At 53.1% G+C, this 138,212-nt stretch overlaps 5 protein-coding genes and 1 pseudogene across 17 annotated transcripts; 1 reads left to right on the top strand and 5 right to left on the bottom strand.

Moving 5' to 3' along the window:
• Positions 1 to 36,818: 36,818 nt before the first annotated feature.
• On the bottom strand, positions 36,819 to 36,927 carry LOC133757178 (U2 spliceosomal RNA; annotated as a pseudogene).
• A 30,925-nt stretch (positions 36,928 to 67,852) lies between these two features.
• On the bottom strand, positions 67,853 to 72,920 carry ZBTB9 (zinc finger and BTB domain containing 9). 2 transcript variants are annotated; one of them, XM_062185969.1, is made up of 2 exons: positions 72,752 to 72,920; positions 67,853 to 72,502 (listed from the first exon to the last, which is right to left on the bottom strand). In XM_062185969.1, the coding sequence occupies exon 2, from the start codon at positions 72,428 to 72,430 to the stop codon at positions 71,012 to 71,014; it is 1,419 nt and encodes a 472-aa protein (XP_062041953.1). In that variant the 5' UTR covers positions 72,431 to 72,502; positions 72,752 to 72,920; the 3' UTR covers positions 67,853 to 71,011. The 2 variants fall into 2 exon arrangements, with proteins under 2 accessions (XP_062041953.1, XP_062041954.1); XM_062185970.1 differs by having other exon boundaries at positions 72,686 to 72,771.
• Positions 72,921 to 74,802: 1,882 nt separating this feature from the next.
• On the bottom strand, positions 74,803 to 104,141 carry SYNGAP1 (synaptic Ras GTPase activating protein 1). 10 transcript variants are annotated; one of them, XM_062185968.1, is made up of 19 exons: positions 104,056 to 104,141; positions 100,735 to 100,856; positions 98,504 to 98,609; positions 92,477 to 92,568; positions 91,958 to 92,079; positions 90,146 to 90,299; positions 89,843 to 89,941; positions 87,836 to 88,459; positions 87,556 to 87,700; positions 87,215 to 87,359; positions 85,468 to 85,704; positions 85,165 to 85,366; positions 84,816 to 84,994; positions 84,216 to 84,257; positions 82,799 to 83,870; positions 82,232 to 82,405; positions 80,494 to 80,705; positions 79,396 to 79,486; positions 74,803 to 75,542 (listed from the first exon to the last, which is right to left on the bottom strand). In XM_062185968.1, the coding sequence occupies exons 1-19, from the start codon at positions 104,120 to 104,122 to the stop codon at positions 75,396 to 75,398; spliced, it is 4,032 nt and encodes a 1,343-aa protein (XP_062041952.1). In that variant the 5' UTR covers positions 104,123 to 104,141; the 3' UTR covers positions 74,803 to 75,395. The 10 variants fall into 10 exon arrangements, 7 of the variants coding, with proteins under 7 accessions (XP_062041952.1, XP_062041945.1, XP_062041946.1 ...); XR_009865486.1 differs by lacking the exon at positions 84,216 to 84,257 and adding an exon at positions 78,510 to 78,589 and having other exon boundaries at positions 75,468 to 75,542; positions 79,396 to 79,499; XR_009865485.1 differs by lacking the exon at positions 84,216 to 84,257 and adding an exon at positions 78,510 to 78,589 and having other exon boundaries at positions 75,468 to 75,542.
• A 2,012-nt stretch (positions 104,142 to 106,153) lies between these two features.
• On the top strand, positions 106,154 to 107,676 carry CUTA (cutA divalent cation tolerance homolog). 2 transcript variants are annotated; one of them, XM_062185959.1, is made up of 7 exons: positions 106,204 to 106,235; positions 106,319 to 106,370; positions 106,613 to 106,821; positions 106,960 to 107,019; positions 107,137 to 107,182; positions 107,293 to 107,342; positions 107,491 to 107,676. In XM_062185959.1, the coding sequence occupies exons 2-7, from the start codon at positions 106,329 to 106,331 to the stop codon at positions 107,615 to 107,617; spliced, it is 534 nt and encodes a 177-aa protein (XP_062041943.1). In that variant the 5' UTR covers positions 106,204 to 106,235; positions 106,319 to 106,328; the 3' UTR covers positions 107,618 to 107,676. The 2 variants fall into 2 exon arrangements, with proteins under 2 accessions (XP_062041944.1, XP_062041943.1); XM_062185960.1 differs by lacking the exon at positions 106,319 to 106,370 and having other exon boundaries at positions 106,154 to 106,235.
• Positions 107,677 to 107,791: 115 nt separating this feature from the next.
• On the bottom strand, positions 107,792 to 112,676 carry PHF1 (PHD finger protein 1). 2 transcript variants are annotated; one of them, XM_062185957.1, is made up of 15 exons: positions 112,505 to 112,676; positions 111,664 to 111,838; positions 111,498 to 111,579; positions 111,285 to 111,380; positions 110,764 to 110,864; positions 110,531 to 110,679; positions 110,289 to 110,384; positions 110,045 to 110,113; positions 109,780 to 109,903; positions 109,605 to 109,672; positions 109,399 to 109,503; positions 109,083 to 109,272; positions 108,898 to 108,992; positions 108,597 to 108,677; positions 107,792 to 108,437 (listed from the first exon to the last, which is right to left on the bottom strand). In XM_062185957.1, the coding sequence occupies exons 2-15, from the start codon at positions 111,820 to 111,822 to the stop codon at positions 108,149 to 108,151; spliced, it is 1,704 nt and encodes a 567-aa protein (XP_062041941.1). In that variant the 5' UTR covers positions 111,823 to 111,838; positions 112,505 to 112,676; the 3' UTR covers positions 107,792 to 108,148. The 2 variants fall into 2 exon arrangements, with proteins under 2 accessions (XP_062041941.1, XP_062041942.1); XM_062185958.1 differs by lacking the exon at positions 109,083 to 109,272 and having other exon boundaries at positions 108,270 to 108,437; positions 112,505 to 112,674.
• A 1,314-nt stretch (positions 112,677 to 113,990) lies between these two features.
• KIFC1 (kinesin family member C1) lies at positions 113,991 to 128,546 on the bottom strand. The gene is made up of 11 exons (XM_062185956.1): positions 128,434 to 128,546; positions 121,642 to 121,779; positions 121,437 to 121,536; positions 120,876 to 120,929; positions 120,713 to 120,763; positions 120,109 to 120,509; positions 118,346 to 119,125; positions 117,785 to 118,075; positions 117,614 to 117,687; positions 117,408 to 117,483; positions 113,991 to 114,205 (listed from the first exon to the last, which is right to left on the bottom strand). The coding sequence occupies exons 1-11, from the start codon at positions 128,443 to 128,445 to the stop codon at positions 114,161 to 114,163; spliced, it is 2,022 nt and encodes a 673-aa protein (XP_062041940.1). The 5' UTR covers positions 128,446 to 128,546; the 3' UTR covers positions 113,991 to 114,160.
• Between the last annotated feature and the right edge of the window lie 9,666 nt (positions 128,547 to 138,212).

Genomic DNA, 138,212 nt, shown 5'->3' with positions numbered 1-138,212 from the left:
CTCTCAATTAGTTTGGGGCCAGTCCCTCTAAGTATGAGACCAAATGAGACCCCTTGCTTGCTTTCATTCCTGCGTCAAACATTTACTGGGAGCTGCGAGGCCTCTACACACCCTGGAGGATGGACTCAGGGCTCCGTGAGGGTGTTTGTGCTGTCATGGACACACCCAGAGAGCAGGAGAGAGACATCTCCACTGGCTCACTCCCCACATGGCTACAGCGATTGGGGTGGGCCAGGTGAAAGGCAGGTCTCCCACGTGGGTGCAGGAGCCCAAGCACTCAGGCCACTTTCTGCTGCTTTCCCGGCTGCATTGGTAGGGAGCTGGATCAGAGCAGAGCAGCTGGGACTCGAGCAAGCACCCATTTGGGAAGCCAATGTTGGCCCCTTCGAAAACATTTTCATACAAAGAAAATAGCTAGGGTTTGCTGAGTTTTAACTCCATGACCGTTACCTACCTATTCTATTTGCTTTTTTTTTTGGACAGGCAGAGTTAGACAGTGAGACAGAGAGAAAGGTCTTCCTTCCGTTGGTTCACCCCCCAAATGGCCGCTGTGGCCGGCACATCTCGCTGATCCGAAGCCAGGAGCCAGGTGCTTCCTCCTGGTCTCCCATGGGGTGCAGGGCCCAAGGACTTGGGCCATCCTCCTCTGCACTCCTGGGCCATAGCAGAGAGCTGGCCTGGAAGAGGAGCAACCGGGACAGAATCCGGCGCCCCCACTGGGACTAGAACCCGGGGTGCCGGCGCTGCAGGTGAGCCGTGGCGCTGGCCTTTTCTATTTGTTTTTCACAGTGTTTGAAATAAGCCCATCTAGCAGCTAAAGAAATTGAGATGGACAGAGGCTCAGGCACTACCCTGTCATGTGAGTGAGGAGCCAGACTGGGCCTCCAATCTCTCTTCTCCTCAAGCTTTGCCTGAGGCTCATGACTCTGCACCGTACAACTCTGCTTTCTTTGGTTGTAACTGGGACACATTTATTGAGGGAAACACGAGAAAGAACTAGCAATCATCAAAATTCACTTTTCTCAGTATTTTGTGTAGTCTTTTTCCAATTTTTTCCTTGTTGAATTAAAACTTACAAGAGGCCATCACTGTGGACAAGACTCCCATGCTGGGCTCCACGGGATGAGACTGTAAATCAGCACGGAGTCACTCACACCGAGGCCCCGTGTCACACACCAAAGCTAATGCCGTCAGAACTTCCAGCAAATCAAGAGAGACGACAGCCACGTTTCCTGAAGAGCCGGCTCTCAGGGGTCTCGCAGGAAGTTCCCCTGCTTCAGCGCTGACATCCTTGGATGCCTAATTCTTGCAAGAAATAACCTGAAGTAGTCGGCTGCTCATCCCATCAACTGTGCTTTTGAGCTTCACAAGGCACCTTGCACCCACCATCTGCTTTTTAAATACAGCATCTATCCTTTCACCATTTATTTATTTGAAAGGCAGAGTTACACACACACACACACACAGAGAGAGAGAGAGAGAGAGAGATCTTCCATCTGCTGGTTCACTCCCCAGATGGCTGCCACAGCTGGGGGTGGGTCAGACAGAATCCAAGAGCCAGGAACTCCATCTGGGTTTCCCACATGGGTTGCAGGGGCCTGAGCACTTGGGCTATCTTTCATTGCCTTCCCAGATGCCTTATCTGGGAGCTGGATGGGAAATGGAGCAGCCAGGACTCAAATCGGTGCTCCCATATGGGATGTGGGTGTCCCAAGCAGCTGGCTTAACCAGTTGTCCTACAACTTTAGGCCCCTGGGCTCACTTTTTAGTATGTATGTATGTATGTATGTATGTATTCATGGGAGACAGTGCTCCCATTTGCTGGTTCATTTTCCAAAGGCCCATGGCAGCCCCGTGCTGGGGATGAAGCAGGGAGCCCAGAACTCAGTCCAGGTCTCCCGCAGGGCTGGCAGGAACCCACTCACTCGAGCCACCCCCACTGCCTCCCAGCGTCCAAGAAGCTGGAGTTAGAAGTGAAGCTGGCCAGCGCCGCGGCTCACTAGGCTAATCCTCTGCCTGCGGCGCCGGCACCCGGGTTCTAGTTCCGGTCGGGGCGCTGGATTCTGTCCTGGTTGCCCCTCTTCCAGGCCAGCTCTCTGCTGTGGCCAGGGAGTGCAGTGGAGGATGGCCCAAGTGCTTGGGCCCTGCACCCCATGAGAGACCAGGAGAAGCACCTGGCTCCTGCCTTCGGATCAGTGCGGTGTGCCAGCCGCAGTGCTCAGGCCGTGGCGGCCGTTGGAGGGTGAACCAACGAAAGGAAGACCTTTCTCTCTGTCTCTCTCTCTCGCTGTCCACTCTGCCTGTAATAAAAAAAAAAAAAAAAAAAGAAAAGAAAAGAAAAGAAGTGAAGCTGGGAATTGAACCTCGGCACTCTGATAGGGGACACAGCAGGCATCCTACCCAGTAGCTTAGCTGCTAGGTCAAACACCAGCCTCCGGCCTCACTCTCCCGTGTGTGGGCCGCCGGCCATCAGCTGAGAACCGGCTTGTCTAGGATAACATCAGCTGGAGCAGATCAGCCTTTATTCATGGGTCATTCACGTCCCCCAGCAGTTAACCCACGCACGTTCTGGGCATGTGCTGATAGAGATCACAAAGAATCAAAAAAACACAGGCGCTTTTCCAAACTGCTATTTGCATCAAGTCTGCTGACAGCGTAATGGCCAAAACAAGTCACACGGCCAGGCCAGCCCAGCCGAGATTCTTCAGGAGGGTGGAGGCATGGACTCTGCTTCTGTTCTGAAAAGCACTGCGAATGCGCGAGGCAGAGGGTAGCAGTCCTGGCCATCAGTTCACACTCAGAACCTGCACAAGGAAGAGCCCTGGGTTTGTGGTTTGAGAACTGCAACTTGAGAGCCACAGGCTTGGGTAGCAGGAAGGCTGAAGTGGAGCTCAGGCGAGCTGAAGCCTGACCTCTGAGAGGTCTTCAAAACACTCTGCAAGCCTGTTGAGCTGCAGCGCCGGCACACCGGGTTCTAGTCCCGGTCGGGGCACCGGTTCTGTCCCGGTTGCCCCTCTTCCAGGCCAGCTCTCTGCTGTGGCCAGGGAGTGCAGTGGAGGATGGCCCGAGTGCTTGGGCCCTGCACCCCATGGGAGACCAGGATAAGCACCTGGCTCCTGCCATCGGATCAGCGCAGTGCGCCGGCCGCAGCGCGCTGGCCGTGGCGGCCATTGGAGGGTGAACCAACGGCAAAAGGAAGACCTTTCTCTCTGTCTCTCTCTCTCACTGTCCACTCTGCCTGTCAAAAACAAAAAAAAAACAAAAAAACAAAAAAAACACTTGGGAAAAGGAGTATTATGAACTAATGACGCATGGATTTCAAAATGGTCTTTGCAACAAAATGAATGAATCTTTTCCCCACCAGCTTTAAAAAATCCCCCATAGGTTGAGGGAGCAGGGGCTTCAGGACCAGTAGAAGACAAGGGAAAGCAGGCGTAAGGGGAATGGGGAAAGTCCAGGAAACAGTCCCCGCACCACGAAGCTGTCCAGTCCTCTGGGTCATTCCCGATGCCCCCAGCAAAGGGCGGAGGTGACCCCAGTCCACATTCCAGCCAACAGCTGGACGCGTGCGTGCCTGTTTCCCCAAGGCCGCCTGCCTCCGTTCTGCAAGGCCCTTTCAGTGTGGCTTTCAGCCTAACTGTCCTCGCATTTCCACAGGATGTGGAGAGCGGCGGGAACCTGGAGCCAGCGAGGTAACCCATCGGACAGGTTCCACTCCCGGTTACATGCGCGCTCCCACCGCACTCGTGACGAGCGGCCCCGAGTCCAGGACCTGTGGTCTATGTCAGCTCTGGGTGGGGCTCTTGATTGGAACATCTGTGAACTAGAAGGACAAGACTCACCCCCCACCCCACCCCCAAAATACAACGGTTAGGCAGGGTCAGAATAGCACAGTAGAGGTCCCTTGAGAAGGGACGATCACCAGGAAGAACAGGGGTGGGCACTGGGTCTAGCACTCAGGACACCGATTAAGACACCAGGGTCCCACGTCAGAGCCGGGTTCCTGGTTCTGGCTCCCAAGTCCAGCTTCCTGCCAGTGCAGACTCTGGGAAGCAAGAGCTGATGGCTCAGCTGCTTAGGATTCTGCCACCCACATGGGAGACCTGGGTTGAGTTCCTGGCTCCTGTTGTGGGTATTTGGGGGAGTGAGCCAGCAGGTGGGAGCGCGTGCTCTCTCTCTGCCTCTGAAATATAGAAAAGAAAAAGGAAGAATAGTATGTATATGGTAGCCACTACCCCAGATTAATTCTGAAATCAGGGGTCAGCGCTGTGGCACAGTGGGTTAAAGCCCCAGCCTGCAGCGCTGGCATTCCATATGGGCGCCGGTTCTAATCTTGGCTGTTCCTCTTCCAATCTAGCTCTCTGCTATGGCCTGGGATAGCAGTAGAAGATGGCCCAAGTCCTTAGGTCCCTGCACCTGCATGGGAGACCCGGAAGAAGCCCCTGGCTCCTGGCTTTGGATGGGCGCAGCTCCAGCCATTGAGGCTATCTGGGAAGTGAACCAGCAGATGGAAGACCTCTCTCTCTGCCTCTGCCTCTCTGTAACTCAAATACATAAAATAAATCTTAAAATAGTGTGTATGTGGTAGCCACTACCCCAGAGTAATTCTTCAATCAGTGGACAGGTACAGCAGGTGTTCCCGCTCTGGGGATGGTGGGATGGGGAACAGTCCCCTGCTGGAGCCGGTTCTGGCGCCTGGGAGTGGTTCCCAGTTCACTGGGCTCTGCATCCTTGGGCTCCCTCGACTCTGAAGCTTCTTTCCATCACGCCACTTGCCTTTATCTGAAGAAACCGCCCTGATGGCAGTGAAGTTTCACAGCTCACTTCCTCGGCGGCCCACAGGCCTGCTGGGCCTGGACGTCTAGACTAGCAGTGCCGTTGCAGGTGCAATGCACCAAGAGCCACACCCACAGTTCCCTGAGGCTTCTCTGCTCAGCCTCGGCCACCTGGGCTGCTGGACTGTCTTTATCTATTTTTTAAGATTTTTTATTTATTTGACAGGTAGAGTTAGAAAAGGTCTTCCATCCAATGGTTTAGCCCCCAAATGGCCACAACGGCCAGAGCTACGCAGATCCAAAGCCAGGAGCCAGGTGCCTCTTCCTGACCTCCCATGTGGGTGCAGGGCCCAATCACTTGGGTGTCCTCCACTGCCTTCCCAGGCCACAGCAGAGAGCTGGACTGGAAGAGGAGCAACCAGGACTAGAACCCAGCACCCATATGGGATGCCGGCACTGCAGGCAGAGGATTAACCTAGTGTGCCACGGCGCCGACTGGACTGTCTTTGTAATTCCCACAAGTCCTTTCATCTAACAGGAGAGTCTAATAGGCATTGTCTTCATTTTTCCAGAGGACAGAACACTCTTCAGGCACATCCTTGAGGTCATTTCTCTCTCTTTTTTTTTTTTTTTAAGATTTATTTATTTATTTGAAAGAGTTATATAGAGAGAGAAAGAGAGAGAGGGGGAGGGAGGGAGGGGGGAGAGAGAGAGAGAGAGATCTTCCATCTGCCAGTTCACTCCCCAACTGGCTACAATGGCCGGAGCTGCGCCGATCTGAAGCCAGGAGCCAGGAGCTTCTTCCGGGTCTCCCACGTGGGCGTAGGGGCCCAGGGACTTGGGCCATCTTCCACTGCTTTCCCAGGCTATAGCAGAGAGCTGGATCAGAAGTGGAGCAGCCAGGACTCCAGCCAGGACTCCAACCAGCGCCCAGTGCAGGCAGTGGCTTCACCCACTACGCCATAGCGCCAGCCCCAAGGTCATTTCTTACTTTGATAATCTTTCATTGGCCTAAGAGGCAGTGAGTGACAAACTATTTCCAGTCTAGAAAATTCTCCATGTTTCCTCCCAATTCTGCTGGCAAATTGACTTGTTTTTTTCCATTAGCTCCTTTTTTAAAAGATTTATTTATTTATTTGAAAGGCAGAGTTACAGAGAGAGGGAGAGACAGAGAGCTCTTCCATCTGCTGTTCACTCCCCAAACGGTTGCAATGGCCAAGCTGGGCCAGACCAAAGCCAGGAGTCAGGAGCTCCATCTGGTTCTCCCACATGGGTGTAGCAGCCCAAGCTCTTGGGCCATCCTCCAATGCTTTCCCTAGGCCACAGGCAGGGAACGGGATTAGAAGTGGAGCAGCTGGGATTTGAACCAGAGTTCATATCCTTGCAGATGGCAGCTTAACTCAGCGCGCCAGAACGTGCCCCCAGACTGAGCTCGTCTCCATGGCAATCACCGAAAAGCAGGAGAGGAAGTGAAAACGCGTACCCATTTGGTTAATCTTCTGTTGGCCCCAAGCCTGCTCACACCGTCCTTGCCAATGCAAGTTACGTGGCCTGAGGAAGACAGTTTTCTCCTTTATCACAAACTGCCTCCCACACACGCATCTCCCCACAATGGAGAGAGAAGAGACCCGGGAATTTCTCAGTGTTAATCTGAGTTCTGAGGGAGGAGAAAATAAACACAACTGAACACTGTGCTTGTGACAGGTGTCTCATTTTGGCTTCACAGATCTCTAAATCAGACAGAATTATTATGGGATTATTGTGTCCAATATAAAAGTATAGGTAGAGAGCGAAATAAAAGTATACCTAAGGAAGGAAACGTGATAGTGTAGGACAGTAACTGGGGCTGGTGCTGACACAGCAGGTGGAGCCACCGCCTGCAGTGCTGGCATCCATACAGAACCCTGCTATTCCACTTCCGATCCAGCTCCCTGCTAATGGCCTGGGAAAGCAGGAGATGGCCAGGGTGCTTGGGCCCCTGCACCCATGGGGAGACCTGGAAGAAAATCCTGGCTCCCAGCTTTGAATCAGCCCAGCTCCAGCCATTGTGGCCATTTAGGGAGTGAACCAGCAGATGGAAGACCTCTGTCTCTCTGCCTCTGCCACTCTGTAACTCTGTCTTTTAAATAAATAAATAAATAAATCTTTGGGGAAAAAAGACAATAGTTGCAACCTTGACTCCACTATATTAACTTTACTTTGCATAGATAAATAATGCAGTTAATCAATATATTAGTTTAGTTTAAATCTCAGTTTAAATTTTGAAGGGGAACCAGCAGACTTCTCTTTATTTTTTTTATTTAAAGATTTATTTATTTATTTGAAAAACAGAGTTACAGAGAGAGAGAGAGAGATCTTCCATCCACTGGTTCACTCTCCAGGTGGCCGCAATGGCTGGGGCTAGGCCAATCCGAAGCCAGGAGCCAGCAGCTTCTTCCAGGTCTCCCATGTGAGTGCAGGGGCCCAAGCACTTGGGCCATCTTCTATTGCTTTCCCAGGCCATAGCAGAGAGCTGGATCAGAAGAGGAGCAGCCAGGACTAGAACCGGCACCCACATGGGTTGCTGGCACTGCAGGCCAGGGCTTTAACCCGCGGAGCCAGAGCACAGCCCCCAAGACTTTTCTTTAGCTGTAGCAAATCAATAAGATGACTGTAGGACTGTGACAAGAAAAACATGAACAGAAAACACTTTACCATTTTGGGAAGCAAAATAGAAATGATTACATAAAAATAAATCCATAACGTTACTTCTTTTATGAAAATCTTAGAGAAAAGATTTTGGAAGGCTGAGATAGTCTGTTTGTTTCTTAATGTGTTTATAATATTTAAGAGTATTTGGTAGAGAATCTGACAGGTGAGCCTTGTGATTTCAAATTGAATTCTGTAATTTACTTTAGACTTGTGCTTTGAAGCTGAAAAGTCTAAGATTGTTTTTTTTAAGGATTTATTTATTTGAAAGGCAAACTGACAAAGGAGAGAGGGAAAGACAGAGAAGTATCTTGTATTTGCTGGTTCACTCCTTAAATGCTTGCAACAACCAGCGCTGGGCCAGGCCAGAACCAGCAGCCCTGGATTCAAGGGTCTTCCACATGAGTGGCAGAAACCCAAGTCCTTGGGCCATCATCCACTGCCTCCCAAGTGCACTAGCAAGATGCTGGATTGGAACAGCATGGATGCAAACTCGCTGGGCCACAAGGCCTGCCCTGATTTTTTTTTAAAGATAGATAGAGATCTTCCATCTGCTGGTCACTTCCCCCAGCTGGCTGCAACAGCCAGGTCTTGGCCAGGCTGAAGCCAGGATCCCATCTCCCATTGCTTTCCCAGGTGCATTAGTAAGGAGCTGGATCTGAATCACAGAAGCCAGGACTAGCGCTGTGAAATGGGATTCCGGCGTCGCAGGGAGTTGCTTAACCCACTGTGCCACAGTGCTGGCCCCCAGTACTGGAATCTAAGAACTTCAGGGGTAGGTGTTTGCCTCAGCTGTCAAGGTGCCACTTACAAAGTCCCCATCCCATATCAGAGTGCCGGGTTCAAGTGCAGGCCAGTCAGCTTCCAGCCCAGCTTCCTGCGAGTGTGGCCCCTGGGATGCTGGAGATCGCTCAAGTACTCGGGTCCCTGCCACCCACTTGGGAGATCTGGACTGAGTTCTGGGCTCCTGGCTTTGGCCTTGCCCAGCCCTGGCTGTTGTGGGCATTTGGAGGGTGAACCAGTGGATGGAAGCACTCTCTCTCTCTCTCTCTCTGACTCTGCCTTTCAAATAAAATGAAAATAATTTTAGTAAACAGTTTGAATTATTACATTATGAGAAGCTTACAATGCTTAAGAATTTTCTCTTGTTTGATTTGTAAATATGCCCTGTGAAGACTCTGAAGTACTTGGGGGAAAAAAATCAAGTATATTAACTTTGTAAATGCAGTCTAAATATTTAAGAGAATTTAATTAACTTCGTAAATGTTATGAGTAACGTTCAAGCAAATCTAATATGTCAAGCCCATGGGCTAATTGAACATTAATCAAAGAACAAGTTATTGCTCTTATTTTTACACAAAATTTACAAGGTTTCTAAATAGAACATCAGGTTATGCAAGTTAAACTTAAAAGCTTAGGAAAATTTGCTTTTAATTTTGCGGCTTTAAGAAATTGAAAATTAACTTGAGCGTAAGAAACTGCAAACAGCCCCTTCCGCCCCGACGCGGCCGGAGGGCAGTCCCTGGAGCTGCCGCCCGCCTTCTGAGCGTCCACAGCCCTCCTTCCCGGACCGCTTTGACCTGGCCCTGCCTATGTGTGTTGAATAAAAACGTCAGGAGGCCGTGGTTCCGGACCAAGCTCCTCTACCAGGGGCCCAACAACCGGAGGAAGCGGCGCATGGAGTCACTCATCCCGCGGTTCCCATGGCCACGCTGCTTGTCCGACCCGCTGGGCAGCCTGTCCGGGCCGCGTCCCCTACCAGAGCCCTGCAGCAGTCCGGCTGCTTCGCTTCCCAGCCCTGCTCATGCCCCGGGGAGGCAGCGGAAGACGCCCAAGTGCCCCACGTGCGAGACGCAGGTGCAGTTCTGGCCCAGCCCCAGCCACTGTGGCCGTCGGGGGAGCGAACCAGCGGATGAAGAGCTCTCTCACGCCCCCTCTGTAACTGCCTTTCAAATAAATAACGTAAATAAATTAAAAAAAAAAATCCCCAAAAAACCTGGCTCCTTTCACCTTCAGGCTTGATTATGCTCCGTATTTTCTTACATGTTCAACAGGCAGTACCTGGGGAAAGGGCATTTTGGACGGTAATTCTCGTACGGGTGAACACCGGTGACGTCAGGCCTGCGCCCCGGCGCCCTCGGGCCTGGGCCCTGACGGCGCGCGAGGCCCCGCACCGCGCGTTTCCGGTTCAGAGAAGGCCCGGGGCCCGCCAGGCCACCGAGACGCACAGTCCTCCGCGCAGCCTAGAGGGGCCGCGGCCGGGGGCGGGGCCTGAGGCTGGCGCGAGCTCACGCCGCGGGCTCGGTGTCTGGAGAGTTTCTTGGTTGTTGATGGCTGTCCGTCTTTACCCCTCGCCAGTCCCCTTTCTCCTCAAGGGCCGGGTGGCCGGCCTCGACGGGAGTGGGCGGAGGGGTCCTGAGTCCCCCGCCTACTGTGCTCTCCCCTCGTCCGGGGTCCTCGGGGCCCTGACAAGCTTGGTGCCCCCGACCGCCGCGCTGTGTGTCCTTCGAGGCGCAGGCAGTGAGCGGCCCCCGGGCTACGGCGGCCAGGCCTGCGTCCCAGGAGCCTGTTCCCCGGGGGCTTTCAGGGGCAAGGGTGGGCGCGCTGGACGGCCCCATGCGCTCTACAGGGACTGCGCACTCCGCGGCGCCCCCGCCGCCCCGACGGCGAGACGTCCCTGCAGCTTCTTACTGATCCCATCGCGTGGAGTGGGAAGTTGGAGGAACTGGAGCCTTTCCAGACTCCTGAGCTGGCTGCAGGAAGTGGCGTTTGGAGGGTGGAGGTGTCGGTATTTATTTCTGTGTCAGATGAAAGGCTTGGTGTTTGCCTGTGCCCTTCCTGTTATGACCAGCTGGATGCGGCTGTATTGTGATCCCTGGCTGACAGGGCCGGCAGTCCCCCCTGAGCCCTGAGACAGGGTGTGTACTCTCACATTCGTGTCTGATTGTCACCTCTTAAAGATGGGCAGGGTGGCGCAGTGGGTAAAGCCCTGTTTTAGGACACAGGCACTTAAGGTCTTTTTGTTTGCTTGCTTTTTAGGATTTATTTATTTAAAAGGCAGAGTTGTTTATAGAGATCTTCCATCCCCCGGTTCACTCCCCCAAATGGCTGCACGGTGAAGCCAGGAGCGTGGAGCTCCATCCAGGCCTCACGTGGGTGGCAGGGCCCAGTACTTGGCCATCTTCAGCGGCCTTTCCACGCGCATTAGCAGGAAGCTGGATTGGAAGGGGAGCAGCCGGGACTCCAGCCGGCCCTGGTGACTTAATCTGCTGCACCACCACACAGGCTCTGGGTTGGAGTCCCAGCTGCTCCACTTCCTGTCTACCTCTCTGCTGATGAGATCCACCTCCCTGCTAGTGAGATCCACCTCCCTGCTAGTGTGTCTGGAAAGGCAGCAATGACCCAAGTCCAAGTCCCGGCTGCTCCTCTTCCGATCCAGCTCTCTGCTGTGGCCTGGGAAAGCAGTGGGAGATGGCCCAAGTGCCTGGGCCCCTACACCTGCAGGGGAGACCTGGAAGAGGCTCTGGGCTCCTGGTTTTGGATTGGTGCAGCTCTGGCCATTGTGGCCTTCTGGGCAGTGAACCAGAGAAGAAAGACCTCTCTCTCTCTCTCTGTCTGCCTGCCTCTTTGTAACTCTGCCTTTCAAACAAATAAATAAACAAGTAAGTAAGTAAAACTTTACAAGAAATACAAAGGAGTCCTCCACCCAAGTGTTGGATAAAGAAAGGATGAGGTGGGGTTTTCACACCACCGTTGATTGGAGAGTGTGGTAGAAAAAGAGGTTCTCTCAATATCTTCACCGAAAATGAAACAGACCAGGTTTCACCTGCTTGTTGTCAGTGTTTGGGTGGTGAGTAGCAGAAATCCTTTCCTGTTAGCCTGGACAGGGAGAACGAGGAGGGCGGGGGCACCACAGCTAGTCATGGGTAGAGGGAGTCCCAAGGCATTTGCCTGGAGTAGCTCTCTGCAGAAGGAAGCAGACTGAGTGGTTGGGGCTGGTGGGAAGGAGCCAAGGCTGGGAACAGAGAGGAGTACAGCTGGCTCTGGTGGGACCGTGAGATTCCGGGGCTACCGGCAGGTGGGTGGCCGGATACCTGGTTCCTTAGGACTCTGGCCCACGCTCATGTTTTCCGTGTGCGAGCCTGGGGTAATAAAGTCGGTGGGAGAGAGGAGAGGTCTCCTATGTCCGGGCTCACGAAGAGCCTGCAGCAGGCCTGCTGAGAGCGAGCCAGCCAGGCAGGTGAGCACAGGCAGGACTCGGGCTGTGCATGCAGCTCGTACTCATTAAAGTGGGCAGTTCTGGAGGCGTCGGCATTCCATGTCGATTGCCAAGAAGGCAGGCTCCTTTAAGTAGCTTTTGCCTCCTGGTTGATTTTATTCGGCCCAGGGGCCGTCCTTCCCCTCTCTGGCTGTGCTCTGTGGAGGATGCCGAGGGATGGGTCTCTGTCATCCGTTCCCTGTGAGCTTGGGGTTTCTAAGTGAGGAGCGTGTGGCTTTCACGGGTCTTAGGTGCCCTATTTAGTATCTGTGTCTTCATTTTTCCTTAGAGAATGGGGCTTTGGATCTGCAACCCCCACATCCTCAGAAGTCCCCACGTTCAAGTAAGCACCTGTCCGATGCCAGTGACCCCTGTCCTGGCATTGAGACCGAGGATGGGTGTCAGGGCGATGGCAGTGGGACCTCCAACCCTACTTCCTCCCCTTTGTCCTCTTCGTGACATTGTGGGGAGCTAGATCCAGGGCCCTGGGGAGAGGATCTGAGCAGCTGGCCCAGCAGAAAACACTGTCTCTGCCCGCTGGAAGGGGAGGAGCTTTCCTGCCTCCTGTGTTGGCAGAACCAGGAGGCCTCTCCTCTGGCCTCTGGCTGCTGAGGCTGGGGCTGGCAGGCTGGCACTGGCTCAGTTCTCTCCATGGGTTTGCTCAAGGCGAAACACTAGCCTCAGCCGCCAGATATTGGTGCTCTGTTGCTTATGGGGTTAAACATTACATTGTCCAATTTTGTTTAAGATCTAAATCCAGTAGTCATTGTTTTCATTCGCCTTTACTTCCATGTACTTAGGAGGCGAGGAGGTGGCTAAAATTGACTCTCCTGGTTTGAATGAGAAAAAAAAAAAAAACAAAACCTTCCAGAAAATATATCTCCAAATCATTAAGTAACCTGTCATAATTAGACTTTTAGAAGTTAAAGGTTACTTTCCCTAGGATATAGTTATGCTTTCTGAAGTCTTGGAGTCTTTTTTCTTAGATTTATTTTATTTATTTGAAAGAGTTACAGAGAGCAGGAGACAAGGACAGATCACTCCCCAGATGGCCAGCCACAATAGCCCAGATTAAAACCAGGAGCAAGGAATTCCATCCCAATCTCCTACATGGGTAGCAGGGGCCCAAGCTCTTGAGCCATCCTCTGCTGCTTTCCCAGGCAAATTATCAGAGAAGTGGATCAGAATTGGAGCAGTCAGGACTCAGATGGCTGTCACATGGGATGCTGGCATTGCAGGTGGCAGCCTAACCCGCTGTGCCACAATGCTGACCCCAAAGGTTGGGTTTTTTTTTTTTTTTGAAAGGCAGAGTGACAGAGAGAGAGGGATCGATTTCCATCTGTTGGTTTACTTCTCCGATGGCTGCACTTACAAATAGCTTAACCCACTGTGCCACATCATTGGCCTTTGGAGTCTGCAAATACTCTAAAAATCAGCTTAACAGGGTGGTGCAGCAGGTTAAGCCACCGCCTGTGATGCCGGCATCCCTATGGGTGCTAGTTCGAGTCCTGGATGCTCCACTTTCTGATCCAGCTCCCTGCTATGGCCTGGGAAAGGAGTGGAAGACGGCCCAAGTGCATGAGTCCCCGAACCCATGTGGGAGACCCAGATGAAGCTCCTGACTCCTGGCTTCAGTCTGGCCCAGCCTAGCTCTGGCTGTTGCAGCCATTTTGGGGGTGAACCAGCAGATGGAAGTTTTCTCTGTCTCTCTGCAACTCTGCCTTTCCAACAAGTAAAATAAATAATACATCTCCTGAAAATTGCAGTCACCTTGGTGAAAGCAGTTTTATCACCCTGAATAGGATTTAGTTTTCCGCCGGAGTAGAAGAAGCGAGAAGTTTCCTCTTATCTTGCAGGGATTTCTCACCAGCAGCTAGGAATGCCTGGTATTCAAAGCGAGACTTGGATTTTCATTAATTAGTACAAGAAGAGGGAAAAGAGGCAAATCTCGGAAGCTCATTTCGCAGCACAGAAAAGAGGGCCTGGGTAGGGTGATTATCAAACACGGCCTGGGGATGGCATGGAGCCATGCTTTCTGTCTGCAGAATCCAGCAGTGTGTTAGCTCCAGCACACCTCAAACGTAAGTTGAGTCTCAACTGGTCCCAGCTGTCTGATCACAGCTTCTGTCACTGACACATGGTGACCGTCCTGGGGTCCCGAGAGGACAGGGGCAGAGCTGACTGCTGGGACAGCCTCTGCCCCTGCTGATGCCAAGAGGCACCAGTATCAGAGGCTACCTCCCCGGCCCCCATCTTGGGGCTGGTGTGATACCAAGTCAAGGGAGGGATGGGGCGGGCAGCTTCAAGTCAACGTGCAGCTAAGCTCTTTTCCATTTCCTTATGCAACGCTTTTCCTTGTCTCTGCCCGGCTGTGGAGGTGCTCCTGTTTTCTGCCCAGGATTTCAGAGGGAAAAATCCCAAGCTTTTGTGTCTTGGGAGCCCTTGAAATGGGTCTCTTGGGTTCCTGATTAGTGTGAAGTGGCTTGAAGGTCTCTGTGCCAGTGTAGGTAGCTTCTAGGGGGCTGCGGTTGGCCCAAGGCCTTTGGGGGTGCTTTCATTTGAGTGGGGGTGGCCTCGTGCCCCTGTTTGAGTGGGAGTGGCCTCCTGTCCCTGTTTGAGTAGGGGTGGCCTTGTGTCCCTATTCTCTGGGGAAATCTCCGCTTAGAACCCAATGGCCCAGGGTTTAGTTTTCTTTCTGACCCAAATAAGGATGTACTTATTTATGGGGTGCAATGTGATGTCTCAATACCTGTATACATCGAGTCACAATCAAATTCGAGTGATAACACATCCATCATCTGAAACACTTGCTGTTTCTTTGTGACTGCATTCAAGATCCAGGTACTTTGAAATCTGCTACTATTGGCTGCAGTCACTCTGCTGTGCAGTAAAACACCAGAACTTATTTTTCCCAACTATTACATTGTAGCCAATGGCCCAGAATCATAAAAAAATTTTTTTTTAAATAATTGGTAGGCAGTCAGAGAGAGAGAGAGAGAGAGAGAGAGAAGACTCCCACCTGCTGGTTCACTGTCCGAATACCCATGACAGCCAGGAGATCCACGCGGCGAGCTTGGAACTCAATGCAGGTGTCCCACAGGGGTGGCAGGAGCCCAGCTCCTTGAGCCGTGGCCTGCTGCCTGCCAGGGGCCACGTCAGCAGGAAGCGAACCCCAGGGACGCTGGTGTAGGACAGGGGCTTCCTGACTTGCGTCTTAACTGCTGGACCAAATGCCTGCCCCTTTCTGCAACTGATGACTTCCGCCCCCTCCTCAGAAGCACCCTGGGGGGGGGGGGAATTTGAGAAGAGCTCTCGTTTGCTTTAGCGTCACTCCCTGCGCCCCGACTGGCCTCCTCGGTTATCTCCCTCACGTAGTCAGTCTCAGCTGTGCAACCCAGCAATTCCTTTTGACTGCAGGTGTTTCGTGTACTTGACTTCCAGTATTACATGAGGATAAAGACTCTTCATTGCCATATGCTTTATTTATTTATTTTTTATTTTTGACAGAGTTAGACAGTGAGAGAGACACAGAGAGAGAGAGAGAGAGAGAGAAAGGTCTTCTTTTTCCGTTGGTTCACCCCCCAGTGGCCGCTGTGGCCAGTGTGCTGTGGCCGGCGCACCGCGCTGATCCGAAGCCAAGAGCCAGGTGCTTCTCCTGGCCTCCCATGCGGGTGTAGGGCCCAAGCACTTGGGCCATCCTCCACTGCACTCCTGGGCCACAGCAAAGAGCTGGCCTGGAAGAGGGGCAACCGGGACAGAATCCAGCACCCCGACCGGAACTAGAACCCGGTGTGCCGGCGCTGCAGGCGGAGGATTAGCCTATTGAGCCATGGCGCCGGACGCCATATGCTTTAAATATATCTTGCCCAGGGGCCAGCGTTGTGGCGGAGCAGGTAGAGCCACCGCCTGCAATGCCAGCATCCCACTGCCACCCACGTGGGACACCTGCAAGGGCTTCCCAGCTCCTGGCTTCAGTCTGAGAGAGGAAACAGCAGACGGAAGCTCTCTCTCTTGCTTGCTCGCTCTCTCTTGCTCTCTCTCTCTCTCTTGCTCTCTCTCTCTCCTCTCTTTCCTTTCAAGTAGATTTTTAAAAATATGCATGTTTTAAAAAAATTTGTGGATTTTGTGTGTCACTAAGACAAACATCAGGGCTGCTGTGGGTAGGTCTGCGTTGCTAGGCTGCCCTGTGGCTCAGAACCGAATTGGAGTACTTCTAGAGGGGCTGCTCTCCAGGGAGCTTAGCACCCCTTTGTCTGATGCCCAGCTGTGTCGCTCACATTTCTACTTCCTGCCTGATGCCTGAAAACATCTGAGTTTGTGAGCTCAGTTTGTGAACTCAGTTCCTGTCTTTGTGAACTATTGTTCGCGCCTTGAAGGGAAGCCTGCCAGCTGCCCGTCTTGGCTTTGCCGGGGATGGGGGTGGGGGTCATCCCAGACAGGCCTGGCCCTGGGTTCAAGCCACCATATTTGCAAGAATGTTGGTGACAGTCCTCGCCCTGCAGGTAGCACCTCCCCCACCACAGCCAGGCGCTGTCCGCGTGTTTACCTACGGCAGCCTTAACGGGGAGGACTTCGATTGTCCCGTTTTATAGAGAAAGAAGCTGGCACAGGGGATTGATTACTTGCCGGAGATCACGTGAATGTTCTGTAAAAGATTTTATTTATTTATTTGAAAGGCAGAGAGAGGAGAGAGAGAGACAGAAGAGACAGAGGCGTCTGCTTGTTCACTCCCCGAATGGGGATGACTGCAGGTGGGCCAGGCTGAAGCCAGGAGCCTGGAACTCCATCTGGGCCTCCCATGTGGGAGCAGGGGCCTGAGCACTAGGGTCATCTTGCACTGCTTTCCCAACTGCGTTAGCAGGGAGCTGGATCGGAAGTGGAGCAGCTGGGACTCGAACCAGTGCTCTGATATAAGATGCTGGCATTGCAAGCGGTGGCTTAATCCAATGCGCCACAATGCTGGCCTCTGAATAAAGGTCTTCAAAACTTACTTTTTATTATCTGATTATAGAAATAATTGTTCATTATGGAAGTTTTGGAAAACAGAGAAAAATAAAGACAAATTATAAAACAAGTCATGTCCAATTCTATTCTGAGATATAAGTCATGTTTAGTAAGGGTTCTGCCAGCTTCCTTTTCTCTGAGTGTGCTCGTGTGTATTTTTAAATGCAGCTGGGATCATCTGATACATCTGCTTTGTAACCTGATTTTTAAACGTTTCCTACTGTGAACATTTTTCTATGGCGTTATCTATTTCTTCACATCACTCGCAGTGGCTGCACCGTCTTCTGTTGTACACGTGCACTGTGATGAGTTTTGTTCCTGACTGATTCCCCATTCTTGGACATTCCCAAGCTGTTATAATTAACCAGTGTGCCAATTCACCATGAGAAGTCTATCTGGCAAGCAGATAAGGCAGTTTAGCCTGGGGCTGGTATCGTGGCGCAGTGGGTTGAGCCACTGCCCCGTGATACCAGCATTCCATATGAGCGCAGGTTCAAGTCCTAGCTGCTCCATGTCCAATCCGGATCTCTGCTATTGTGCCTGGGAAAACAGTAGATGCTAGCCCAAGTACCTGGGCCCCTGCCATCTATGTGGGAGACCCACATGGAGTTCCAGACTCCTGGCTTTGGTCTGGCCCAGCCCCAGCTGCTGGGGACATTTGGGGTGTGGACCAATGGATGGACTCTCTCTCTCTCTCTCTCTCTCTCTCTCTCTTACTCTGCCTTTCCAGCAAGTAAATCTTTAAAGAAATGAAGTTAAAAAGACAGTTCAGCAAGTTCAACATGTACTTTGGTCAGGATCCCTATGAGGAAGTGTGTAGGAAATCAAACTGTATTATAGAATGTTTCAAGAGGGCACTGAACGACTGGAACTAGCAAGCTGTTAATGCGTATCTGGGCCTGCTCCAGGACGATCGGCTGCACAGCAGCTTTCCACGTTGCAGCAAAGACAGTCCCCAAATCCTGTCCAGGTCTCCCCGGAGCTCTGCGGGTGAGTGATGTGACAGAGACCTCCCGGCACTGTCAGAGTCCTGAGTGCCCCTACCCACTGTGCCATGGACCGGCACCCCAACAGCGTCATGGTTGTCTCTTGCATATACATACAAGGGAGCTTCAAGAAGTTTAGGGGAAAATGGAATTAAAATATAAGCTTATTTAGGCGTAAAAACAATTTGGAATCCACGCATAGGTTTTTGTGATACACATTTTCCTTGATGTTGGTGAAGCGCCTCACACAGTCATTCATTTGACTTTATTTTTCTTTCTTGCAACACCACGTTTGTGAGAATTCTCCTGGCGTTGATTGCCAGTGTAGACATTTTAACTTAGCTGCATGCAAAAGACAGCTTAAATCGTGTTCTCATTTTAATTACAAATTGTTTTCATTGGTCTTAAGAAAGGTGAACTTTTGTTTGGGGGATTTGTTTTGTTTTAATAATTTGGAAATTATGAAATAAGTTCATGCAAACAGTAAAAAATTCAGTTAATAAAGGAAGACAAAGAAGAAAACAAAATAGAGTCCCCAGCCCCGCCCCTCAGGGCAGTACTGCGATCCCTCGGATGCTTGCTCTCCTGTCATCCAGTTTTCCGCACTTGTGCATCACTGCATATGTTAACCCCAAACAAAGGAAATATAGCTCGGAATCAAAGTAATTATTTTCCAAGGAGTAGTTAATATCAGTATTTACTAATGTGGTAAGTATTGCTGGCATGCCTAAACAATGGAATTTTAAAAAATAGGATTTAGGGATTGGCATTGTAGTATAGAGGGTAAAGCCACCTCCTGCAGTGCCGGCATCCCATATGGATGCTGGCTTGTGTCCTGGCTGCTCCACTTCAAATCCAGCTCCCTGCTAATGCACCTGGGAAAGCAGCAGAGGATGGCCCAAGTGCGTGGGCCCCTGCACCTACATGGGAGACCCGGAAGAAACTCCTGGCTCCTGGCTTTGGCCTGGCACAGCTCCAGCCGTTGCAGCCAATTGGAGAGTGAACCAGCGGATGGAAGACCTCTCTTTCTCTCTCTCAGTAACTCTGCCTTTTAATAAATGAAATAAATGTTTAAAAATATGATTTTATTTTGTATGTGTATTTGTGCTAATGGCATTCATGTGCGTATTTTTAGTTTAAAAATTCCAGTTATATCATCTCTCTCCTTTTCACTCAGTACTGTGTCTTTAAGATCCATCCTGATTGCTTTTTTTAAATTGACTCTGCAAGGCAGAGTTACAGAGACAGATGGAGAGATAGAGCTTCCGTCTGCTGCTTCACTCCCCAATGATCCTGGGCCAGGTAGCTCAGCCAGGGCACGGCTGGATTAGCTTTATTCTTTGGCCTGGAGACTCTGCACAGGATCTGAGCAGCCAGCAGCTGCTGGACCTCTGGACCCTCTGAGCCTCCCATCTGGGAGAAAGTGGGTAGAATGTGGGTGTACGCCACGGAAAACTTCAGCAGGTAGAAAGTAGGGAAGAGACAGCCGTAAAGCAACAAGGAAGGGGCCGGTGTGGCACAGCGGGTGAAGCTGCCATTGGCGATGCCAGCATTGCACATGAGTGCTGGTTCAAGTCCCGGTTGCTCCACCTCAAGTCCAGCCCCCTGCTAATGGGCCTGGGAAAGCAGTGGAGGATGGAGGCCCAAGTACCAAGTACCAAGAGGACAGCCTCTGCACCTTCGTGGGGGATGTGGGTGGAGTTCCTGGTTCCTGGTTCCTGGTTTCAGCTGGGCCCAGCCCTGGTTGTTGTGGCCATTTGGGGAGTGAATCAGACACTGTGAAGGAAGATTCTTTCTCTCTCTCTCTCTCTGTAACTCTGCCTTTCAAATAAATAAATAAATCTTTTAAAAAAATTTATTTTTGGCTGGCGCCGCGGCTCAATAGGCTAATCCTCCGCCTTGCGGCGTCGGCACACCGGGTTCTAGTCTGGGTCAGGGCGCTGGATTCTGTCCCGGTTGCCCCTCTTCCAGGCCAGCTCTCTGCTGTGGTCTGGGAGTGCAGTGGAGGATGGCCCAAGTCCTTGGGCCCTGCACCCCCTGGGAGACCAGGAGAAGCACCTGGCTCCTGGCTTCGGATCAGTGCGGTGCGCTGGCCGCGGCGGCCATTGGAGGGTGAACCAATGGCAAAGGAAGACCTTTCTCTCTGTCTCTCTCACTGTCCACTCTGCCTGTCCAAAAAAAAAAATCTATTTTTATTTGTTCACCAGTGAGAGAAAGAGAGAAGAGTGCGCGCTCCCACCCACTGATTTACTCCCCAGATGTCCCCGGCTGCCAGGGCAGGAGCAGAGCATTCAATCCAGATCTCCCACGTGGGTGACAGGGACTCCACTATTTGTGGAGTGCCCTGCCACTTCCAGGGTGCGCATGAAGCAGGAAAGCAGCCAGGACTCGAACCCACGGATTCTGATATGGGCTGTGAGCCTCCCAACCTGTGCTTTGGCTGCCAAGCCAAACACTGTGCCTCCCAGCATCTAATTGGAGAGCATTTTCATTGCCCCAATTATGCTCACATCTACTCCATCCTCTCCTTTCCCCAAGCCCGGCAACCACTAACTTACTGTCTGTCTCCATGGATTTGCTTATTCTGAACAGTTCATATATAAATGCACTCCTACAGTATAGAGCCTTTTGCTTGATAAGTTTTAAATACTGTGTTTTTCCTCTTGTTTTGGCACCTGTTAACCTGTCCACAATCTCTTGATTGAGCAGAAATCACTAATGTTGATATAAAAGGTCAAATGATTTTTTTTTTTGACAGGCAGAGTGGACAGTGAGAGAGAGAGACAGAGAGAAAGGTCTTCCTTTGCCATTGGTTCACCCTCCAATGGCCGCCGCGGTTGGTGCACCGCGCTGATCCGAAGCCAGGAGCCAGGTGCTTCTCCTGGTCTCCCATGCGGGTGCAGGGCCCAAGCACTTGGGCCATCCCCCACTGCCCTCCTGGGCCACAGCAGAGAGCTGGCCTGGAAGAGGGGCAACCGGGACAGAATCCGGCGCCCCGACCCGGATTAGAACCCGGTGTGCCGGTGCCGCAAGGCAGAGGATTAGCCTAGTGAGCTGCGGCGCTGGCCAGGTCAAATATTTTTTTTTCCACTGTGATCTGTGCTTTTACAGCCTGGCTAATAAATTCTTCTGGCACAAGCATTTGGCACCGTGGTTAAGTTGCAGCTTGGGATGCCTACAGCCCATGCTGGAGTGCCCAGGTTCAAGTCCGGCTCCACTTCCAACCCAGCTTCCTGCTGATGCACACCCTGGGAGGCAGCAGTGACCCCTCAGCACTTAGATCCCTGTCACCCACATGGGAGGCCTGGACTGAGCTCCAGGCTCCTAGCTTCAAGCCTTTTCAATCTTGACCACTGTGTGCATTAAAAAAACATTTAAAAATTCTTTATATGACGAATCTTTGAAAGCATTTCTAAAAATATAGAACATTGCTTATTCAGTATGTCTGGGATCTGACCTATTCCAGATTATTTATAGGGTTTAGATATCTTTGAAAAAGCACAGTAATTAAAAATGATGTTTTATCATATAAGGAATGATTGATAATATGGGACATAAGGTAAGATATTATAAGAAATAATTTTTAAAAGCCTAATATCTTTGGAAAAGTTAATATAAGTATGTGTGACTCATTAAACATTTTTTTGTTTTAGATTTATTTATTTATTTGACAGGCAGAGTTAGAGAGAGGGAGAGACAGAAAGAGAGAAAGAGAGAGAGAGAGAGAGAGAGAGAGAGACTCTCTGATGGCTCACTTTCCAAATAGATGCAACAGCTGGGGCTGGGCCAGGCAGAAGCCAAGAACCAGGAGCCCCGCATGGGTATGGAGGCCCAAGCACTTGGGCCATCTTCCGCTGCTTTCCTAGGCACATTAGCATGGAGCTGGATTGGAAGTGGAGCAGCTGGGACACAAACCAGCCCTCATACGGGCTGATAGCAGCACCGGTGGTGGCTTAACCTGCTGCATCACAGCGCTGGGCCCCATTCGGACACCTTAAATAGTTGACATTCTGTATAGATGGAAGCTATGTCCAGGTTTACCTAAGATCAGAAGAGACTGTGTTCCATGAAAAAGGAAATAATCATACAAAAACAATTTGCCACCTGGATTTCCTTCTACTAGTGTCAAGGGCAAAGTTGTAACAATTCAAAGACCTTAATTGACTTTATTATTTATCCAAGAACCAGGCAACACTTCATCCCATAAAACAGAGTGCGTGTCCCAATGAACAGTGGACAATGGACAGTGGACAGTGGATGGTTTATAGACAGCAGAAGGAAGGAACAGGCAGGACGTCGGTCATCTCAAAACTGCTTTCCTTAGAGGCAGGGACTGGAGGGGCCAGCGCTGTGGCGTAGCGAGTAAAGCCACCACCTGCAGTGCCAGCATCCCATATGGACACCAATTCATGCCCCGGCTGCTCAGCTTCCAGTCCAGCTCTCTGCTATGGCCTGGGAAAGCAGTGGAAGATGATCCAAGTCCTTGGGCCCCTGCACCTGTGTGGGAGATCCAGCGGAAGCTCCAGGCTCCTGGCTTCAGAGCAGCACAGCTCCAGCAGGTGCAGCCAACTGGGGAGTGAACCAGCGGATGGAAGACCTCACTCTCTCTCTCTCTCTCTCTCTCTCCTTCTCTCTCTGAGTAACTCTGACTTTCAAATAAATAAATAAATCTTTAAAAAAATAAAAAGAAGACAGGGACTGGAGACGACACCAAAATAACTCATTGGCTAGCTAGCATAACTGACAGGTGTACTGTGTGTGTGTGTGTGCAGGGCTTAAAGCTGAGGGAATTCTTTATTCTGCCAGTTGAAGCGAGCCAGGAGCCAGGGGGCATTTACGTAGATGCAGTTAAGATGCTGCCTGGGGCTGGCGCTGTGGTGCATCGGGTTAAGCTGCTACCTGAAATACCACCAGCTCCAGCGTAGCGGACTTTCCCCTGGCAGGGAGTTCTAGCTCCTGGCTCAGGCCTGACTGTTGCGGCCAATTGGGAGGGTAAACTAGCAGATGGAGGATCTTGCTGTCTCTTTCTCTCTCCCTGTAACTCTTCCTTTCAAATAAAGAAGTAAAATCTTGGGGTGGGGGGTAGCTATTGCTCAGGACGCCTGCATCCCGTATGGGAGTGCTGGGTCAATTCTTGCTCCCTTGGCTTCTGATCCAGCTCCCTGCTAAGGCGGCAGGTAGTGGCCCAAGTTCTTGGCCCCATCACCTATTGAGGCTATTTGGAAAGTGAACCAGTGGATGGAAGATTGATCTCTCTCTCTCTCTCTCTCTCTCTGTTCCAGAAAGTAAAAATAAATACACTGGGGCCAGTGTTGTGGTACAGCAGGTTAAGCCACCGCTTGTGATGCTGCCATTTCCTATCACAGCATTGATTTGACTTATTCATTCACTTATTTAAATTTTTATTTTATTGGCCGGCGTGGCTCACTAGGCTAATCCTCTGCCTGTGGCGCCGGCACCCGGGTTCTTTTTTTTTTTTTTTTTTTTTTTTGACAGGCAGAGTGGATAGTGAGAGAGAGAGACAGAGAGAAAGGTCTTCCTTTTGCCGTTGGTTCACCCTCCAATGGCCGCCGCGGTAGCGCGCTGCGGCCGGCGCACCGCGCTGTTCCGATGGCAGGAGCCAGGTGCTTCTCCTGGTCTCCCATGGGGTGCAGGGCCCAATGACTTGGGCCATCCTCCACTGCACTCCCTAGCCACAGCAGAGAGCTGGCCTGGAAGAAGGGCAACCGGGACAGGATCGGTGCCCCAACCGGGACTAGAACCCGGTGTGCCGGCGCCGCAAGGCGGAGGATTAGCCTGTTGAGCCACGGCGCCGGCCGCACCCGGGTTCTAGTCCCGGTCGGGGCACCGATCCTATCCCGGTTGCCCCTCTTCCAGGACAGCTCTCTGCTGTGGCCAGGGAGTGCAGTGGAGGATGGCCCAAGTGCTTGGGCCCTGCACCCGCATGGGAGACCAGGAGAAGCACCTGGCTCCTGGCTTCGGATCAGCACGGTGCGCCGGCCGCAGCGTGCCAACCACGGCGGCCATTGAAGGGTGAACCAACGGCAAAAGGAAGACCTTTCTCTCTGTCTCTCTCTCTCACTGTCCACTCTGCCTGTCAAAAAATAAATAAATAATTAAAATAAATAAATAAATAAATAAATAAAATAAATAAATTTTTATTTTATTTATTTGGAAGAGTTACAGAGAGAGGTAGAGTCAGAGAGCGAGGTCTTCCATCCGCTGGTTCACTCCCCAGCTGGCCACAATGGCCAGAGCTGCACCGATCTAAAGCCAGGAGCCAGGAGCTTCTTCCGGGTCTCCCATGCCGGTGCAGGGGCCCAAGGACTTGGGCCATCTTCTAGTGCTTTCCCAGGCCATAGCAGAGAGCTGGATCAGAAGTGGAGCAGCCGGGGCTAGAACCAGCACCCATATGAGATGCCGGCCCTTCAGGCCAGGGCTGTAACCTATTGCGCCACAGAACCGGGCCCCAGAGCATTGATTTGAATCCTTGGTGCCTGGGACTCAGCCTAGTGACTGGAGGCCTGGACCTTCCAACCCCGCTCTCCCTCTGGGGGAGCAGACAGGAGCTGAGGCTGAGCAGCTCACCAATCGCCAGTGAGTTCATCAACGATGCCTCCTTAGTGGGATCATTCTAGAACCCCCAACTCAGGTCTGCTCATCTGACTTGTGGCCAGCCGACTGCTGCCATCGGGGTGGGAGAAAGTAGGTTCATTGCAAAGCACAGAGCAAGGAGCCACACAGCGATGGCTGAGCTCTCAGGCTCCCCCAGGCATTAGGGGGGAGTTTTCTCTAGATTGACAGCGGGGTGAGAGGTGTGTGGTTAGCAGGTCCTGGGTGGGCCACAGTGCTCCCAGTCCCCTTCCATGGGTCGGTGATGTCCTGTCCTTTTGGGAATTTTGATAATGGTCAGTCTGGTGGTGTTTGCTTCGCTCAGGGCCTGGGGTTCCTGGGAGAACCCTTAGGACAAGAGCCGCACGCCAGGGTGCTATCTACATGGGAGATGACCTCATGAGCCTCGTGATCAGGGGCCCTGTGGGGCCGGCTCTACCACTCCCTCTCTTCAGTGAGCTAATTTTAAAAACAGGTTGATTTGTGGCCGGCACTGTGGCATACCAGGCTGAGCCGCCGCCTGCTGTGCCGGCATCTCATATGGATGCCAGTTTGAGTCCCCGCTGCTCCTCTTCCGATCCAGTTCTCTGCTGTGGCCTGGGAAAGCAGTGGAAGATGGCACAAGTTCTTGGGCCCCTGCACCCGCATGGGAGACCTGGAAGAAGCTCCTGGCTCCTGGCTTCGGATTGGCCCAGCTCCAGCCATTGCAACCATTTGGGGAGTGAACCAGTGGATGGAAAACAACAAGAACAGGTGGATGCGCCAAGAAACGTTCAGCTAAGGGAGGGAGACTGAGAGACTGGGGGAGCCCAGGGCCTGGGAGTGTCTGCAATCTACATCATAAAGCATTAGGGATAGAGCCCCAGTTGCGAAGTCTCCATCAGAACGCAGAAGGGCAGGATTCAGAGAGCTGCCCAGCTATGAGCACGTGGTAGCACCTCGAGGGGCAGAAGCTGTGTACTCCTCCCCACAACCCCCTGCCCTGTGTGTCTTGTCCGGGTGGCTCTTCCCTAACTGTAGCCTTTCTACTTTGCCTTCAAATAAATAACGAATAAATCTTTTTTTTTTTAAATAAGTGGATAGGGGCTGGTGTTGTGGCATAGTGGATTCAACCACTAGCTGCAACGTTGGCATCCTATTTGAACACAGGTTCAAGTCCCAGCTGCTCCGCTTTTGATCCAGCTCCCTGCCAATGCACCTGGGAAAGCAGCGGAGGATGGCCCAAGTGCGTGGTTCCCTGCATCCACCTGGGAGACCCGGATGGATTTCCAGGCTTCTGGCTTCAGCCTGGCCCAGCCCTGGCTGTGGTGGCCACTTGGGGAGTGAACCAGTGGATGGAAGACCTCTGTCTCTGTCTCTCTCTCTGTCTCTGTCTCTCCCTGTCTCTGTCTCTCCCTGTCTCTGTGTAACTCTTTCAAATAAATAAATGAATAAGTGGACAAATGTGAGCAAGGTGACCTCTGAGTTCTGAAGTCTAGCGAACGATCAACCCCACGAGGGAGGTGTGGAAACTTCCAGCCACTCGGTCTGCTGCGGAGCTCACAGCCTGCATCGGACTGGCTTCAGGAGCGGGGGCAGCCGTAGGGAGCGGAGCCCACGTGACCCGACGCTGCCTCTGGATAGATAGCGGCAGTGCTGAGTTGAGCTGTACGACACCCAGTTGATGTGAAAGGGGAGAAAATACAATAATTTTTCTTCAACCCTCATAAGTTTGTAGTGGGACCAGACTCTTGCAACAATACACAAATTAGCAAGAGAAAACCAGGGCAGGTCTTGTAGTGTAGCCAGTTAAGCTACCGGCTCTAGACACCTGCATCTCCTGTCAGAGTGCCTGGACTCGGGTCCAGCCCCACTTCCTTCCGACTCAGCTTCCGCTAATGCTGCACCCTGGGAGGCAGCAGGGGACAGGCCATGTACTTGGGTCCCTGCCACCCACATGGGAGCTGTGGCTGGAGCTCCTGGTTCCTGGTTGTGGCCTGGCCCAGCCCTGCCTGTTGCAGGCATCTGGGGAGTGAACCAGCGGATAGAAGATATCTGCTCCCCCTCCAGTTTCTCTCCCCGTCTCTATCACTCTGCCTTTCAAACACAAATAAATAAACTTAAAAAATAAAGAAGTGTGTGCTCTCTCAGAAAAAGATAGTGAGAGGGAGAGATACTGGGGGGGGGGGGGTGTCACCAGTGCGTGCCGCGTGCAGGAGAGAAGCGTGCAAAGCAGTGGCTGAGCAGCAGTGACAGCATGTCAGAAGGCTGTGCCAGGATGTGCTATGAAACGCTGTGTACGAATTGCAAAGTTGTGTGCATCTAAATAAACATCTCTTTTTTTTAGAAAGACAGACAGACAGAGACAACTCCCAGCTGTCAGTTCACTCCCCAAATGAATGAAAGTGCAAGGGCTGGGCCAAGGTCAAAGCTGGCAGCTGAGACCTCAGAACAGGTCTCCCACATGGGCAGCAGGGACCCAACTACCTTTTTTTTTACATTTATTTATTTGCTTGAAAGATAGAGTTACAGAGAGAGTAGAAGAAGGGAGAGAGAGAGAGAGAGAGAGAGAGAGAGAGAGAGATCTTCCATCCACAAGTGGTTGCAGAAGCCAGGAGATTCATCTGGGTCTCCCACATGGGTGCAGGGGCCCAAGCTCTTGGGCCATCTTCTGCTGCTTTCCTAGGCCATTAGCAGAGAGCCGGATCGGAAGTGGAGCAGCCAGGATTCGAACTGATGCGCAGGGGGGTGCAGTGAGGCGGGTGGCAGCTTTCACCTGAACGTCATTCTTTACAGAATGGTGGTGCCCGAGGAGCCCACCAGGGGGCTCTCCCCGTCATTCACCTCCCCGCAGACGTCCCGCCTGGCAGCCTGGACTGCTTCTCCTTGGTCTTCTCACTTTTCTAAAGTTTACTCTTCTTTGTGGGGAAAAAAGGGCGCGCGCGGGGGGGGGGTACTTCATGAGGTTTATGGAAAGATGGAATTAGAGGACACTTTGGAGGGTCTATATTTGGTATGGGAGGTTGAGCCGCTGCTTGGGAGGCCTGACATCCATACTGGAGTTCCGGGGCTGGAATCCCAGCTCCACTTCTTTTTTTTTTTTTTTTTTTTTTTTGACAGGCAGAGTGGACAGTGAGAGAGAGAGAGATAGAGAGAAAGGTCTTCCTTTGCCATTGGTTCACCCTCTAATGGCCACCGCGGTAGGCGCGCTGCGGCCGGCGCACCGCGCCGGTCCGATTGCAGGAACCAGGTGCTTCTCCTGGTCTCCCATGGGGTGCAGGGCCCAAGAACTTGGGCCATCCTCCACTTCACTCCCTGGCCACAGCAGAGAGCTGGCCTGGAAGAGGGGCAACCGGGATAGGATCGGTGCCCCGACCGGGACTAGAACCCGGTGTGCCGGCGCCGCAAGGCGGAGGATTAGCCTATTGAGCCGCGGCGCCGGCCCCAGCTCCACTTCTGAACCAGCTTCCTGCTAATGCACACCCTGGGAGGCAGCAGATGAGGGCTCAAGGACTTGGGGCCCTGCCACCCATGTGGGAGACCTGGATGGAGTCCCAACTCCTGGTTTTATCCTGACATAGTCCTCGCTATTGCAGGCATTTGGAAGATGAAACAGTAAATGAGATCTCCGACGCTCTCTCTCTCTCTCTCTTTCTTCTCTCTCCCTCCCTCCCTTTGCCTTTCTTTTTTTTTTTTTTAATATATTTATTTATTTGAAAGTCAGAGTTACACAGAGAGAAGAGAGGCAGAGAGAGAGAGAGAGAGAGAGAGAGAGAGGTCTTCCATCTGCCAGTTCACTCCCCACACATGGCGGCAACAGCCAGAGCTGTGCTGATCCAAAGCCAGGAGCCAGGAGCTTCTTCTGGGTCTCCCATGTGAGTGCAGGGGCCCAAGCACTTAGACCATCTTCCACTGCTTTCCCAGGCAATTGCAGAGAGCTGGATTTGAAGTGGAGCAACCGGGATTCGAACCAGCGCCCATATGGGATGCTGGCGCTTCAGGCCAGCACATTAACCCGCTGGGCAACAGCGCCCCTCCTTTTGCCTTTCAAATACATTCTTTTTAATTTGAAAGATACCCAGAATATGTAAAGAATTTCTGCAACATCAACAACAGCCAAAATTTACCCAGTTAAAAATTGAGCAAAGCACTTGAATTTCTCTGAAGAAGAAATGCAAATGGCCAAGAAGCACATGAAAAGATTTCCTCAGAGAAACCAAAGCAAAACCCCAGTGCCACACTCCGCACAACCTTCAGAAAGGCTGTTACAAAAAAAAAACAAGGAGCCACCGCCTGCAACCCTCAGCTTCCCATAAGGGCTGCTCCACTGCTGATCCAGCTTCTGGCCGGTGCACCTGGGAAAGCAGTAGAGCCCCAGCACTTGGGCCCCTGCACCCACGTGGGAGACCCCCCCGGAAGAAGGTCCAGGTTCCTGGCTTGGGCTCGGCTCAGCTCTATCTGTGGCCGCCATCTGGGGAGTGAGCCAGCGGATGGAAGACCTCTCTCTCTCTCTCTCTCCCTTTCTCTGTAACTCTACCTCTAAAATAAATAAATTAAATATTTTTAAAAATAGACTAATTTAAAAAATTGGCTCATTGGTGGCTTGTATGTATATTTTGGCACAATGTAGACATTGAAAGAAAATTTGGTTTTCTGATTATGGAAGTTCTTTGTGTAAAAATAAAATCAATGTGGGTGCTAGAATTATGGCACAGTGGGGTAAGTTGTGCCTGTGGTGCCGGCATCCCATATGTGTTCGAGTCCTGGCTGCTCCACTTCCAATCCAGCTCCCTGCTAATGCACCTGGGAAAGCAGTGGAAGATGGGCCAAGTGCTTGGGCCCCTGCCATCTGTAGAGGATCTGGATGGGATTCCAGGCTCCTGGCTTCAGCCTGGCCCAGCCCTGGCTGTTTGGGGTCATTTAGAGAGTGAACCAGCAGAAGAAAGATTTTTTTTTCTCTATCTCTCCTTCTCTCTCTGTAACTCTGCCTTTCACATAAATAAATAAATAATTTTTTTCTAAGTCAATGTGGAAAGAGAATGCCTCCAAGAGTTTAGAATAAATTCATCAAATGTTATACATGTCCGAATATATATATATTTTTAAAAAACGACAGAGCTGAGCCTTGTTTTCACGTCCAGCAACGTACTCCATCACGGACACGTCTCGGTGAGTCTTTGCCATACAGGTACTCCAGAATCTGTTGGGTCAATGAGGATTCATCATTAACGAAACTTTTCCCTCCTCCCGTCTTTAACAGCCTGTGTTCAGAAGGCAAGGACATATGTGGGTGGTGGTGGTGAAAACTCATGAGTGAAGCTGACCTGTTCTCCCGCGTGAGGGATGTCAGGCAGATGATTACCTCTCGTGCTGGGACAGGTTCAGAACTGCAGGGCCACCCACGCCCTCCGGTACCTGTTCCTGCCCTGTGTGTGGTCAGTGGGAGTTTGTTAGGGGCCTGGCTTTTTGCCTTGTGTAACTCCGACTTTTCTCCCCAGCCTCTGCCAGGCCTGGCCCTACAGCGCCCTCGCTCGCCTACACAGGGCAGCGCAGCCCTGGCGATGGGGCTGGAACAGCTGGGTCCCTGCTGCTGTCCTTCCCACCATCCATGATCTTGCCCGGCCATCCAAATCCATTCCATCCGGTCTGTGTAACTCTGGTTTTGTCCCTATAAGAAAATATGTTAAGCTGGGTGCTTTATAAAGATGTTTATTTCGCTCACAGAGTTGGAGACTGAAAGTCCAAAACCAGGCAGCCCTATCTCTTTGGTCTCTGGTGAGGGCCCCTTTGGCTGGGTTACAACATGGCAGAGTGCGTGCAAGAGGGAGAGATCAAGGGCTAGCGCTGTGGCACAGCGAGTAAAATCTCCACCTCCAGTGTCGGCATCCCATATGGGTGCCAGTTCGAGACCCAGCTGCTCCACTTCCCATCCAGCTCTCTGCTATGGCCTGGGAAAGTAGTAGAACATGGCCCACCTTGTCTGAGCCAAGCAGACACCTGCATGGGAGACCCAGAAAGAAGCTGCTGGCTCCTGGCTTCGGGTGGGTCGTTGCAGCCAGTTGAGGAGTGGATCGAAGAACTCTCTCTCTCTCTCTTTCTCTCTGTGTCTCTGTAACTTTGCCTTTCAAATAAATAAATACATCTTAAGGAAAAAAAAAAGAGAGATCACATAGACAAGAAGCCAGAGGTGGGGCGGGCCGGCCTCGCTCTTTTGTAACTACCTACTCTCTTGGGAGCTAACCAGCATCTGCTCAACATTAACCCCTCTGAGCTGCCCCAGTGACCCAATTACCTCCCACCGGGCACCAGGGTCTGCCCTGTCTCAGCAATGGCCACACCGGGGACCAGGGTTCCAACATAGAAACCTCCTTCCCTCCTGAGTCCCACACAAACCACAGCTCCTTCCCTGGCGCCACCCCTACCCCCACCCCGCAGGCCCTCTCTGCTGGAAGAAGGGTCTCCCTAGACTTGCTCCCCCGCCTCTTGTTTGCTGGTCAGCTTGGCTTTGCCACCCACTGCTAACTAAGTCACTGCTGAATGAGGTTGGGAGGTTTCTGAGTCCTTGCAGGCTGCACGGACCCCCCTGATGAGAAGGGAGCTACTCCTGCTTCCTGCTAGCGCTGGGTTCCGGTACTGACGGAAAACGGGCAGCTTTCCTGTGCTGGCTTCTCCTGGCTCCCCAGGGAGCTGTGCTTTCCTGAGGCCCTGCCCTGCCGAGATTCTCCCTTCACTGCCTGCCCTGAGGTTGTGGCCCTCAGAAAGCGGCCCTGCCAGTCCCGGCTTTGTCAGGGAGCTCTTCCGGCACCTGCCCCGCCACCCTGGCTCCCGAGGATGGAAGGGCCAAAGCTACTGTTGGTCCACTGTCGTCCCTCTCTGTTAGCTAGGAACAGAGTGTCCTTTCCCCCAACTCTTCTCCGATCATTCAGCTGGCATAAGAGGAGGCCTCATGGGTTCTGGACCTGCAGGCCTTCACAGGCCCCCTTGAGTGACAGGAGTCCCCTTGTGGCAGCTCCTCCTCATGCCATTTAAAGTGTTGAACCTAGGCTCGTGCTGTGGGTAGTAGGTTAAGCCTCTACCTGCGGCACTGGCATCCCATGAGTCCTGGCTGCCCCACTTCTGATCCAGTTCTCTGCTAATGCACCTGGGAAAGCAGCCAAGGATGGCCTGGTGCTTGGACCTCTGCACCCACATGGGAGACCCAGAAGAGGCTGCTGGCTCCTGGTTTTGGATCAGCCCAGCTCTGGCCATTGTGGCCATTTGGGGAGTGGACCGGAGGATGGAGGACCGACCTCTTTGTCTCTCCCTCTCCCTGTCTGTAACTCTGCCTCTCAAATAAAAAATAATAATAATAAAAAAAGTTGAACCCAAGGCAGAAGACTGGTTTAGATGAGCCTGTGCTCTAAGCTAGCAGGTGGCAGCCTGATGGAAACCTCCAGGAGAATCCGGAACAGAGGTTGGCTCAGATGAGGCGGGGCGCTGATGCGGCGGTGGCACCGGCAGCCTTCTTCGTCCTTCCTTCTGGGGACTGACTTCATCTCAGCGGCCTCTCCATGGATCCCCCAGGTCCCACCCTGCCCGTCCCCCTCCCACACCACCAGAGCACTCAGCAGCCCCTGCCTGCTGGCCCCAGTCCTTACCCTTACTACTAAGGGCCCTGCAGCTCCAGGCCCTTCCTGTTGCACTTGATTTTTCTGCTCCCAAGTCCACTCGTGTGCAGAATGGGGATCAGGCCATGCCTGAGGACACTGAGTGGCAATGCAAGGCATTGGGAACACCCCCTCCCCCCAAGACCGATTTTGCAGAATCTTGGGAGCCCAGGAAAGCACAAGCAGTGGTGGGTGCATTAATAAGGGGATGTGCGGGGCAGTCGCAGCTGCTGCCTGCCAGCTGTCCCGCCCTGGAGAGGGACGCTCTGTCTCCTCTGCAGCCCGGAGGAGCCAGGTGGAGGCAAGCGCATGAGAAAGCGTGGCAACTCAGCCGCAGGTTTTCCCGAGAGAAACCCGACTCCTGCAGCAAGCACGGGGGAGCACGCTTTTCCCTGCTATACTGGGCGTAGCATGCACCGCGGACCTCACACCGGAAAGACGCGCACCCGTGCACCAAATGTGGCTCCACCAGCACCTTCACTCTGGGGAGGGGTCCTTCCCGGGCCTGCCTCATGGCGTCGCCCACAACGTGCTCCTACCGGGGAGAAGTCTGAAGAATGCCAGAGGTGGACGGGCGTTTGGCCCAGCGGTTACAATACCAGCGAGGACGTCCTTGTCTCACGTCTGGGAACCTGAGCTCGCTACCTGGCTCCTGCTCCAGCTCCTAACTCCAGCTCTGTCAGTGCAGACTCCGGGAGGCAGTAGCGATGGCTCAAGTGGGAGATACCGATTAAGTCCCCAGCTTCCGGTTTCAGCCCAGTCCAGCCCTGGCCATTGTGGGCAGAACCAGGGGATGAGCACTCTCTCTGTCTCTCTTTGTCTCTTTCTGCCTCTCAAACAGATTAAAAAAAAAAAAAAGATTTATAGGAGAATGCTAGATGGTGGTTCAAGTCTTTGGGTCCCTGTCACCTTTGTGGGAGATCTGGATGGAGTTCCAGGATCCTGGTGTTGGCCTAGCCCAGGCGTAGCTACTGGGGACATTTGGGGAGTGAACCAGTGGATGGAAGACTTCTCTCACTGCCTTTGAAGTAAAATGAAAATAAAGAAATAAAAGAGAACCCCACAGATATGGAAAAGCCTCCAGCGGCTGGTGCCAGGACCAGCAGAGAGGGGAGCCTCCAGGTGGAGCACCAGCCTTAATCCTCAGAGACTCCCGTCCAGGAGGGCGGAGGGAAGAAGGGTCGCTGATAATCACGGAGAGCTCCAGTCCCGTGGCAGGAGTCACACAGTTACAACCCCCTGAGCCGTGAGCGCGGTCAGCGGGAGGGGGGCCGGAGTCGCCGGTTACCCTGCCCCGGAATGCATGGAGAGACCTGCGCAGACCAGGCCCTCGCTTGCAGCGATGGATCCCAGGCAGGGGTCGGCAGGCTGTGGCCCTACTGCGTCCAAGTCCACGCCTCAGGCCCTGTGGGCCGTGCAGCCTCCCTCGTAACCATCCCCGACTGAGAACTTGAATAAGCAGGGCTGGGGGCCCGTACAGCTGGCCTTCCGAAAGCACGCGGCCAGCCAGATTTGGCTCAGGGGAGAGAGCCCCAGGTTCCCCAGGTTCAAGGGAGGCGTCACCCTCGCTTGCGGAGCAATCGCAGAGCGACGCCAGTGTAGCAGATATGCCAGGGCTGCCCAACCTCCTAAGGGCCCCTGTAAGAAACGACCACAGCCAGGATGGCTTAAGACAAGAGCAGCTCACTCTCCTGGTTCTGGGGTCCAGACACGGCAGGCCCAGGTCCCCCTGCCCGCCCTACACTGCGGTAACAACCCCGGGTCCGCGTTCTGAGGGACAGCGCACTTCCTGTTAGCCACCGACCCCGTCGGTCGAGTCGAGGCCCAGACCAAGCGCCCCGTACAGAGAGGGCTTCGGGAATTTATGGAATTAGGGCGTGCGGCGGAACCGGGTGAGTGCGGAGGACCGGGGCGGGGAAAGTCTTCTGAGCATGCGCCCTGACAAATCCTGGCTATACGTACATCCCATGCGCAAAGACGGCTGCTGCGACGTCATCGGAGGTGTGTCCTTTAACATTATTGCCTGGTTGACCTGTGCGGGCAGGTTCCAGTTACAAGACTGGTTGCAGCATGCAGGCAAAGAACTTTTAGGGGCTGTCAGTACCTTAGGCAGTCATGAGGGGACTCCTTTGTTGTCCACGGTTTCAGAAGTTCAAAAGCAAGGTGCTGGCAGGCCACGCCCCAAAGACTCGAGGGAGAGTCCTTTTGCCTCTTCTAGCTCTGGGGGCTCCAGGTCGCCTTGGTCTGTGGCTGTGGCGCTCCACGCTGCCTTCATCCTCGCGTGGTCCCTGGAGGACACAGTGGCTCTCCAGGAAACGCCAACAGTGAGTTCTCCCTACAGCCACCCCTACTTTTCCCACAGTAAGCTTGTCCTCTGTAGCCAACCCCAACCCACCTCCGAGGCTTCCAAGAGAGAGGAGAGGCAGGCTTCCTGTTGGGCGCTGGGCACCTACCTTAGGCTTAGCAGCAAGGCCAATGCCCGGATCCCCTGTGGCAGAAGCCCACCCCAGCTCTTCAGCAGAGGGTCCTAAAACAGGAACCTACGCAGGTGGTGTGCTTTTGGGCAATGTGGATTGAGGTAACTGCCTTGAACAAAAGAGAACTAGAAGGAAGGCTTGGGAACAGGCCTTGGCCAGAACTGTCCAAGTTTCCCCAAGTGGTTGAAGACAGCAACACTGGGATGAAAAGGGACAGCCCCTGGAGGAGGCTTATACATGAGTTTTTCTTTTTTTCTTTCTTTTTTTTTTTTTTTTTTTTTTGACAGGCAGAGAGAGAGAGACACAGAGAGAAAGGTCTTCCTTTTGCCGTTGGTTCACCCTCCAATGGCCACTGCAGCCGGCGCGCTGCGGCCGGCAAATTGCGCTGATCCGAAGCCAGGAGCCAGGTGCTTCTCCTGGTCTCCCATGGGGTACAGGGCCCAAGGACCTGGGCCATCCTCCACTGCCTTCCCGGGCCACAGCAGAGAGCTGGACTTGAAGAGGAGCAACCAGGACAGAATCCGTTGCCCCGACCGGGACTAGAACCTGGTGTGCCGGCGCCGCAGGCGGAGGATTAGCTTATTGAGCCGCGGCGAGGATTACATGAGTTTTTCAAAAGGACTTTCCGTGATGCCTGCAGCCCTATGTGAGTTGGTCTCCTAGTCTTCCATCACATTTGTGCAGTGCCCATCACCACCACCCTGCGATGGCAGACAGTGACCTAACACATGGCTGACAGGGAGTGCAGGGGAAGGTGGGGAGAAAGAATCAGCTGTGTTCAGGGTCGGGGCCTCACTCCTTTCCAGTTTGGGGTGTCCCCAGGGCACGTGGGAGGCCGCTGCTCCCGACCTGATAAGCAAGCCCCATCCTGCCCCCATACCCCTCCCCAACCGCCTGGAGGCACTGAGGAAGGGCTCTCGGCCACCCTTTCTCCCCCATTACTTCTGCTCCCTAGGTTCGCCTCCGGGGGCCTCTGCTGTCACCACAGCCATCACTTGCCATCTCCCAGCCACTCCCCTTCTCCGTTCCTTCTCTCTTGACCAACCCAAGCAGAAATGCTACAGGGGCTGGAAGTGCGCCACCCCCGATAGGTAGCAGAGGCCCGTCCATCCCATTCTGCCCTCCCACAGTGGGCTGTATTTCAAACCACCCAACGGAAGCAAATGTCTTTACTTATCCATGTGACATGCATGTCTGGGAGAGTGATGGGGTTTATGGTTATGTGAATTTATGCAGACATTTCTCTCCCCATAACATGGGCCAGGCACTCGGTTATTTCTGGGTTTGCCTGGGGAACGGGATATCTGAAGAGGCTCATTTTCCATGTCATGACCTTGTGTAAGCGTGTATATTGTAGTCAGAATGAAAAGAATATTGAAAAAATGAGTTTTATTTGCTGATCAGTTACTAGTATGTTTTTTGTAAATATTTTCAGGGTTAGGGTTCTGCTCGCTGACTTAAAATACTTTATGAACATATTTTTTTGGCAAGGTTATAGAGAAGGAGAACTTATTTATTTGAAAGACAGACTGACAGGGAGAGATCTTCTTTTTTATTATTATTATTTTTATTTAATAAATGTGAATTTACAAAGTGCAACTTTTGCATTGTTGTGGTTCCCACCCCAAACCTCCCTCCCACCCGCAGCCCTCCCATCTCCCACTCCCTCTCCCATCCCACTCTTCATCAAGTTTCATTTTCAATTATCTTTATATATAGAAGATCAACTTAGTATATACTAAGCAAAGATTTCAACAGACTGCACCCACACAACCGCACAAGATATAGAGTACTGTTTGACTAGTAGTGTGATCGTTAACTCTCATGGTAAAACACATTAAGGACAGAGATCCTATGTGGGGAGCATGTGCAGGGAGAGATCTATCTGCTGATTCGCTCCCGAAACGGCTGCAATGGCTGGGAGTGGGCCAGGCCGGGAGCCAGGAGCCAGGAGCTCCCTCTGGGTTTCCCATGTGGGTGGCAGGGCCTCGAGTACTGATGCTTCCCAGGTGCTCAGTGGAGAGCTGGACTGGAAGTGGAGCAGCAGGAACTCAGACCGGCGCTCCAGTGGGAGATGCTGGTTATCCCTAGGGGCAGCTTAACCCACTGTGCCACCTTGAAAGACCCTGTTTAATCAAACAATCATTTAAATTCTCCTGCTAATGGGATTGCTGAAAAGGGTGTATACTCTGAGAATATCTGGGGAATCTGCTTGATGGCCTACTGATACTCTGATTACAAGCATCACTCTTCTGAGTGATGTTTATTTGGGAAGTGTGAAGGGTGGGCAGGGAAGGTCCCACGGCCAGGCATGAGGAAACCAGTCGGGGAGGAGTGGGCCTCTCACCCTGGGATGCTCCAGGCCTCTGCCACTCTCCTGACACCAGATACTAAATATGTAGTCTGAAAATTAAAAACAGAGCAGTTCCTTCCTGTTTGTAAAAGTAGGGAAACCTTGAACAGAGACTACACTTGATCTTAGCCAAAAGGCTGAGAAGCGATAAAGTAGGGAAGCCTTGAAATGCAGACTTTTGCTGGAAGCAAACTTCGCTTCATTGAAGGTCTTTTTTTTTTTTTTTAAGATTTATTTATTTATTTGAAAGTCAGAGCCACACAGAGAGAGCAGAGGCAGAGAGAGAGAGAGAGAGGTCCTCCATCCACTAGTTCACTCCCCAACTGGCCACAGTGGTCGGAGCTGCGCCGATCCGAAGCCAGGAGCCTCCTCCAGGTCTCCCACGCGAGTGCAGGGGCCCAAGGACTTGGGCCGTCTTCTACTGCTTTCCCAGGCCACAGCAGAGATTTGGATCCCAAGTGGAGCAGCCGGGACCAGAACCGGCGTCCACATGGGATGCCAGCGCTTCAGGCCAGGGCGTTATCCCACTTTGCCACATCACAGGCCCCTCATTCTAGGTCTTAAATCCCGGTTTCATCCCCCACTCTCTATATAAACTCTTTCATCCAGTGTTAGAGCCTTCTTAAAAAAAAAAAAAAAAAAGTATTTATTTGAGAGAGAGAGCAAGGGAATTGGCTCCAGTCTGCCGATTCAGTTCCCAGGACAAAGCCTCCTGCAGCTGGGTCTCCCACGTGGGCTGAGTGGGTGCCTCCCAGGGTCTTCGTTAGCAGGAAGCTGCAGCCAGGGCTGGGGTTGACCCCGGGCACTCCCATGTGGGACGCGGTGAGGCTAAGCTTCCACGCCAGTTAAGATTCTCCTTCCGGCCATCCAGCCTCTCACCTGGTGCTTGATCCGAACTTTTCCAGGCATCGCAGGAGCAGTGTGAGCAGGGCCGTTTTCCAGTCCTCGTGGCGGCACTGGCTGTGAACGAGTAGTCCATGAGGCTGGCGCGAGCCGACCCCGCTGTGATTTCACGTGCCCTCAAGGGGCCGGCGGTGCAGCTGCGCCCGGGAGGAGGCGGGGTCCACGGTCCGCCTCGCCCCTTCCCCGGCTGCCCGGGGAGGGGTTGCAGCTGGGCCACCCCGAGGCTGGTTGCTCCAGCCCCCAGGTGAGAGGGCTGTGGGGCGACCCCCTCGCTCGAGGGACAGGGCAGCGGTGCGAGCGCACCTGTGCCCACGGTAAGGACCCGGCGCAGGGAGCGCCTCAGAGCCGCGAGGGCAAGCGGGGAAGAGCTTGCAACGTCGGGAGGACCTGCAGGAAGAGGGCTGCCCTCCTCAGGAGAAAAAAGAGTCTAATTTGAAGAATGAAAGCCTCACCTTCGCTGCCCCCCCCCCCCCTCCCCGGAACCACGAGGCCCGGAAGGCCGATTCCGGCAGCTAGGGAAAGGCTGGGCACGCGGAGCGCTTCATCCGCCCCTCAAACTGCAGGCAGCGCGGGCATCAAGCTGCGGGGCGTGCAGGCTTATGAGCCTTGTGAAACCCTCAGAGACGCGAGAGATAATATCCATAAAACCCAGGATTGCTAGAAAGCCACAGACTTGCGGCTCCGCACAGCTGAAAATAGAAAATGGGAAGTGAAATTAATAGCCCCAGGGATGGAGAGAAACAAGGCCATGTGTGCATATCTTCAAAGCTAGGAAATCATATCCACTCTCTGAGCACCTCCCCTCCCGGGTGCTGGACTCAGCGATCCGCACGTGGTTCTTTGTAGGCTCCTAACAGCCCAGGGAGGTAGATATTACAGTCAGGTTTTATCGGCGAGAAAGATCCTTAGAGGGGTCCAACGTCTCATGGCTGAGCCCACTTCTAGCTGACTCACTATGCCAGTTGCTTTCCAACTTTTTTGATTAAGAGGCACAGTAAGAAATACTCTATAGAAGGTAAACCAGTGCATTTGCCTGCAATTTATAACAGAACATGTAATAAAGTAACACGTACTCTCGCTACCTACAGAGCTCGCTGATAGATTTTTTTAAAATTATTGATTTGAATAAATGAGAGAGAGGAGAGACAGAGAAAGATTTTCCATCCACTGGTTCACTTCCCAAATAGCCGTGACAGCCAGGGCTGGGCCAGACCAAAGCCAGGAGCCAGGAGCTTCTTCTGGGACTCCCACGCGGGTGCAGGGGCCCAAGAACTTGGGCCATCTTCCACTGCTCTCCCAAGCAGAGGCAGAGCAGCCGGGACCCCATATGGGATGCTGCATTGCAAATGGCAGCTCTACCCGCTTCGCCACAGCACTGGCCCCTGCTGGTATTTTCTACTCTATTCATTCTTTTTTTTTTTTTTTTCTTTTTTTTAAGACAGGCTAGTCAGGACCCACTGCATTCACTCCGTAATTCACTTATGGGACAGAACTCAGCTGGCCAAGCACTGGCCTCTGCATGGTCAAGGACGGGGACTCCGGGGGCTTTCTCATTGTATTAGCTTTTCACCACGACAACAAAATACCCGAGGGAGGCCAAAGTCATAAAGAGATTGTGGCAGTTCCCACTGGCGTAGCATCTGAGGACGCTGCTCTAGCTGGCAGGGCCCCGAGGCAGCACAGGGCCTATCTCTGCCCCTCCTTATAAAGCCGTAGTACATCCATCGTGGGACCGTCCCCTTACAACTGAATCCAATCTAACCATTTCCCAAAGGCCCTGCGGAAAACGCGGTGATTGGACTAACTCCCACCCTCTTGGCATGGTTAACCTAAGGCTTTGGGGGCCAACCCTGTAACACAAAGACCTTTAAGGGATGCCCAAGACTAATACCCGAACTGCAGCAGCCAGGCTCCGCAGGGCAGCTGGGTGTGAAGAGTGAACACGGCCTGGGAGAAACAGGACTGTAGGAGCATCTTCCAGAACCTCCTGTCCCTGGTGGATTTACGTCCCAACCACGGGAGTGAGCTTGCCTGGAGACCTGTGATGAAGTGCCACAAGTGAAATGGGACATGGATGCAGAACAAATAATAATTCCTGCTGGATCGATCTCTTTCCTGTTTGAAATAGTTCCACTAAGTGTCTGGACATGGTGCACTTGAATTTCAGCAGAGCGTTTGGTTAATTTCCCAGTAATGGTCCTATGAATAACTTGGAAATGTGAGAGCGTTTATGGTTATGTGAATTTAAAACAGGTTGACCGTACTTGTACCAAATTGGACTCAGAAGACATTGCAGGGGCAGACATTTGGTACAGCAGTTAAGATGCTATTTGGGATGCCAGTATCCCATTTCAGGGTGCACGGTTCAAGTCCTGGCTCCTCTACTTCAGATCTAGCTTCCTGCTAGCACGTACCCCAGGAGGAAGCAGATGCTGGCAACGGTGGCCCCTGCCACCCACGTGGGAGACCCAGATGGAGTGCCTGGCTCCTGGCTTCCACCTGGCCTAGCCCTGGCTGTTGAGGGCATTTGGGGGTTGAACCAGCAGATGGAAAATCTCTCTTTGTCTCTGTCTCCGTGTTCCTAAATCAATAAATAACAGAAAGAAAAAAAAAAAAAAACAAACCACTCCATGGAAGGTGCTTTGTAAACAAAAGGCATTCTTAGGTGTGAGTTCAATTTAGATACATGATGGATCTGGCTTTTCCATGGAGGCCTCCGAGGGTGGACCACTTCTTGCCGTGTTTGTGTTCCCAGCACTTAGCCCAGCAGGAGGTATGTCGATGCCCTCGGCAGATCGTGGAGGAATGCTGTTCATAGTACCTCCCTGACACTGGACTCCAGCGATGTGGTCCAGGGCTCTGGCCCTAGTCTGCACATGTTCAGCATTCTTACCAGTTACTTGGACATGGAAATGGATGACATTTATCAAAGTTTCAGGTGGTAAAAAACTGGGACAGTCAAAGCACTGGGTGACAGAATCAAAGTCCAAAAATAACGTAGCAGCCTGGAATGGTGGGCTGAACCAGGATGAAAAATAATAGAGGTTCTGTTCTGTCCTTCAGCTTAAAACTTAATTTTATAGGCACAGGATGAAGAGCTATTTGATTTTTAAAAGCTGTTTTATTTATTTTCATCTACTTGAAAGGCAGAGTGATAGAGAGAGAGAGGGAGAGATCCTCCATCCAATGGTTTATTCACCAAATGCCTGCAAAAGCTAGGGCCAGGCTAAGGCTGAAGCCAGGAGCCCAGAGCTCCATCCATGTCTCCCATGTGGGCGGCAGAACCCAAGTACTTGGGCCATGATCTGCTGCCTCCCAGTGCACCAGCGAGAAGTAGATAGGAAACACAGATCACCCAGGACTCAAAACCCGGCAGTGCGATATGGGATGCAGTCATCCCGAGCCACAGCCCAACCCTCTGTCCACAATGCCCACCCCAGATTTGTGGGATTTACGGCAACTTAATGAGCAAAGCAGCGTGTGGCAAGACTGCAGACTTAGACTCTACAGACAGGCTCAGTGGCCAGGTCCCTCTGCTTCGTGCAGGTCAGATGACGCTAGGAGAACTGGCTTTGTCTGAGCCACCTTGATTAAGGAAGATGTTAACTGCAAACCTAGAGGGAATAACATGTTGAGTTTACCTGCATCAAAATTAAGCATCTCTGTTGGCTAAAGGACACCAGGAAGGTATTGGATGGACAGTAAACCGGGAAAACATATTATATAAATGAGATGAACACCCACTTGGTATCTAGAGTATTTAAGAACACCTGCGAATCAGAAACAGGAAGTCACAAGAAAGAAGGGCTCAGGGGATAAGCAGGATTTCACAGCAGAGGAAGCCTAAACTGCTACCAACAGGAGATGCTGGGATTCACCGCCAATCAAAGAAATGCAAATTAAAACAACAGGACTTCCTCTTTCTGGTAATAGCTGTGTAATTCTCACAAGCCACCCTCCTGCTGAAAGCAACTCAGTAAGCAGAATAAAATGTTGAAAACATCCTCTGGGAAGAGCTGACGAGATGGGCCGGCATCACTGTGTGGGCAAAAGGAACAAAGGGAGGAGCCAGCCTGCTCTCTGCCTGCAGACCTGCACCCACCAGCAGGGTTTAATGGTCTCATGAGAGGATGGGGCACGTCTTACAGGAAATGCCCTGTCCCTCCAGTAAGCTCAAGGTGAGAGGAAAGGAAGTGGACAGGATCTGTCCAGAAGTAATTTTTCAAATGTGATGACTAGCATAGAGCCAAAGATAAGTAGGGTGAGACTGAGCCCCCATGCAGTGCCTTGGATGCAGATGCGAGACCCCATCAGGTCCTGGTCTCCCACAGTCTTCCAATCTCCTTCTCTAATGTTTCCTTGCCCTGATTTTGTGACAGCAAATCAATCTCTTTGTTAGCAGATAGAGCAGCAAAAAGAGCAGCTACACAGGAGAGTTTGGAAATGGCCCTTATACCTCAATCTGTGGAAGTGGCTAAGGAACCTCACTATACGGAGTCTGAGAATGAATGGGCCCAACAGCGAGGCCATACTAAAAACACAAATGGATAGTGGATGCTAAATCATAAAATTATGCTACCAATGGCCACTCAATGGAAAATTATTAAGGAGATACACAACTCCACCCACTTGGGAAGAGATGCCTTAACACAACTGGTCTCCCGAGCTTTTGGGGGAAGGGGACTAAATACGGTCATAGAGGAAGTGACTCGAGGAAGTGACTCGCTCTTGCCCACTATGTTTACAGAATAACCCTGGCCACGTAAGGCCACCACCACCACCCCCATCCCCCCACCCCCGCTGACTCCTGTGCAGTGGAGGGGAACATACCCAGGTGAAGATTGGCAGGTTGATTTTACCAATATGCCCCCAACAAGCAATTATAGGTACCTTCTAGTCTTTATTGATACTTTTACAGGATGGATAGAGGCCTTTCCGACCCGAACGGAGAAAGCACACGAGGTGTTTAAAGCTGTGTTGAAAGACATCGTGCCACGCTTTGGACTCCCACGGTCACTCCAGAGTGACAATGGACCTTCATTTATATCTAAAATAACCCAGCAGAACCCAGCAGCTTCTGAGAATACTGATGACCATGCAGGAGACACTGAGGATGGCGGTGACTGAAAGAGATCCAGCTCGTGAAGTGAACTCATTAGATGAGATAGGCAGAGACTCCCAGACCGAGAACAGGCAGGGTCTGCACCCCTAATCAGCAGGAAGCAGCTACAGAAGATGGTGACTCGACGCCCATCAACATCCCCTCAAGATTAAGGTCTGGAGTCTCTGAGAGGGGAATGAAGCAGGCAGGGCAGGCAGGCATACAGGCTAAAATGGATTAGATTTGTGAACTGGAAGACCACGCCTTCACCACGCCCCTGTGTGACCTCATCCCCCTACCTGGCCATACCTGGGTGCCCACCAGCCCAATCAGGTTAATTAACCACTCCCCTTTGGAAGTAGGTTAAAAGCCTGGGACACTGTGTCCGGCCCTCTCTTTTTCCCTGGCCTCTTGCCAGGAGGCAGGCTTGCTGTAGGCCTTCGGGCCACGCGCCCTAGGCTTCCAGGCCTGGATGATCCACCACGTGGCCGGTTCCTGGTGCTCGGTATGAACCCCTATTTACCTCTCTCTCTTAAATAAAGCTCTCACTCTCCTATGCATCTTTCTCACTAAATAAAAACTTAAAACGTACCGTGCTGCCTCGTTTATTTGTGCCGGTATTTAGAATTCTCTAAATATTAGGCAAGAACTTTCTCGGGCTTATTAATATTGAGGGATTTATTAATAAGCTCATGGTGAAATCGTATGGCACCCCAAATTCTGGTAGCACGTGTGGCACCCCAGATAGCACTTCTGGGGAACTTTAGAGGGCCACATTTCAGTGTAGATTTTAGGGGGTCATGTCCGATTTCACCTGGTCCCCGAACAGAAGACCCATGAGGTCATTCATCTCTCTTATAAAGTACATTTTTTTTTTTTTTAGATTTGTTTATTTGAAAGGCAGAGTGACAGAGAGAGAGGGAGAGATCTTCCATCCACTAGTTCACTCTCTAGAAGGCCTCAATGTCCAGGACTGGGCCAGGCTGAAGCCAGCAGCCTAGAACTCTACCCAGGATGATAGAGGCCCAAACACTTGGGTCACCTTCTGCTGCCTTCCCAGGCACATTATCAGGGAGCTGACTCAGAGGAGGAGCAGCCAGGGCTTGAAGCGGTGCTCACGTGGGATGCCAGTGTTGCAGGCAGTGGCTTACCCCGCTAAGCCATAATAGCCCTAGATTATATCCTGATGTTCAGTCTTGTTGAGGGGTTTCTTTTCTTTTTGAAGATTTACTTGTTTATTTGAAAGGCAGAGAACAGAGGGAGAGAGAGAGATCTTCCAGTTCACTCCTCAAAAGGCCACAACAGCCAGGGCTAGGCCAAGCCAAAGCCAGGAGTCTGGAACTCTATCTGGGTCTCCCATGTGGGTGGGAGCCAAGCATTTGGATCATCCTCCAAGGCTTTCCCAGGTATATTAGCAGGCAGCTGGATTGGAAGTGGAGCAGCCAGGACTCGAACCAGTGCTCTGATATGGATGCTGGTGTTGCCAGTGGCAGTTTAACCCGCTGCGCCACGCGTTGGCCTCAGCCAATTGAATTTCTAGTAGCTGAAATGAAAAAGCTTATGTCAGGGAGAAAACCACTTTAAGCCAACTGGAGAGAGACCAATTAGAAAGGTGGGAACCCCTGCATTAGGGAGCAGGAATCCTTGGGCAACACTTGTGGGTACGCGTGGACCAGGTGCTGTCCTCTGGGGCAGCGCAGGCAGTGCTCTGTGCAGCTGGGCGTGAGTGGGCACTGTCACCTGCCTTCACAGCCCAGAGACTTGCATTGGCCGGCGTGGGGAGACGCAGGGCAGGAGCATCCAGCCCTGTGCAGGCTGCGAGCAGCTGGAATGAACACCTTCCTGCAGCTGGCAGTGGTTGCATTAAGGTAGATGTGGAAAGAATGTTTCTATTTGGAAACACTTGCTCTGTGTGTGGAAACTGAAAGAGGAGGAAAGCTTGTCCCTCTGGGACTCTAACTAAATCAGAAGCAAAGGTGATTGTTCTCATTAAGGTGATTGAGAAACTAAATTTTTAAAATATGTTACTTGTAGGGGCCGGTGCTGTGGCATAGTGGGTAAAGCCGCCACCTGCATGCTGGCATCCCACATGGGTGCCAGTTAGAGTCCCAGCTGCTCCACTTCTGATCCAGCTCTCTGCTATGGCCTGGGAAAGCAGTAGAAGATGGCCCAAGTCCTTGGGCCCCCCACACTCATGTGGGAGACCCGAAAGAAGCTCCTGGCTCCTGGCTTTGGATCGGCGCAGCTCCGGGAGTTGCGGCCATTTGAGGAGTGAACCAGGGGATGAAAGACCTCTCTCTCTCTCTCTCTCTCTCTCCTCTCTGTGTAACTGACTTTCATATAAATAAATCAATCTTTTAAAAAATTATGCTACTTGTGGCCGGTGCCGTGGCTTAACAGGCTAATCCTCCGCCTTGCGGCGCCGGCACACCGGGTTCTAGTCCTGGTTGGGGCACTGGATTCTATCCCGGTTGCCCCTCTTCCAGGCCAGCTCTCTGCTATGGCCCAGGAAGGCAGTGGAGGATGGCCCAAGTCCTTGGGCCCTGCACCCGCATGGGAGACCAGGAGAAGCACCTGGCTCCTGGCTTCGGATCAGCGCGATGCACCGGCCGCAGCGGCCATTGGAGGGTGAACCAACGGCAAAGGAAGACCTTTCTCTCTGTCTCTCACTATCCACTCTGCCTGTCAAAAAAAAAAAAAAAAAAGAAAAAAAAAGAAACACCAAGTGCTTTGATATGGCTGCAAATATTAAAATATATATATTTATTTATTTATTTATTTTCACTTTGACTTGAAAGGCAGAGAGAGAGAGATCTTCCATCTGCTGATTCACTCCCCAGATAGCCACAACACCCAGGGCTGGGCCAAGCTGAAGCCAGGAGCCGGAACTTAATCTGAGTCTCCCACATGGGTGGCTGGGACTTGAGAGCCGTCCTCTGCTCCTTCCAGGGTTTGTATTAACAGAAGGTCCGAGTCAGAAGCAAAGGCAGAGCTGGGATCCAAGCACCCCAGTACGGGATGCAGGGGGCCTAGTGCCGTCTTAGCTGTGGGGACAAATAGCTGCCCCGAAGTCAGCACTTGTCAGCTAGCACTGCTCTGTAATGGTGGCGGTCTCCTCGCAGTCTGGTAAAAATGTGCTCGTGGCCAGGACACAAAGCGAATAAATTAGTGAACGGAAGTTAATTTCCCAGTTATTTGCATCATACATTCTTTTTTCTACATCATTTACTTTTTATTTCTGTCTACTCAAAAGGCAGAGCAACTGAGAGAGGCAGAGAGAGAGCTCCTATCTACTGGTTCACTCATCAAATGGCTGGGCCTGGCCAAACCAAGAGCCTGGAACTCCATCCAGGTCTCCCACCTGAGTGGCAGGGGCGCAGGCACTTGAGCCATCTGCTGCCTACCAGGGTGCACATTAGCAAGAAGCTGGATTGGAAACAGAGCGGCTGGCACTCAAACCAGACACTCTGGATATAGAATGTGGATGCTATAAGTGATAGCTTAACCCACTGTATCACACACACCCCACCTGTATCACCCACTGCACCACCACCCCACCTGTATCACCCACTGCACGTCCACCCCCACCTGTATCACCCACTGCACATCCACCCCCCTCCTGTATCACCCACTGCACCACCACCCCCCTCCTGTATCACCCATGGCACCACCACCCCCACCTGTATCACCCACTGCACCTCCACCCCCACCTGTATCACTCACTGCACCAAGCCCCTCCTTTATCACCCACTGCACCACCACCCTACCTGTATCACCCAGTGCACTACCCCCCACCTGTATCACCCACTGCACCCCAACCCCCTCCTGTATCACCCACTGCACCTCCAACCCCCTCCTGTGTCACACATGGCACCCCCACACCCACCTCTATCACCCACTGCACCACCACCCTCCTCCTGTATCACCCACTGCACCCCCACCCCCACCTGTATCACCCACGGTGCCACCACCCCTGTCTGCATCACCTATTTGGGCTAAGTACATTAACAGAATCATAATACTTGGATAGATTTGCAAAGCTAATGATTATTTAGTTAATTTTAAAATAATATTTAAAATGTTTTATAATAAAGTGTAGATGAGAGCCAGATTTGAGATGTGGGGATCATATTTTTTAAAAATAGAATTAAAAGGTGTTTCCTTTTGATGCCAAAAAATTTGAAATCTATGCATTTTTTCACAATATACACATTTTCCATGAGCTTTTTGAAGACCCCTCATATTAATTTTTTAAAAATATTTATTTATGTATTTGAAAGTCAGAGTTATAAGAGAAAGGGAGAGACAGAGATAGAGTTCACTCCCCAAATTGTTGCAATGGCCAGGACTCTGACAGGCCAAAGCCAGGAGCCTGGAACTCCATCTGGGTCTCCCAGGTGGATGATAGGGGCTCAAGTCCTTGGGCTCTCATCTACCACCTTCTCAGGTGCGTTATTAGGGAGGTGGGTAGGAAGTGGAACAGGGCTGGTGGTGTGGCACATTAGGTTAGGCTTCATCTGCGGTGCTGGCATCCCATGTAGTGCTGGTTCGAGTCATGGCTGCTCTACTTCTGATCCAGCTCCCTGCTAATGGTCTGGGAAAATAGTGGAAGATAGGCCAAGTGCTTGGGTCCCTGCACCCACGTGGGAGACCCAGAAGAAGCTCCTGGTTTTGGATCAACTCAGCTCAAGCCATTGCAGCCATCTGGGGAGTGAAACAGCAGATGGAAGAGCTCTCTGTCTATCCCTGTCTCTGTAACTTTGCCTTTCAAATAAATAAATGAATCTTAAAAAAGAAAGAAAGAAAGAAAGAAAGAAAGAAAGAAAGAAAGAAAGAAAGAAAGAGGAGTCCCAAGACTCAAACCAGCAATCTCAAATAGAATGCCATCATTGCAGGTGGCAACTGAACCTGCTGTGGTATAATGCCAGCACCCCCTGCTCTGCCTTTTTTTTCCCCCCAAGATTTATTTATTCGAAAGACAGGGAGAGAAAGTGGGGGGGAGACAGAAAGAGAGAGCTCTTCCATTTACTGGTCCACTTCCCAAATGGCTCCAAGAACCAGGGCTGGGACAGGCTGAAGCTAGGATCCAGGAACTCCACTCTGGTCTCCCACATGGGTGGCAGGGGGCTCACTGCTGCAACACCTGACCCTCATATTAAATTTATATCAAATAATAAGCAGTCATTGGGGCTGGCGCTGTGGCGCAGTGGGTTAACGCCCTGGCCTGAATAGCCGGCATCTCATATGGGCGCCGGTTCTAATCCTGGCTGCTCCACTTCCGATCCAGCTCTCTGCTATGGCGTGGGAAAGCAGTAGAAGATGGCCCAAGTCCTTGGGCCCTTGCACCCATGTGGGAGACCAGAAGAAGCTCCAGGCTCCTGGCTTCAGATTGATGCAGCTCTGGCCATTGTGGACACCTGGGAAGTGAACCATCGGATGGAGGACCTCTCTCTCTCTCTCTCTCTCTCTCTCTCTCTCTCTCTCTCTGGCTCTCCTCTCTCTGTGTAACTCTGCCTTTCAAATAAATAAATAAATCTTTAAAAAATAATAACAATAGGCAGTCACTTTCTTGGGAGAAAGTTAATTAAATCAAGAGACCTATACTAGTACTGTGCTTTTTTTTTTTTTTTTTTAAGATTTATTTATTTATTTGAAAGGCAGAGTTACAGAGAGGCAGAGGCAGAGAGTTAGAGAAAGAGAGGTCATTCATCCATTGGTTCACTACCCAAATGGCCACAATGGCTGGAGCTGGGCTGATCTGAAGCCAGGTCTCCCACAAGGGCTCAGGGGCCCAAGAACTTGGGCCATCTTCTGCTTTCCCAGACCTTAGAGAGCGGGATTGAAAGTGGAGCATTCAGGGCTCCAACTGGCGCCCCTATGCGATGCAGGCAGTGGTTTTACCTGCTATGCCACAGCGCTGGCCCTGTACTGAACTGTTAAACGTATTTATATCATGTTTTAAACATGGATCGACTCCATCTTACTAAAATCAGAACCTACACCTGATATAGTGTCTACTGACGATATTTCAAACAGTTTGCAATTCCTGAACATCCCTGGTTGGTCCCTGGAAGATGATCCTTGGAAAGCTTCCCAGGTGAGGGCCCTGCCTGGAACCGAGCGCTCTGAGTGGGCACCTCCGGCGTCTCAAAGACCGGCTCCCCATTGGCTTTAATGTGTCCTGGTTCACTGGCGGAAAGCATTTGCACGCTCCGTATTGAGGGGTCAGAATCACTCTGCTGGATGTGGAATGCTCGGCTCAGATACGTTTTTATTAGATTCTAGAAGCTCTAGGGGTTTCCCATAAATAAGCTGCTTGTTAATTGCCTTTTTTGTACATAAACAAATCCCAAATTGGAAAATGAAAGAAAATGGGGAACTAAAATTTCGCTACTTAAAATGCAATTCTTTTGTAGTTTTATGCATCTTTTTCCCTTCCCATTAATTATTTAACACACTTTGATGATGCATGGGGGTAATTGGCCCAATTTAAAATTAAAACTGGGAAAAAATACATATGTAGTCCAAATTATGGGATTTTTTTTTTCCAGATCATAGTTTTGAGGGACAATAGGATGCATCTGAAACAGTGTAAACTTTATAATAGTTCAGACCTGGGTTTTAACTGGGCTTCCCCAATTAGCTAAAAGTTAATGACCCTCTTGCAGCTTCTGCTCGGTGCAAGGGGATATCACTTCCCTTGCAGTTGTGATGAAGGTCACACTTCCGATGAGCTTAGGATCTGGGTCAGGGAAACAGAGTTTTCAGTGCTGTTCCCTTGTGTGCTGCTTGCCAGGGTTTGAGAGCTTCAACAGGACTCTTCCTGGGGGTTGTTAGTTTGTGTTTGTTTTTTCATAAAACATGAGCTGGTGGACTGTTCCTGCCCTTTTGTAAATTCTTTTCAACATGTTTTCACTTTCCCCCAGCCTTGAGATGTATGTTCATATGAATCAATTATCAAATCCTCATAATAAGCTCTTACATTAGTCAGCTTTTTGTTATCTGAACCAATACCTGAGGGAGTTACTTAGAAGTTACTTACAAGGATGTTGGCATTGCAGGCGGCAGCTTAGCCCACTGTGCCGTAATGCTGGTCCCAAAAAAGTAAGTAAGTTCTAAAAAATGCTTATGGCCGGCACCGTGGCTCAACAGGCTAATCCTCCGCCTAGCGGCGCCGGGTTCTAGTCCTGGTCGGGGCGCCAGATTCTGTCCTGGTTGCCCCTCTTCCAGGCCAGCTCTCTGCTGTGGTCCATGAGTGCAGTGGAGGATGGCCCAAGTGCTTGGGCCCTGCACCCCATGGGAGACCAGGAGAAGCACCTGGCTCCTGCCTTCGGATCAGCGCGGTGCGCTGGCTGCAGCGCACAGGCCGTGGCAGCTGTTGGAGGGTGAACCAACGGCAAAGGAAGACCTTTCTCTCTGTCTCTCTCTCTCACTGTCCACTCTGCCTGTCAAAAATTAAAAAAAAAAAAAAAAAGCTTATGTTTATTTTCATATACTTGAAAGGCAGAGCAACAGAGAGAGACTGAAACAGAGAAAGATCTTTCACGCATTGGTTGTCTCACTTCTCAAACACTGGCAACAGCCTTGGCGAGGCCAAGCTGAAGCCAGGAGCCTGGAACTCCATCCAGGTCTCCCACCTGGGTGGCAGCAACCCAGTACTGGGCCATAATCTACTGCCCCTCAGGATGTATTAGCAGGAAGTTGGATGGAAAACAGAGCAGCCAGGACTCAATCCAGCACTCGAATATGAGATGTGCGTGTCCCAAGTGGCCACCCACCCCAGTGCATAAGTTTTACAATTGTTTTAAAAGATTGATTTATTTATTTGAAAGGTAGAATTACAGAAAAGCAGTGGCAGAGAGAGAGAGAGAGAGAGAGAATCTTCCATCCGCTGGTTCACTCCCCAAATGGCCGCAATGGCTAGAGCTGGGCCAATCCAAAGCCAGGAGCCAGGAGCTTCCTCCGGGTCCCCAATGTGGGTGCAGGGGCCCAAGCACCTGGGCCATCTTCCATTGCTCTCTGAAGGCCATAGAAGAGAGCTGGATCAGAAGTGGAGCAGCCAGGACCCGAACCAGTGCCCATATGGGATGCTGGCACTGCAGGTGGCAGCCACAGCACCGGTCCCAAGTTTTACAATGTTTTAAGTGAGGGTGAAACAAAATTTTCTTTTATACAAAGAAAAACTCAGAGTTTATCACTTATATAATCTCAATGATGATTCCTAAAGTATGTATTTCAGGATGAAGGAAACTGAACTCTGAGATGCAAGAGAGAAGAGTACACAAGTAAATCAGTAAGGACTTGAGTGTTGAGGTGGATTCATTCTGAGAGGAGGAACGTGGTGGGGGCAAGAGGCACAGAGTCACCACACAGACCCCAGGAGCTGGGTGAAAGCGGGCCAGAGGCGAGCAGCCTGCAGACTCCTTTATTTCAGCTGGTACAGCTGCTTATATAGCCAAGGCAGCCAATCCGGTCAAGGGGCAGTCTATGCCCTAACCAATCACAGCCTGTTGCCAGGTGGGTTTCGAAGCCATTCCTGAGTAACTGACACTCACTTGCCAGTGGCCATCTTGGCATGGCCTTCTCATTCCACCACTTGAAGACACTGAAGCAGATGCTATCCATAATATTAGCATTAGCTCCTTCTAATGGACCTGGGAGGGCAGCAGATGATGGCCCAAGTACTTGGTCCCTGTCACTTGTGGAAGATCCAGATTGGAGTTCTGGGCTCCTGGTTTCAGCCTAGCTAAAGCAGATGGAAGATTCTCTCTCTCTCTCTCTCTCTCCCTCTCCCTCTCCCTCTCTCTCTTTCTCTCTGTTACTCTTTGACTTTCAAATAAATAAATTCTTCTTTTAAAAAAAGGAAAGAGGAGGGGCCGGCGCTGGGGTGCAATGTGTTAAAGCCCTGGTCTGAGGCAACGGCATCCCATATGGGTGCCAGTTCTGCAGCTCCTCTTCTGATCCAGCTCTCTACTGTGGCCTGGGGAAGCAGTAGAAGATGGCCCAAGTCCTTGGGCCCCTGTGCCCACGTGGGAGACCTGGAGGAGGCACCTGGCTCCTGGCTTCCGATCAGCGCAGCTCCAGCTGTTGCAGCCATCTGGGGAGTGAACCATTGGATCATTGGATGGAAGACCTCTCTCTCTGTCTCTACCTCTCTCTGTAACTCTTTCAAATAAATAAAATAAATCTTTAAAAAAAAAAAAAAAAAAAAGGAAAGAGGAGCCTTCCCCCTGCAATGCCAGCATTCCTTATGGGCGCTAGTTCTAGTCCTGGCTGCTCCACTTCCAATCCAGCTCCTTGCTAATGTGCCTGGGAAAGCAGCAGGAATAGATCTAAGTTCTTAGGCCCCTGCATCCATGTGGGAAACCCAGATGGATTTCCTGGCTCCTGGCTTTAGCCTGGCCCAGCCCTGGCCATTTCAGCCATTTGGAGAGTGACCCAGTGAATGGAAGACACCCCGCCCCTGTCTCTGTCTCTCTGTAAGTCTGCCTTTCAAATAAATCTTAAAAAAAAAAAAAGACATTCAAATATATAAAAAATCACAATAAATATAATTTTCCCATATTTCCAAGGACTACTGGGTTGAGTTGTTTTAAAATATCAAGCTAACTGCTATTTACCAGAGTACATTTAAAATAAAGAAGCTATTTTCAGAGAAGTTGAAAATAAATGGAAGACAAAAGATAAACCAGACAACAAGCGAACCAAAAGAAAGCATTATTAGAATGAGAAGGATCTCTACATGATCACAGGACATAACATCATCAGGAAGATTTAACAATTCTGTGTTTATGCACGAAATAATACGGTCTATTAATATAAGAAGCAAAAATTGACAGAAATATAAGGATAAATTTATAATTCCCAATGATATGGGGAAATTTTAGCATATCCCTCTCAGAAATTTCTAGATTACAGAGTTTTAATAAGAAATATATTAGCTTACCCTAAAGAAGCAATCTTGCGAATAATAATTAAAGCATTACATCCCTGTCAAATACACATGAGACATTTATAAACATGGGCCACATACACAGGAGATAAAATAAGTCTTAGCAAATTGCAAAGAATTGTTATCATACAGGACCATATGCTAGGATTACAATGCAATTAAATTAGAGATCAATTTTTTCTAAAGACTTATTTCTTTATTTGAAAGGCATAGCAGGGCCGGCTCTGTGGCACAGTGGTTAAAGTCCCGGCTGCTCCATTTCCGATCCAGCTCCCTGCTAATGCACCTGGGAAAGCAGCAGATGGCCCAAGTCCTTGGGCCCCTGCACCCACATGGGAGACCCAGAAGTTCCTGGCTCCTGGCTTCAGATCAGCGCAGCTCCAGCGGTCATGGCTGTCTGCGGAGGGGAACCAGTGGATGGAAGGCCTCTTTCTCTCTCTCTCTACCTCTCTCTGTAACTCTATATTTCAAATAAATAAAATACATCTTAAGAAGAAGAAAAGGGAGAAGAAGGGGGGAGGGGGAAGGGGAGAAAGGCATAGCAACAGAAAGAGACAGAGGCAGAAGAGATCTTCAGTCTGCTGATCCACTCCCCCAGTGGCCGCAACAGCCAGGTGTGGGCGGAGCTGAAACAGGGGCCAGGAACTCCACTGTATCTCCCACGTGGGTGGCAGAGGCCCAGGACTTGGCCACCATCTGTTGCCTTCCTAGAGGCATTAACAAGAAGCTACATTGGAAGCAGAGTAGCCAGGACTCGAAGCAGCACTTCGATAGGAACACCGGTTTCACAAGTGGCAGCTTTAACCCCCTTCACCTCAGAAATCAGTCTTTAAAAAAACGGTGTAAAGACTCAGATGTTGTAAATTTAAAAGGCACAGACAACTTTTAGATGATGCATAGGTCCAGTAAAAGATATTGCAGCAGCGCCGGCGCCGCGGCTCACTAGGCTAATCCTCCGCCTTGCGGCACCGGCACACCGAGTTCTAGTCCTGGTCTGGGCACCGGATTCTGTCCCGGTTGCCCCTCTTCCAGGCCAGCTCTCTGCTGTGGCCAGGGAGTGTAGTGGAGGATGGCCCAAGTGCTTGGGTCCTGCACCCCATGGGAGACCAGGAGAAGCACCTGGCTCCTGCCATCGGATCAGTGCAGTGCGCCCGGCCGCAGCGCGCCAACCGCGGCGGCCATTGGAGGGTGAACCAACGGCAAAAAGGAAGACCTTTCTCTCTGTCTCTCTCTCTCACTATCCACTCTGCCTGTCAAAAAAAAAAAAAAAAAAGAAAGAAAGAAAAAGATATTGCTGCTGTCATTTTTAGAGTCAATATCAGATTAAATTTGTGTTAATCCAGTCTTTTTTTTTTAAGATAAATTTATTTATTTATTAAAAAGGGAGAGTGACAGGGGCCAGCGCTGTGGTGCAGTGGGATAAAGCCCTGGCCTGAAGCACTGGCATCCCATATGGGCACTGGTTCTAGTCCCAGCTGCTCCTCTTCCAGTCCAGCTCTCTGCTATGGCCTGGGAAGGCAGTGGAGGATGGCCCAAGTGCTTGGGCCCTGCACCCGTATGGGAGACCAGGAGGAAGCACCTGGCTCCTGGCTTTGGATCAGCAGAGTTCCGGCTGTAGCGGCCACTTGGGGGGTGAACCAACGGAAGGAAGACCTTTCTCTCTGTCTCTCTCTCTCTCACTGTCTAACTCTATCTGTCAAATTAAAAAAAAAAAAAAAGAAAAGAAGGGAGGTGCTCGCTTCAGCAGCACATATACTAAAATTAGAAAATAAGGGGGGGGCAGCACTGTGGCGTAGTAGGTTAAGCATCCACCTGTGGGGCTGACATCCCACGTGGGTACTGGTTCGAATCCTGGCTGCTCCACTTCCAATCCAGCTCCCTGCTAATGTGCCTGGGAAAGCAGCAGAAGATGGCCAAATACTTGGACCCCTGCACCCATGTGGGAGACCCAAAAGAAGCTCCTGGCTCCTGGCTTCAGATTGCTGCAGCTCCGGCCGATGCGGCCATCTGGGGAGTGAACCAGCGGATGGAAGACCTCTCTCTCTCTCTCTCTGTAACTCTGTCTTTCAAATAAATAAAATAAATCTTAAAAAAAAAAAAGACATTCCAGGTTAATTCAAATCCTGGAGATTTAAATAAATAAATAAATGAAATAAAAGGCAGAGTGACAGAGACAGAGATTTTCCATGTGCTGGTTCACTTCTCAAATGCCTGCCACAGCCTGGGCTGGACCAGGCCCAAGCCAGAAGCCCAGAATGCAATGTGGGTCTCCCATGGGGTGTCAGGAACCCCATTACTTGAGCCATCACCTGATGCCACCCAGAGTGTACATTAGCAGGAAGCTGGATTCGGGGGGAGGCAGGATTCAAACCCAGGCATTCCAACATGGGCATCCCAAGTTGTCACTGCCCTTTATCTTTGATGGTTAAGTTTTTCTACCTGGCCTCTGCTACAATGCCATACCACCATCCCCACTGAAATCAGGGGACCCTCGTCAAGGGCACACCCGTGTAAAAGAATTTAGCCTGATGCAGTGTTTTTTACCCTCCCTGGTCTCCCAACCTCACAGTCAGTTCTCCATGTATTCCCCAGGTTCCTACTCACAGATAATAGCACAGTCCTGCAGTTCATTTGGTGTCTGAGCCACTCTGTCCTGGTTGATAGTGCAGTCCTGTCCCTCTGGAATGTGCTAAGATTGACACTGCGGGTGGCCTAGTGGCAACAGGAAATAGCTGTGGTGGTTTGAGAATGAGCATCCCCTTCAAGGCATCTGCCTCAGGTGAGGTTGCCACAGGTTTGCAAGCAGAGGGCACCTTGTATCCTCAGGCACCAGAGGGCAAGCTGCCTCTGCAGAGGCGCTCAGAATCACCTGTTGTCCATTGGTTCCCGGGGCACCAGGAGCCATTAGCAGTTTCATTTGAATGTCTCGATTCATTTGAGAGGTCTCAATTTCAAAGTCCAAGATCCCATTCTTTTCCTGATTAATGTCCTAATTTGACGTGGGAAACTTGGCAAGACTGTCATTATAATTTAGCAACTTGCACAATTATATCTTGCATTTGATTTCCAGCCATACCAGCCATGGAGCTACAGGAAAGAAGTGCTTCTTTTAGGGTTATCATGCAAGCTCTTTGGTTCTCACTCCATAACTTGAGCTGAGAGTTAACAGACTGGAATTGTTGTTCTCTCCTTGTAAGCTATCAAGTTCACTCGAACGAAGCCGTCCCACACCGCAGACCTTGTTGTACTCATTACTGCCGCAGCCGCGAAGTGCAGCAAGCATATGGGCCCAGCAAGCATGTGTGGCAGCCGGCACCTCGTGAAAATAAGCCCAGGTGACAGCTTGACGGACTGTGATGCTACAGCATGCTATGGGTACCGGCAGCTCCTGTCCTGTGGACAAGGTCAGACTGTGCTTAGACCCAAGGACACAACCAAACTAGTGCCAAACGATCACTCTTACCAGTAAATTGCCTGGTACGAATTCTTCATCAGTCTGTGTCCAATTAAGGGCCAGAAGCCATGGAGTATTTTCAACAAGGTAGTTCGGTAGGAACATTATTAAATGATGACAGGATAATAACTATGAAGACATGAAGAAAACTAGGGCATGCTAGAGGGATAGCACTCCTGCGGCCGTGGTGTGCACCTGATTGGAGAAGATGGGATTGTAGTCCACAGGAGGCCAGAAAAGCTTGCTCGGTTGTTTGCAAGCCAAGGAGAAAGACATCAGGAGAGACCAAACCTGCCAGCCTCCAGAACTGAGAAAATCAGTATGCACTACTAGCACACAGGTTGTCACACTTTGTTATAGCGTCCCTAGAAAATGAATGCAAAGGGACCCTAATACTTGGACACAGATCTTCAAAGGGGACCCAAGATCACAGAGACGGAATGATTGCTGTTTGCTTACAAGTGACCATGATCGTGACAACAGCAGAGAAACCAAAATGCATCCCAGGCGTGGGTATTTGGTGCAGTGGTTAAGATACTGCTTGGGATGCTGGCCCACACCAGAGTGCTTGGGTTTCTGTCCCATTTCTCCTGATTCCAGCTTCCTGTTAATGCACATCCTGGGAGGTGGCAGGTGGGGCTCAAGTATTCGGGTCCCTGTTGTCCAGGTGGGAGACCTGGATTAAGTTCCAACCCTACCCTAGATGCTGTGGACATTTGGAGAGTGAACCAATGTAGAGGAGGTTTGTCTCCTCCTCTGTCTCTTTGCCTTTCAAATAAAATCAATTAATAAAAATTTTAAAAATGCATTCCATCTTAGTCTAGGTCACCAGAAGCTGCATAACAAGCAAAGATAATCCAACACCCGTCTGTTGAGTTTCCTGCCCAGCTTTGTCGGCACTCAGAAGATGACCGCTACCACGCCCTTCGGAAGACTCCAAGCTAGAAAAGCAGACTGTCCGACAGCGTCTCGGGCCTGGGTCTGGACGGACCTCAGGTGCTTACTGCCTCACTCACTCCTCGTCATCTCCTAAGTGGCAACAGTGACCACAGCCCCGGTACACGCCTTCTCACCTCTGAACCCCTCCGTCCTCGGGAATCCCTGTGCAAACCTGCCATGTTCGTCTTTGTGGCTGCTCTGCTGTTTGCCTTCACTGTGTCTTTAACATATTATTTCAATGCTCATTTACATTACGGTGCACACTTGTTGCAGTTAAAAGGAAAATATAATTTGCATTTTATAATTATGTTCCACAAATAAAACTCATTAATGAGCTAAGTCTTAAACAGGTGGTTGGCATTCTAAAGGCTCTGTATTAAGTAGAAACACCAGGTTGATGATTGTGTGTGTATGTGTGTGTGTGTGTATAAAAGTGTTTCAAGTGCTAAGGGAAGTTGGCTAGGATTTTTAGATGTGCTGGGAATACATCATTTTTTTTTTTCTATTTAAAGTAATGCCAGGGGCCAGCGCTATGGCGGAGTTCGTAAAGCCGCCACCTGTGGTACTGGCATTCCATATGGGCACCGGTTCATGTCCAGCTGCTCCACTTCTGATCCAGCTCTCTGCTATGGCCTGGGAAAGCAGTAGAAGGTAGCCCAAATCCTTGGGCCCCTGCACCAGCTGGGAGACCCGGAAGAAGCTCCTGGCTCTGGATTGGCCTAGCTCTGGTTGTTGTAGCCACTGGGGGAGTGATCCAGCGGATGGAAGACCTCTCCCCCCTCCACTCCCCTGCCTCTGCCTCTCTGCAACTCTGCCTTTCAAATAAATAAATAAATCTTAAAAAAATAAAATAAAATAATGCTATACAGACTTTCACTATATCTAAAAACTCACTACTCTACTTATTTTTAGGATTGGATTAAATTTTCTGAGGGGCGCCTGAACTAGGTGGATAGAAGATACTAGAAAGGATGAAGTCATGTAGTCACCACACTGATATACACTTAATGTCACATTTCACTAGAAGACATGTCATCAACCTTTCGTGATGAGATTGACCTCTAGATTTAGGGTAGTGACAGTCTGGTCAGTTACTCCTTTACGTCTTCAGACTTTGGAAGTAACCTGTATGGTACTACTTCATCCCTGTGTGAATGTCTACAACAATTAATCTAACAATTAATTGGTTTTAGTAGCAAACGATAACCTTTGCCTAAATCAGTATTTTCATTTTTTAAAAAGGTTTGTTTGTTTGACAGGCAGAGAGAGAGAGAGATCTTCCATCTGCTGGTTCACTCCCCAATTGGCCGTGATGATCGGGGCTGGTCCAGGCCAATGCCAGGAGACTGGAACTCCATCCAGTCTCCCTTCTAGGTGGCAGGGGCCTAGATACTTGGCCATTTTTCACTGCTTTCCCAGTCAAATTAGCAGGGACCTGGATTAGAATTGGAGCAGCTGGGCCTCAAACCTGCATTCATAATGGATGCCGGTGTTGCAGGCAGTGGTTTAACCTGCTGTGCCACAACGCCAGCCCCATGAAGTTGTTTTAATGGTTGTCTCAAATGGTAATAAATGAGAGGGTTCTTACCTACTCTCGTTTTAATTACCATTGTGCTTTAATGACTTTTCAGCACTCAGTGTGTTCAATCCAGTGCGATCATCATTCTTGCAGCTGCTCAGATTGTCAACGTTGTTCAATGCAGACACTCATGTGGCTCCTGGGTCCCTCTGACATGATGTTATCTCCTGAAGTTTTTTTTTTTTTTTTTTTTTTTTGACAGGCAGAGTGGACAGTGAGAGAGAGACAGAGAGAAAGGTCTTCCTATTGCCGTTGGTTCACCCTCCAATGGCCGCCGCGGTAGCGCGCTGCGGCCGGCACACCGCGCTGTTCTGATGGCAGGAGCCAGGTGCTTCTCCTGGTCTCCCATGGGGTGCAGAGCCCAAGGACTTGGGCCATCCTCCACTGCACTCCCTGGCCACAGCAGAGAGCTGGCCTGGAAGAGGGGCAACCGGGACAGGATCGGTGCCCCAACCGGGACTAGAACCCGGTGTGCCGGCGCCGCAAGGCGGAGGATTAGCCTGTTGAGCCACGGCGCCGGCCATCTCCTGAAGTTTTATGCTTATTAACATGAAGAGGAGCCCCAGGCTCACCTTGAAAAGTGCCTGTGCTAAATCTGAAATCAGCAGTTTTTCCACACATAGCACACAGCAGTGGAGACAACGAGGGCACTATTTATTGCTCTGGCCCATTTCAGTGGGCAGGACCAGAACAGTCACAGTTAAAAACAAAGAGTTAACATTTTTTTTAAAGATTTATCTATCTATCTGAAAGGCGGAGTCACACAGAGAAAAGGAGAGACAGAGACGTCTTCCATCCGCTGGTTCACTCCCCAAATGGCTACAATTGCCAGGGCTGGGTCAGACCAAAGCCAGGAGTCAGGAGCTTCCTCCAGGTCTCCCACATACATGCAGGGGCCCAAGCACTTGGACCATCTTCTGCTGCTTTCCCAGGCACTAGTAGGGAGCTGGATCAGAAATGGGGCAGCCGGGACTCAAACCAGCGCCCACATGGGATGCTGGTGCTGCAGGCCATGGCTTAAATCTGCTGTGCCACAGTGCTGGCCCCAACATTTATTTTTCAATTCCATTAATATTATGTTTTCATTTAGTTTATCTGATTATGTAATTGTATATACTTTACTGAAAATATTGATTCAATACTTTATTAATATAATAAATTATGTCTTTTATTTATTTAAAAAATGGCATATTTTCAAAATTCCCATGCTAGGACCAGCATTGCAACATAGTGGGTTAAGCTGCTGCTTGAGGCATCAGCATCCCATACAGGTGTCGGTTCAAATCCTGGCTGCTCTGCTTCCAGTGCGGCGGTCCACTCATGTTCCTGGAAGACAGTCCAAGTTCTTGGACCCCTGCCACTCATGTGGGAGACCCAGATGAGGTTCAGGGCTCCTGGCTTCAGCCTGACCCAGACCCAGCTGTTGTGGCCATTTGGAGAGAGAACCAGTGAATGGAAAATCTCTCTTTCTCTTTCTCTCTGCCTTTCAGTAAATAAATAAATCTTTCAAAAAATAATAATAAAGTGATCAAATTACCTGAATGGGCATTTCTTTCTTTCTTTCTTTCTTTTTTTTTTTTTAAGATTTTATTTATTTGAGAGGTAGTTACAGACAGTGAGAGGAAGAGACAGAGAGAAAGGTCTTCCTTCTGTTGGTTCACTTCCCAAATGGCTGTAACGGCCGGAGCTGTGCCAATCTGAAGCCAGGAGTCAGGTGCCTCTTTCTGGTCTCCCAGGTGGTGCAGGGGCCCAAGCACTTGAACCATCCCCCACCGCTTTCCCAGGCCACAGCAGAGAGCTGGATTGGAAGAGGAGCAGCTGGGACTAGAACCGGCGCCCATATGGGATGCCAGCGCCGCAGGCGGAGGATTAACCTGCACCACAGCGCCGGCCCCCTGAGTGGGCATTTCTTAAAAGACATACAAACACCCAACGGGTTTATGGAAAAATGCTCAACATCACTAATCATGAGAGAGATGCAAATCAAAATCATAAATCTCACCCAATTAGAGTGGTTATAAGCAAAAGGACAAAAAATAACAAATGTTACAGAGGACGCAGAGAAAGAACTTTTACGCTGTTGGTGGTAATGTAAATCAGTTCTGCTGATACGGAAAACAACATGGCGGTTCCTTAGAAAACTAAAAGTAGAAATACCACACGATCAAGCAATCGACTTCTGGGAAAGGTGTGAGTGTGTCAAGGAGACGTCTGCATTCCCATGTCTATTGCAGCGCTGTTCTCAATAGTCAAGATGTGGAATCCACCTGTCTATCAGTGGAGGAATGGACTGAGAAAATGCCGTCAGGGAGCACGCTGCGGCGTAACAAGTAAAGCTGCTGCCTGCAGTGCCGGTATCCCATGTGGGTGCCGGTTTGAGTCCCGGCTGCTCCACTTCCAATCCAGCTCTCTGCTATGGCCTAGGAAAGCAGTGGAAGGTGGTCCAAGTCCTTGGGCCCCTGCACCCACGTGGGAGACCCAGAAGAAGCTCCTGGCGCCTGGCGTTGGATCAGTGCAGCTCCGGCCATTGCTTCCAACTGGGGAGTGAACTAGCAGATGGAAGACCTCTCTCTCTCTTTCTCTCTCTGCCTCTGCCTCTCTGTAATTCTGCCTTTCAAATAAATAAATAAATCTTTAAAAAATAAAATAAAATAAAATGTGGTTTACAGAAGCACAACGGAATATTATTCAGTCATAGGAAGAATGAAATCCAGTCATTTGTGGCAACATGGTTGAACCTAGAGGGAATTACAATAAGTGAAATAGGCAGGCACAGGAAGACAAGTACCACATGTTCTCTCTCCTGTGTGAAGGCTATAAAAGTTGATCTCAGAGGCTAGGAAGGGGATGGGGATGGAGCTAGAGAGAGGCTGGTTAACGGGTACACAATCACAGTAGGGCAGGAGGAGTAAGATCTAGTGCTCGGGCCGGCGTTGTGGCTCACTAGGCTAATCCTCCACCTGCGGCGCTGGCATACTGGGTTCTAGTCCTGGTTGGGACGCCAGATTCTGTCCCGGTTGCTCCTCTTCCAGTCCAGCTCTCTGCTGTGGCCCGGGAGTGCAGTGGAGGATGGCCCAGGTCCTTGGGCCCTGCACCTGCATGGGAGACCAGAAGGAAGCACCTGGCTCCTGGCTTCGGATTGGCGCAGCGCTGTAGCAGCTATTTGGTGAGTGAACCAACGGAAGGAAGACCTTTCTCTCTCTCTCTCTCTCTCTCTCTCTCTCACTGTCTGTAACTCTGTCAAAATAAATAAAAATCTTAAAAAAAAAAAAAAGATCTAGTGCTCTACAGCATAGTAGGGGACTACAGTTAACAATAACCCTTTGGGTATTCAAAAGAGAGGATTTTCAATGTCCTTACTACAAACAAATGAGAAATGTTTGAGGTGAAGGACTTGCTATTACCCTGATTTGGCCACTACACATCGTATTCATGTATATCACACTGTACCCCATAAATGTGTATAATTATTCTGTGCTGTGTTAGCTTTAGGCACTAAGATTAACGGAGACAAGCTACTTAGGAAGGAAAGGTTTCTTTGGCTAAACCTTGGAATCTAAGAGTGCAGACAGCATGACACAGGCTACCATGAAGGCCCATGGGGATGGCAGACTATGTGTGGAGGAAAGACCATGTAATAAGCCAGAAGCAGAGAGAGATGGACGGGGCCAAACTCAGGCTTTGATCACAACCTTCACAACCTTCTCAGCACAACTCCCTCCATGGGCATGCCCTTAATGACCCAAGGACCTCCCAGTAAGCCACCACCTCCCAACTGGGCCACCCTAGGGACCAAGCACTTAACATCTGAGCATTTGGGGAACTTCCAACATCCAAACCATAGCATGTGTCAACTTAAAAACAGTTGAGTTTAACATATATGAGGGATTTTTAAAATATTTATTTATTTGAAATGCAGAGAGAGAGAGATCAAGATCTACTATCTACTGCTTTACTCCCCAAATACCCACAATAGCAGAGCTGGGCCAGGCCAAAGCAGGGAGCCAGGAACTCCATGTGGGTCTCCCGCGTGGGCGGCAGGCACTGCGGCACTTCAGCATTCCTCTGCTCCTTCCTTCAGTGCTTTACCATGAAGATGGATCAGAAGCAGAGCAGCCAGGACTCAAACCAGGAACTCTGCCCAGTATGGGATACAGGTGTCCCAAGCAGCAGCTTAACCCACTGCACCACATGCCTGCCCCATAACGGGTGGGTGTGTTTAAATTTTTATTTTATTTGAGAAGCAGAGAGATAGACACACAAACAGAGATCTATTACCTGCTTTCACTCCCCAAATGCCCACAACAGCTGGGGCTGGGCCGGGCTGATGACAGGAGCCTAGAATTCCATCCAGGTCTCCTACATGAGTGGCAGGAATGCTCCCCTGCTTTTGATTCCAGTTTCTTGTTAATGTACATCTCTGGTGGGTTTTTTTGTTTGTTTTGTTTTGTTTTTTGTTTTGTTTTGTTTTTTTGACAGGCAGAGTTAGACGGTAAGAGAGAGAGAGAGAGAGAGAGAAAGGGAGAGAGAAAGGTCTTCCTTCCATTGGTTCACTCTCCAAATGGCCACTACGGCCAGCGCTGCACCGATCTGAAGCCAGGAGCCAGGTGCTTCCTCCTGGTCTCCCATGCCGGTGCAGGGGCCTAAGCACTTGGGCCATCCTCCACTGCCCTCCCGGGCCACAGCAGAGAGCTGGCCTGGAAGAGGAGCAACCGGGACTAGAACCTGGCGCCCATATGGGATTCCGGCACCGCAGGCAGAGGATTAGCCAAGTGAGCCACGGTGCCGGCCCCAATGTACATCTTGTTAATGTACACACTACTAGTGTGCCTGGGAAAGCAGTGGAAGATGGCCCAAGTCCTTGGGCCCCTGCACCCGTGTGGGAGACCAAAAAGTGAAGAAGCTCTAGGCTCCTCCTGGCTTCAGATAGTCCCATATCTGGCTGTTGTGGCCATTTGAGGAGTGAATCAATGGATGGAAGATCTCGATCTCTCTCTCTCTCTCTCTCTCTCTCTCTCTCTCTCTCTCTCTGCCTCTATAACTCTGCCTTTGAAACAAACAAATAAATAAATATTTAAAAAAGAAGTTTTGTTTCAATTGCTATAAGCTATGCATGTGGGCTACTAGATATACTTAATTATTGTTCTAGATCAAAAATTGGCCAAATTACTCTATAAAGGATCAGATATTAACTATCTTATGCTTAGCATGCCAAGAAGCAAAGTCAAGGATATTAGGTATATACTTAAATTTCTGGGGCTGGCATTGTGGCATAGCAGGTTAAGCTGCTGCCTGCCATGTTGGCATCCCATGCGGGTGCCAGGTCGAGTTGAGGCTACTCCACTTCCAGTCAGGCTTCCTACTAATGTGCCTGGGAAAGCAGTGCTTGGGTCCCTGCCACCCATGTGGGAGACTGGGATGGAGCTCTTGGCTCCTGGCTTTGGCCTGGCCCAGCTGTTGTGGCCATTTGTGAATCAGCAGATGGAAGGTAGCTTTCTCTCTCTTTCTGTCCCTCTGTCCTTTTCCCTCTCTCTTTGTAACTCTTTCAAATAAATAAGTTAAAAAGAAAATGTCTTTACACAGATAGGTACTGCCAAATACTGATACCAGTCCAAGAGCATTTGATTTAACTGCACATATTCATCACTTGGAAGGCATTTAAGTAACTATATTGTATTATTCTCTTGATCCTTGCCTTTTAGAATGTTATTACAGTGTAGATGAATCATCTCCAATGGAAGGGTAGGTGGAAGCGCCTCAACTGCAGAGTTAAGTGAAATATGGAAAATTATTTGTGCTTGCATTGAAGTCCAGAAAACCTCCTGGAACTGTACATTGACCTCGGGAAGCTTGACCTCTGTTGAAATTTGTCAGACTGGAGATGCTGCTTCTTGTTTTAACCTTTGATAGCACAGGAAGTGTATAAAGCAGACTGACCTTATCTGTGAACCAGACCACTTTAATCACTTCACTGAATTTTAAGTTTGCCTTGTGATTTTACATTTTAGAAAAAGATTTATTTACTTATTTTTGAATGTTACAGAGAGAGAGAGGGAGAGAGACAGAGATCTTCCATTACTGGCTCATTCCCCAGATGGATGCAATGGCCATGCTGGGCCAGGCCAAAGCCAGGAGCCTGGAACTCCATCCGTCTCCCACGTGGGTGCAGGGGCCCAGATCCCTGAGCTATCTTTCACTGATTTCCCAGGCACATTAGCCAGGAGCTGGATAGGAAGTAGAGCAGCCAGTACCCAAACCAGCACCCACAGAGGATGCCATCATAGGTGGCGGCTTATCTGCTGTGCCACAGTGCTTGCCCCAACTAAATAATCTTGAAAACAAATAAATAAAACATGAGATATGAGTTAAGTTTACTGGTGGTACATTAGTTTAATAGTGCATCATAAATTCACATATTTTCTGCAATATACCTGCTAATGATAATACAAAGTATACACAGAGGCTCTAAACACCTTACATTTGCATATTTTTTGTGAATTTTCCTCACTGCCTTTTTCTTTATTACCATTAATTGTAACACATCTTAGCAGGTTCCACTTTTGGTGGTACTGAATTAGAGTTTTCTCACCTTTTTTTGAAAATATTATCACAGCCGGCGCCGCGGCTCACTAGGCTAATCTTCCGCCTTGCGGCGCCGGCACACCGGGTTCTAGTCCCGGTCGGGGCACCGATCCTGTCCCGGTTGCCCCTCTTCCAGGCCAGCTCTCTGCTGTGGCCAGGGAGTGCAGTGGAGGATGGCCCAAGTGCTTGAGCCCTCACCCCCATGGGAGACCAGAATAAGCACCTGGCTTCTGCCATCAGATCAGCGCGGTGCGCCGGCTGCAGCGCGCCAACCGCGGCGGCCATTGGAGGGTGAACCAACGGCAAAAAGGAAGACCTTTCTCTCTGTCTCTCTCTCTCACTGTCCACTCTGCCTGTCAAAAAGAATAAAGAAAAAGAAAATATTATCACAAGTAGTTGCTTCACATGCACTATTTTTTTTTTTTTTTTTTGACAGGCAGAGTGGACAGTGAGAGAGAGAGAGAGAGACAGAGAGAAAGGTCTTCCTTTTTCCGTTGGTTCACCCCCCAGATGGCCGCTACGGCCGGCGTGCTGTGCCGATCCAAAGTCAGGAGCCAGGTGCTTCCTCCCAGAGTCCCATGCGGGTGCAGGGCCCAAGCACTTGGGCCATCCTCCACTGCCTTCCCGGGCCACAGCAGAGAGCTGGCCTGGAAGAGGGGCAACCGGGACAGAACCGGCGCCCCGACCGGGACTAGAACCCCGGGTGCCAGTGCCGCAGGCAGAGGATTAGCCTAATGAGTCGCAGCGCTGGCCCACATGCACTATTAGTAGTACCCTTCTCATTGTTCAGTCACTCCAAACTTCTCATAGATTCCTATCTGTTTACTCATCATCCCATAGCAGAACGCCGGTTTGCTGATTCACTCCCCACATAGCCACGACGGCCAGAGCTGAGCTGATCCGAAGTCAGGAGCTTCTTCTCTGCCATAAGCAGAGAGCTGGACCAGAAGTGGAGCAGCCAGGACTCAACCTGGTGCCTGTATTGCATGCTGGCACTGCAAGAGCCCCTACACCACAGCACCGGCCCCTGAAACAAAACTCGATCCACTCCCAAGTTCTCATATTCTTGGCTTCCATTCATTAAATGACCTGCAATTCAACTGCTCAGGCTCTAGAAACTTGAGATCTTCCTTGACTTTTTACTTTCCCAAATCTCTATTATTAATCCATTAGAATGTCCTGCCTCCAAATATAATTTTAGTTTGCTTACTTCTCTCTGTATCTGCTCCCTTTACTCACCTCTTGTCTGCACTATTGAAATAGCATATTTGGAGGTCTAGTGCTATGGCAAAGTGGGTTAAGCTGCCATCTGCAGTACTGGCATCCCATATGGGCTCCAGTTCAAATCTCAGCTGCTCCATTTCCACTCCAGCACTCTGCTAATGCGCCTGTGAAAGCAGTGGAAGATGGCCCAAGTACTTGGGCTCCTGCACTCATGTAGAAGACCCAGAACAAGCTATTGGCTTCAGCCTGGCCCAGCCCTAGCCAGTTGGGGAATGAACCAGTGGATGAAAGATCTCTCCTCTCTGTAATTCTTTCACATAAATAAATATTTAAATAAATCAATATTTAAATTAAAAAAAAAAAACAAGGAATAGTTTATGTAGTTTCCCTGCTTGCATTCTTGCTTCCTAATGATCCAGTATTCACTCTGTAGCCACAGGAAATCTCTTCAACATGTGAAGAGATCATTACTCCGCTACTTAAAACTCTTTATTGTCATCAATTCTGCTTCCAAATCTAAATTCCTTTCCTGATCTGCACAGCTCTCCATGATCTGGCCCCAGCCTACCTTTCCAATCACACGTGTCATCCTTCTCCTGTAGCTCCAAGCCCATCAGTCTCCCTGTGAAGCAAACTAATTTTCTTTCCAGACTTTTCATCTACTAATCCTTTCCTAGAATCAACCTCAGTGGGCCTGGCATTGTTGTGAAGTAGGGTAAGCCTCCGCCTGCAGTGGCGGCATCCCATATGGGCACCGGTTCCAGTCCTGGATACTCTACTTCTGATCCAGTTTCCTGCTGCTGGCATGGGGAAGCAGTAGAAGATGGCCCAGGTACTTGGACCCCTGAACTCTCACGGGAGACCCAGAAGCAGCTCCTGGCTCTGGATCGGCCCGCTCCGGCCATTGAGGCCATTTGAGGACTTGAACCGGAGCCAAAATGGGATGCTGACACAATAGATGGTGGCTTTACCTGTTAGGCCACAGCACTGGCCCCTGCTCCACTTCTGATCCACCTCCCTGCTAACGCACCTGGGAAAGCAGCAGAGAATGGCCCGAGCACTCCCACGGTGGAGACCTGGAAGAGGCTCCTGGCTCCACCCTGGCCCAGCTCTGACAGTTGCGGCCATTTGGGGGGTGAACCAGCAGATAGATCTCTGTCTCTCCCTCTGTAGCTCTGCCTTTCAAATAAATAAAATAACAAAAAATCAAATAAATGTATCTTTTTTAAAAAAAAATATTTTATTTGAAAGGGAGACAGAGATCTTCTATCCACTGGTTCACTCCCCCAAATACCTGCAACAGCTCGGGCTGGGCTGGGCCAGGGGCCCAGAATTCCATCTGGGTCTCCCAGAAGCCATGGCAGGGACCAAGTACTTCAGCCATTATCATTCCCACCTCCTAGGATGCACAGTAGCAGGAAGCTGGATCAGAAGTGAAGCAGGCACTCCAATATGGGATGCAGGCATCTCAAGTGGCGCCTTAACCTTGCACCAAACACCTGCCCCTAAAGGATATTTTGGAAGCGCTCAGACTTCAAGGAAATAAGTATCTACCTAGCTAGTTTAAACCAGCTCTGCCTCTTAAAGAGAACCCAGGGTCCAGGTCCCTAGGATGCCTTCTGCTTTTTCATCAGTGCCTTCAACAAAGCAGGCAGTTATTAAAAAAAAAAAAAGGAATTTGTAAAGTTAGAAGGCAAAAAGTCTTCCAGGGTTTGTGACACACAATAGCAACAGTGGTAACATCTAATCCTAAGCATTACATGTCTCATCTTCTGTACAATATCCACACTTTACTTGATTTGATAAAAGTAACAGCACAGTGTTACAGGGATTGGAAAGCAGGATGAGGTGACGTTGGGCAGGCTCAATGACTTGAATATCCACTGAGTTCAGATGAGGCTTTAAGAAGCCCCAGATGGGGAACACACAGAGACTCCCTTGGGTGGGCCTCTTGCTGGGGGCCAGCCAGCACCCTCTCTCCACTCTCCTGGCCTCGGTCGTCAATTTCCCTTTGAGGATTCCACATCTACTTTGTCACCACGTTGGTGGGATCCATGATCAAGGTGCTCTGGCCAGAGGACGGACATGAGGCTGAGTTCTCTCCTGGGAAATTCTGAGATGAGAAACCAGAACCTGTGATCACTCTAGAACCTGTGCCCAGGGATCATCACTCCAAGGAGCCCGGTCTTGGAGCTGACCCTGGTCTTGTCCTTCCATTCCAGAACTACTCCATATCCTTTCGTAATCTCCATTTTGATTAGGTCAGAGTCAGTTCCCACGGCTTGCAACCAAAGGATCTTGGCTGCCAGGCTGTGTGCCAACAAGGGCTGGTGGGACTAGAGAAGATTCAAGGTGGGCAAATCCCTCCCTAACCCCTCTTCCAGTGCGTTCAGTCACTACCATGGTAATGGGACAATGATGGCTCTTTGGACAAGCAGACAAATCCCAATTAGGAGAATGCAGCTTCTCAGGCACAAAGTCACATTTCAGCCCTTGTGGGTGCCACATCTGCTCACTTTTTTTAAAGGATTTATTTACTGATTTAAAAGGCAGATTTACAGAGAAGCAGAGGCAGAGAGTCTTCCATCTGCTGGTTCACTCCCTAAATAGCCACAATGGTCGCAGCTGGGCCAATCCAAAGCCAGGAGCCAGGAGCTTCTTCCCAGGTCTCCCACACAGGTGCAGGGGCCCAAGCACTTAGGCCATCTTCTACTGCTTTCCCAGGCCATAGCAGAGAGCTGGATCAGAAGTGGAGCAGCCATTCGAACTGGTGCCCATAAGGGATGTCAGCACTGCAGGTGGTGGCTTTACCTGTTGCCACCGTGCCAGCCCCATCTAGTAACTTTTGAGAAACACATTTTGGGGAAGGTTGTCATCCCTGGCCCTATAGTCCTCACTTCAACTACTGTGTTTACTAGCTCATCACTTTAGCCACCCACTCCCATGGCCACACAGAAGTTACATTTGTGAAGCCCCAGGGGACCTATAAAAAGGGATTTTACTCAAGCTTCCTTTGTGGCACTGTAGTCACACTATCACTGATTTATCATACCACATTGTAATTAATTGTCACTTTGGTAGTAGCTGTGAGGTTTTCCAGGGCAGAGTGTTAATCAGGGTCTGATACAGTGTTTTGCACTAGATGTTTGTAGAATAAGCAATACAACACCCAAATATATGTAACACAGGAGGTCAGGGAATATTATAGGTAAAGATCGCGTGAACCAACCCCTTTAATAAAATACAGAGGACCAGTTAGGAAGTGCACATCACCCCACCCCAGGGAAAAAAATGGTAACAGTTCTGAAAAGTAAGCTAGGCTGCTTGCAGTTACTCAGAGGAAGGTCAAGGCCTAAATCCAGAGCAATGTTCTCTTCACCAGTGTGAAATCATCCAACTCTTCTCTCATCCAGAAAAGCTAGTACAAAATGCATCCAAGTCTAGCTCTGTTCTCACACAAATTATTCAATCTAGCCCACTGTCAGTTTAGATTTCAGGGCAGAGTTTATTAGAAGAAATTAGGCAATTAGGAAACTGTAGATTCCCCTCCCCCTAATTCCGATATCTACCCTTATACCTCTCCACAGAGGAGCTGTCTCTGTCACACATAGGTGGGATGGAGAGGGAGGTGGCGTATGGTCCCACTGTGAAGTTCCTCTAGTGTTCAGCATGTGCTGTCTCGGCCCTGAGCTCCTCCGACCATGGCAACTTGTTCAGAGAGTAGTCGCGCTACCCTGAGAGCATGTTAGGTCAGCTGCCATCTCCTGAGTTCAATGATCACATTCCAGTCACTGTGACCAAAATACGAGTTATTAGTTGTGGTCAAAGGTAGACAAGAGGCACTAATTGTCGAGGGAATACCCTCCATCAAAGAGGGTTCTGGGAATGACATATGGAATGCTCGGCTTAAAGTGCTCACTACAACATAAAAAAAAAAGTGTTGGGAAGGTGCCTACTGGTGAGAAAGCTAGGGACAATCTGAGGGAACAGAAGAGCACATAAGAACTCTGCTCACATCATTCCAGCTATGATGAGGGAGAGCAAAGTTTAGAGCTGAGTCTCAATTACTTGACCTCTGAATGAAACATATCCCTGACTGGAGACCAGCCCTTTAACTCCTCATGGAGACCGAATAAACACTGACCACTATGTATGTCTTTTTGCTGTTCATTGTTCCCTCACCAAATAGCCTTCTAATCTGAAACCTGGTTTCCTCAATGGATACTACCACTACAAAAAGGTCTACTATGGGCAAGTGAACAGTTTAAGAATGGTCTGCAAACTATTTTCCTGTAGGGTGGTTAGCAAAAACCTGAGGTGAGATGAGAAATCTGAGTTCCAAATCTGTCAGACTGAGGCCTACACCCAAGAACAAGAGATCCGTAACACATTTATCCACTTGGCATGATTATGAGATCCGGGTCTGGGGTAGCAAAGGGCACGAATCCGTCAGCAGCAATGGCTACCTTTTCCTACAAGTTAGTGGATGGCCTCAGCTGTCACTTGTAAGTCCAGTGGGCAGTGGCCCAACCCTGGCCCTTACACAGGTCTCGGTGACGAAGGAAACAGGCGTGGACCCGGAACCGACGGCCACAGTGGGGACAAGCGTGCAGGGCTCCGGCATGGGTCTTCATGTGCTCTGTCAGATGGTGCTTCAGTTTGAAGCGCTTATTGCAGATGCCACAGCCAAAAGGTCGAAGGCTGAAGGTCAGCATGATGTGGCGGTCACGCTTCGGCTTCACTGCAAAGCGCTTCCCACACAAGCAACCAAAGCGTTTTCCATCGGCAGGGGGTGCCCCGCCTAGCTTCACAGGACCGTGCACAGCCTGCCCAGCTCCCCCAGGCCCTCCACCGCTGGACAGAATTTCATTCCCATGAAGATCCACTGGTTTCCAGGATGGACCGCCTCCCCCAGATGTTGTCCCTACTCCTGAGGGCAATAAGAACCCCAGCTCCCCATTCCCCTCCGGGTCCCCTCCAGGAAATGCTTTGGTCTCCTCCTTTATTCCTCCAGACTGGGTTCCACCTCCTAACTCCTCCTTAGACTCAAAGGGTTCCTGCTTAATGTAGAAGATTTTAGGGGGCACTGCAGCAGGAGCGGCAGGAACCTCAAGTGGTGCATTTTCGCCCTCTGGCAGCCTGCGGGGAGTAGCAGATACGGGCAAGGCGAGGGATCCGTGAGGGCGGGGCAGACTCCCTGGTACCCTCTGAGGCTGGGGCGTCTGCGAGAGCGTTGCTGACCCCTGGCCCTCCTCGTCGTCTTCCTCCTCCTCCTCCTCCTCCTCTTCCTCCACCCGAATCTGTAACACCTCTCCCAGTTCACTCCCCTCCCCTCCGATGGGGCTCTCAGCAGGTCTCTCAGCAGGAGCGGAGGGCTGTGCTGGGGCCTGGAAAGGGGAAGAGCGGACGCACCAGCCTCCCGGAGAGGATGTGGTGGAAAGAAGCGCATGGTAGGAGGCGGCTCCGCGGGCTGAGATCCCACCACCCGAAGTCTCCAGCTCCTTAAGGATCTCCGAGCACTGGTCTACCACTTGCCACATCTGAAGGCCGCTGGCCACAAGGAGGTGAGCGGGGAGAGCATCCAGTGGCAGGCGGAGGTGCCCTGAATAAATGAGCTGCAGCAGCCCCTCGAAGGCATCGGCTTCGATGACGCTCGGGAGCGTGAGCCGTGGCGCATCGCCCAGAAGCAGCTTGTCGTGGAAGTAGGGAGAGGCGGCAGCCAGCACCGCCTTGTGGGCCCTGAGTTCCCGGCCCTGCACCAGCAGGGACACATCGCAGAACTTCCCCTCCAGTCTGTGGCGGTTCAGGGACTCCAGCAGCGCGGAGCTGTGCTGAGGGAACTCGATCTGGATTGTCCGCGGCGCTGAGCTGCACACCGCGGAGGGGGGCGCAGCAGGCAAAGGCGTCGAGGTCTCCATGGCCTCCTCGGAGATCCCAAAGGGTCGGGAAGAGGAGACGCAGCCTGGGGGGGAACCCACGTGAGAGGAAGGCTGTGGAGGAAAAGAGACGGGGTGCGGGGGGGGGGATGTCACACACGCCCCAGAAAACGGGAACTGTATCTCCGCAAACGAATGCCCCCCCTCCCACCTACATGTGGAAACTCTTCCGGCCAGTGACCGTGTCTGCATACCAGTCCCGCCCACCAAGAAGACAAAAACAAACAAAACACGAACCCCTGGTTTTAGCTTCCAGGCCTTGGGGAAGATGAGGAGGTCCTTCGGCTACCAGCCTAACCTCACCTGCTCGGGGTCGACTCCTGGCCCGGCGTTCCGTCCCGCTTCGCTTCACTCACTGTGCCCGCGCTGGCCAGCTCCCGGGTAGCCGCAGCCACGGGGATATCACGAGCCCCGGACCCCAGCCGACACGCCCCCGCCGTCACACACGCGGCGAGGCCCTCGCAGCCTCTCGGCAGCTACGGCGCCGTCTCGGGCCGGAAGCCACCCCTCCCTGCCGGACGCGGTCGCCGGGAGCGGCGGGCGGGGGCCACAACTGCAGCCAATCGGAATGGGGCGCCCTACAAGCCCTGTGTTGATTGGTTGCCCGGGCGAGAAGGGGCGGGCCGGCGGGAGGCGGGTGGGGGCGTCTCCGGGAGCGGCGGAGGGGAAGCCGTGGCTCCGGAGGCCGCAGCCCGGAGAGGGCGGGCCGCTGGCCGCCCGCAGCGCCGAGGTGCTGGGGAAGAGATGAAGTGGCGCCTTTGCGGGCTCACGTCACCTTGTGTCCCCCGGCCCGGCGAGCCAGGCGTTGCCGTCCTCGGTGTCCGGCCGGGGAACCCGCAGTGCTGGGCCTGGAACTCAGATTAGCTGAGGCGCCGAGCGCTTCCCTGCAGTCCGCACGGGATCGTTTCCTTCACCAATTAAACTAAGCCAGCTTCGTTCTGGGTTCTCTTTTATCCCATCCTCTTTGCTCCTGGGGTAAGTGCAGCGGCGGGTGCGAGTCGGCTGGACTGGGGAAGTCTGGGCCGGACAGAACCCTCCCCGCGCCCAGCGTCCTGTCCTCGCGGGGCAGCCTTCTGTGCGGAGACCGGCGTCGGGCAGGGGTGTCGGCTTTCCTTCCAGGCTGTCCGCTCCCTCTCAACAAAGTAAAAGTCCGTCCCCCCGCTGATCCTCCCGGAGAGCCCAGGCTAAGAAAGGCGGCACAGCGATAAAAGAACAATCTCCGTTTATTAAACATGATTTTTCTGTTTCACCACACACTCCAGAAAAAAAGGAAATGGGGCTGGGAGTGGAGAAAAAGGGGCAGCGGTGGGGGATAGAGAAGGCTGGGAGTGGGTTGGGGAGGGAGAACGAGAAAACAAAATAAAACGGGTAGGAAGAGCATCTCCCTACCCTTAGGTGGCGGGGGGGAGGGGGCCAGGAAGCTCTGTACAGGGGGGTTGCCCCCAGCCCACACACACACACCCCGGATATGTACAGTACAAACCCCAGATAATTACAACAGCCAAAGAGGAGAGGAGGAAGGGGCAGGAGAGGGGAAGGCTGAGGTGGGGAAAGCGGAGGGAAGGGCACAGGGATAAAATTTCACATATTTACAACTTTTATATAAGTATAAATTTGGCCCCGGCTGGGTGTATGTGTGGAGGGGGATGGGACTGAAGGGGAAATGTCCATACAAAAGAAAGAGGGGAGGAGTCTGGGAAAAGTCTCAATACCAAACGCAAGAAGGGATGAGGGGACAAGGCTGGGTAGGGGACAGCAGTCAGGGAGGAGGGGGTACCAAGGAGGGGCTTCTTCCCTCCCATGGCCTACCCACCCCAAACCCCATCCATCCTACCTCCCCTATCCCGCCAGAGAGCTATGTACAGAGAAACACCGAAAAATTGTGGAGCTGGCGGGAGGGAGAGAGGTGGAGGGAGATTGGGGGGGGGGGGAGGATGAGAGGGAAGCCCAGCCCTGTCCTACCTCCCCCAGGGGACAAAGTCATGGAAGGGGAGCCCCCCAATACCCCTCCTCCAACACAGGTCCCCCCACCCTGGGGGAGAGAGACATGGCTTTTCCTAGAGTAAGTTCCCCCCTCCCCCTGGGAGTAGAGACCAAGAGAGAGGGGAGGGGTTGGGGGGAGGGACTGTGTATGTCAGTGTAGGGCAGATCAACAGGTCTGTCCTTCCAACATACACACCCTCCTAAGCCCTACCCCCTCACCCTAACCTCAATTCCACCCCACCCAACACACTGGGGCAGGGGGGGGCATAAGCCCCCTCACCCCGCTCTGGGACCAGCCGAGAGCAGATCAGGTGTGGGAAGAAAGGGAGACAACTCCCGTTCCCCCCTTGCCGCCCCCTCCCTGCCCCGGTGGCCCCCTCCACCCATCGGGTTCTGGGTGGGGAGGGAGTAAATTTAAGAGTGGTGGGAGGAGAAGGAGTTTGTGCGTGCTGAGCCCCCCCAGACGCTCCTGAGAAATCAAGGGGTAATAGGGCCCCCTCACCCGGGGTCCCCTCCCCATAACAAGGGGGGCAGGGGAGGCCAAAATGGGGCGGTGGAGGGGAGTTAGATTGTCAGCTCTGGTTACTGCTAAAAAATCACCCTGAAGTTGAAAGTTTGGAGGTGCCGCACCCCCAGGGTGGGGGTGAGGGTCTGTCCCCCAGTGCTCAGGGGAACGATGAGGCAGAGGATGGGGATAGCACCCCGAAGTGAAGGGGTCTGTGTAGGGTAGGCATGTGTCCTGGGCGAGGGTCCCTGGGGGGTCAAAGGGGGCAGCACCCCGACAGGAAGGAAAAGAGGGCGCTCTCCCTCCTGGAAATGGTGCGGTGGGGGTGGGGGATCCGGGCCCCCAAGGAGCCATTCAGGGAGGCAATCCTGCTGTCCCTCGGTGCCGTCCAGTCCTGGTGGTTGGTGCTGTTAGGGGTGGGGTGCGTGGGGAAGGAGAAGGTCTGTGATGCTGGGTGGGCTAGTGGTCTGCGGTGTTTCGGAACTCGCCGTTCTCCGTGATCTGCAGCCGGGGTGGGGGAGGCGGGGCTGGGGGGGCCAGGCCGTTCCAAGGTGGGGCCAGCGTCACACGCGGGTTTGTTGGACCCAAGGGGGGAAGCTGCCTCTCCTGCAAGACACCAAAGAGGAGAGCGCGGACTTATTGAGACGCTTCGCGGGGGCCTGGGTGCTAGCCCCCTTAGCAGTAGCCTCCCCCACAGCCAGCCCACTCCACAAGCCAGGGCCCACCCCCCACCCTCCAGAGCAATCCCTACCATCTTCCTGTTTTGTTTCTCACCTGCAGGAGCCTCTGGGGGGTGTGTGTGTGTCAGGAAGAGAATCTCCACCCCAGAAGCCTAACAGGGGCCTTCACACCAGGAAGCCAGCTCAAAGCTGAAAGCTGCTGCCTCACCCCCAACCTCAGCCCTCTTAGCCTCACCCCCTCCCCGCCCACCCCCACTCCCAGGTAGGCATACGGTATTGAGGAACAAGGGGAGGCAGTACAGCCAAACCTCATTAATCCAAACCCCTGTAGGGTTGGAATTTTTTCATAATTTGGAAAAAAAAAAAAAAAACACCATGCCTGCGTTTTCCTTTATTTATGAAGAAAGGGTGTGCTCTGTAAATGAGTGGTGGAAATATGTCTGTGGGAGGGGCTATTGAACCGATAGTAGAAAACAGACTTTTCAATCCTGTTCATGAACGCATGCTAAGGGCCTGAGTGGAACGAGCCTTGTTCACCAAGTGCTACTTACTGTATATATTTTGAAGACATGCATTTCATTAACTAGACACTGTCATTCAGTTTTGTCACTTATTCAGAGTGGCCATCTTCTCAAATATAACATTCCAAATTAGAGAGGTTTAACTGCACTGGGAGGAAAGGAAGGGGATTCAGGGCAGTGATGTGGGAAGGGAACACTCTAGTGGGAGGCTGGTAGAAAGGCCTAGGAGCTTCTACAGAGTCGCAGCAGGCCCCAATCTGCATCCCCGGGAAGCAGATTCTGCCTTTGTCCCTTTCCACCCCCACCTTCCTCTCAGTCCTTCTCCCAGAGCTCCTAGTTAAAGGACCAGAGGTTCCAGACCCTCCTCCCACCCCTGGTCCTATCTGCGTCACCTCCTATGGCTCCTGGACTCATTTCTGGCTCCTACCCTCAGCCTTACCTTCTGTTCCTCTGCTGGGAGAGAAGACAGCCATCTGAATGCCCTTACACTTCTGGTCACTCACTCGGATTTTTTAAAATTCAAGCTCTGTGCCAGTGTTGTGGCAGAGTAGGTTAAGCCTCTGCCTGTGGCACCGGCATCCCTTATGGGCACCGCTTTGAGTCCCGGCTGCTCCATTTCAGAGCCAGCTCCCTGCTAATGGCCTGGGAAAGCAGTGGAAGATGGCCCAAGTGCTTGGGCCCCTGTACCCAGTGGGAGACCAGAAGAAGCTCCTGGCTCCCGGATCCTGGATCCTGGCTGCAGATCGGCCCAGCCCTGGTCGTTGTAGCCACTTGGGGAGTTGAACCCGCAGATGAAAGACCTCCCTCTGTAACTCTGCTTCTCAAATAAATAAATCTTTAAAAAAAATTCAAGTTCAAAATTAATTTTAAATTAATGGCTGAGTTGCCAAGGGACCGGTCCCTACAAATGGTTTAGAACCAATGTTAAAATTCTTTCCTGGGCCCTAGGAGCCTTAGGCCTGGCAAAATATCTATGCCTGACCTATCTCCAGAGGATACAGAAATATTCCAAGTCAGGTTGCCCAGGGCAGCGCTCTCTTCCATCCCGGGGCCACAGAGCTCACCCCTCAGAAGGTCGCCCAGACTCCCGTGTTAAGCAAAGCTGCCCTGTCTGCTTGCTGGTAGCTCACACACTGCAGTCAGGGAGCGGAAATTACAGATGGTGTCTGAGAACGGCAGGGAGCAGAGGGAGAGCCCCTACGGGTCCCCTCCCGAGGATGAGGCACGCAGGCATGCCCCCTACACCCCCATGGACCCAAATTTAGAAAGTAGATAAATTAGGGTACCATTATTCATTTTACAAAAGAATTCACTGCAGGAGTCCTTTGAATGGTAGGGTCCCCTGGTGCCTTGTAGCATCTGTTTACAGATTGCTGACTACTTTGACAGAGAGACTGGGCAGGCAGAGTTAAAATTACAGTGTGAGGAGCCACTGCCCACTGCAAATCAAACCTGCAGAAAACAAAGCATCTCAGAAATGACGTGTGGCTGACAGGTTCCCAATTACTGGCTTTTTAGCTAGGATTAGTGTCCGACAGGCCAGGGGGTGGTGAGAGAGGGGGCGTGAGCTCTGACAGAATGGAGAGGTTACTGAACGTGCTGTGGCTGGCATCTGCCCGGGAATCAGCATGGCTCCCTGGCCCCGATGGTCTGAGCTGGGAAGACATCTTCCCCCAGGCCACATGGGCAGGTCTACGTCCTAGGGTCTGTCCAAGGTTCCTTTCTTGTTCCTCCTTGTTCCACCCACACTGCTTACGGTTGCGACATTCCCACAGCATTTTTTCCTAGCCTCCCCCAGCCCCAGTCTCCCTGAGTTAACTGCCCACTAATTCCCATCCATTGAGGGCTGATACAAACCTCAGTGCCTCTGCCTCACGGAGGAGGAAGAAAGAGGTGAGGCGTGGAAAGGAGGCGGGCTACAGAACCAAGGTTAGGAAAGGAAGAAACCCCAACCTACCTGCTGCAGTTGGCACAGCCTCTACAGCCAGGGCCTCCCAGCCCATCATCATCTCCACCCCGTCACCCCACCCATCCCCAAGGACACTCTGGTGAAATGGGGGGTGACAGACATACACTGGCGAGGAAGAGGATTTGGAGTTAGGAGGAGGCTGGGAGGGTGGGCGTGACCTTCAGAGGAAAGGGGGTGTAACCTGTGAATGCGCTGGGTCCATCTAGGGTCAGGCTCTCAGTGTGGCTAGGGCACTGCTGTAGAGTCTGGGACGCAGCAGCAAGTGCTCTCTGTGAGTGCTGTCTTGGGAGATGGGTCTGTGCAGTGTCAGGAGGGTGGGGTCTGCGAGGCGCTCTTGGTGTGCAGGCAGCAGTGAGGGGGTGAGGCTCTGCAGAGTGGTAGGGGAGTGGGCTTCACGACCAACCTGCAGTGGTCCGGAGTCACCTCCCCCTGTGTCTTCCGCCCGTGGTCAAAGCGGAACCAGGAGAATTACCTGATGAGGAGCTGCAGGGGGAAAGAGTGGGGTCATGGGGTCAGGAGCCTCGGTGGCAGTGGTGGGGAAGCCTGGCGGTCAGAGCACAGGAAGGAGTAGTATGGGAGGGAAAGAGCAGAATTTTGGGAATGCAGGAGTTAGGGTGCAGAAGGGCTGGCAAGAGGAAAAGGGTGGGCAGCAGGGGGCTGGAAAGTGAGCCAAGTAGAGGGGAAGGCAGGCCCAATGGAGGCTGAGGGTCGGGGAGCTGAGGGCGTGGGAGACCTTCCAGATCTCAACAGTGAGTTGGAGTAAGCTACGCAGGAGCTGCCAAGGAGTCAGGAGAATTGGGGAGCCAAAAGAACAGAGGTCACAGGACTCCCAGTCTCCAGGAAGACTCTCTGGAGCCCCGGGAAACTACAGTTCATCCTGCTCTGTGCACCATTCTAGCCCTCCAGGCCCAAGGAAAGCACAGACAACGCTAACCCCCCTGCCTTGAACAGGAGTAGGCAGAGGAGGGGCAGGGGCTCAAAGATCGAGGTGAAATCCGGAGAAGAGAGGCTGAGGTTCTGGCCGAAGGTCCAGAGACGCGGACAGGAAGGCAAAGTGGGGCAGGAAGGGGCAGGAAGCGGCTGACGCTGCCAGGAGTGACAAAGGCACAAACGATGGGATGAAGATGGGGTCACTAGGGGACTGCTGGGAGCAGCCAGTGGACAAATGGAGGACAATGGGAGAGACAGATGGCGATGGGGCTGGGGTGGCCGGTGCAGTGAGTGCACGAAGGACAGTGGGATGGATGGGGATGGGACACGGAGAAGATAAATGACATTGTAATTTCCACCTGAGCGTCGAGCAGCCTCTTCTTGGGTTCGGGCAGCGGCTCAGCCATGGCGGGGTGGTCCCGGCGCAGCTCCTCCTCCACCAGCATCAGCCTGAAGGGACGGGCTTCAGTGGGGTTAGTGGCGGGCACGGGCTTGGGGCCTGCCCACCGGACTCCTGATCCCCACAGCTCTCTGGAAAGGCCTCCGGCATCTTCTGCTCCCCACCCCCCACTGTCGTGACCCCAAAGACTCCTCGCTAGGCTCCTGCTCTCTACCTTCCTGTCAGGGACCCTCACACACTCTGTGCCCCAGAGATCGCCACCTCCTAGACACCCCCAGCCCTCTGTCCCCTTTCCCTAGGCACTGCGTGGCTGAGGACAGGACCCCTGCTCCCGCATGCCCCCTCACTGAGCACAGCCATCCCCGGACCAAGAGGCGTCTCCCTGCCTCTGCCGACGAGTTGCATGGGGATTTCTCATCAAGGACAACAACTCAGAGCTGTGGTTTTCAGAAATCTATCAAGTCAAGAAGCCCTTTTCTTCTAATTAAGTCTTAAAAATACATTTAGAATGGATCAAAACGCAGCTGGCTCTGGCTGGAGGGGGGCCCATGGTTCCCCTGCCCCACTCTCAGGATAACTGACCTCCCTTGCTGAGAAACCTCCTTTGGAGCCTAGGGATTGGCACAAGCTGAAAGACCCTTTCTAAGGGAACACTGTTCCAAGCCTGGAGAGGGAAGGTCTGCCCAGTATGGGGGTGCAGGGGCCACTCTGGCTCGGGATGCCTGTCTAGCTTTGAGGTGAACATCACAGACAGGGTTGAGAACTAGCAGCGGGAATCAAAGCCTAGGCTGAGTTCCAGACAAAGTGATGGCTGGACAGTAACAGGTTCAGAAGTTACTCGATCAGGAGGGAGCTCAGGGTGCAGTACAGGGGCACTTAACCCATGGAGCAAGGGGTCTCTCCCCCATCTGATGGTGGGTGAATGGCTGGCATCCCTGGGAGGAGGGCAACAGGCTCTCCTAGTGGTCTCCTGAGTTTGGGGCGGGGGCCTCAGGAGCAGCTCACTCACTTCACACTTAGGCTCTCCCTTGCTACCCCTCCCCGGGCCGCCCCTCACCTGCCAATGATGCTCTTGATCTGTGAGTCCTTCTCCACCTGCTGCTGCCTCAGCCTCTTCTCACTCTGCTCCAGTCGGGCCTGGTACTGCATCAGGATTTTGCTGGTCTGTTCTTCCTGGGAGAGCAGCCTCCGCTCATATTCTTCCAGCTTCCGGTTGGACATGTGTAGCCGCTCCTTCAGTGAGTGGATCTCCTCCTCGTACTCCTTCACCTGCCCGCCGGGCACACGACCCCGCACCATGAGGAGCACTCCTGCCCCGATCCTCCCCAACCCAGCCTCCTTCCCTGTCTGCCCAGCACAGCCACTAACTACATGGTAAGGGGCAGCCAACCCTTTCCCTGCCTGCCGGTCACAGCACACACCTGCTTTAGCGGGTGTGAGACTCACTCAACATGGAGCAGGATCCCAGACCTGCACGCCCTGAGAGGTACACATGGCCCTCGCCTGTGCATCGGGGCACTTGAGGACCTCACAGTACCCAGAAATGAAAGATAAAGTGACTCCCCAACCCCAAGCCAGGCCACAGAGCACATGAGGAAAACAGGAAGAAAAGACACTGCATGGCGGAGGCAGGTTCTGCCTACCTGTGACTCCCTCCTTGGCTGCATCCTGAGGATCACGAATGTTCCAGTGAACCCCAGGCTGAGAATCTAGTATTGCTTCTCTGTTAGTAACAAACCCGGGATTCCAGGGCTGCCTGAGTCGGAAGAGTCATTTTATCTGCCCTACTGGCTCCGAGTCTAGAGTTGTGCTAATACAGTAGCCACTGTCTCTGTGCAGCTGTTTGAAACCTAGCTCCTGAATGGCGACCAGCCACAAGTGGCCAGCAGTCTCCCGACTGAACAGTGTGCATTTTCATCACTGCACAAAGTTCTACTGCCAGTAGCTAGTCTAGAACCTTTGCCAACAAGGATTCCTCACCTGAAGTACAGAGCAGAAAAAAAGATGCAAGAGATTTTCCCATTCTCTGAAGATACAGAATCAACCTTGCTCTAGAGACAGGGTGATGGGAATTCATTGCGTATAATGGCCAACTTGGGACAGCAGGGCTTAATTTTCATGGAACTTGCTGGACCAAGTCCACCTAAATCAGTCCCAAGGTCTCCTATGCTCAAAGAACCCCCCTGGGTAGCCTCTTTCCAGCCCCCCATCTTGGGTATATATGCTTTACAGATGATCTAATCCCAGCAGCGCCCTCTTCCTCAGTGCCCTCAGAGCAACAGTGTCCCCAGGTAACTCGGTGAAGTTACCTGTGTGTGTCCCAGGTCTTTGGGTGCTGCTCAGTCTCTGGACGGCCTTTCCACTTGACCAATGCCTACTGGTTTCCAACATGCAGCCCCTGCCTGTTGCCACCAGTACAACTGCAACCCCTTTTGCCCCTGCTCAGTCTGTGAGCTCTCACTGCTACTAAGGCAAATCTTCCATTCCTGAGCAGCCAGGAGCCAGGGCTCAAGTTCTCCCTGGGGAAGAATGTGGCAGCAGGTCTAAAATAGAACATCCCCCCTCCCCCGAGAGTCTACGGCATGTATAATGGCCAAAACAGAGCTGAAACGGGCTTTTAACGGATTGCGTCTCTCTGGTCTCCTTTGACGCACTAACGCCTTCCCACAAGAGGGGATCAGATCTGTCTTTTCTTTCCACCATGGCTACCTGGGCCCACCTGCCTCCCCTGGAAGTGACTCCAGGTCTCCCATGGATAACAGGAACACCTGGGACTTGGGGGGGCAGGCGCGTACCCTATCCAGCCGGCTCTCATCCATCGATTTTGAGTACTCCTTGAGCTTGTACTCTTCCCGCTCAATGTGGGCACTCTCGATGTCGGCTGACAGGTGCGGCATGTTGGAGACCCAGGCCACTGTCCGCTCCGAGGCTGGCATCGTGGGGTTCAGTGTGGACGGTGTCTGAGAATGCTGGGACAAGCCAAGTTGGAGGCAAACAGGGCAGAAGGGTAGGGGAAGGCAGGGTGCCATTTAGAGAGAGAACACAGCCAAAGGAGGTTGTCCCATGTTCCCCTGCTGCAGCCTTATCACCTCTGAATGCTACAGTGGTGACTCAGCACGTCTGCCCTCTAAAGAGACAGTGCTATGAGGGCGGGGACCTTAGCCTGGCATTCAGGCCGTATCCACGGTGCCTAGAACAGCATACAGGCACCCCCCCACACACACTTGTTTAATGAATGAAAGGAGATGAAGAAATTTTAAATTCAGACCATAGACTGTTCCCTCCCTCCCCCCTCCCCCACCCCATTCTTTCTTCCCTTCCTGCTCTTTGCCCACTCCCCCCTTCCACCTGCCCTCACCTACCTGCTTGGTGATGGAGGGCTTGAGCCCCCCACCCCCTCCGCCACCGCTGCCCCCGCTGCCCCCAATGCTGCCCTCCTTGCTGAGGCTCTGTTGCCGTGGGCGAGCGGGGCCGTAACTCGGCTCTGGGGACTGCAACAGATTCCCGCTGGACGGCCGGGGTTTCTGAGCAGCGCTGACTGTCAACTGCTGGGACTTGCCCCTCTGCAAAGGAGGCGGCTGGCCTCCGCCACCCCCACCACTGCCCCCACTGCCCCCACCTCCAGGCCCTGAGGGGGCTGGCCTCTGGGGACCAATGGTGATCTGGGGAGGGGACAACATGTGCTGCAGGTTGTCCTGGAGTGAGAGCTGCCGACGGGTGAAGTCAGTGCCAGAGGGTCCAAACTCATCACTGTAGCTGTGGCTATGAAGGATGGAGGCCGCGGGGGGCTTGGGGACCCCTGAGGAGAGATCCTCACTCTTGCTATAGCCATGGAATGGGGCGAAGGTGTCCCCAGGGGGCTCTCCGCCTCGGTGGTGGTGATGGTGGTGGTGATGGTGATGGGAGGAGGGTGGGGCATGGCCACCGCCCCCTCCATGGCCTGCTGGGGGGCCTGGCCCATCGGCAGCCATGTGGAAGAGAGGGTTCTGGAAGGACAGGGGGATGCGCAGTTGCTGAGCAGGGACACCATCCGTGGTGACACCCATCTGGCTGAGACGCATGCCAGCTGCTGTGATGGACGAGCCACTCCCCTGCGAGAGGCGTCCAGGAGGTGCAGGCCGCAGCCCCAAGGCTGCCGTCAGAGAGGCCTGGCTCGAGTGCAGCAGGTCCCCAACAGCTGCCAGGTTGGAGACGCTGCTGCTGTTGAGGCGGCCGCCAGGCCCATCGCCCTGCAGGTCCAGCATGGACACACTCTTGTTGACGCTCAGCATCTTCTGCTCTGGCTCCGTGATGTCTGAGCTGCTCGTGCAGTACGCTGGCGAAGAGCGTGCCAGGGGTGGACGGCTGACGTAGAACAGGTCTTTACCACCACCCGGTGGTGGTGGGGGCGGCTTTTCCTTGGTTGGGGAGGGGAGGCGAGCCATGTCCATGGAGCTGTCGGAAGGGAAGGGGCACACAAGCAGGAGGTAAGGCCAGGGCTGCTGCGGTCTGGCACAGGCCTTGAGGTGAAAAATGGGACCCACGAGGGCAGGGCTGCGAGCTGGCGGCGGCAGCCCTGAGGAAGGCAGGTGGGCCACGGGAAAGGACGAGGCCCCTCTGGGAAGGGCTGAGGCCCAGAGGAGGGGAGGGGGGCAGAGAGGAGGGATGAGGGGCAGGCCTGGGCAGATGTGGAGGAGATGAGGTGCGCCGAGAAGGAGAGAGGAGGAGGCCGAAGGCCGGCGGAACGGGAGGGAGCCAACAGGAGAGGAGAGCAGGGCGGGGGAGGGGAGAGCCCCTCACCTGTTGAGGCCTCGAGCCATGAAGGACTGAAGGTCGATGGAGCTGGAGAGAGATGGAAAGAGGGGCGAGCACAGACAGAGAAGGAGAGAGGTGTGGACGAATGGAAGGCGTGGCAGGAATGGTGGGTTGGGTGTGGTGTCATGGAGGGAGAGACACGGGCAAAGGAACAAGTGGGGTGGTCATCAATATAATCAGCAGCCGAGGCCCACATGCGGTGCGTGCCCCCTCCCTGTCGGAATGGGTGCTGGGGCTTGGGAGGCCCCTAGGCTTCCAAGTGTTTCTCCTCCAAGTGCGGATCCCGGGGAGGACACAGGTGTTTGGCTATTTGGACACCACGTGGCTGAACCAGTATGTGATGTCTGAACTTCTGTCTGGGTGAGTAAAGGGACAAAGCAGCGGGGATCCCCGAGGTTTTCAACTAAGCTGGGAGCAGGAGGAACCTGGCACTGCACCTGGGTGCTCACCAGCCTCCCTACCACTTTCCCCAGAGAACCTGCTTCTTTTTGCTTTCTTTTAGGTCTGAGAGAGATGCATGTGGGGCACAGGGAGGGGGATGCAGAACAGGAAAGACAGGGCTCCCGGGGGATCCAGGGTGCTCACCTGTTGAGGTCCCGCATCATGTAGCCCTGCATCTCGGCTGACGGTCCCCGCAGCACCACAGGTTGAGGCCGGGGCCGCTCACTCTGGCGGCTCGGCTGCCTTTGGATGTTGGGGTTCCTCAGAGCTGTGCTGATGTCATTGAGGAGCCGGGGCAGTGGGCCGAGCTTCAGCAGGGCTTCCTGAAAGGGTGAGACTGTTACGTGGGGCTAGGGGCTAGCCCCGAGAGGGCCGCAGAGGATGCAGGAGAGGGTGTCTGAGCTGGGGAGGGGTGGCGTGCAGAGGGTAGTTTCTCGGGGCACCGGAGCCGCCGGAGGCATCCGGGGACAGGGCAGAGGAGGTGTGTGCTGACCTTGCTGAGCTGGGGCAGCACCTCCCAGAGCAGGGCATGCAGTGTGGAGAGCTCTCGGCCCAAGTCGATGTAACCCTCAAAGCTGCTGCTGTTGGTCAGCGTGTCCAGGTTAGAGATCTCGTATAGAAACTGCTGCATGGAACCCCACTCCAGCTCCAGGAACTCATTCATGAATCCCAGGAAGTCCTCCTTTGAGGTAAACCTGACCAAGGGATCCCGAAGGCAGAGGTCACACACTTACGCAAGGCCTCACGCCCACCCATCTAGGGTCTCCCTCCAAGGGCCTCAGGAAGCGTCCCTCACTTGGAAAAGTTGGCCAGGTTCTGGATGACCTTGGCGATGAGGGTAAGGGTTCGTGAGGTCTGCTCATCTGGGTACTCTTGCATGAGCCCAAAGAGACTGGGCGACATAATGGCTGGGCAGAGGAAGCGCAGGAAGAGCGAGGCGCTGATCAGCCTGTCTGCGATGTCCTCCCGGCCCCGCTCTGCGCACCGCAGCCGCCAAGACGCAAACACCTCCTTCAGCTCCCTCGGGAACACGCTGAGGGGAAGGGGTGGGAAGACAGAGAGAGAGAGAGAGAAAGAGAGAGACCGGGACTGAGCCCCAGAGACCCTCAGCTTCCAGGGAACATGCTGAGGGGGGTGGTAGGAGGTGAGGGTGTGGAAACAGAGGTGAGAGAGACAGGGAAGCAGGGACAGGGGAGGGAGACGGAAGGCTGCTGGAAGAAGAGGCCATGGCAGAGGGCAACAGACAGATTTGGGAGAGAGAAATGGAGCGGAGGAGGGAGGGCGCGAGAAGTGGAGGGGAGAGAGACAACGTGGGAGAGAGACGGAGGGGTGTGTGAGAGAGACAAGGAGAGGGAGGAGAAGAAAAACAGACACCGGGGAGAGACAGAGATGGGAGAGAGATGGAGGGTCACTTGAGGTACAGGGAGCTCGGACCCCCCAACTCTTCTGGATTCCAGGGAAATGGGGATGGAGGTGCCCCAGGCATGATCCCCAGTCCCCGGAATGGCTCAGAGCTCAGCCCCACCCTCTCCCAGTTCCCCTTCGATGTCCCGTGACACCTTAAACTTCACTAGTGTAAAACAGAGCTCACTGTCGCCCCCACACCTCCAACTGGCTCCTCCTCCTGACTTTGCCGGTTCTGTCATTGAGACCCATCTCCCAGTCACCAGCCTCTCGGTCTCCGGAGTCATCCTGACTTCCAGCAGACCCGCCCCTCCTTTCCAATCTGCTGCCAATTCCTGCTTACCTTCCCTCAGCAGCCCCTTGGGACTTTTCCCATCACTCTCCTGCCCACACTCACTCAGGATCTGATTTTCATGCCTAACCCACTAAAAACAGCCCCCGATGGCACAGACTTTACTCTGCCCGCTCCGGTCAACTCCCCACTGCACTCTGCTTAGGGACTAGTGTTCTCAATCAAAAACACGTTCTTCCTGGCACCAGCACCTTTAATGGCATCCCATGACCTGCCGGTGAACTCAAACTCCTTACACCTGAGGCCTACCAAATCCTAACTACACCTCCCACCCCATCCAGAGGTCTCTGCCGCCACTCTGCAGTATGAGTTATCTACTCTGTTAAAACTGTTCTAATTGCTGTTCCCTGAAAGCTCCAAGGCCTTCTCACCTGCACGCCCATGGCAGTCCCATAACCTGTCTCTGAAACGTCTTGCTTGCTCACTGTGTCTGTCCATCAGGACCTAACCCGGTCTTCAAAGGCCAGCCCAGGAGCACCTTTTCCTTGCTTATCTCCAAGTCCTGCCTCATCTGACCCTATGTTGTGTGAAAGGACCCTCACTTGACACCAACACATACTAAAACGGTTCTGTGGCTTTTAGTGTGTCCAATTCATCCCTACTCATTCTGAGGGAAGCCCTCCAGGGGCAGGGACCAGGCCCCATTCACCTGTTTGCACTAGGTACCCAGAACAATGCTTTGCCTACAACTGGTGCTCAACCTTCTTGGAGGATGGACAGATGGATGAACAGATAAACACACAACTCCCCCGACCCCGGCCCCCCAGCCCAGCGTTCCCAGTCTCACCAATGAGAGTTGACCACCTTGCACAGGGCCAACTCACAGCACATCCGCAGGTTGGCCTGGTGCTCTGCCAGACTGGACGCCGTGCACTTGATGGGGTCCACCTCACAGTTCTCCTCAGACTCATACAGGGCACGGATGAACTCCCCTGGGGGTGGGGGCACAACAGGCAGTAGTCATGCTTTTCCATGGCAGGGCGGGGGCTGACTGTGCTGAGGGGACTATACGATCAGGTGGTTGGGGCCCTGAGAGAGGTTGGAGTTGGGATGTGGCCTAACCAGGTTCAGTGGTGGACTGGGGATCTGGTAGGTTTGGGAAGGTAAGGGACTGAGGGTGGGCCATACCAATGGCATCCTTGAGGTATTTCTGACCAATCAGTCTCATGTACTCTTCTATGGCTTTAGTGGCGAGCGTGTTCTCGCGGAATATGAGGTGCTCCCGTTCCATGAACCGGTCTACCTCAGACATGGCCATGTCTGAAAGGAAATCCTGGAGCCCAGGGAAATCCAAAGTCAGCCTCAGTACCCAATCTCTTAAATTTGCACCGTCCGCAGGCCCCCCAACACCACCACCAAACCAAGTATCCATTCCCAGGTCATCTTTCCCTGAGGGTACAGCGCTCACCTTGGCTTTGCCCGTACTCTGCAGGATGTGAACCAGAGCACTGGCAACTTCCTCCTTGCCCTTGACATTCAGGGCGGGCTCCAGTACGGCACACAGCATCCGATAATGGTTGGTGACGTACTCTGCAAACTCTTTGTACAGCTCCATGGGCAGGATGCTCATTGTCTGGTACCGTGCTTTCAGCCGCACAGCTGGGCAACCTCCTTTGCCTTTGCCCCCTGAGCCACCTCCCGAGCCCCCTCCTCCTCCCGAGCCCATGCCCCCAGACCCCCCACTGCCTGTTGGCAGGGTTACGGGGTACCACTGCTCTGTGAAGTGGCGCCCAGCCAGGGTGGCCACCGGCACAGTCACTAGGCCAACGTAGCCCGCCTTGTCTTTCTTGCGCTTTTTGTCTGAGTCACGGTACAGATGCAGCCGCAGGGCACGGACCGCCGGCAGGTTGTTAAACTCGAAGTGCTCGCCCCAGAAGACGGTGTCCCCCGAGGCGGAGCGGGGCTTGGAGGTGGTACGTGCATACAGCATGTCATCCAGGCAGAGCTCGCAGTAGTACCGCTTCTTGGGCGGCAGCTCCCGGGCCTCTATGATCCACAGCTTCAGCACGTTGTCCACCCGGCGACTGTTGTCCTGGCATGGGAGGGTGGGCATGACGGATAAAGAGGAAGGGACAGAGACAGTGAGAAGGTGGGACAGAGACAGCAACCCTAAGGCTAAGATGGTATGCTGGAAGGAATAGTGTCCCCCCAAAATTCATATCTACTTGGAATCTGTGAATGTGACCTTATTTGGAAATTGGGTCCTGGCTGATGTAATCAAATTAACATGAGGCCATACTGGATTAGGATGGACACTTGATCCAATGACTGCTCTCCTTATATGGAGAGGGAGATCTGGAAACACAGAGACACACAGAAGGAAGTCAGCCATGGACGATGGAGGCAGATACCAGAAACAGCGACAAGCCACGGAATGCCCAGGACTGCCAGCAGCCTCCCGAAGCTACGAAGAGGAAGCAAGGCAGTGGTCCGCCTTAGAACTGCAGCGGGCATGGTCTTGTTGACCCCTGATCTGGGGTTTCTGAACTGTGAGAGGATACATTTCTGTTGTTTCCAATGACCCAATTTGCTGGAAGCTGATACACAGGTTGGCTCATGCATTAGACAGAGTCAGTATTAGAGAGGATTTTTTAAAATGGGATCACACACCAACAATAGTAATGTGGAATTTGAAGCAAATGGAAAAGTTGCAAAAACAAAAAAAGTATAAACACATGTACAGGACGGGACTTCTGGTGTGAGAAGGGCCTGGGAGAGATGACTGAGCATGGCTTATGGTGAGCCCTGGGGCAAAGCGCTGACAAAGGGCACGGTGTTTGGATTCTGCACGAGTCACATGGTGTCCAACATCCTTGGCCAAGTTCTTTAAGGTCATTGGGAAACGACTGTCCCAGGGGAGGGTAACCAGGACTGTGAGCTTGCTACACGCTGGGATACAGAGAACAGCTGACAGAACTGGGATCATTTTTCCTGGGAGGAAAATTTGTCTTGGGACGAATACAGATTGAGAGAATTCCTGTGCCAAAGGGACCTTAGAGATCATCTGGTTCAACCCATTTCCACCCATTCTGTACAAAGGAATCTAAGGCGTAGAGCTGCGGTGAACTGAATTTTGTGTCTTCTGCAGAAATGTTGCCGGCGAGGGCTGGCGACCACCTGTTGGGGTACCAATGAGGCATTCCTGCAGAGATGTTGGACCAGAGCCCTGAAAAGAGTTCCATCAGCTCTGCAGGCCTGTCATTTCTCTGGTAGGGAAACCGATCACAAGGTAGGGTAGCAGTACAGAAAGAAAAAAGAAATGGGGGATCCAGAATAACGAGGGTCTCCCCTGCTCATCCAGTCTCCTCCCCTCCCAGGCCTCCCTTCCTGTGGTTCACCTTCCTCCTATGTCCCCAGCTTCCCTGTGGTTTGACCTCCCTATGCAAGCTGTCTCCACCGCTTTACTTCCCAATACCTTGTTGGGTTTCACTGCCCGCTGTAAGTTCTCGATCCATTTGTCTCTTTCGGCCGCAGACCGACAGGCAAAACATTTTGTTCCTGACGATGTTGTTACCTGGGGGGTGGGGGGGAGGTGGTTGAGGAATGGGGCTCCAGAAGTTAGGTGTCTCCTAGGGACTGGAGACTCAACACCATCTCTTCCTCCCTATCCATCCTCCTCTCTCCTAGCCCTAGGGGTTTCCATTTCTTTGACAGCTGTATCTCTAGGCCTCTCTACCCCCACCCTCTAACACCCTTGCCTTTAGCCATCCCCCAGTACCTCAAAACAGAACTCCTGGCCTAGGATGGAGCTGTGCACTGGCTTGATAATGGAATCTTCATCCAAGTTGAGTTCCAAGGCCTCGGCTGCACTGCTAGGACTCAGCAAGGACTCATGGGAGTGCGACTCCTTAAAGCTTTGCATCAGCCGGGCCCTGGCATGTGGAAGGTTCAGGAAACAGGATCAGGGCCCCCCATTCTTCTTATAGACAACGGACTCTAGGATGGAGACTTGGAGGGGAGGCCTCCTGAACCCCTGCCCACAGACCCAGACACACAGGAAGAAACCCAGCCTGTCCCTGGGGAAGGACATGAGAGATGCGAGAGAAACCAGAGGGCTTTACAAGACTCCCCTACTCCCAGCTCACATCTAAGGGGCTGTGAGGACTGGGGACGTCCAGAAGTAGCTCAACTCAGAAATGGATTGTGGCAGAAAAGAAGAGAGAGAGAGAGAATAAGGTGGGCCTGGGACATTCCTAGATAGGGTCTCTAGGTGACCCCAGAAACTAGAGCCTTAAAATAGGGAAAAAATGGAAACAAAGGGCTGACAGCACAGAGGAGAGAAGGCGCTCATCTGGCCTGGCACACAGCTTGTGCCTTAAAAACATGTAATGACAAAGAATGAATGAACCAGGTAAGAGCACTAAGTTTCAGCAGAAAGAGAAAATCACGGGCAACAGGAGAAAGCTGTGAGCACAGAGGAGCAGAAGGAAGATCAGAGACTGGCGAAGAGGGGGAGGTAGGGCAAGTAGAGAGGTGAAGGTATGGGCAGAACGAGCATGGCAGGTGAGGAGGCACAGCTGGACAGACCGAGGAGAACAGAGGATGGGGGGGGGGGGTGGTGGAAGGAGGGACAGGCCGGCAGGCAGTGGAGAGATGGGTAGGGCACGAGAGTAGAGAGCAGTAGGAACGCGGGTGGGGAGCGCGCGGTGTGGGAGCCTCCATGAAGCTATTTATAGCAGCCCCGTCATCCCGGGCTCTGGCTGCCGTCAGCGCGACGCTCCCCCGGCCCCCGGCGCCCCCCCCCACCCCGCCCCCGCGGCCAGGAATACCATGCCCTCACCCCCTGCCGGCCCCAAATCCAGCTCTGGCGACACAGGAGGGGGCAGGGAAAGGTGTGACTCACCTTATCCCAACCTCCCTACCTGCCCAATTCCGGGGGCGGCCAGACATGGGGGAAAGGGAGGCCAGGTTCTCCCTGGGGTGAATGGGTGAGGGGAAACCCAGAGAGGGACCTCAAGAAGCAGACAAACAGCAAGGGGTCTCCCTCAGCCCCGCCTCAGTCCAGGGATTAACCCCACAGCAGCCTCTGCGCCCCATTCATTCAAGCTGCATCCCGCTCCCAGCCTCCCCTCCATTCATGAAGCCCCTGAGCCCTCACCTTCATTCGTGAGTATCAGCCACCCCCAGCCCCACTCCTCTACTTCCGGCCCCTCCCTCCTGCCCTCTCCCACCATCCCCTGCCCCCTGCTCTGGGTTTCTTCACTGTGCCCCCAGGCAAGCTCCGCCACTCCTCCCCTGCCCTCCCAGACAGCTCCCTGGATCCTGGGCTGGAGCCCATCCTTTTCTGGGGAGGAGTCCCTCCTTGGCTTCACCTTCATTCTCTCGCCTGCTTCTCTGCGGTCCTCTCCCTGCACCCCACCCCTCTCCTGCTGGCAGAACACCTCTCTCTTATCCTGCCTCCTGCCCAGGACAGCCCTCCAGCGACATGAATCCTTCAACCTCTGCACTCAGGTAACCCCCAACCCACCCCCTCTCACGCAAGAACCCCCGTACTGTAGCCATCTCATCCCACATGCTCCAGCCCCTGTACCGGTCATGGTCAGCACTTCGGAAGCGAGGCAGGATCTGGCGAAAGCTGCTGGTCCGGTCAAGTTTGGGTTGTGACTTCGTGCGTTTGATGGAGCTTTTTAGCCGCCGGCTCAGGAAGCCTTGCTGGGGGGGAAATGGGGATGGGGTGGGTTGGGGCAGGGTCAGTTCCACCTGCTCATCCCTGAGCTGGTACTAAGTCCCGGAATAAGGTGGGATGGGGGAGAAAGGGAAGTCTCTAGAGGTGAGGAAAGGGGGCTAGGAACCCTGATACCAGTTCGTCTTCCTGGCTCCCACGGGTGTGGAGCACACGCACACACACACACACAGCAGCTTGGAGAAGGTGGGAGGGCTGGTCCGAGAAGCAAGGGGGCAGAGCCAAGTAGGGGGAAACAAAGAGGTAGGGAGACACTCACAGAATCTCTCCCTCCTACCCCTGCCACAGGATCCCGAGGCTCCAGCTGGGGCTGAGGGGGGGGGGGGCCCAGCTGAGCCACATCTGGCAGGGCTTTCACTCACTCACCGAGGGCCGGAAGGGCGCAGCGGGGGCGGCCTCCATGCTGTACTGCTTCCCCCCTGGGACACTCTTCCTCCTCGAGCGACCCAAGTGGTATTCTGGAGAGGGGGAAAGGGCCCAAAGGGGAGTCGGGGAGGGGCTCAAGTGGGGCTGCTAGCCCAGGGTTGCACCCCTGGTCCCACTGGGTTCCCCCACCTCCCCCTGCCCCTCAGCTCCAACCTCACCTACCCCCCGGAAAGCAGCAGGAAGAGCAGCGGCGGCGAAGAGGCTGACGGTGGGAAGGAGGGGGCAAGGAACCCGAACCGGAGCCCCCCGAGGGGGATGGGGTGGGAGGCCTTAGGCCCATGACTGGGGCTGGCAGTCAGCAGGGGGGCATGGCTGAGAGGCTCAGTAAACCCCAATAATGCAGGATACCAAAGATCCAGGGAGGCTAGGTCTCTGGTGCCCCCACCCCCCCAGGAGGGACTAGCTGGGGGGGAAAGATGGGTTAAAGGTCATTGCCCACAGGCTGGCTCTCCTCTTCCCCGAGCCGGGGACATCTTCCACTTGCCCCTCACCTCCTGGGACCCCTGCCTGTCTGGAGGGCCAGGGCTACCTCCCATGACCCCCCTCCCTGGCTGGAGGGGGAGGTCTTGGAAGGAACCTGTGAGAAGTGGTGAGGGCAGAAGCCTAGGGACAGAAAATCCAAGGAAGGGACAGATGGGGGCGGGGTGGGAGAAGCAGCGGGCTCCACGGGCTCCACGGGCTCCACGTGCACTGCAGTAGCCGGGGCTCAGAAAGGAAGGGGAGAAGGGGAAAGGAAAGGATGCAGGGGAGTGGGGAGGGGCTGGGGAGGATGGGCAGGGGGGGGTTGTGGGGACTCCCAAGTACGGAGAGCGAGAGCGAGAGGAGGAGGAGGAGGGGAGGTGAATGCGGATGAAGCTCTGCCTGCCAAGAGCAGAGAGGAATGGCAGCTCCGGAGGGAAGCTGAGGCTGTGCTGCCAGGGAATTCAGAGGGGCTGGGGGGCTGGAGGAGAATGGAAGTGGGGGGATGCCAAGCTCCGGCTCCAGCTTCAGAATGGCTGCCCAGGCCTGGGCTCCCCCCTCTGCCCCACAGTCACCACTGCAGCCAATGGGGGGGCAGGTGCTGCATCAGGGGCGGGGCCACCATCCCCATGGCAACAAGAAGCTACAGGCTGGGAGGGGGGGACCGGAAGAGCTGCCTGTTAACCCTCTAGGTTCCAAAAAAGAACAAGGAGAGCTACAACTACATTTTCACTGTCTATTTCCAAAAATTGCAAAGCACTCTAGGATCAGCTCCCAGCTTCTCTTTACCCATGAAACGCAGGTCTGCCCACAAAAATGTGGACTCCATAACCCAAGAATCCTCTTAGTGCCCCTCAGGAACATATGCAGAGCACAGAAACAAACTGAGCTGCTGGGGTAGGTGTATGTAACAACCACAACACAGAAACAGACAACTGTGAACATGGGGGTACCATGGATCCGCATTCTGAGACCCAAGGCCCACACATCCCGCGGCATACATGCTTAGCCACATGTGAGGACTGTCACAGGGAGTACATACTCAAACCCAGACATCCACATGACAGCTGCTGACGTGGACTCTGTGGCCGAATCCCTTGGACAATCATGTGGGCAGGACACTACAGACACGGCTCTATAACCCTCAGACACAAACGGGTCCCCCAGGCAGGAGAATGCCAGTTTAACCCCTGAGGTGCATGCTTGGGTACACTAAGATCCTGAGCTCCCTGTATCTAAAAGCACAAACATCCTTCATTCACATGGAAAGTACAACCACAGCCACTCCGATCAGGACAACCTCCAAACCCTTCCCTGATGCCAACACAGGCATCCATGATTGCCGCCAGAGTACAGAAAAAACTAGGAGCAAATGCGTTAATTGTTCTTCTGTGTCACACACTAAGCAGGGCACGCAGGGGTTCAGGTTCTCTCATTCCTGTTCCCATTTCTCTGCATTTCTCAGGTAGGGCCGCCTCACTCTCATTTCAGGGAACCTGGCTCAGTCATTACTTCCACACAGGAGAATAAATTTGCTAATTGGTTTGCTCGGTTCTTAGAAGGAATATAACCTTACACATATTACCAGGAACTAAGATCCACGAACTCACACGTAAGTCACAGATACACAGGGGCCACAGACACACACGTTTACAAAGACCCTCACTGCCGCAACACAGAGAAAAGGGGCCAGAGTGACAGAATCAGAGGACATCCTGTTATCAGTGCTGCACGCTGTGACATGTACAGAGAACACAGCACACACCCAGGTACCCACACAGAGCAAACCTGAAAAGCACGCACTGTGGTCCTGGGTCTCCATGTCCCATCCCCGCACGATGTGTACACGCATGCACACACAGAACGGCCTCCTACACAGACCCGTAACACAGGCATTGTGCACACACCCACACAGGTACACACCCTGTGTACACACACAATTGCACTCACACACACGCACAGCAAGGGCTTGGACTCCCGCCTCTCCAACGTCTCTAATCTTGCGCTCACCCACAGACTCTCCCCCAAATCCCTAACCTGCCCCCTGGCCTTTCTTCCTCTTGGTACCCGGCTGGCAACCCGAAGGCAGCCAGGGGAAAGAGGCTTCCAGAGAAGGATGGGGAACAGGGGTGGACAGGGAGCAGAGAAATGGGGAACAAAGCTCCGTGCTGGGGACACAAACCTCTAAGGACAGTCCCTGCCAAGACAGGCCACTGGGAGCCTGCCTCCATGCCTGAGTGGCTGCCCTTGATCCAGCCGAGCCTGACAGTAATACTAATGGGCCTACCGAACCCAGTGTCTCTCTCAGAGATCACTTTACCAAAGAAGGCCTGCCTCTCTCTTCCCTCTGCCTCCCCAGGTCTCTGGCCCCTACGTCTCCCACCATCCCCACCTAGAACCCCATCTTCAGCCCATCCCCCTCCCTCTCCTAAGTCTGGCTCACTCTCTCCCACATTCCCACTCTCCAGCTATTCTCTCTCCCCTTCAAGCCTCTCCCATTCCTCCTTTCCCCCTCGCTCCCCACTTTTCCTCTTCACTCCACTCCGGCCTTTTTCAGCTTTTCAGTCTTCACTCCCCAACCAAGCAAGGGCTCATCACACCTGCCTAGCCCAAAGGTGTCTCACCGCCCACCCACCCCCCCCAGGACCCAAGGAACACACACACACTTGCTCCACACACACACACACACCACCCACATCCAGACACGCCCTGGACATTCATGCTGGGATTAACACAGAGACTCAGACCAGTGCTGGAACACACATGCACACACACACACCTGCCACCAGGGACACAGAACTGTCCTCCTGCAGGGACACATTCCCAAAGATAGGGGGCTGACAGGAGCTGAGCCCCAGCCATGCTTAGGGTCAGAGGTGACATGAATCTATGGCCACCCACTGCCCCAACAGCCCCCTAAGACATGAAACAGGCAGAGGCAGGATAAAACAGGACAGGACATGCTTGCACACGGCTGGGTGCACAAGGAAACGGGCTCCCGCGTGCACACAGCACCGACACATAGGGGACACGAACACACACGCAGACACACGGGCTGCCCCCTCCCCCGGAGGCTCCAAGACCCCCACAAACCGGCCGGACCCCGCACACTCTCAACCCTGCCCCCAAGAGGCCGTCCGACCCCCCCCAGCCCCATCTCCACTGCCCCCCTCTGTGGTTACCATAACTCCCCCCACTCGGAAGATGCAGCGAGAACATGCGGAGGGAGCAGCTGCCGCCGCCGCCGCGGCTTCCCCACCCCCTCCCCGCGCCCACGCACACGCGCGCCCCCGCCCCACGCGCGCGCGGCGCCCCCCCCCACGCGCGCTCCTCGTCCGCCCGGCCCCGCCCTTACCTCGCACCGCCCCCCCGGGGGGGTCGGGGGTGTCCCCGGTGGGGGATGGGCCCCGCCCCTGCGCGGGGGAGGGGCGGGTGCGGAGGGAGAGGGGGCGGCGCGGCCCGGCTCGCGCCGCCCGGCGCGGTGGGGGCGGCGGCGGGGCCCGGGACGGCCGGGACGGCCGCGCGGTGACGGCCGCGGGAACGGCTCCCTCCGCCGCCGCTCCCGCCGCTGTCGCCGTTGCCCGGGCCCCGCCGCCGTTGCTAGGCGACCGCTGCTGCCGTGGCCGCCTCTGTCACGAGCCCCGTCGCCCGGAGACAGCGCGAGAGAGACGGGGGAGGGGGGCAGAAGGACCCCCCAAATCAACCAGGGCTCCCACCATCCCCTGCTAAGCAAGACCCTTCCCAAACCGCGGAGGGAACGAGGGCTCGCGGCCCCACCCAGCAGAGGAGGAGCCCTGAATTCCAATGCCCCTCAGAGGTCCGGCGACCTCTCCCGGGCTGGAGTCCACCGCCTCAAACACCTGAGCAGATCCGAAGCCCCGGCGACCCCCTTGGTCGCCTGCACATCCTCCATGCCCTTCATACATCCCATGGCCCCCTGAAGGCTGCGAACGCCCACCAGCTATCAACTTTCACTAAGCCCTCCCCCCAAATATATATTCCCCTGGAGCCCCTCCCAGCCCCTACCCCACCTCAGTACAGCTGCCTGCACAGATCGCCCCACCGCCAAACACACGATGCCCCCACCCAAAACACGGAAGACCCATGCCAGAGGACCCCCCCCCCCAGGCCCTGAGGATTCGGGGTAAGGAGGATGAGGAATACGTGGGCAAGGCTGCCAAGCACAGGACACATGATAAACATGCTGTGAGCATGTGACTACTGTGGCCTGGGCACGCACACATGTGCACACCTTTGCCAGACATGGACATGACATACACACATGCACAGACGTGACAGACATCACACACGGCCTCTGCACTCTACCACCACCACCTGGCTGGGCCTCACAGATGTGCTGCCACTCGCCCCCCATGCTCAGAGGTGTCCAGGACTAGACACACCCCTGCCCAGCCACCCCGCCGTCCTAGGGCTGGCCCCCAAGGGCAGTGAGGTCTTGGACCTATGGGAAGGCTGGAGGGAGCCAAGGGACCGGAGCCCCGCCGCCGCTGGCTCTCTACAGGAGAAAACTGGAAGCCTGGATCCCTGAGGGGAGGGGGAGCTGGCGGGAGAAGGGGGTCACTAGGGGCTGGAGGGACAGGGACCTGGGTCCTGCCTCCAGGAAGGAAAAGGCAGTGGAAGGGGGCAGTGGCGAGGGGGTTTCCGGGGACTGAGGGCGTCTCTCTGCACCTTGGCTGCAGATCTCTGTTCTCTGCCTTCATCTCCCCTCACTGTTCCCATGGAAACCTTTTAAGCGAACTTCTCAGGAAGACAAAAATCTTTTTTTAAATGACTAAAGAGGGGGGTGGGGGGGCAGAAAGGGGGAGGGAGGGGAAGAGACAGATGGAGAGAGGGAGAGAGTTGGAGAGACAGACCGAGCCCGAGCGCTCTGCAGACAGACAGAAAGGAGATGATGGGGGGTCTGACGGAGCGCCGCCGCGAGCACAGGGGAGGGGCAAGGAGAACCCAGAGGGGTACAGAAAATAAGAGGAAGGGGCCGGCACACTCGCAGAAAACAGAAGCAGCTGAGGAGAAGAGAAAAAGGGGGCAAGGGAGGAGGGAGGGGCTGTAGGCCTGGAGGTCTGGAAGAAGAATCGGGAGCGTGGGGGTGGGGCAGAGGTCTGGGGGGAGCGCAGGAACTAGGTCACTCTCTCCAACATCCCAGACCCGGGGCTGGGAGGGGCAGGGGCAGGAACACTCGGACAGGAAGCCGAAGATCTGAGGAGACTATTTTTACAAGCACCGGGGAAGCAGTCAAACTTCGCTGCTGGAGAGGAGAACGGGAGCGGAGCAGAGCCAGGACCCGCGGAGGCCGCTCCCCCACAGCCCCGGTCCCGCTCCGCACGCCGGAGGAGGGCGCCGTCGCCTCTCGGGAAGCGAGTCCGTCTCCGCCTGCGCCCGCCCCCGGGCCGCTCCCTCCGTTCCCCCGGCGCCCCCGCCAGCCCCGTCCACCTTCAGCCCTCTCCCCGCGACTGTCCGGGGGCACGAGAGCCTGCTCGGCCGCCGTACCATGCTCGCCGTGGGGCCGCCCCTCCACAGGCACGGAGACCGTGCGTCTCAGCAGTTTGTTGCGGCTGGACTCGCTCCTCCGGTCCCGGATCAGAAGGGGGTGTATCTAGGGGATGCGGGGGTGTGTCAGGCCTGGGCGGCCCGCGGCGTGCCCCCAGCCCATCCCTCCCCGCCGCCCCCGCGCCGCGGAAGCCCGGGCCTCCCTCCCCGCCTGGCTGCCCACCTCCGGCCCCTGCCCTTCCACACACTCCTCAGGTGTCGCTGGGCCAGTGGATTTCTCTGCCCCTTCTCTCCCCCAGTCCGCCTCTCTCCCGTTGCTTCCTGTCCCATCCTGTTCTTGTCTCCCCTCATTTCTCTTGAAAACACTCTCTCAAACCCAGCTCCCAGGGAGCTGGCCACTTCCTGACTCTGCCTTCCCCTTGACCTTCAGTGCTTCCATTCGCCCTGCTTCCAACCCAACCTCCCTCCTCCCTTACCCCCTTCTCTCCCCCTGAGCCTGTCACGGGGGTAGCAGAAGCTGCATTTATAATCAGGATCCACAGCTTGTCTCCCACCCACAGCTCGGCTTTCGGCCAGACTGGGACCCAACCTCCCCTCCCCCCCAGAGGGCCTGGTCACCTCCCCCTACCTTTCATCTCTTGCCACACCCCCCCACTCACATCTCTGTTCAGTTCTTTGCCTAGCCATCACCTGCCCTTGAGCCTCATCCCCAATCCCCCACCTCCATACATACCTCCCTCACCCCTACCAGTGGCCCAGCCCCCACCCCCACAGCAGCCCCAGTTCCCTGTGGCCTTACCCACTGCTCATTCCCCCAGTTCCATCCATTCCCTGCCTCCCCCAACACCACACTCCCTTCCTAACTGCAGACTGACCATTCCTCTTCTCCCTCAGCTTGCTGTCCACTGATTCCCTCAGTCTGTCCCCATCGCTGTCATTTCTTCATTGTCCCACCCATTGTCCCTCCCGTTCATCCTTACAGCAGGCCCCCCCACCCCCACTGGCTCCAGTTTTCCCAAATCATCCAACCCCCTGGTCAAGGCTCATGGTCACTAGTCAATCACTGATGCCTTCCAGTATCTAAAAACCAAGACTCCTCATACCACCTTTCCCTTCAGAATCACCTAAACATTTCTGCTTTACTCTGTGGCCTGAAGCCCCCTACTCAGCCACCTCGCTACACTCTCAACCTCCTCCTCAGGATCCTTGACCCCCTGGTTAGACCTAACTCCAACTCTAGCAGTGCCACACCACATCATCCCCCTAGCTGTCAGGGCACGTCTCTGACCATCTCATTGCTCTCCCGGGCTACTCTACCAGTCCCTAAAGCTAGTCCCTCAAAGCACCCCCATTCCCTGAATCATACCTGTGGGGCACCCACCTTTCCTATTTGTATCCCTGTTCCCTCTGATGGACCTTCCATGCTGACTCAACTTCCAACCTGGAACCCACCCTCCCCTGGCTCTCAGCTCTCACCTCCTGCAAGAGCCCTCAGTCCATTTCATCTCCCTCACTCTGGCTAGTCCCTGCCCCTACTCCATGCCTACTCCTTTAGACAACTCTCCAAGCTCTCAACTCCCCCCTCCTCCAGGCATCTCCTCCCTTATATTCCTTCCTGATGTCCAACCAGTCCCTGGCCAAGCCCTGTGTCTCTCTAAACCCCATCTCAGGCACCCTCCCAGTTTTCACCCCATCCGTGCCGAGATCCACCGATCTCTGTCGTCTTTCCTAATACTTTCCTGTCCCTTCACAGTTATCCAAAAACAAAACCAAGAAACCGCTATCCCCTCCCTTTTCTCTGGGTCCCTCAATTTCCCCTCCTGCACTCTGCGCTATGGTAGGGAAGGAAGTGAGTGATGGCTTTTGCTCAGTGGAAGAAGAGGAGAGGAGTCCTGAGGATCACTTTGGCAGCCTTCCCACTTCACTCCTTCGGTTTCCCTATCCCATTCCAACCGATCCCACCATACAGAGTGGAAACAGTAGGTGCCCCCAAATCTTCAGAACCACTCTTCCTCCCCAACAATGTTTACGACCCTCAGAGAGCTCCCTGGTCAAGGTCAGAGAATGACCACCCACTTCATCACAACCCAACCCGAATCTCAATGGCCACCCTCCTCCCACGATCTGCAAATATTTCTGCTTTGCCCTTCTCATGTCTCGCTCCCCATCATTCTCTCTACATTCGCCCATGCTACCCAGAGGTCTTTTCCCAGCCTCCCCTCTCTGCTCACCTCGTCCTCATCCAGCATGAGCAGCTGGTTCCCCGAGATGATGCAGAACCGAGGGTTCCAACCAGGACGATCATACGGGGAATGAACGTATTGGGTTCGGTGCATAGGGGGTCCCCGTACATCTGGGGGACAGAGATACACAGAAATGGTAAGGGAAGCTCTGTGCATTTGGGAGCAGAGGCCTAGAACGGCGACAGTCCACAAAGTGGGAGAAGGGGACTCCCTCCACCTTGGGGAGACCACAGTTGAGGACGTCACACCTGGCAAGTTAAAGGAACAGAAGACAAGCCCGTATGTCCGGGGGGGAGAGAGGAGGGCAGTGGTGTCACAGGAGGCTCTGTTGACTTGGGAGGAGAAATACAGAGGGATGGCTTAGGGAGGAGAGTTATATCAGGACAAAAAGGGTACATGTAGGGGGACAGAGAACGGTACAGGAGCTCTCCATCCACTTTGGGGAAATGGGAAGGTAGAGGTGCAGCAAAAAGGCAGAAGAAAAACGCAGAAAGCTTGGAGGTGGGCGTCTGGGAAAAGGAAGGGCATCCAACTAATCGCAGAAGACAGGGACTTGGAAGGTAGCACCACCCACCTGTAAGAGAGCTAGAGGGACACTACACACCTATAGGAGAGAAACATTTCGTGGGGTGTATGTAGGTTCATGAGACTCTCAGGCTTACACATGTTAAAGAGAGGAAGTTGGGGAGCTTACCTGTTCAGAGCGTCAGAGATGAGAAAGGGCTCCCCTTTCTGCCTCTCCTCCCTCAGTCCAACCCTGTTCTACTCAGGGGAAATTTCTTATGGAAGGGAGAAGATGGCTGTTGTTAGCATCTGGCTGAGGAGGGGGCCAGAGCAGGAGCAGGTGGGACACACACCTTTATTTGGATGAACAGAAAGCAAATTCATCTCTTCCCCCAATTCCATGCCCAGAGGTCAAAGATTCAATCCTGCCCCCTCCCCTGATCTCTATGGTCATCAGGGGAACTAATTCTACATATTAGGACCCTCCCTGAGGCACACTGAGGCACTTTCGGAAGAATGGAACCCTCGGGCCTAGGGACATGGGGTGGGGGGAGCTGCCAAAGATGAGAGCCAAAGATGGGAACACGATTTCCACAAGAGAAGAATAGTCAATCAAAGGTCTCCCAGGATCAGAAATGGCCCCAGGGACACCTTCCCCAGCTTTGCAGTTCTTCCCATACTCGCTTCCCTGCAAACCTCCTCTGCTTTAACCCCCAATGCCACACACCATCACAGGAACAGAGGGAACAGATCCTGTGGAAGGAAGAGAGAAACCAGACTGGTGACATCAAAGCGATAGAAACCAGGCTTAAGGTTTCAGAGTAAGAGGGATAAGAGGAAGAAAATTCAAGTTCTTTCATATCTATGGGATAATTAACCATGAATATACTGCAGGACAACTGGTCTTTGAGCTTCATTCCAACAGAATGCTCTGAGTAGGAGTTTTGAAATACCCAGCCCCTTTCTGTCCTCAAATTTACCCAACTTCCAGAACACACTGAGAGATGAACCCTCGGCACATAAATGCATAAACGGCCACTCCACAGAGCCACAATACCTTGAACCTCTGTCTCAATGCCATCTCAGAGACTCGCCCACTGCTGTCTAGACACTGAGATCCCTAATGCCTAGACTGAAGCTGCAGACATTACAGGCAATGTGCCCCCTGCACTCAGACACTAGGGACACCCAGAGGAGAACTCTGTGGATATACATAACCCTTACAGCAGGGCTGCTTCCGGCTGCAGCACAGGGGGGCAGGTTAGGCTTCGAGGGGGCACCTTTCTCCTGGGAGCAGGGAAGGACACCCAGAACTTAGGTTAGGAGCTTAGGAGCAACTCTGGAAACACACACACACACACACACAGAGTCTGGACTTGGGAAGAATGATTCTAGGAGGCAGAAGAACAAGGCTGAGAAAGGGGGAGATTTTACTAGGAGAAATCCCACAGGGTTCAGATCCCTTATAGGCCCTGTTGCAACCATCAAAACGTCAGTGTCTTTGCACCTCAAATCCCCAACACCCCAGAGAGAGCTAAGAAAAGAGGAATGATGATAAGGGCTGGGGTGTTAAGGGAAAGTAGTCAGGTACAGACTTCTGGTGATGAGATGGGGAGTGGGTTAGGAAATACATGGGCTGCGGAACAAATAACGGGGTAGGATCTAAAAGAACAGGAGGCAGAGATGATAGTAAGTGCCTAGGAACAAGAGAACACACAAGGGACACAACATGGTAAATGACAACGGATAGGGCTCAAGTGGACATGGGACAGAGGGAATCAGGAGGACCTAATAGGAGGGCTAGGGCAAGGCAGTCTAGGAGAGGCAGAGAGGCAGCAGAGGTACACAGGAGCTACCACATAGAAGAGAGCACCAGAGAGGCACTGATACCGGGAAGGACAGAAGGGGGACTCATATAAGGAACGGACACCATATGGGGGGAAAGATATAGGTGATGGACGGCAGAGGAGGGAGGGGGAATGGAAATAAAGATTGAAGGTGGGGGGAGGGGGTAAAAGTGATGATGTGGAGAGAGCAGAAAGATCCGAGGGGTTACATTTCTCTGGTCAAGACCCTTAACGAGGGTCAGAGTCTGGGGCAGGATCCCAATCTGGCCCCTACTCCCATCACTAAATCTTGCCTGTACTTGCCCCCCACCCCCACCACACACACATAATTTGGCCCTCCCCCTGCCCTGGCCTCCCCTCCCCCAACCATTTCCCTCTCTCTCCTCTCTTCCCTCCATCTGGACCCTCCATCCCCCCCACTGCCTCCCTCTCTCTCCATCTGGCCCCTTCTCTCCCTCCATCCTCCTCTCTTTTTCTATCCCTTACCGTTCTCTGAGCAACCCTCCCCCCAAACTCCCCCCTACATCTTCTTGGCTTCTCTTTTCATCCCAATGTTTTCATCTCCCCCTCTAGCCCCTCTCCTAAGACTCTGTCTTTCTATTTCCCTAATGTTTTTCCTCATCATTCAGCTCCCACCTCCAAATGATTTCTGCAGTTCTTCCCCCAACCCTATCCTGCTATCTTCCTACCTCTTTCTGGCGCTCTCTTTCCCCTTCATTTTTCCCCTCAGCCCCCCCGCAAGGCCTGTTTCCTGGCCCCTCCGTCCCTTACCTACCTACCCCTACCCCTCTGGCCTCCAATCCCTCCTTCCCATTGCTCCCACCCCTGCCTTCCCGGTCCTCCCCTCTCCCTCCATTCCAGCCGCTCTCTCCCCTCCCTAGCCCGGGCTCTCCCCCGCCCCCTGCCCCTCCCCCTCTCGCCCCCCCATCTGGCCCTCCCCCTCCCCCCACCACCGTACCTCTGAAGGGGGCATAGGACATCGCGGGGATGCTCCCCCGATGGATGGAGGCGCGAGACCTGCTCATCAGGCCTGGGGGGGAGGGGGCGGGGGGACCGGGGAGAAAGAGAAGAGAGAAAGAGGGGGAGAGAGAGGGGGAGAAGGAGGAGGAGGTGGAGGAGGAGGAGGAGAGAGGAGGAGAGAGGAGCAGAGAGGAGCAGAGAGGAGGAGAGAGGAGGAGGAGGAGGAGAATAAGAGCCAACGGCAGCAGCGGCAGCCGAGAGAGAGGGGGGCGGGGGAAGTGAGCGAGAGAGGAGAGAGCAGGAGGAGGAGGAGGAGGGAGAGACTCTGCAGCCCCCACCCCTACTCAGGGAGACCAAAAGAGAGAGAAGGAGGTGGAGAGAGAGGGGGAGACAGACCCCTGACTCAAAAACACTGAGCAGCCCTGAAAACACAGACCCCAGACCCTGAGGGACCCCAGACCCACGGAGAAGAAAACCTCACCAATTCCCAGGGGTTAAACGAAGACTCAGACACTGAATCTAGAGGGAAAGACACCCCTGCCTGATCTCATTTAAAAAAAAAAAAAAAAAAAGACCCCAGACCCCCTTGAGAGAGGAGTCAAGGATCCAGATCTGAGAATCTGCTCTCAAAAAGGTGCTGCAGAGCGCAGGAATCTTGGACTCCAGACCCAAGCTGCCGAGTTGAGATCAAGATCTAGACTCAAAGAAAACCGTGAAACTCAGATGCTGAGAGACCCCAGGCTCAGATCTCAGAGAAAAGAAACTACAGAGACTGAAAACTCGGAGAAACTCCAGATTTAGAGGGAGGAGGGGACAGACAGGCAGAGACACTCAGCTAGCCCAGAGATGAAGAACTCTGAGTCCCAAAACTCTTGCAGGAGAGTTTGCAAGAGCCCAGAGACAGCAACCACTGCACCCTGAAACACAGAAACTCCCAAAACAAAACCCAGAAAACTAAAGTCCCGAGGCAGAACCTAACAGAAACACCGAAAAGACCCCAGAGATCTCAGAGACAAACTCCCAATCCAAATCCAGAGATCTCTGAGACAAACTCCAAATCCACCCCGCCCGCCAAATCCAGAGTGGTAAATATGAGAGGCCCCTGACGGGAGCCTGTGACACCTGCAGGCATGCCCACCCCATCACTGACCCCACGCCCTGAAGGGCGGGGCGAGACTGGGCAGCAGCACTTCTGTCTGGGCCATCTCCTCCCATTTCTCTGGCCTCCCATCGGCCCCTCTCTCTCCATTTTTGGGTCACAGAATGTGCTTGGGCCCCAGGGAGGTTATGTAGGGCAGGTCCTGGCTCCTTGGGGGATGGGGTAAGGAAAGGAGACCCAAGGCTCAGAGGGGTCCAATCCTGGACAGAACAGGCAGACTAGGGAACAAGAGGACCGTCACCACGATCCCCAACCTGCAGCCCTTGCGTCTCCCTTCCTCCGATTCTCCACTCTGTCTCAAGCTTTGAGTTTTAAGTTAAGAGGGCTGAGGACTTTCATCTTCCTCTATCCCATATACAGGGCTGTGCATCTTTCTTCCCTTGGCTGTTATCCACCATGCCCATGCCCCCTGCCCGGGGACAGCTGGCTTCGCCTCAGACCATCGCTGTCCATTCCCAAACTCAAGCATGTGGAAGCCCTAACTGAAAGGATAGGGGGCGCTCTCTTCAGCCCCTGAGAGTCCGTCTTCTCAGACCCTCCCACGGCTTAAGGCCGCTGAAACAGTGCAAGGCTGTTACTAGGTGCACTCTGGGGCCTGAGGATGACCCTCCGCTCCACCACCTGACGCATCCAACTGCGGGGGCTCCGCCCCCCTATCCGAGCGGCCCCTCTCTCGTCACATGGCCTGCGGGCTTGGCCTGCGATTGGTGCGTTCGCATCACTCTCTGAGGTGCTGCCGCCCAGGAGGCCCGGCCCCCTCACGTGACAGTGGACCGCCGCAGCGGCTCCCCTCAGCCAGCAACAGGCCCTTTCGGTTTACACGGAAATGGGCGGGCCATTTCCGCGCACGTCGGCAGATCCGGCTGTCGATTGGCCAAATCTCCCCTTGCTCCTCCCTCACCTAGAGGAGGGGTAACCCGGGCCAAATGAGGGCCGTGATTGGTTAGCGCTGAAGGCTAGGGTGGGCCGGCTTCAGTCACGTGCTGTGCGCTAGTTCTTGTCACGTGGCTGCTACCCAGGTAAGAAGAGGCCGCTCTTCCTGGGTTTGGGGGTCCTTTCTCGGTGTTACGTGCGGCCTTCGTTACCAAGTCTCTTCTACCAGCGTAGGCTGCATGAGGGGGGGACGGGCTCCTGCAGTCCTGCTCGGCGGAGGGGTGAGTGACCGCCCCGCCCCTTCCGGTCTTCGAAGTAGCCGCCGCGGTGGACCCGCTGAGGCGTGTGAAAACCGAGGCTTTGCCTTAATTTTCCAAGTTTCCCTCCCGGCTTTAGGGGCATTTTCCTTCAGAGTGCGGAAGAGGGAGGGCAGAGCCTGAGCATCTATCCCAGCGAAGGCTCCCTGAAGTGCACTCTCCCGGGGGAATTGTGGGGAGAGACCAAATTCGCCCCCTGCTCTCAGGCTGCCCTGCTCCTGTCGCTCCTTTGGATGCCTACCCTGCTGCCCGTGGCCTCTCGCCTTCTGTTGCTACCCCGAGCCCTGCTGTCCATGGCCTCTGAAATCCCCCCGTCCGCTGCCCCGCCGGCCTCAGGCTCTGGCTATGTTCCAGGATCGGTCTCTGCGGCGTTTGTCACCTGCCCCAACGAGAAAGTCGCCAAGGAAATCGCCAGGTGGGGACTTCGGTGTGGAGCGAGGAAGGGTGGTCGTGATCGGGACTCGCTGGGGGGGGGGGGGGCGGGGGCGGCGAGAGCGGCTTTGTGTTTGTGGCCGGGCCGCCAGGGCAGCAATCCCGGTCTCTTCGCCTTCAGGGCTGTGGTGGAGAAGCGCCTGGCAGCCTGCGTGAACCTCATCCCTCAGATCACATCCATGTGAGTCACGGGACTTGTGGGTAACCGGAGCTCAAGGGGCGGGCTGGGAATCTCTGTCCTGGGGGAAAAAGATTTGCTCCCCAAGACTTTCTACCTGTGTCTCTCTGACCTCTTCAGCTATGAGTGGAAAGGAAAGATCGAGGAGGACAGTGAGGTGCTGATGGTGAGAAGCCTCCCCCACCCAGGAGAACTGCCCAGCCCCTACCCCTCAGCTGACACCCTGCGTTGCAGCCCCATCTCCCCCATCCAACCGTATTTCTCTTTGCCCCTTAGATGATTAAAACTCAAAGTTCCTTGGTCCCGGCTTTGACAGACTTTGTCCGGTGAGAACTTTTGAGATGGATGCGGTGGGGGTGCGTGCAGTGGGCGGGACTTGCTGGGCAGTCTAGGGTTTCCGGCGAAGCCCGGAGCCCCTTTGGGTAAGCACGTCAGTCATGTCTCTGCCGCCCCCACCCCCACCGGTTTTCGCAGTTCTGTGCACCCTTACGAAGTGGCAGAGGTGATTGCGCTGCCTGTGGAGCAGGGGAACTCCCCGTACCTGCAGTGGGTGCGGCAGGTCACAGAGCGGGGCCCCGACTCGAGCACAGCCCTACCGTGACGTGCCTGCCCGGTCGCCGCAGGTCACAGAGCCTGCAATAAATCCTGTCTGGTTCTCTCTGCCTTTTGCCTGTTTTCCTTGTCACATACGCAAATTCGGTTGGGGAAGAAGAGGGAGTGCTCTGGTCCTCGTGTTCCTCCATCTTTCAGAATGACGCAGGGCTGCTAGGTTTGTTTTTTTCCTCTTTATTTCAACCATACAGAGTCCAGGATCTCTTATCTTTCCCCCCTTCTTCCTCAGTCTCTGCACCCAGGGGTTAAATAATTTTTAAAAATATTTAGAAAGCAGTAACAAAAAAAAAAAAAAAGAAAAGGAAATGGTAAGATGGGGGGTGGGGAAGTGGTGAGGAATCATGGAGGGGGCAGAGAAGAGCGAGCCTCTTCCCCACACCCCAACATGGATTCCAGCCTGGGCAGGAGGGAGAACTATCCCCTGTCTCTCCAGGTACATCCCAGCTGTAGGTGAGGTGAGAGGTCAGGGTATGAAAGTGCCGGTGTGTGTGAGCAGGGAGGTGGGCAGCCGCGGGGCTGTTCAGAAGATGCCCCCTCCTCCCCACTCAACCAGGTACTGCACAGAGCCATCAGGCCGTACTCTCCGAGCAAGGACCCGGACAGGGTCCCCTCGGGACAGGTAGCCAACCCCACCCCGCACTCCTCCCCCAGTCCCAGGAGACAAGCTACGGCACAGGGGAGAAGGAGGTGCTGAGCGTCTAGGAAGCCCTGGGGAGGGGGCTGGGGTGGAGGAAGATGAGGCAGTCATCGAGTGGGGGGCACTTTTAGGGATGTCTGTGGGGAAGCCAATGTGAAGTTCCAGGGGTGACCTAGAGAGAAAAGGCAATTTGGAGTCATGACAGGTGGACAAGGATTGACTAGAAATGGGGGCCATGTGTGGATCAGGTGAGGAGCAAAGCCTGGTTGGAGACGCAAGGAACTTGAGAGGGGAAGAGGGACACAACTGGTAGCAGGGGACAGACTCTCACCTGTCTGGGGGTTCACCATCCCCAGAGGTCCCTGCGGTGCTGGCAGAAGGGTGGAAGGAGGCGAACATCCGGATGGGGCTGCTGCGGTTGGGGAGGGGGAAAGGCAGGACTTTGAGCAGAAGGGAAGGGCAGAGCACCAACTTTATCTCCACGGTGCCCTCCCCCCATCCCCAGAATGTCCAGACACAGGCTCTGGAAGTCCTCCTAGGACAAGAAATAGGTAGCTAAGACAGAAGAGGGGAAAGGATTCTGGGTAGGAAAGTCCAGAGGATGTAAGTGGGAGCACTGGAGGAGCACTAACCTGGGCAGGCAGCGGGCATCTGTGGGCCGGAAGTTGTAGCCGCTGCTGCCCTGGTAGCTCTGGTTAGGGCTGGGGGATGGTGGAGACACTGAGGCCTAGAAGAAGGGGCGGAAGACTGAGAGGTAACCCTTGATTCCTTCCCACATCCCACCTTGCATCCCGTGGGGTTCCCCCTGCCCCGGTACCTGCAGTGCCCTCTGCAGACGAGCCCGCTCCCTCTGCTCCCGGGACTCGGGCTGATTGCGCACTGCTGAGGGTGGCCCCAGCTCCTCCACTTTCCCCTTCTGCCTCCTCCTCAGGGGCTCTGGCTCCGGCCTCCGGCGCTTCCCCAGGGGACGTGAGACCCCTCCCCCAGGGCCCTGCCCTGAAGGGAAGCTGTAAGAGGCCTCCTTATCCCCCCAGCCCCCTCCCTGACACCCCAAAGACCTCCCCATCTCTATACGTAAAATCCCCCCCAACTAATACCCTAAGAATTTCCCCCATCCCCCCTGGACCAGTGACCTGGTGGGGGCTCCATCTCCAGTAGGGGGCTCCACAGGAGGAGGGGTCCGAGCATGGAGACCAAATAAGCATTTCCTCTTCTTAATCTCCCGCCCTGAAATGAAACTGGGCAAGTGGAGAAGCACAGGTCAGCGCCGCAGAGAAACGCCCCCTCGGACCCCTCCTCAACCCCACCCCGACCTCCACCTGTTTCCCCTTCCACTCACCGGTCTTTGTGACTGTTAAGAGCAGAGAGCAGCTTAGAAGAACGTTCTCCCTTGGGAGTGTCTGAAAGCTGGGGTGGCGAAGATAAATGGGGTCAGGGGAGTAGTAATGCCCTCCCTTCCCCTAGCCTCTGTCTCCTTGTCCTACCCCAACCTAAAAGTGCCACTATCCCTTTACCTCCCCCAGAAGCAAGCTGTCCCAATTCTCAGAGGTGAAGGGGAGGATCTCGCGGTCAAAATCAAAGTATTTCTTCTTACAGCAGACGCTAAGGTGATAGAGGACTAGATGGGCCACGTCCACCCTGGAGAAACACGGAGTTGTCAAGGCCACAAGAAGCATTCCAAAAGCCAGGGGATCGAGATGGGCGGCTGGGGTATGTAGGGTGAAACGCGGAGGGTGCTGGGAAGGAAGCTACACTGAGGACAGGCTCAGTCCACCTTACCAGCGAAGCTGTAGCCGTCGGACTTTCTCAGGGCCTCCCCGACACACACAACATTCAAATTCATAGAACCTGGACGTGGGCAAGAGGAAGAGGACACGTCACCTTGTGGAAAACCATCCTATGGAGGGCTCAGAAGCAAGGCGGAGTGGACAGACAGAGTGTGGAGCGGAGTTCAGGGGTACTGAGATGGTGGCGCACAGGGCGGGGGCAGCCTTGGCCCCCAGAGGATCCGCCGTATCCTCACCTGTCCCCGTAGAGGAGGGGCTTGCTCAGACACTGGGTGCAGGCCTCATGGAACCACTGCAGGCAGCTCCGGCACTGCAGCATTTTCAGGTTCCACCTGAGGAAAACGGGACTAGTCGTCTCCAGACACCCTCTTCCCCCTAACTGCCCCAAACCCTGCTTGGCGCCTACCTCCCATCCCCCCAGTACTCCCCTCACCCTGTTCTCCTGCACCCCTGGGATCTGCCACCCCTCATTACTCACTCCCCAGGGCCACCACAGTAGCAGTAGCTCTGCTGCCGGTTGCTCAGATGTCCGGCGTCCCAGTCCAGCCCCTTCAGTCCGTACGGCAGAGACAGCTTCATACCCAGCATGGCCCTGGCATAGGGGCCCTTCTTCAGTGCCCCTCCCCTCTGCAGAGACACAGCAGGCAGGCGGCCTCAGAGAGGTGGGGGGAGGGCAGGCTCAGGAGAGGCGCAATAGGAAGGTGCCTTTACCTTGGTGGCGATGGCAAAGATGCACTGGCGGCAGACCCAGGATGTGCCCTCTCCTTCTCCAGGGGCTGGGGCCCGGGGAACGTGGCAGTCCTGGTGATAAGCTGAATAATGACAATGTTGTAGTAGACCTCTTATTTATTGCATGCCCGTGTGAGCTTGGTATGGGGGTAGGAACCGTTTTACCCATTTTATTTAATCCTTGGCCACGGTTCTGCCAGCGTGAAAGCATTGTCTTTATTTTACAAGTGAGAGAACAGGAGGTTAAGGGACTTGCCTGAAGTCACATGGTTAGAGAGAGATGTCTTTGAATCACCTCTGCTTGCTAACTTATACCACCTTCATTCCATGGCTGCCTCTCCCTGTGCTGAAAGGGGGCAAGATTTCAGTCTTGAGGAGACTGGCCAGAGCAGTGGCATGGGGACTTGGGCCAGAAGAGGCAACGTGACACAGGAGCAGTGCTGGAGGGGCAGGCTAGACAGCCTGGCAGGCCCAGGCTTTACCACAGGTATCCTGCCTCTTACCATGGCGACACTTCTCACAGCTGACCAGCCGGTTCCCAGGGACCACGGTCTCGGATCGACAGACACAACAGAGGAGTTCCTCCCCAGGGAGGGCGGCTGTGAGGGAACCCCGTGTCAGGAGGCCTGCCCTTGAGGCCCTCTGTACCCCACCACCACCACCATGCCAGGTTTCTGTTTGCCATAGGCTGCAGGCTGGGGTCTCTGGGGTCTCACCAGGGCTAATGTCTTTCCACAGAACCAGAAACTGGGAATCGTCCTCAAACTGGACCAGACACACTTCCCGAGCACTGTCCACCTGGGATGGGTGAACACAGGGTGACACGGGAGCCGGACTTAGATAAGGGGAACGGGACGGTGAGAGGTCAGAGGAAGGGCTTACCTTCTTGATGGTGCCCAGGTATAGCAGCCCATCAGTCCATCTGGCCAGCACATCTTGACCCTCCCACAGCCGAGGCCTGGGGCCTGAGGTGGGGGCAGGGGACGCCGGGTCCCAAAGTGAGGGAGCACTAGAGCGGCTCAGCCGGGGGGGCTGCGCCATCGCATCCTGGGGGGGCCTGGCCAGAAATGAGGCGGGAAGGAGATGGTGAGGAACGCTGAGGAAGCGTGCCCATTTTCTTTGCCTAGTTTCCTGTCAGGGATCAGTCTCTGCACGCCTGGTCTCCACACCGCTGGGACACTTGGACGGGAAACCACCCAGCGTCCTGACTCCAACTCTTCCAACTCTGGTGGCCACTTCTCCTGGCCACCCTCCCCATAACCGAGCGCTCTCCTGGGATAGTACAGGAGAAATGATGGCTGGAGGAGCAGACGTTGCTATCAGCCTCACCCTCCCCTCTGCTTAGACACATCGCCACCGCGGTACTCTGGTTGCCCAGGCATGTGTTTGGGGAGCGTTTCTGGAGACGTGTTCCAGAGTAGAAACAGCTGTCCCCCGGCCTGCTGGTCTCACACAGGACAATCATCCGGCGCCCGGTTATGTCAGGTCACCCTCAAATTCGGGGCTTCCTGCCCCTGGGTTAGGTAACTTCCCCGAGTGCTCCGGGAGGGGGGCGTGTCCCAGTCCCGCTCTCTCCTCCCCACCTCGGCAAGTCCGAGAAGGCACTGGAGTCGGCCCAGCCCGACCCGAGGCCAGAGCAGCAAGGCTCTCCCGCCCGCGCCCTGCGCGCCGACCCCCGGCTCCCCGTCCCCCCCCCACCGGCGCCTCCTGCCCGCCTCCTTACCGGTGACAGCTGGGGCCGCCGGGAGCCAGGCAGGGGCAGGCGTCTGAGACCCAGGTGAGCCCCCCGCGCGGGGAGGGCACGTCCGGGCGCCGGGGGGCGTGCAGGCGGAGGCCGGGGGGTCCCCAGGCCCAGCCCCTCCGTCCCGGCGGCTCTGGGGCGTATGACGCAGCAGCCAAAGCAGCGGCAGCGGCAGGAGGAGGCGGCGGGGGGAGGGAGGGAGGGAGGGAGGGGAGGGACGGACCGGCTGGGAGGGGAGGACTTGGGGAAGGAGGAGCCGAAGGGGGGGCGGGCACCACCTCACCCCACCTCCCTCACCTCCAGCGGCCTGGAGGGCGCCGAGCGAGCGGCTGCCCCTCAGCGGTTCGGGGCGCGAATAGTCGAGCCGGCGAGGAGAGGGAATCCCCGCGGCCCCTTCCCCCGACGGCAGGCTCGCCTTTGGGGCCAGAGGGAATCCCCCTCCCGGCGGCCTGCCTCGAGACTGGCCCCCCGCCCCATGCTACATCCGTTAGCTGCCCCACCCCCCGTGGTCACTCCAAGTCCCGCCCCCGGGCCCCAGTTCGCGGCCCCGCCCTCCATTCACCCTTCCCGTTGCCCCCGCCCCGCCCTCCTCCCGCCGATGCCCCGGCCCCGCCCTCCCCGTGGCCCGCGGGCCCCCCGCCCTCCCGCCGCGGCTCTGCGCACGCGTGGCCCCTCCCGCGCACGGCACCTGGGAAGGCCGAGCCCCTCCCCTGCCGGGCGGCGGCCGGCGTCGGGGAACGCGCGGGGTCGGCGCGGGTGCGCACCCTCCCGCTGGCGGGGCGGGCGCCGGGACGCAGAGGGCTAGTACCCGGGGCGGTGACGCGGCCGAGAGCCAGCCAATGGGCAGCAGGAGGGCAGCGCCCCGGCGGTTCGAACGCGAAGGCAGGAAAGGGCGGGAGGACAGCGCCTGCAGTTGGTGGGAGCGCGCCGCACCGCCGCCGGGCCCGGGTGCCCGTCGTAGGGGACATCAGTGGCCGTGCTGGACAGCCAGGCGGCACCCTTCATGGACGTGGCGACGGGGGAGGGCGCGTAGGGGGCCCGAGGGTCCCGACCAGGTGAGGAAAGCCCGAGGCCGGCGTTTGGCTTAGCGGTTAAGCCACTTGGGGGCCAGTGGGTGCAAGATCTGCCCCTCTAACTCTTCATTTCAAGTAATTTAAGAAAAAAAAGACACAGCTCGGGTTGCGACCCCCATCCCACGTTCGGTTGCCCCAGCTTGGCTTCCAACTCCAGGTGCTGTTGTGCACCCTAGGTCCCTGCCCCCCACAAGGGATACCCAGGGTGAGTTCTGGGCTCCTGGATTCAGCATTGTCTGGCGGGCATGTGGGGAGTGAATAGCTTTCCAGGTCTCCTTTCAGAAAAAAAAATTTAAAGAGAGAAACCTAATCCCTAATTCCTAGCCCACAAACACATGGCTGGGTAGGCACCTCTACAGCTCCTGTCTTAAGGGATATGAAAAATTTCCTCTTTGGGCAAATGCTAATAAAATCTTTATTTAAAAAAAAAAAAACTTCTTTATTTGATAAGTCGGGTACATAGCTTCCGCCACCCAGTAAAGCACCCCTTACCAACCTCCTCCCCTAAACACACTCACAGGCACGCACACACACCCGCACGCATGCTAAGGAACCGGATCCATCTTCATTTCTTGTTGGCCTGGGCAGTGCCAATAACACACTGATTCACCTGGGGGAGAGGTAGACAGAATAAAGTTTGCAGAGTAATCAAAGAGCACTTCCCCCCCAAGGCCTCTCCTGCTGCCCAGAATGCCAGGGCTGCCCTCGGGAATCCTGAAGTAAGGGCTCTGAAGGAAAGTTCGGGCCTGTCCCAGTTATGGTTGGTTCTATGAGGTGTGGTGCTGACAAGGCCTATGAAGAGGAGGCTTCCATTTCCAAACAGTCCCCGGAACAGAGAGCCCCAAACCCTCTCACTCTAGGATAGCAATTCATAATACGGAAAATCAGTAAAGAATCTAGCATTTACCTTGCTTTTCCCATATACTGAATTTCAGAGTAACCAAATACAGGTATGTCTCATTTGACTGGCCTTTGATTTTATGGCACTTTGCAGATACTGTGTTTGATAAAATCATGAAGTGAAAAGGCTGATCAGAAATTTTAACTAGATCAGGCTAATTAACACCCAAATCTAGTGATATTATTTATATTACTTTAAGTTGAACAACTGGATCCTGGGTGCCTTCTGACAAGACAGTAGGAAGTGTACTACACCATCTATTAAGTTTTCTTGCCAAGAAATATGTTGTGGCAACCGCGCACCAAATAACTCTATTGGTGCCATTTTTGAACAGCTCTAACGACATTTTTTAGCAATGAAGTATTTTTAATTAAGGTATGTACATTGTTTTTTAGACATATGCTATCAGCACACAATAGATTATAGTGTAATCTTTTATGTGCACTGGGAAGGCAAGATTCATGATTTGTTTTACTGCACTATCCTTGCTGTGACCTGGAACTGAACCCCTAGTATCTCTGAGCCACGCCCTAGATGGCAGGGGCAAGCTCTTCATAGGACAGTTAACAAGTGCAGAACTGAGGAGATTAGAAAATCACCATTTTAGCTGGGGGTATAGCTCAGGGGTAGAGCATTTGACTGCAGAAAATCACCATTTTAATAAATAGTAAATCACCACCCTTAATAAAATAATTGATCTGGATATGATGATTGTTTGAGACAATCATTAGGTGAAAAGGCTGCTGGGAAGTTTAAAATGGATTAGGCTGTCAACAGCCACATCAGTAATATATCATTCTAGCTGGCAACTAGGTAAAGGTAACTAGGTCTTCCTACATGGCACAATAGGAAATACACTGCACCACCTTGCCAACAAAGTTGAACTTGATTAAACTCTAATCAAACATCTATCAGACAACAAAGCATATTGGGGGAAGAAGCAACGAACCAGGCAAAATCCTGGCTATGGTATATTCTATAGGAAAAATGATGCTACTTCTTTAACAAATAAATGGTATAGGGGAGGGCAGGGGCTGTTATAAATTAAAAACTTAGATATTTCAATCAAATAAAATAGATGGCCCTTGTCTGGATCCTGATTTGGACAAACCTAGTGTATATGGAAGACATTTTGGGGGCCAGTATGGTGCAGTGGGTTAAGCAGCCACCTGCAATGCTGGCATCCCATACAGGCACTGGTTCGAGTCCCGCTTGTTCCACTTCCAATCCTGCTCCCTGCTAAATGTACCTGGGAGGGCAGCAGAGGATCACCCAAGCGCTTGGGCCCCTGCATCCACGTGGGAGACCCAGATGGAGTTTATAACTCCTAGCATCAGATGGCCCAGCCCTGGCAGTTGCAGACATTTAGGGAGTGAACCAGCAGATGGACGATCTCTCTCTCTGACTCTGCCTTCAAATAAATAACATTTTTTTGAGGCAACTGAATGGAACTTAACATAAAGATCCAGCTTTCTACTAATGTGCCTGGGAAGGTAATAGAAGACAGTCCAGGTATTTGCAGCTGCCACCCATATGGGTGACCAGGATGGAATTCTTGGCTCCTGACTTCCACCTGGTCCAAACCTGGCTATTGCAGCCATTTCGGGAGTAAATTAGTGAATGGACGTGCACTTTCTCTCTCTCTCAAATAAATAAATCTTTAAAAAAAGAAAATACAAACTGGCATATGTACAAGGCTGGTCAACATGGCCTTATTTGTAATAGAAAAAGAATGGAGGGGCCAGCATTGTGATGTAGTGCATAAAGCCGCCTGCCTCACTGGCATCCCATATGGGCGCCGGTTGGTTCAAGACACTGGCTCCACTTCCAATCCAGCTCCCTAGCATTGGCCTGGGAAAAGCAGTGAAAGATGGCCCAAGTGCTTGGGTCCCTATGAGAGACAAAGAAGAAGCTCCTGGTTCCTGGCTTCAGCCTGGAGTAGCCCTGGCTGTTGTGACCATCTGGAGAGTGAAACCAGTGGATGGAAGATCATTCTCTGCCTTCTTCTCTCTCTAACTTTGACTTTCAGACAAACAAATAAATCTTAAAAGATAAAGCGTGAAAACAACCCAAGTGTCCAGTAGAGGGAACTGGTGGATAAATGTTGGTGCATCCACACAATGGCGTCTTAGGTCAACCTAAAAATAACTTGATGGTTTCTGTGAGCTGATGAGACTGTTTTGTTACACAAAACAAGGTACAGAACTACATATGTGAGAATGAGCTGCCTTTTATATAAGGAGGGGAATTAGAACATGCATATAATTTGTATTTGCAGAGAGACACTGGAAGGGGGCCAGCATTGTCATAGTGGGTTAAGCTACAGCCTGCAATGCCGGAATCTCATATGGTGCTGGTTTGAGTCCCAGCTGCTCCACTTCCCATCCAGCTCCCTGCTAATGCACCTGGGAAAGCAGTGGAAAATGGCCCAAGTCCTCGGGCCCCTGCACCCATGTGGGAGACCTGGATGAAGCTCCTGGCTTCAGCCTGGCCCAGCCCTGGCTATTGCAGCCATTTTGTGAGTGAACCAATGGATAAAAGATATCTCTCTCTTTAACTACCTTTCAAATAAATAAAATAAATCCTTTAAAAAAGAGAGATATTGGAAGGATAAATAAAATGATAAAAATGATTTGATGGTGTGGACAGGGACGGTGGTAATAAAATTTCATTGTGTTGAGCATAGCTCGCTCTCTATATAGTTTTGACCTTTTAGTCATCTGTTTTAAAAAACTTAATCCAAAACCCACAAGTTAAAAATGGAACCAGGTGGGCAGTGCCCAGCTGCCTGCTGAATGTAAATCCTTCCTGGATAAATGTGGCCTTGGCCTAGCAGACAGAGGGGCTGGGACGAAGAAGCCAGCAATCACCCAGGGGTCCTGAAAGGGCCTGGCCCACGTGGTAACCGCACCTTGGAGGCAAAACGCAGAGAGTTGAGGGACTCAGAGGCGTTCTCTTCTAGAGGGGAAATGTTCACAAACATGAGCCTGTGGAAAGAGGAGGCCCAACCCCAGCATTAGTGACCAGCAGAGCCTGGACAGGGCTCCACAGGTCCCCTTCAACCCATTACCCACACAACACCTCCTACTCACCCGCCCCCCTCTCCCTTTCTCTTACATCTTGGCGCTACCCCCCAGAGAGTTCTGCAGCAGGTACGTGAGCTTGCTGTTCCGGTAAGGCACATGGGACTCCTAGAAAGGTGAGAGGGAACAGGTGGCTAGCGCAGGGCAGGGCTCCGCACAGCCAACTGGTCCCCCTGTCTCCCCTGCCCGTGCACCCCTTCCCCACCTTATTGCTCAGGGCCATGATGACCAGCCCTAGCGTGGACAGACTGCTGTTAATGGCCTGTGTTTCCCGAAGACGTTCCCGCTCCCCAGGGCCGAAGGCTAGGCTGGGGTCTAGTCGTTCACTCCCAGCCAGATCCACAAGGCTGAGAGGGGCCCCACACTGCAGGCCTCGGCTAGGGTGCTCCCCCAAGATCTGCAGCTGGAACACGCTGTGGCTGCGTGATGACCGCTCATTCTGTGCTGTGCGGGCCACAGCTCGATTCTGGTGGGCCAGATGGAGCAGGGCCTCCACCTGGGGATGGGGGGCACAAGGGCAAAAGCAGACAGGAAGTCAGTGTAGTGACCCTCTCCCACAAGCAGATGCAGCAGTCCTGCCCAACGCCTGGCTCTGTCACAGAACATCTGCCTTCTAGCCCACCAGCCACACAACTCACCGTGGTGATCTAGCCTGCAACCTGCTCTTCATCCCCCATTCTTCTCTCCTTTCCCCATAAACCTCCACCTCGTGGCACCACGCCCTCTCCTCCCCATGGCCCCGTTCTACTGCTCAAGGAGGCCTCACCTCTTTCTCACAGGAAACAGAGACATATCGAGCATTGGTGACGGTAAGCTCCTCGCTCCCTGGTCCTGCCCGGCGAATCTCACACTCTCCTGCTTGGCCCTTCCGGGTCCCAGTGGCCAGCAAGTCTCGGACAGTCTCATTGTAGATCTCTACATAGCTTGCCACAAAGCTGTAGGTCCAGCCCTGGCCACTCAGCTCCTGGGCCACAGAGAAGAGGTGCCGCAGGGCCCGAGGAATCAGCCCCTCCAACTGGGGGTCTCCCCCAGGCCCACCTTCCATTGTGAAGGTCTTGCCACTGCCTGTCTGGCCATAAGCAAAGATGCATACTGGGTAGCCATCCAGGGCTGACTGGACAAGCATGGAGATTTCCTCAAACACTTCATCCTGGCCACTTGCTGGTGGGAATACCCGGTCAAAAGAGAAGTCGTGGCGGGTGGTAGGAGCTGGTGCCCCACTCAGGGTCCCACGCCGATCATCAGAGCGGGAGAGGCTAAGGCGGGTTGGAAGATCAGAGGGCCCACCAGGGCCAGAGGGAAATGAGAGGAAGCCAGGGGGTGGGGTAGGCTCCCCTGGAAGGACAGGGCGGACCCGGCAGAACACCCGGATGTTGCCCTTGAGTTCTTGCAGCTGGTTGTGCAGTCGTCGGCGCTCCATCTCTAGCCCGTGGAGACGGTCTCCTCGCTCAGCAAGTAAGGCTGCCTGGGCTGCGGCCTCCTGCCGCAGAGACGCCACCTCTGCTTGGCTGCTTGACAGAGCAGCCTCTGATGCTTCCAGCCTCCTCTGTGCAGGAGAGAACAGACACAGGAAGTGAGATGCAACCAGAGTAAACGGGTCACGTGGGGGAGGCACTGGCATAGCGGGCTACCCTGCTGCCTGCAGCACTGGCATCCCATTTCAGAATGCTGGTTCGAGTCCCAGATGCTCCACTTCCGACCCAGCCTCCTGCTGAAGCAGCAGAAGATGGCCCAAGTGCTTGGACCCCTGCACCCATATGGAAGACCAAGGTGGAGTCCCTAGCCCCTCACTTCGGTCTGGCCTAGCCCCAGCCATTGTGGCCATTTGGGGAGTGAACCAGTGGATGGAAGCTAGCTAGCTCTCGCTCTCTCTCTCTCTCTCTGTCCCCCTGCTACTCTCTGTCACTCTACCCTGTCAAGTAAATAAATGTTTGAAAAAGAAGTCACATGGTTAAGATGGTGTGGGGAGTGGAGTCCCTACTCCCAGGGACCTCAGAGGTCAGAAAACAGGGGCTATACCGGCTAACCCAGTATTCTAGGACTACTGCAGGAGGGACACAGGAAGACTGCAACCAGGCTGAGCCTCAGTGGTCTGGGAGCGAACCAAAGGAAGAACTGAGCACAGAAAGAAAATATCAGAAAAAGAGAAATGCATTTGCAAATGCCCAGAAGTGACAGAGAGTCATTTGGGAGACTGCAAGTCATTCGACCTAGTTGGTGCCCACCAAGAAGTCAAATGGACGTGGGAAGAGGGAAAGAGTACCACAGGGACTTGTGATCAGGATGGGGACCTGAAAGAGGGCGATGGAGGACTAGGGGAAGACAGATCCAGGCAGGAGCTGTGACACCAAGTCCAGGGTAGGGAGAACTGGGGTGGACGGGCGGGCGGGCGGGCAGCAAGACAGAGCCACAAGTGGACTAGGCTAGAGAACAAGGGTGTGCTGCTGGGGATAGGGTGCCAAGGGTTGATTCCAAAGAGATGGCAGGGGAACACAGAGGGCTGGCGTTCGGGGAGAACCTAGCCCTTACCTCCTGTTCCTCCAGTCGCGTGGCCAGGCCCCTCCGCTCCTCCTGCAATTCCAGCTGTTCTTTCTGCAGCTCTTGCACCAAGCCCTCCTGCGTGCCCAGTCGCTCTTCCAGCTCCAGGACACGGCTACTCAGGCTCCCCAGCTCCCGCTGACCCTGCTCGGCCTGGGTCCGTACCCTGGCCAACTCCTCTTCCAGTGTCCTGCGCTCTGTTCCTAGGGCCTTGGCCTGTTGTTGGGCCTCTCTGAGCTGATCCTGCAGCTGTTGGTTCTCCTGGCTCAACGTCTGAGTCCTCTCACGGCTGCGTTTCAGCTCTGCACTCATGTCACATAACTGACCCTTGAGGTCCCAGGCCGGACGCTTGCCAGGTTTCTTCCCTCCCACCACGGGAGGAGCGGCTGATGCTAGGATGGGCACAGAAAGGACAAAGTCAGAGGTCTTAGCTCTCTATCCCTCTTCCATCCTGGCATTCAGGGCCTCTACACCTGCGCGAAATCTTTCTTCTTCCCCTTTAGACATGGAAGAAACCAAATGGATTTTTCCGGGCACTCACCACCTCCTCTTCCCTCACCCAGCCTCTCACCCAATGCATATGTTTGTCACCTACTGCCAGGCTTCTGGGAAGGAACGGCAGGGGCTGGCTTCTGGTTCTTCAACACTAGAGAATTAAATAGGTAACACAAGGGATTATAGAACCAGTGTCCCTCCATCACTCTCCCTTCAGACATACCCCGAGTCCCTTCTCAGCCCCAGTTCTCAAGTGTTATTACCTGTGGCGACACTTGTGGAACTCCGGGCTCCTACCTTCTTGGCAACTTTCTGAGCTGTCCAGAGATGGGAGAGAGGAAGGAATATTATTTGCAGAGGCACAACACATTGACTGCCGGGGGCAGGGGAGGTGCTTTGTCTGAGGACAAAGTAATGCTCCTTGTCCCCTGACTCTGGCCATCTCCTAATGATATTCCTCGTAGGCCAAGAACTTATTCAATATGCCAAGAAGCAAGGTGGTCTAAGAAGTGAAAAAGCAGGAGGAAGCCAGAACCTTGTGCAAAGTCTTTACCATTTGTGTAGAGCAATGGGGAACCATGTCCACATGCGCTCTGACACGCCGAGAGCTGCCCTGCAGGCCATGTAGCTGCCTCTGAGAACTGAGTAGCTAAGGGACAGCGGTAGGTAGGCGAACTCACTGCGAAACAAGCTTTGTGCTTTTCAGTTTTGGACCAAGTGGAGTTTACTATCTATTCAAAACAGACTCAAGTGATACAGAAGAAAGGAGTAAAAGAACACTGGACTCTGGTGCCCTTGGTCCCTGGTCCATTCCTTGAGCTTACCTGTAACCTGGCCTTGGGTCTGTGACACAGTGCTGAGTGGGGCTGCTCTGGGCCGGGATGAGACAATTTTGGTCGACGGACCCAGCCCTCGTATCCGTTTCTGGGAAAGATCAGGATGAGACCCATGAATCCCTCCTCTTTCTCACACACACACACACACTCATGCAGGAGTGTACACACGTGGGACTCTTCACACCCAGCTCACCTTTTCGGGCTCCAAGGCATTTTCCATCTGCTCAGGCCCCCTCTTGAGCCTGCTTCCTGGGAGAGGAAGTCGGGAAGAGCCCGTGACCAGGGGTGTCTTCAGCTCTATATTCCCTTTCACTTCTGACAGGGGAGACCTCTATTGGGAAAAAAGGAGACCAGTTAAGACCATGGTCAGGAGCCCCAATGTCCCCAGAGCTCCCCTTCTTGGTCCACCAGCCTCAATTCTCAACACCATCGGCAAGCATTAACAGCAGACCACTTGTGCTAAAAGCGGACTCACAGATTATGTGCCAGCCAAACAGCACAGACGTGGGACTTAGGGGTGGGCATCTGGCCTAGTTAAGAAGCTGGTCAGACACCTGCAGCGGTGTCAGAGTGCCTGGGTTCAAATCACGGCTCCACTGCCGATTTCATATCCCTACAAATGTGCACCCTGGGATGCAGTAGGTGATTCACCCTTGTAGGAAACACAGATTAAGTTCTAGGCTGCTGGCTTCAGCATGGCCCAGCCCCAGATGGTGCAGGCATCTGGGGAGTAAACTAGTGGATTTCTCTTTGTCTCCGTCTCTTTCTGCCTTTCAAATATAAATAACAATTTTTCAAATTAAATCAGCATTTAGGGGCAAGTGTTCGGTGAAGAAGTTAAGACGCCAGTTGGGATGCCCACATCCCATACTGGATTGGCTGGTGTGAGTCCTGGCTCCGCTTCCAATTCCAGCTTCCTGCCAATGTGCACCCTGGGAGGCAGCAGGTGGCAGTTCCAGTACCTGGGTCTTTGCCACCCATGTGGGAAATTCAGACTGAGTTCTGGGCTCCTGGTTTCAGCATGGCCTGGCTCAGCCCTGGGTGTTACAGGTATTTGGGAAGTGAACCAGGACAGAATCTCTCTCTTCTCTCTGTTCTTTCTCTGCCTTTCAGATAAAATGATAATAATAATTTAAAAAGTTCTTTTAAATAAGCATGAAAGGGCTGGTATTGAGGTGCAGTGCATTAAACTGCTACTTGTAACTCTCCAGCTTCCTGCTAATGCACCTGAAAAAGCAGCAGAAGATGGTCCAAGTACTTGGGCTTCTTGCACCTATGTGGAAGAATGGAATAGAGTTCCTGACTCCTGGCTTTGACCCGGCCCAGACCTGGCTATTGCAGATATCTGAGGAATGAACCACCGGATGGATGATCTCTCTCTCTCTCTCTCTGCCTTTCATATATTTAAAAAGAAAATTAAACATAAAAAGAAATAATAGGGGCCAATGCTGTGGTGTAGTGGGTAAAGCTGCTGCTTGCAGTGCCAGCATCCCATATGGGCACCGGTTCGTGTACTGGCTGCTTCACTTCCGATCCAGCTCTCTGCTGTGGCTTGGGAGAGCAGTGGAAGATGGCCCAAGTCCTTGAGCCCCTGCACCCAAGTGGAAGACCCAGAAGAAGCTCCTGGCTCCTGGCTATGGATCAGTGCAGCTCTGACCATTGTGGCCAACTTGGGAGTGAACCAGGGGATGGAAGACCTCTCTCTCTGTCTGTGCCTCTCCTTCTCTCTCTGTGTAACTCTTTCAAATAAATAAATAAATCTTAAAGAAATAATAATAATAAAAAGAGATCCAAGAATACCTAAAGGGCTGGTTTTTACAGAATGCTCAGTTCAGTTTTAGGAAAATAGGTATGAGCTACCTGTGTTACAGGATATATTCAAGGATGTTCACTGAGCATATTCATAGAAAAAACTGAAACAGCCGGATCCCTTATCTTGTCTTTAGTTTTAGCTGGCCTATTGTCTCTCCCTACATTAGACTGTGAGGACCATAAGAATTTAACTGTTTTTGGAGCTGGCAGTATAGCACAGTGGGTGAAGCCCCGCTTGCAGTGCCGGCTTCCCATATGGATGCCTGCTGGAGTCCCGGCTGCTTCTCTTCTGATCCAGCTCCCTGCAAACGTGCAGTTGGAATCCAGTTGGAAGATGGCCCAAGTGCACGTGAGACCCGAATGAAGCTCCTGGCTTAGGCCTTGCCCAGCCCTGGCTGGTGTGGCCTTTTGGGGAGTGAACCAGCAGATGGAAGATCTTTCTCTCTTTCTCTGCCTTTCCCTCTCTAATTCTGCCTTTCAAATAAATAAATATTTTAAAAAACTATTCGTTTTGTTCACAAGTGTATAACCAGAAGGCCTAGAACAATGTCTACTACCTCGTAGGACTCTGGTTTTTGAAGGAATTAAGTGTCCGTCAGTGGAGGAACACTTAAAATAAGCGGTGACACATCCAAACCAATGCTTTATACGGAAATAAAAAGGGGATAAAATATGTGACATTTTTGCCTGCCACCTGCAGAAATATGCACAAAGAATGTTTATTTTAATCAAATATAGTATGGAAACCAATTTCTTCTTTAAGTATCCCAGTGTCAAACACTAAATTGGTTTTTATAATCCACACTCTTCTTCCTGTCCACACTATCATAGTGGACCCCTCATAGACCTGGTACCTCCTGTCTCTGCTTTTCAAATAAAATGAAAATAAAGGATTTTTTTAAAGAAGGATGGGTGTTTGACACAGCAGTTAGGACCTGTCTCCTTGGGATGTTTATGGGTTCAGAAATTGTCCCCCGTTTTGTCTACTCAGCACAACTCCCAAGGGTGCAGCACCTGTTCTCTTCCCCTTCACTGCCAAGTGAGACACAAGGATCCCAACGGTCACTTGGAAGCACAGGCGGTTACCTTCCATCGGAGCAGACATCCACCGACGCTCTGCCTCGCCTTCCCAAGGTCACAGCATCAGACCGGCCTCTTCCCCACCTCCCGCACCCTGCTCTGCCCATCTTCCCTCCGCTCCTCTAACCCGCATCGTCTCCCTCTCTGCCCGGTCATCCCACTCAGCACACAGCACAAGCTGTTCTTTCTTTCAACCTTAGGGAGTCTTCAAAAGGGCCCGCGCGCGCCGCCCACCCGGGGCTTGCGCCAGCCACCAGGGCCCCTCCATGGCCGCGCGCCGGTGTTGTGGGGCAGAGGCGATAAATATGAGGTCCATAATACACTTGGAAGTCCCCTCCAAATGCTGGCTGAAATTTGTCCCTACACGTCCCAAGGCTTGTGCGCAATGATGGGGAGCCGTGGGAAGGCGGCCTCGCAGGAGAGGAAAGTGGGCTACAGTTCGTAGCGAAGCCGCTCAGGGGGCCCCGGCGAGGCGGCGATTGTGAAGCGGGGATCAGCTGTCGGCTGGGAGGTTTCCTGACATCTGGTTCAGTCTAGATGCACAGGAGGTGGAAGGTTTAAAGTGTACTGAAGGTTCCTAACCATAAACTATGTTTCCAATTAAAACCCCCAGCTGCCCTGCAGAAGGTTAAGCTCTTCTACATCACCGGTTTATTGAAAATGATTAATACTGTAATCACCAAATATCTCCTGTTTTAATCAAAGGATGGGGAAAATAAATTCTATATGTTGACTTTTTTTTAAAAAGTGTTCACTCTGCTTTCCCTTACCTTTTTCTCTCGCCACTCCTCAAAGGCATTGTCTCCAGGGCATTCACTGGGTCTGATTTCTCTCCTACATCCATTCCAATCGGGTTTTCACTCCCACCGCTCTATCAAAACTGCTATAACTTTATGTTGCTAAGTCAATTCTTTATCCTGTTTCTTTTTATGATTTATTTATTTGAAAGGCAAAGTGACAGAGAGACATACAAAGAGAGAGACACACAAAAAGATCTTCCACCCATTGGTTCACTCCTCAAATGCCCTCAACAGCCAGGACTTGGACCAGCACTGTGGCACTGTGGGTAAAGCCATCACTACCACGAATGGTGCCAGCATCCCATATGGGCACTGGGTCAAGTCCCGGCTGTTCCAATTCCAATCCAGCTCTCTTCTAATGCACCTGGGAAAGCAGTGGATGATGGCCCAGGTCCTTGGGCCCTTGAACCCATGTGGGAGACCCAAATGAAGCTCCTGGATCCTGGCGTTGGTCTGGCCCAGCCCTGGCCATTGCAGCCATTTGGGGAGTGAACCAGTGGATGAAAGACTTTTCTCTCTCTCTCTCTCTGCTTCTGCCTCTCCCTCTTTGTAACTCTGCCTTTCATATAAATATAAATCTTTTTATTTGAAATACAGAGATAGAGGGGCAGAGGCAGAGAGAGAGGTCTTCCATCCGCTGGTTCACTCCCAAATGGCTGCAACAGCCAGAGTTTGGCCAACCTGAAGCCAGGAGCCAGGAGTTTCCTCCGCGTCTCCGGCGTGGGCGCAGGGGCCCAAGGACTTGGGCCATCTTCCACTGCTTTCCCAGGCCATTGCAGAGAGTTGGATCGTTAGTAGAGCAGCTGGGACTGAAGCCAGCATCCATATGGGATGCTGGCACTGCAGGTAGCAGCTTTACCTACTACGCCACAGCACTGGCCCCAATAAATAAATCTTAGGGGAAAAAAACAAAAACAACAAAAACCAGCCAGGACTGGGCCAGGCTGAAGCCAGGAATCAAGAACTCCATCCGGGTCTCCCACATGAGTGGAAGAACTCAAGCACTTGCTCATCACTGCTGCCTCCTGTGGACATTAGCAGGAAGCAGGATGGGAAGAGGAAGAGCTGGGATTTGATGCCAATACAGGATGTAGCCTGCGACACCACGACACCCGCTCTACCCTCATGTTGTTTTTTTGTTGTTGTTGTTGTTGTTGTTTTTTTAAGAGAGATTTATTTATTTGAAAGGCAGAGTTACAGAGAGAAAGGGAGGGAAGGGAGAAGGGAGGAGGGACAGAGAAAAAAAAAAATCTTCCATCTACTGGTTTACTTGAAAATGGCCACAAAAGCCGGAGCTGGTCCAGCAAAAGTCAGGAGCTAGGAACTCCATCTGGTCTCCCACGTGTGTGACAGAGGCCCATGCACTAGGGCCTCCTCTGTGCTTTCCCAGAGGCATGAGCAGGGAGCTGTAGGAAGCAGAGCTCTGGCACGGAATGCTGGCGTTGCTGTAACTGTGTCAGCCCGCAGCCTCCTGTTTTTTGATTCTTTAAGCAGCATTTGATACGACTGATCACTCCCTCTGCATTAATATTTTCTCCTTTCAGCATCCAGAAGACCACCCTTTAGTTTTTCTACCTCGTCTCTCCAAATTTAACAACTATTCTTCTATTCTCTGAATACATGCACCACCCATTCCTATGGCTTTAAATGTCAGTGATATGCTAACAGTTTCCAAATTTTCATCTCTAGCCCAGAGCTCACAGCTGAACTTCCACGTGGAAGTCTAATAACTGACCTGTTGTGCCCAGACCTGCTCCTCTCCCAGCTTTTTCCAACTCAGATGATCTAACTCCAGCTTTTTTTGCCTGAACCAAAAATCCCAGAGTCCACCCTTACTCCTACATATCACATCTACTCTGTTTGCAACACAAGGCTGCGTCTACCTTCAAAATATGCAGACCACTTGCTACTACTTCTTCCATGGCTACCGCGCTGATTCAAGTCAGCGTCATCTGTCACCGAGAGTGTCATTCACCAGGATCTCAGCAGGGGATGATGTGACCCTCCAGGTGACACCTGACAATGTCTGAAGACATTTTTGTTTGTTATGATGGGACAGGGGCTGCTACCAGGGGTGGAGGCCAGGGGTGTTAAGCATCTGACAGTGGACAGGACAGCTCCCACAATAAAACATCAATTGCACCAAGGCTGGGAAAACCGCTGCACTGCCAACCGCTCTCCTTGTTTCTACCCTGGCCCCCTTCCAGTCTAATCGAAATGCAGCCGAGTGATCCTGTTAAAATGTAAGACAGGTCCCACCTCCCTGCCTAAAACCTTCCAGGGGTTCTTCATCTCAAAGTCCTCACAACGGCCCAGGAAGAAGTGAAATGGGATCTTATCACAAGAGTCCCTTTTCATAAACATCATAAGATCCATTTTTTTTTTCATGAATCTTATTCGAAGATTCAATTTTCATGAGCTTTTTTGAAGACTTCTTGTATACATGGGTTTCAAAATTTTCTGCACCAACATAATTTAACATATTTTAATTAACATAATTTAATTCCGTTTTCTGCAAACCATCTGAGGTCCCTCATCTTATTGCATCTACTGCCTCTCTGCCACGTAGCTCCGTGAAGGCAGCGGTTTCCGTCCACAGCTGTTTCCCGAGTGCCTACAACTGAGCCTGGCATCCACCTACTCCATGGATAGACCTGAGATTTTTACGATATTTTTTTTACTGCCACACCACTCCGCTCTGCACTTCGGTTCCCCAGACACAAAGGCTCCCTCCTCAGGCTGAATCCTGACGGGGTGAACCCAGGAGGAAACCTCCCGCGCCCGAGGCCGGCGGACTCACGGCCACACACGGGAGGCAGTGTCCAAACAGTTCAAGGGAAATGGGGAGTACGATCAAAACCGCGCGTGGCCTTCCCAACCCTCCGCACTGATCCCACTCCGCGCGCACTTTGGGAGCTTCCCTCGCCCTCTTGCCGCTGGAGAGGGGCGGCCGCAGGGGCGCGGGCGGGAGGAGGAACCGAGGCAGCAGAGTCGGGGCGACCTTCGGCCCCGCTCCCGCAAACAGCACCGAAGGACGCCGCAGGGACCGCGCGTCAGACACCGCGGCCCAGGGTCCCGCACTGCGACCCGGGTGGGAGTGCAGAGGCCCGCCCGGGGGTCCGAAACGGAGATCCCGACGACGGGAAGGGCGAAAGGGCGTCCCTAGCCCTGAAGCCGGGGGAGAGCAGGCGGATCGGCCGCTCCACGCCTGCGGGGCCCCGAGGGTCTTCGCCCTCCACCAGGCGGGCAGAGCCGGGGCCCGGGCAGCGCCCGAGCAGCCGCCCGCGACTCACCTGGGGCTCCATGTCCGCCTCCGTCCTACACACGCCGCGGGGACGCAATGGAAGACGGCAGGGCGCCGGGACTCCCGGGACCCGCGTTCTCTCGCCCGCTCGCGACGCGGATCACGCGCGGCACGGGCTCCGCGGGACACCAGCTCCCAGCCACACCCGCCACTTTTGAATTTCAACGGCCGTCACCCAGCCTCACCGCGCTCCGCTCGCAGGGGCCAATCGTCGCCGTCGCCACAGCCGGGGACCAATCGCAGCGCCCTCCGCCTCGCGAAGCCACGCCCCGCCCGGCCGCCGCTCTCTCCTTCCGGTTCCGCAGGCAGATTACCCCCACTTCCGGCCCCACGGCTCCTCTCACCCCTCCCCTTCTCTAGCGGTAATCGCTCTGGACTTCCGCTGGGCTCCCGGCCGCCGCTCGCTACGTCAGAAAAGGCGTGTGAGAGCCGCAGGAACCTAAGTGGCCGAATGGAACTGGTGCGGGCACGCAGGGGACGGGGCGGGGACGCGGGAAGCCAGGAAACACGCGTGCGCAAAGGAGATCCCCCGCGCAGAGCGTGCGCCTCCGCGCGGCTGCAGCGAGGAACGCACTGCTTAGCCCTAACGGGTGGACGTGACTGGGGCTCGACGGCGTCCTCTGCTGGTGGCCGTGAGGCTGGACCCGGAAGTGGAAGCCGCGCACTCACCGCCCGGGGCAGCGGTCGCGGGTCTGTCCGTTCCCCGGTTATTTGCCATTTCGATTTAGGGACCCTGCGTCGGCCTTGGCCCTCCGAGGATTCGGAGCTGAGGGGAGGATTTCTCTGTGCAGAGCCTTCCTACCGCACCTCCTACGTACCTGAGCCGGGGAGGGTTTGCTGCTTCCGTTAATGGAGTGTTTTTATGCTTTTCAGACTGCACAGTGCTCTATCTCGTTGAATTGCAAAAATGCGCCGAGCTCTTACCGTGTGCCAGGTGCTGTATATATCTTATCTGCAAGATAGAGAAAGGAGACTGGTTTAGAAAGGCTCAGCAACGAATGCAAGATCACACTGGTGGCTGGGAGTGGATCCAGATAACATTAACTCCCAAATTCAAGCCATTTGTTACCCCGTCGCCGCTGACGCTCTTAGTAACAGAATAAGGCGCCGGTAATGCTGCCGCGTCCATCCCTCTGAGTTTCCATCCAGTCCTGAAGGTAGGCAGGACAAGGTTTTTTGATTTCCAGTACTAAAAGGCAGGGTGCCCAGCGGCGTCTGCTCCGGGGCTTGGAGCAGTCGGAGATGAGCGGCATTAGAACCCAGGCCGCTGTTAGCAGGCCCAAGGGTGGCCTCAGCTGAGGGATTACCAAATTGCAGTTTCTCCCTGAAGAACCTGCCTCCTTAGAAGCCGTTTGCTAGGGTTTTCATTGGAAAGGTTAGGGAAATGTCCAGGATGGAGAAACGGGGAGACGGGAGGACCCTCCCCCTCCCCCTCCCCCCTCCCCTCCCCTCCCCTCCCTGCTTGCAGTATAGATCTCCCTATACATTATGTTCAGAAGTGACTCAGACTGCTGTCCGGTCCCCTCTGAGGACACCATTACAAGGTAAGAGTTCCTGAACATCCTGAAGTAGCCACTGTTCCAGGGGTGCCCCCATCCCTTATCAGAGTGCGTGGGTCCCAGCCTCTCTTCCACTTTTGGTCCAGTTTCCTGCCTGTACGTGCCGGGGCTGGCAGCGGTACTGGCTGCCTGCCAGCCACTCACTTGGGACCTCTGGGCTGAGTTCTGGCCCCTCCCAGGCATAGGAGCAGGAAGCCGGACCAGAAGCAGAACGGGCGCGCATAGGGGATGCCTGCATGCGAGGGGCGGCCTAACCCACTACACCACAACACTGCCCGGAACATGCTGCCTTGCTGTGCCCTCACGTGGCTGAAACTGGAAAGACACCAAAGGTCGCAAGCTGGCTCCCTCCAGCCCAACCGATTCTGATCACTTCCCAAGTGATGAAAGCTCTCCTTAAATCGGGATTAGGTTTCAACACATGACTTTGGGGGCTGGGGCTGTTCGGACCGTGGCGGTGTCATAACACATTCACCTTCAAAGATTCGTCATACCCTCTGGATCCGCCACGAAGCCTGGACGATGGAGAGGGAAGGAAGCAGGAAAGAGCCACCACGTTATATACATACTGCATTCAAAGTGATGTTTGGGAGGAAGGGGTGCACAAAAAATGGAGGGGAGGGGGATGACGGACTCGGGGTGTCGCGGGCTAAGCTGCGGCGTGGGATGCCCATGTCCGATATCTGAGTGCCGGCGTTGGAGTCCCGGCTGCTCCACTCAACCAGCCGTGCGGGGAGTGGGCCAGCAGCTGAGAGCCCATCCTCTCTGTCTCTCCTGAGCCAGCAGACGAGAGCCCGTCCTGTCTCTCCCTCTCTGTCCTGTCCTTCAAACAGGTTTTATATTTTATTTTTACTCTTTTTTTTTTTTAAGTGGAGGAAAATGACCACAATTCAAAACTTTCTCACTGTCTTCAAACACCGTGCGGGATGGTTACAGTAAAATTATCATTCTTTCAAACATTGACTTATTCATTCAAAAGGTAGAGTTACAGAGAGGCAGAGGCCGAGAGACAGGTGCATCCGCTGGTTCACTCCCAGTGATGGGCTCAATGGCCAGAGCAGAGCCAATCCAAAGCTAGGAGCTGGGAGTTTGTCCAGGTCTCCCCTGTGGATTCAGGAGCCCAAGCACTTGGGCATCTTCCACTGCTTTCCCAGGCCATCAGGAGGGAGCTGGATCAGAAGTGGAACAGCCGGGACTCAAACTGGTGCCCATATGGGATGCAGGCAGATGCATAACCTACTCTGCCACAGTGCCAGTACCAATAAAGTTATTTTTAAAAGTTGTCCATAAAGACAAAGAATAAATCTCCCCTCCCAATGACATCAGTTGAAATGTTTTTGAAACACAAAGGTCAGGTTTTGTTAACTGCAATAATTAGAGTCTTGTTGAAAATCAAAGCTGAAGGACTGGCTTTGTGGCTAGTGGGTAAGCCAGCATCCATATGGGCGCTGGTTCAAGCCCTGGGTGCTCCACTTCTGATCCAGCTCCCTGCTGATGGTCTGGGAGAGCAGGGGAGGATGGCCCAAGTGCGACTCCTGCACTCATGTCAGAGACCCACATGAAGCTCCTGGCCCCTGATTTTGGCCTGCCTCAGCCCTGACCATTGCAGCCATCTAGGGAGTGAACCAGTGGATGCAAGATTCTCTCTCTCTCTCTCTTTCAAGTAAATAAATCTTTAAAAGAACCAAAGTTGAAGTTTATTCAGATAGTCAAACTGAGTGCCCCAAGCACTTGGCCATCTTCCACTGCTTTCCCAGGCACTTTAGCTGGGAGCTGGCTCAGAAGCAGAGCAGCCGGGACTCGAACCAGTGCTCTCAGAGGGGATGCCAGCATCATAGGCTTAACCAGCAGCACCACAGTGCACACCACAGGATGCCAGAAGCTTGAGATCAGTAAGTGCACTCAAAGAAAAAAATGTATTTATTTTGAGAATTGTATTTGGCTTTCTGCAGCTTTCCAAATCTAGGTTGTGAGCCTTTTGCTAACTAAAAACCAACTCCTAGGGGCGGGTGTTTGGCTGGTGGTTAAGACACGAGTTAGGGTCTGCATCAGAGCCCCTGGCTGAGTCCTGGCTCTGGCTCCTCACTCCAGATTCCAGCCAATGCAGCCCCTGGGAGTGGGTGGTGACAGCTCAGATAGCTGGGCTCCTGTCACTCCTCGGGGAGACTGTTCTGGGCTCCTGGCTTGTTGGGGAGTGAACCAGTGGATGGGAATTTCTCTCTCTCTCTCTCTCTCTCTCTCTCTCTCTCTCTCTCTCCCCCTTTCTGCCTTACATGCATATTTTGAAAAACATAGATTCAAAGAAAAACAATCATACATGTAATCTTTTTTCTTTTAGAAGTCCTTCCTTTTTTCCTTCCTTTCTTCACGGTCTCCCCAGCCCAGTGAGGTCCTCATGTGCGCGTGGCCAGACTTCCCGGGACGAGCCCACCCTCACACTAAAATCTGCCCACAAAAGCTTGCTTTCATTTCTCAAAGTGCCACATTCTGTCTCACATCCAGGCTTTCACACTTCAAGCTTAAAATTTTTCCCTTTTCTTTCTTGCTTTTGAAATTGTGAAATAGAATAGCCATTACGGATCTTACAGACCTACTGCCTTGTTGCCTGTTGCCTCCTCACACAGCACAGAACACTTCTGGTCACAGAAGTGTCCCCCATGCCCCAAGCAGTTCCCCAGTGGATACCAGCTGGGCGTCCTGCACTTGAGTTTAGTTCAGGTCAACTCAGATCTCCAGGTAGTGTCAGATCCCACAGGCTGAGGGCTCAGTCCCACCAGACTGCCACCCTCGGATGCCAATCGTAAGACCCAAGTTGTACCCTGTGCTTCTGACCAACTGGCTGTAAATTGAGATTCCCACCACCCACATCCACCCTTGGATTTGATACTTTTCTGGAATGGCTCACAGAACTCAGGGAAACACTTCACTTAGTGTTTATTGGTTTACTTTAAAGGATGCTATGTGGGGCCAGCATTGTGACAATGTGTTAAGCCACAACACCGGCATCCCATATAAGTTGTCATTCAAGTCCCGGCTGCTCCACTTCCAATCCAGCTCCCTGCTAATGTGCCTGGGAAATCAGTGGAAAATGCCCTAAGTGCTTGAACTCCTCTACCCATGTGAGAAACCTGGATTTAGTTCTAGGCTCCAGGCTTCTTCCTGGCCCAGCCCTAGCTGATTCAGCCATTTGGGAAGGTACCCAATGAATGGAAGATCTCTCTCTCCCTATCTCCCTATCTCTCTAACTCTGCCTATCAAATATGTGAAAGATCTTCCATCTGCGCTGGGCCAGGCCAAAGCCTGGAACCTGGAATCCCATCTGGGTCTCCTGTGTGGGTGGCAGAGACCCAAGAACTTGGGGCATCTTCTGCTGCCTTCCCAGACACCCTAGCAGGGAGCTGGATCAGAGCAGCCAGGACTCAAAGTGGCATCAGAGCAGCTTTACCAACCTGCTGCATCACAACAACAGCCCCAGTAAATCTTTTAAAAAGTTAAAAAAAAAAAAGGGGGGGGGGGATGTTTCATATATACAAATGAGTGGCCAGACAGAAGGGCCTAGGGGAAGAGGCTTGGCGCCTCCATGCTCTCAGGGCATGCCACCGCCTGCACCCCCATGTTCAGCAAGCTGGGCGCTCAACCCCAGATGAAGGGTGTCCATACAGCACGGTCTCCAGCACCGCTCTCCTTTCCTGGAGGTTGGTTGGCCAATGGAGTTGAAAGTTCCCATCCCATCATACCCTATTACTTGGTCTCTCTGGTGGCTACCAAGGAGCCCTACCCTGAGTCACCTCATTAGCGTGAGCTCAGGTGAGAGCAAACGGTGCTCACTTTGAACAACAAACAGCACGCTATCACTCAGGAAATCCCGAGGGTTGCAGGGGTTCTATGCGAGCAACAAGGGGCGGTGACCAAATACATTTCATCTTGTGCCGCACAGCCGCAACAGTGGCCCTATTTGTCTATCAGTAAGACCTTACAGACAGGGCCTGCACGCACCTCTGTGATCCCCTTCTCTCTCCACCGTGAACCTCCAGCTGAATGTCGTCATCATCATTCCCCTGGCTGTGTCTGTACTAACTGTGTTCACATGGGTCCGGGAGAATGCCCAGTCTCCGTAGTGGATTTCTAACTGTGGTTGTTTGCTAGGTCACACATGGCAGTTAGTTTCATGTTCTTGTCACGCTGGCATAGCCCCCCCACCCCTTTTCCTTTACAAGTACTTTCAAAAAGACTTTTTTTGGCCATGCCCACAGGTTTTCATTTCCACATGAAATGAGTACAGAGAACTGGGCAGGAACTTGCTATAGACGTTTCAGTGCAAATATTCAAAGTTCACATTCTGTGGAAACTAAAATCATCACAGAGAAGAAACACAGAGAACTTTTTTTTTTAAAGCTAACTTTGTGGTAGATTTCAATAAAGGTGGTTTTACCAAAATCCAAACAGGCTGGATAAGCACTGGGCCTTTTCCTTAAACCGGGTTGGGGCTGAGAGAATTTCTTGTTCTTGACTCAATGATAAAATTGGCAGGTTCAGAAACTAAAAGAAGCAAAGGGTTGTATGTGGGCATTTTCCTGCCACTTTTCCCTCATCCACATTCATCCCTACCCTGCAGGCAACTAATGTGAGTTTCTTCCAAGCTTTATTTTATTTTTAGATTATTTTGTTATCTTTTTAGTTGACAGATAAAAGATAAAATTATATGTATTTACCATGTACCACATGATGCTTTGAAGTATACATTGTGGAATGATGCAATCTAGCTCATTAACATGTGCACTATCTGACAGAGTTATCATTTTTTTAGAAGATTTATTTATGTATTTGAAAGGCAGAAATACAGAGAGAGAAGGGGAGAGAGATCTTCTGTTTGCTGGTTCACTCCCAAAATGGCTGAAACAGCGGAAGCTGAGCCAGGCCAAAGCCAGGAGTCAGAAGCTTCTTCCCAGTCTCCCATGTGGGTGGCAGGGGCCCAAGCGCTTGGGCCATCTTCCACTGCTTTCCCAGGTGCATTAGCAGGGAGCTGAATTAGAAATGGAGCAGCTGGGACTCGAACTCATGTAGACTTGCCGGCACTGCAGGTGGAGGCTTAACCTTTTATGCCACAGCGCCGGCCAAGAGTTATCATTTTGTTAATGGAGAACACGACATCCATTGTCAGTATTTTTCAAGAATATAATATGGTGCAGGCACTGTGGTGTAGAAGGTTAAGCCTCTGCCTGAAATGCTGGTATCCCATATAGGTGTCAGTTCAAGTCCTGGCTCCTCCATTTCTGATCCAGCTCCCTGCTAATGCACCTGGGAAAGCAGCAAAAGTTGACCCAAGTGCTTGGGCCCCTGCCACCCACGTGGGAGACCTGGATGAAGCTCTTGGCTCCTGGCTTTGGCTTGGCCCTGCCCTGGCTATTGTGGCCATCTGGGGAGTGAACCAGCGGGTGAAGGATCTCTCTGTGTCTCTCCTTTCTCTTTCTGTAATTCTGCCTCTCAAATAAAAAAATTTTTTAAAAGAAAAAGACTATGTTGTTGTACCTGAGTGAGTGTAAACAGAGGAGCACCACACATTGGTAAAATTTGATGGTCCTTTATTGCTGGCGGTGGAGAGCGGGCTCCTGCCCTAAAGAACCCTCAACTCCGAAGCCCAAAGCAACAGGGCTTAAAAAGGCAAAAACCACAAAATTGGGAGGAAAATACATGATTACTAGGATCAGGGGGAATACATGGTTACCAGGTCAAGCTAACCTAAAACCTATGCAAAACTAATATCAAGTATAACCTTGACAATACCAGTTACAATCTTAAATTTCAATTATAATCTTAGCATTAATCCAGGTATTGGCCTAAATCATATGTAGGACCTAGACAAATTACAATCTTATCATTAACCTAGGTGTAACCTATCTGTTTTTAAGCTTTAGCGATCATGCTAGGGGATTTCTATGCTTTGTCAAGTGTGATGCCGGTTGCCAAGTGTGATGTAGTGGACTGCTATTGTCTGAGTGCTTTAGATCATAGTTTCAGACCAGAGTCTCACAGTGGGGTGGGGATGGGGGTGTTTTCTCAAGATGGAGTCCCAGGTGCTCCAAAATGGAGTCCCTACTGTCAAGGTATTACTTCAATTTATTTGAGAGGCAGAGTTACAGAGAGAAGGAAAGACAGAAAGAGAGGTCTTCCATCCTCTGGTTCACTCCCCAAATGTCCACAACAGCTGGAGCTGGGCTGGTCCAAAGCTGGGAGCCAGGAACTTTTTCCAGGTCTCCCACGCGGGTGCAGGGGCCCAAGGACTTGGGCCATCTTCTATTGCTTTCCTAGGCCATAGCAGAGAGCTCGATTGGAAGTGGAGCAGCCAGGACTTGAACCGGTGTCCATATGGAATGCCGGAATTGCAGGTGGATGCTTAACCTACTACACCACAATGCCAGCCCCAATAAATAAATCTTTAAAAAAAATACAGTATGCTGGAGCTGGTGTGATGACAAGCAGGTTAAGCCATCTTACACTGCCAACATCCCATGTCAGAGCAGCACTTGGAGTCCTGTCGCGTCCTCTGCTTCCAATCTAGCTCCCTGCTAATGCTCCTGGGAAAGCAGTAGAAGATGGCCCGAGTGCTTGGGGCCCTGCCACCCATGGAAAACACCAGGATGGAGTGTCAGACTCCTGGCTTCGGCTTGGCCCAGTCCTGACTGTTGCAGCCATTTAGAAAATAAACCAGCAGATGGAAGATTCTATCTCTGTCACTCTGCTGTTCAAAGAAATAAACATTAAAAGAAAAAGAATACAATATATCGTTACTAACTATAGTCACTGTGAACTTTATTTAAATGGGAAGATATTTTAGGTGTCCTTCTGCAACTGGCTTTTTCTGATCAACTTTATATTATTGAGACATGTGTTTTGAAATGTGTAGCTCCGGAGAGCTCTTTTCTGCTCTGTAACAATGTCATCCAACAGAACTTCCTGCAGTATGGAAATGTTCTAAGGTTCATTGTCTGACATGGTGCCCACGAACCACAGGTGGCTACTGAGCACTTGAAATGGGGCTAAATTTAAAACGTCAAAGTAAAATAATACATTCCAAATTTTTGTTTATTTCAGAGGCAGGGAAAGAGAGACAGAGACAGATAGAGAGATGGAACTCCCATCCACTGGTTCATTCCCTAAAACCAACAATAGCTGGGGCTGGACCAGAGCCCAAGCTAGGAGCCAAGAACTCCATCCATCTCCCACATGGGTTGGTAGGGACGTAGTTGCTTGAGCCATCCCCCGCTGCCTCCCACAGTCTTCACTAGCAGGAAGTTGGCATCAGGTGCCAGAGCTGGGAATTGAACCCAGACACGCCAATGTGGAACATGGGAGTCTTAACTAGTGTCTTTAGTGGCTGAATGCCTACCCCCAAAACTGAAATTTAAAATGTAGACTTAACTAAGTAATTTAGGTTTAAGGCTTTTTAAAATATGTGTGTATTTGTTTGAAAGGCAGAGTTACAGAGAGAGAGATCAATCTTTCATCTCCGGTTCACTTTCTAAATGGTCACAGCCATCACGGCTTGGCTGGGCCAGGCCAAAGCCAGGAGCCAGAAGCTGCTTCTGGGTCTGCCCTGTGTAATGGAGTAAGGACACGAGTCTCAGCCATTCTCCTTATTGCCCAAAGAGATAAGCTCTGGACTGTAGTCCTTGCCCTTGAAACTCAGTTGGGTCTCACACCCTATCGCCTTCCTACCCCACCCCTTACAGCCACCTGAAAGACCAGCTGCTCTGAACACCTAAAAGACCAGTTTTAGAAATTTCCCTCTGCCTGCTGCCCCCCACCTCCACTACCCTCCCCAGCCCTCCTAAAATATAAAAAGCCCCAGACCCTGGGGGTTGGGGTCTTCTGCCACGTGTTCCATCAGTGTGCACACAGACAGCTGGACACCCACCTCCGGATTTATTTTCTCTGAATAAATTCAGTCTGGCTGTAAATTCATACACTGACTCCTCTCTGTCCTGCGCCTCTTTTCCTAACATTTTGGTGCCCCGTGTGAGGAGGCACCAATCTGCAACTCCTCCTAACAATGTGGGTATAGGGGCCCAAGCACTTGAGCCATCTTGCACTGCTTTCCCCAGCGCATTAGCAGGGAGCTAGATCGGAAACTGAGTAACTAGGACTTAACTCCAATTTAGGATGCCAGCGTTGACAGCTGGGTTTTTTGGTTTTTTTTAAGATTTATTTT

This window comes from Lepus europaeus, chromosome 3, assembly GCF_033115175.1.
Source record: "Lepus europaeus isolate LE1 chromosome 3, mLepTim1.pri, whole genome shotgun sequence".
In the NCBI taxonomy this organism is placed as follows: Eukaryota; Metazoa; Chordata; class Mammalia; order Lagomorpha; family Leporidae; genus Lepus; species Lepus europaeus.
This window is presented reverse-complemented; position numbering and strand designations above follow the sequence as displayed.

Excerpts from the sequence above, each read along its gene's own strand:
- KIFC1 (XM_062185956.1), bottom strand. Across the intron at positions 120,930-121,436 it reads GACCCAAGGCCAGGTTACAG|CTCAGAAAGTTGCCAAGAAG; the intron begins GTAAGCTCAAGG and ends ATCTCTGGACAG. Across the intron at positions 120,510-120,712 it reads TCCTTCCCAGAAGCCTGGCA|CATCAGCCGCTCCTCCCGTG; the intron begins GTAGGTGACAAA and ends TGCCCATCCTAG.
- ZBTB9 (XM_062185969.1), bottom strand. The coding sequence starts at position 72,430 with ATGGAGACCTCGACGCCTTTGCCTGCTGCGCCCCCCTCCGCGGTGTGC.
- PHF1 (XM_062185957.1), bottom strand. The coding sequence starts at position 111,822 with ATGGCGCAGCCCCCCCGGCTGAGCCGCTCTAGTGCTCCCTCACTTTGG. Across the intron at positions 111,381-111,497 it reads GTGGAAAGACATTAGCCCTG|CCGCCCTCCCTGGGGAGGAA; the intron begins GTGAGACCCCAG and ends GTTCCCTCACAG. Across the intron at positions 108,438-108,596 it reads GATGGTGAACCCCCAGACAG|GTCACCCCTGGAACTTCACA; the intron begins GTGAGAGTCTGT and ends TTTTCTCTCTAG.
- SYNGAP1 (XM_062185968.1), bottom strand. The coding sequence starts at position 104,122 with ATGAGCAGGTCTCGCGCCTCCATCCATCGGGGGAGCATCCCCGCGATG. Across the intron at positions 90,300-91,957 it reads CGAAGTGCTGACCATGACCG|GGCCCGGCTGATGCAAAGCT; the intron begins GTACAGGGGCTG and ends TCCACATGCCAG. Across the intron at positions 75,543-79,395 it reads AGAGGCTGCTCGACGCTCAG|GAGAGGCAGCTTCCCCCCTT; the intron begins GTGGAAATTACA and ends GGTGTCTTGCAG.
- CUTA (XM_062185959.1), top strand. The coding sequence starts at position 106,329 with ATGAGGGGGGGACGGGCTCCTGCAGTCCTGCTCGGCGGAGGG. Across the intron at positions 106,371-106,612 it reads CAGTCCTGCTCGGCGGAGGG|GCTGCCCTGCTCCTGTCGCT; the intron begins GTGAGTGACCGC and ends CCCTGCTCTCAG. Across the intron at positions 106,822-106,959 it reads GTCGCCAAGGAAATCGCCAG|GGCTGTGGTGGAGAAGCGCC; the intron begins GTGGGGACTTCG and ends CTTCGCCTTCAG.